The following is a 121,896-nucleotide window of genomic DNA, read 5'->3' on the forward strand; positions in this document are numbered from 1 at the left end:
AAGCTACACTGGACTTTAATACTTAACTGGTTTAACCTAAGAAGGGCAGGTGAGGACTTTGTCTAGTTCCTTTTCATAGCCCCATGACTGTCTCATGTCTATTTTTTCTTCCGTGCTGAGCTTTAACATTTTGAATTGTCTTAGAAATAAAACTTGACAAGTCTCCAACCCTCCAAGCACACATTATAAGACAAGTAGGAACACACCACAGACTCTCTGCCCCTGATCCATTGGGATCATTTTCCCTCCTGCAGAATGGCTGTGGGTCCCAGAGTATCTGGGTGGCCCTGCTGGTGCGTGGCATTCGACTCACGTTATTTCTCATTTTACAACAACCCTGAATGGTAGGTTTTTATTGTAGGTTTTTTTTTTTTCAAAATTGTAATTAGGTATTACCAAATAAAGTAATAAACAACTTTTAAGAATGCAAAATAAAAGCACCTTATTTTAAAGGTGCAAAAGCAAGAAAATATGACATAAACGTATCCATTTTTAAATAATCATCTGTTTGATGGGTAAATGCCATTTCAAATCATTTTCAATAGAAAAGTGATTTATAAATCAGTTATCAGAAGATCAAAAAAATCAACGTTTAATACCAACTTTAACTATAAATAAAAAGAATATTGTCACCTCTCCTGTTTTTGCTTCAACATTTATATCTTCTGCTCTTTCTCTTTTGGAGAAAATATTGCATTGTAAGGCTGCCGTCTTTTTTTTTTTTTTTTTTTGCGGTACACGGGCCTCTCACTGCCGTGGCCTCTCCCATTGCGGAGCACAGGCTCCGGACGCGCAGGCTCAGCGGCCATGGCTCACGGGCCTAGCCGCTCCACAGCCTGTGGGATCTTCCCGGATGTTCGTGTCCCCTGCATCGGCAGGCGGACTCTCAACCACTGCGCCACCAGGGAAACCCTGCTGGAAATTTTTATGGTAGGTTTGTTTTTATTTATATAGTGAGGAAACTCAGCAAGGTTATGTAATTTGACCAAAGGAACACAGCTGAGAAGTAATGGAAGAAGAATTTTTAACCCATCACCTCTCCCTGCTCTCTCTTTCTCCTCCTCCTCCCTTTACCTAGTCCTTCAACATGTGAACACACCCACAGACTCTGCTTCGATTTATCAGGGAATTCTTTAGATGAAATCAAAAGGTGCAGCCACCCCTCGATTTTGTTATTGTTTCTATTTAAAAGGCGCATTGGTGATTACAAAAACTACCGTACACACTTTTCTGAATATTAAATGGAATAGGATATCTGAATTACTAGAAAATGATTAATAAATGGTAAAATAAATATTGATCCATCACCAGGCTTTCCCATTAAGTTCTGGAAAGTTATAGCCTGCAGGGTGAGATGCACAGCTGGAGAAGGCTCTTTGGTAGCACAAGTTTCCAAATGGGGCCCCTAGAGTCAGGCAGTCCCATAGCCCGTGACAGCCAGGCCAGGTCTCCGGGTCTGCTGTGGCTGCCCATACCTTGCTTCTCCCTCCCTGTGTGATTACAACACAGCCAAGTGGAAACTTTACATCTAAAACTCACCTCTCTCCCTGAACTGAGAGGTTTCTTGTTGGTTTCACTTTTTTTTCAAGTGCCAGACATTACCTCCTGCCCTCATCTATTCAGAACCCAATGCGCATTCATGGGAGAAGCAAGACGTTCCCCACCCCAGCTGCACATTACAATCACTTTGGGAGCTTAAAAAAAAGGTACTGCTGCCTGGGTCCCACCCCCGACCCCTTGAATCAGAATCACTGGGGGTAGGGGCCTCCGTATTGGTGCTTTTCAAAAGTTCTCCAGGGGACTCTGACCACAGTGAGGGCTGAGCACCACTGGGCCATCTGTGTTTCAGAAAACATGTGACATGCTCTCCGGAGGGGTCTCCTCTTTCCTCTACAGGTGGTGCCCCTTTGCCTGCTACCTCTGCACCTCCTCTACGAGGTTAACGTGTGAGAAGCAGAAGGAGAGCATGAATATGCAGAAATTAGGCTGTGTGCTGACAGGGGAGACTTAAGATTCCCTATGAAGACCCAGTCAAGACAGAGGCTCAGCTAAAACTTCCAAGTGAGTGGAACTTTCTGGCTAAATACCACACACTGGGAAAGCCGTGAATTGAATTAAATTGATATAAATTGCTACCTAGACTAAGGTGAAAAACTAGTTCATTAACTCATTATGGACATTGGCCCTTAGCCCAATGAATTTTTACTTGTTTTCACCCCTTAGTACTCCAGTCACTGTGGGTGTTATTAGTTAAAATACCACAGTACTGGTAAATCACTACATAAAGCAATATTTTGAACACATCCAGAAGTGTTTAATAAATGGCTGGGGGAAAGCTGCTGACAGTACATATTAAATAGGTTAGAAAACTCATGTCTTATGTAAACCAATATTCTCTTTTATCTACAGTACAGTTTCCTCTTAATGAGATAACTTATTATGTGAAGTTAATAAGTAGTTCAGGGTAGGGCTTTAACAGTAAGTCATTTAAGCTCTCTGTCCTCATCAGTATATAGTGACTGTAATAATACCTACTTCACAGTGTAACTGTTGTGGGTATCATCTAATAATCGTAGTTACATCTCATGAGCACTCACTACTTGCCAGGTTTTGGGTGTTTTGCCTGTATTATGTTATGGGGTGGGCACTCATTGTGCTCCCTTTTACCGAAAGGAAAGAGAGGCTGGGCGAGGCACAGTGATTTGGTGTAGGTCACAGAGCAGACTCCCACCCAGGCAGACTTACCTCTTCACCACCACGCTGTGGATACAGCAAGCACTCCAGAAATGGCAGCTCCTTGGAAGAAACAAGGTCTATCGTATGGCTTTTTTCTCTACCCAGCAAGAGACCAAATCAATCCTCAGTCTTTGTTTGCCCCCCAGATATTTTTTTTTATGTAAGTAATAACAATAATAAAAACTACCTTTGCTGAGTGTTTACTCTGCCAGTCACTGTTCTAAGCAGCTTCCAGGTATTTACTCCTTTAATCTCCATAACAGACCAAAGAAATGGCACTATTATTGTTCCACGTTTGCAGATGAGGAAACTAAGGCACCTGGAGATAAAACCTGCCCTAGTCATACAACCAGCAGATGACAAACCCAGGGTCTGAGACTGGCAGTATGGCCCCAGATCCCCCTCTGTCTGCCTCAGCTTGTCCACCTGTGATCATGGAGCCACGTCCTGTGAGATCCCACCATCATCATCAACTTCTCTCCTGCCAATATCTTCAACTCCCTGTAGGTAATATCCTGATTGGGTGACGTCAGTCTGGATGAAGCCTGGTGTCCACCTTCCTGCAGGTACCTGGGCTATGGAGCATCATTAAGAAAACAAAAATCCACTCTAAAATCATAGTCCCTGACCACATCTGGGCCTCTGGTTATGCCCAGGTTTCCGGCCACATTTCCCCAGCAGCTCTCTCTGCGGACGTCAGAGCCAGTCTCACCTCCTCTCCCCAACTCCAGCTCTCCACTCATGCTCAGCAGATGAATGCCCCTGCTACTTCACAGAGAAACTAGAACTTAGCAGAGGAGAGAACTCTCAACTCTACCTTCAGTTTACAGATTTACCTGTGTCTACAACCATTATTTCCTATATTCCTGCTATCAAGGGAGGCATCACCTTCCTTTCTAAAGTGAATCCTTTCACTTTTTGCTCTGGAAACTTCTTCCTTCTCAAGGACCTCACTCTGAATTTTCCAACAGTAAGTATCTTTGAATTCCCCCTCTCTGCTGGATCCTTCCCATCCGCATTTAGATGTGCTCAAGTCGCTCATCTAAAAAATAACAAAGTAGGGCCTCCCTGGTGGCACAGTGGTTGAGAGTCCACCTGCCGACGCAGGGGACACGGGTTTGTGCCCCGGTCCGGGAAGATCCCACATGCCGCAGAGCGGCTAGGCCCGTGAGCCTTGGCCGCTGAGCCTGCGCGTCCAGAGCCTGTGCTCCGCAACGCGAGAGGCCACAGCAGTGAGAGGCCCGCGTACCACAAAAAATAAATAAATAAATAAATAAATAAATAAATAATAAAAAATAAATTAAAAATAACAAAGTAACAAAAATAGCAGCAACCGGTTCACCCACAACCATATACGCACAGCCTGTACAGCTACATGTCCTGCGCCCCACGGCCACCAGCTGCTGGGAAGAGTCGTCTTAGTCATCCCCAAACCACTGACGTGCCTTCTCCTCCAACCATTAGGAGCACTCTCCCCAAGGTCATAATTTCCCTCCTCGTCCCCAAATCCAGTGCACATTTCTGCCCTTACATCCATTGATCTCTCCAGAGAGTATGGAGCTGTCAATGATTCTGTCCATGAAACACGTTTCCTCCCGCTTCCAGACACCTAACTCCTTCTCAGTCTGTTTCTCTAGCTATCCCCAAATGTTGTTCCCTATGATTCTTTTCAGGCCTCTCCTCTTTTCTCTTGACCTACAACAATCACATCTACTCCCATGGTTTTAATGATCAACAACAGATAACGTCCAAATCTATGCTTTCTGACTTTAATACCCATATATGGAACTGCCCCCTAGATATCTTCACCAGCCTCTCAACGTATCCCAGACTGAAACCCTACTCCTTCCCCAAACTGGTTTCTCAGAGGATGAAGCCACTAGGTTGCCATGCCAGAAATGGGACATCATTCTTGATAACTCTCTTTTTCCCCAACACACCCGCTCAAACACTAAGTCTTGTTGATCTGATCCTTCCTCTTATACATCTCGCAAGGTGTGTTCACTTTCCCTAGTCTTCTACTGTCTCCTTTCTAGTCCAGACAAGAGCCGTCTCTTTATCCAGGGTCCTGCCGCAGCCTCTTAACCCTTATGAATTGCTCACCTCCAGTCCATTCTCCATACTATGGCAGGAATGTTCTTTCTAAAATGTAACACATAAATCTGGTCACAATGAAACCCCCTAATGGCTCCCTGCTGGCTCTAGCATAAAGGTTTTTTAACATGATTTAAGATCTAATCTCAGCTTTCCTATTTAGCCCTAATGTTCCTAGAACCTCCCACCTCAGTACCCAATCTCCCTGCTAAAAGAACTTCTCAAACACCTCATGTCCACTCTTGCCTCTATTCCCTCTGTTCTGGAACATTTTCTGCTCAGCTAAATCTCTCCTCTCCCATCAGCCCCTCATTCCCATTCCCAGGCAACAACTCACCTGCTTTTTGTCACCACATTTTAGTTTACAGTTTCCAGAATTTTATGGAAATTGAAGCATAAAGTATGTACTCTTTTTTGCCTAGCTCTTTCACTCAGCATAATTATTTCAACATGCAACCATGTTGTTCCATTCATAAGTTCTTCCTTCCTTTTTATGGCTGAGTAGGGTTCCATTGCTTGGATATACCTAAATCTATTTATCTAATCATCCATTGCTGGGTATCTGAGTTGTGTACACTCTTGGGCTATGACAAATAAAGCTGCTATGAACATTCATGTACAAACTTTATATGGTCATGTGTTTTCATTTTTCTTGAGTAATCACTTAAGGGTGGAAAGGCTGGATCATATGGTTGTTGTACCGGATTGAATAGTGTCCCCCCAAAACCATGTCCACATGGAACCTCAGAATGTGACTTTATTCAGAAATAGGGTATACTCAGATGTAATTGGTTACAATCAGATCATACTGGATCAGAGTGGTCCCTAAATGCAATACTGATGTTTTTATAAGAGAGATATAAAGGGAAGAAATCCATATGATGATGTACTATAAACCAAGTGATGCTAAGGATTGCCAGCAACCACCAGAAGCTGGTTGAGAGGCAAGGAACAGACTGTCCCTCAGACCCTCAAGATGGAACCAATCCTGCCAACACTTTGATTTTGGACTTCTGGCATTCAAAATTGTGAGAGAACTAATTCCTGTTGTTTTAAGCCACCCAGTTTATGGCGCTTTGTCACGGCAGTTCTAGGAAACGAAGTAGTTCTATGTGTTTTTTTTTAAACTTTTTAAAAGACTGTCAAACAATTTTCCAAAGTGTTTGCACCACTTTGCACTCCTATCAGCGGTGGGTAAGAGTTCCAATTTCTCCACATCCTTGCTCGCACTTAGCGTGGTCAGTCTAACTTTAACCATTCTAATAGATGTGTAGAAGTATATCACTGTGGTGTAAGTTTGTACTTCCCTAATGTCTAATGGTCTTGGAAATCATTTCATGTATTTATTTGCCACCTGTACATCTTCTTTGGTAAAGTGTCTACTCAAATCTCTTGCCCATTTGATATTTGGGTTTTTCTTATTATTGAGTTGGAGAGTTCCTTATATATTCCAGATACAAGTTCTTTATCAGGTATATGATTTGCAGATATTTCGTCCCAGTTGGTGGCTTTTCCTTTCATTCGCTTAAGCATATCTTTTGAAGTTAGCTAGCTATTCAAGGTGCCAAGTTGGATGCCACTTTTTCTTGGCATCACTTTCTCTGAGCCTCAAGCTTTGATGAGTGGCCCTTCTAAGGACTTGTCAAGTTTCAGACACATTCTCATATCATGACATGCATTGTTATTATATTAGTTTGTTATTGTAATTGCTTGTTTACCTGTGTGTTTCTCCCCCAGACTCAGAACTCTGTGATCATGGTCAAGGACTCATCACACCCTGCTCTCTGCTGCATCCTCCACACCAGTACTGAGATGGACAGAACACGCTCACGTTCATAGTCACTGTCTGTCTCTCCAGACTCACTGTCCATAGTTCTCCACCCTGCACTGTGTTCTGGAAAGCTGACTTCTGTGGACTCCTGGACCACTGACTCCTGGCTGGGTCAGCCAATTGGAAGAGATCAGAGGGCAGGAGAAGAAGGGACAGGCTGTTCATTTTCTCAGCTTCCTCCCTGACAGGCTCCAGTTTGGTAACAATTGCTCTTCTCCTGTCCTGCCAGATGGCCCCTGTCGCAGAGGTACAGCTCTCACGAGGCCCCTATAACTGCTCCCTCCCAGGTTCCTTTAGGCCCCAATACAGTCATGACAGCTTCCAGCACTGGCTAGAACCTAGGTCTTTCCCTTCCTGTTTTGGTTCCCTTCACTCTGCCCATAACTTTGTAAATAGTGTTTCACTATAAACCACTATTAAATCAGGGTCTCACCCTTTCTTGCGGAGACTCTGATTCCTACAGTGCTCGAAATACATTTGTTAATCTTGATCCTCACCATAACCCACACATTAAGTAAGTTTTAAAACCTGAATCTTCTTCACCATTTTCATTCAACATCATTCAGGTTTCTAATATTTTTCTAGAGTTTCAAATGACTCCATACACTCTATTCCCGTCCACCTCCTTCCTTCCTTCCCTCCTTCATTCACTCACTCAGCAGAGACTTTTGGAGAATTTACTAAGTGCCAGGAACTGTGCTGCCCTGGAGAATCGAAGAGAAGGAAAATGTAGTGGGTTCCTCAAGGAACCTACATTCAGGTGAGAGCTATAAATAAAGAAGTAATTCTAATTCAAAATGATGGAAGATGTACAAGGCCTGCAGGTGCAGGTGTTCTGGGCCGCAGGGGGCAGGAGACATCATTTCAGCAGGACAGAGGTCTGCAGAGCTCGCTCCTGAGCTCCCCTTTGCTCATTGCTGCCCTGCTTCCTCCCCCCACCCTCACAGCTCCCATGAAAGGACATTGAAAATATGCTAGACTCTGTCCCAAGCACTGCACAATCTTATCTCATTTAATACAGCAGCAAGTAGTACCATCTGCATCTTACACGGAAGGAAACTGAGGCTAAGGAGACTAAGTAACCAGCTGGTAAGTAGCAAAGCACCTACTTTCACCATCACACTACCCTACCTCCCGAATCTGAAACAGACGCAAGACCTGGGTACGGGGAAGGATCATTTTCTTGAAGGCGTAAAAGTTTTTGCCACAGATTTCCACCTCAAAGAGATGAAAACGAGCCCTTCTGGAATCTTCTAATCATTGAATAGGAAATTTGGTGTCAGTAGGCCAGGAAGCTGTCATCACCCTTCTTCATTACGCTAATTGCTTTGAAGGTGAAACATGGCTGGTTTCTCCTCTTTATCCTGTTCATATTCATAGCTCTGCTACTTTGGAATATCATCTGCTCTGGGTCAGGGAAGGCTTTTTCCCCCCATTAGAGAGAGGATACAACTGAAGCCCATAGCAGGTGGATGTCTCACCGGGATCCCACAGCCAGTGGGAGGCAGTCCTGTGTCCCAGTGACTGACCTCGTTTGCCAGGCTGCCCAGTAGCCACCCGTTGCCTCAGCCAGGCCCGCCTACTCACTCTCTCCCGTGCAAGCGTTTCTCACTCCAGACTTCGTATTTTCTCTCACGACTTCCTCCCATCCTAGAACAGCCTCTTCCTCCTAAATACCCTTCACCCCATCTGAACACATCTAGCCCTGCGCAATCACTCTAGCCCCTCCTGGCCTCTCCCACTTTTACGTTCACTGCACTGCACCTCACCAAAGATTAATATCAAGGCTGCACTTTCCTACTTAATTATGCCACTTGGATCGTGCTCGGCTGCCTCAGTAGAAGCCAGCCCACTCAGACAGGGCTGAACCATCTATACTTTGGGGTAATTCCCATAACACATGATGTAGTGCTGAGTCACAGGAGAGATTTATAAGTACTTCATGACTGAGGTCTATATAGTCTCGTATGCTGAAAGCATCCTTTTTCTGCATGTTTCAGGCAGGGACACTGACTTCTATATGTAATAATATGCTGTTGACTCAGGGCACACTTTGGAAGTTTTCACATTCTCTCAGCCACACCTCTTACTCCAGCCACCTCTGCAGCAGCCAGCCCTGCACAGGTTCCCTCTGGGGCAACGTGACAGCACCTCACCTCTGGCCGTGCCATGCACCTGTTGCTGCCTGCCACAGGGCTTTCCGGTTGCCAAGGCACGGGACCAAGCTTGGAGCTTACCACTGCTATGGAAGTGTGCAGAGGAGTTAATAACCCTAGGACCACCTTCACTAGCAGAGATGGTCAGCCTAAGGATAAATGTTTCCCCCTTTCCTCTTCTCCCCAGGACAGACAGTTCTGAGACCTTCCGAGGCTCCTGCAGGACTGAGCACACGTTGCTACGACAGTGGCCAAGGCAGTAGCTGTCCTTGCTTCCTTATGCACTCTGATCTTCAATCCCACTCTCTGCCAGAGATCTCAACCCAGGCTCTGCTTTCTGGAGAACAGGCTAAGACAGTTTTATTAGTCTGGTTGGGCTGACTCAACAAAATATCAGAGACAGGGTGGTTTAAACAACAGAAATGCATTTCTCACAGTTTTGGAGGCTAGAAAGTCCAAGATCAAGTTCCTGAAGGTTTTGGTTTTTGATGAGGTCTCTCTACCTGCCTTGCAGATGGTTACATTCTTGCTGTGTCCTCCATTCCTTAGTGCCTGGATGGAGAGATCTCTCTCTTCCTCTTCTTATAAAGCCGACCTTATCTAGGACCCCACATTCAAGACCTCATTTAAACTTGATTAACTCCTAAAATTCCTATATCCAAATACAACTACATTTGGGGGGTTAGGACTTCCACATATGATTGGGGAGCTGGTGGGACACAATTCAGTCTAAAGCTGACAGTGTTACTCAAAACTATTGGTTTGGTCTTGGCCAACAGGCAGCTGAGAAAGGCAAGGTTCTCCAAGACCCCATCACCTTTCTTTTATTTTTTTAAAGCTCCCTTTTGCTTTCTTCCCTCCTCTTATGTTTTAATGACTAGCGTCATAAGCAATGTTTTGTTTAATGACTATTTAGGAAAGATCTTACATTAGCCTGTTCTCATAAATATTGAATGTTTCTAGTGTTCCGCCAGTTATTTGAAAGACTACCCTTAGAAAGACTACATTCTAGTCAGGGCTTCCTAGTTTAGGGAGGAACTTTTGCCAAGTTAAGGAGTAACCTCTTCTTAGAGCAAATCACTTTGCCTTTCTGGACCGGTTTTCTAGGTATAAAGTGGGACAACGCAGTAACAGCTGTAACACAGGATAACCCAGCTATTTTGCTGGGTTAGGAGGATCCAAGGAGATGGAAGGGGGAGGTAGTTTTTAAATGGGAAAGGAGCTCAACAATGGAAGACGCTTCAGTGTACTCTGGAGTGAGGAGGGTGGAGACCCCGGCGCACCCCCAGGGATCTCTGGGCTCCACATTCCAGGGGAGAGGAGGTCCAGAGAGCTCCCAGCGCGCCTGGGTCCACGGAGCAGCTCGGTTTCCTCTAAGCTGCCTGCTGCCAAACCCGCAGTGTTTACCATAATCCGGGTGGTTTGCAAACCCAGATGTCAGACTTACCGTCCCAGAGATTCTCAACTCGCTCACCCCCAACTCCTATTTGGCCTCCGCAAGAAGGAGAGAGAAGGCTGGAAGCAGGAGGCGCGTGCACGGGGCAGCCTCACCCCTCCTCTCTCCCCACCCCAAAGGCAGGAATTTCTGGGATGGGCAGATGGTCCACCCCCTCTTCCTCCCTCCCGCTCCAAGCCGGAGTGGGTAGGGCGGGGAAAATCGCCTGGACTTTTCCGCCTTCCAGCCCATAACCCCGAGTGTCCGCACACTGTGGCGACAGGGGTGACGGTGACGGAGTGGATCTCCGGGACGCAGGGGTGGCGAGGCCTGGAGGAGGGGTGGAGCGCGGAGGAGGCTGCGGTCCCGCCTCGCCCACCGTAGGGCCGGGCGCAGTGTCCGGCGAGCCCAGTGGTTAGCGATGGCGCTGCTGTCGCTGCTGCCACCGCTGCTGCCGCTGCTGCTGGCGGTGCCGGCGGGCTCCGCCGAGGGCGCGGCGGTGGCACTCACCCCCGAGCGGCTTCTCGAGTGGCAGGGTGAGTGTCCCCCGGCCCAGAGGGACCAGATGGGCACGTCGGGGGCGGGGGTGGGCAAGAGGAGGAAGGGGCGAAGCTGGGGCGGGCGAGGGTGGCCGGGATTATATGGTGGCCCGCGTCTCTGCCGTCCGGAGAAAGCCCTGCGGATGGGCTAGTCCTGCACCGGGACAGGCCCTGCACCCCGCTCCGCTTCCTCCAGGCTTCGGTCGGGGGCGCGGCGTGGGGCGGGGCCTCGGCTCGCAGGCGGTTTGACTGGGCTGCGGCCGGGGACAAGCTGCGCGTAGAAGGGTAGGAGATGTTTCGAATGTAAACTTTCCTAGAGCGGTGTATTTGGGAGGACTATCTCTGGGATACCTGATGGCAAAAAGATGTCCCATTCTGTCCCCTCCCAAAGCAAGCGCTCTGGGTGTACGCCGCCACCTGCGGAGTGGCCCCAGCCTGGCTTCTCCTCTCTGCCCCTTCGGGAAAGAAAACAATCTTCTCTGTTAACGCTTCTCAGACCAGATAGGGAAGAGGAGCCCCTGTGGCCCCAATGAACTTGTGAGCTGGAGCAAGTTACCCTCTTTGCTCTTCAGTTTCTCCCCTTTGAAAAATGGGGCCTGTGACAGACATAGGACCATTGAGGGTAAAATGTGATCCTTTGCAAGGCGCACGGCAGGCCAGCGTGTGGAGAGTTCCTGCAGAGTTACCATTGCAATATACACGTGTACACGGGATCAATTGATCAAACATTTATTGAGCACCTACTGTACATAAGATTCATAAAGGGCTATGGACAGAGACAGAAAGAGAGATCACCGCTTTCATAAATAACTGTATGGGCTGCCTCTGAGGCAAAGGAGCCAGCGTGCAAAAGTGCAAGCCCATGGTGAAGGGAGGAAAGAGGTTGGGAAAAGCTAAATAAACCAGGAGAAGCCTCCAGGCAGCCTCCATACTCTCAGCCTCTGGGGATAAGCTTGGACAGAAGGAGTAAAATATGTCACCAATGTCTGTATTTATTTTTTTCCCCTCTCAACATATTATGTATACATTTTGGAGGTAATCTCCTCTGGACTGCATTCTCTAGCATTCCTAGGAGGCTTTACCGGGGACAGGTTGAGCAATTCTTATTCTAAAGTGGCCGAAGGTCAGAGGCCTCTTACCTCCTTTGTCATTTCAATAAAAATCCTCCTGCAGAGGCACCTGTGACCCCATGGGGGTGATCCGTCTTCACAAACAGTCGCTATGCCACGCTTATTTCTTTACATTTTAAAATGTGGGTCTTGCCTGGGCACTAAATGTCTATCTAGAAGAGGGCAGCAGCTGAGAGGACAGAAGCTGGAACCTAGCCACACAGAGAGAATGCGCTGGTGTTCCTCTGAGCCAGGATTAGCACTGATGGGCTAATCGCTTCTATATGTAGCAGATCCAAATCCCGGCTGAGATAGTTTCTAATCAGTGCCTTCTTTTTAATAGTCAAGGACACTATGAAGTTAGAATCGTCCACTACCTCCTGTCCACTCCAGGTGACAGTTTGCAAATCTGAAGGCATTTGACATAGTTGGCCTAGAGATTCTTCAGATGTGAAAATGCTGCTCCTCATTTCTGAAGAGCACAGAGACTGTGTGACATTGACTGCTCCAGTCCTCACACAGGCTCCCCTCCTTGACTCCAAGCACTCACATCAGTGGAATTTCAAGTATAATCTAGATGGGTTTAAAATCGGGTTTTTCCTGTTTGTCCAAAGATGGAAAAACAAAATCTTAGCGTTAGAAGGGACCTGAGACATTGTCTAGTCCAGCCATCCATTTTTCAGATGTAGAAGCTGAAATACAGCAGTGTTTTTTAGCTGTGTTTGGGCTCCTACGTTTGCCCCTGTGTTCACTGGACTACATTAACTTACTCTTAGCCGTGATTGGCATCCCCAGAGCAACCAGGAGAAAATATGCACCTATGTCGGTTTCACACCCACTAATAAGGGATAGGTAGTAATACAAGGCAGATTATACATATAGTGTTTATCATCTGAAAATTTCTTTGTTATGTGTTACTGATTGATCTCTTATTTATTATATGCATCCCAGCCTTGAGAGGCAGATGATGGACAGTATTGTGCTGACTTTTCAGTCATTTACCAATAAATTTGTATTAAAAAATCAGTAGACGCAGTGTCATATAGTGGTTAAGTTCATGGGCCCTGGAACCAGATTGTCTGGGCTCAAATCCTGGCTCTACCATTTATCAGCTGTGTGACCTTGGGCAAGTTACTTAAGCTCTCTGTGCCTCAGTTTCCTCATATGTAAAAAGGGAACTAATAATAGTACTTACCCAAGTATTGTCCTTTTGTTTCAGTATCACCATGGTGCCCTCTTCCTCTGGCCAGTCCAGACCATTTTGACGTGTTGACAGCCCTGTAACAATTACTTCCCTGTGCACAGCACTGTACATGGCATGTCTGCAGCCTCTCTCCTACCTCTAGTTGCTATAGCAAGGGACCTCATTGTGGTTCTGAAATCTGAGCCCTTCATTCTAGCAAGTGCTAAAACTTGAAAATTTCATTCAAATACCCCAGATACTGGGAGGGTAGAGAGGAGATCAAGGAAGGGGACAGGGCATCCTGGGGAAAAGTGGGCATAGTCTCTGTGGAGGTTGCTAAAGGAAATGAACTGGGGGCAAGTAAAAGAATTTTGAAGCGACGTTGAGGGCTGAAAATTATAAATGTGAAATGGCCCCAACCAACATAGTAAGAGAGCTTCCCCTACAGCACTCAGCTTCCCAGCAGCAGGGGTGGAGGGAGCCCATGGCTGTGTCAGTCCTCAGAGACGGTCAAGGTAGGCTCTTTTGAATGGCCAATGACCAAGGGAAGTGAGGGAGAAAGTAAGGAGATGAGAGAGACGGCAGAACAGGAAGGGTAGTGATTATACAATGGAAATAATGAATTTTGGAGGCAGGTCCATTCTCAGTAGTGACCAGGTCCAAGGTATTGCTGCAGAAGTGGTCACTAAAACGAGAACAAGTGAAAGAAGGTCCTCAGACCTTCTTTGGTAATTGGCGTGGAACCCACATGGTGTAGTATCAGTTACTACACTGATCAGTTATCAGTTACCCCCCTCGGAGGGGGTCAAGGAACTGAGTGTCCAGAGCAGTACAGACATATACGTCTGAAACAAAAGTTTCATTAAAAAACACCCTTACCTGATATGACGTGCTGCTACTTTTCTACTCTATTTTGCTTTGTAATGTTCCACTCTATTTTGACTTCATGATGCATTAATGGGCCACAGCCTGAACTGAAGGAAACACCAGGCCAGAGTGTTGGGAGTGAAAGGCCTTGGGGTGGGGAGGCCAATGGAGTGTTTGCTGGAGTCACATAGTGAATGGGAGGAAGAGGTTCAGGGCGGTGCGCTCCGTATGGAGCAATGAAGAGAGGGTGCCACAAAGGAAAGGTTTCTGAAAGAGGGTGGTGAGAGCCAACCCCTGGAGGCAGCAGTGGGAAGGAGTCGTGACCCTGAGATTTTCCCCTTAGCTCCCATTTCTAATACAAAGGTCAAAATGCCCCTCACCACAGCCAGCTGGGTGCTATTAGTGCATACCCTTCCTTCACAGGTGAAGACAGGTTGAGTAACTTGCACCTACAGGAGCTTGTAGAGTAGGGATGTGAACCGGATCCACAAGCACTAATGCAGAGGACCCCTGTGTAGCCTTGCGATCTGATAAAATAGCTCATTCTTATCCCGCTGTTTGCTGGGAGCATGTGACTTGATTTTGTGACAGGAGGAACAGGAGGCCAGCCTCCTCCTTTTCCAAACCTGTGCTTCCACAAGTAGGAGTAAATATTTTCACAAAGCCGAAATGTGCAAAGCCATTGATTTTTTTCTAGGCAATTTATATATCCCTGGGCAATGAGCCATTCTCCTAATCTGGGGATTTGGAATTTAAGTAAAAGCATGATCAGCTCCTGGTTTAGCTGCCCTGCCTGGCCGTCAATCACTCCAACCCTCAGACTCTGTTTCTTCCATCTCCGTTCATCATCTTTCAGAAACTCTTCCACTTTATACTTTTCTCATCCCATTTTCTCTGACTGGCTTCTTTCCTCATGAGCCTTTGAGAGTCAGCACAGACTTCCAATTTTTCTGGTCCTTTTTACTCTTTCTCATTAGCTCCTAACCTCTTTTCCTTTTATTGGTTGTCACAGTAACTGATACTACACCATGTGGGTTCCACGCCAATTACCAGAAAGGTTGAGCCACACAGAGTTTCACTGTCCCCTCAGCTTCCCTTCCTTGAGCTAAGAGTTTGCTTATTTATATCAGGGTTTCTGAAGAAACAATTCTTTGTTCTGCCTATGTGATGAATCTTCATATGATCTATCAAAGTAATGTATTTGAGACATTTATAGACCCTTGTCTCCATCTTCTTTTAGAAATTATCCTTGAAAGCCTTTTAGGAGATGTTCCAAAACAAAGCTAGGAACATAAATTATATTTTTTAATTGATCAGAGTGAAAAGAAATATTACAGTTCATAAAAGAAACAAACCCAAGAACACCTTATAAACACTACAGTGAGTCACTTAGGGTAGAATATTTTATAAAGTCATTCAAGAAAAATGGAGGAATTTTATGAGAATTCCTCTAAACTGGGTTCTGTGATACAGAGCTAAACAAAATAGACAAGAGTTTTCTGCTTTCATGCGGGGCCACATGACTGTCTAATTGACTGTACTTTCTAGACTACTACAGTTCCAAAGAAATATGCTAATGAAAAAATTTCATTATTTCTGGCTTTTTGCATCACGCTCTTGAGAAATTTCCTTTCTGGTTATGAAAATATAAACAGGAAATTTAAAGTAATTATTTAACTATAAACATTGGTCTTATTTTGCTGCTATTTTTCACTACCCATGTCCAAAGTTAAGATCTGTTTTTCTCTTACTAACATTTATAAAGGGGTCGTAGTGACTGAGGTAGTCCTCATCAGGATCCTATGAGGACAGCACTATAATTAATTAAGCCCATTGTGCAGATGGAGAAACTAAGGCAGATACTCTCAACCTCAAGCAGTTCTGCCCTAAAAGAAGTGCTCTGTGGTTTGCCAAGGTCTTTCTTCCACAGTGTTAGCCTTGGCCAGTTAACAGGGCAGTCTTTATGGGCGTGTGACCAGAACTGTCTCGTAGGGCTCCATGCTCAGCAGGGCCTTGCCCTTGGGGTTGAATGCTCTGGGGTTTGGGATCTTGGAATTCTTAGTAATTTTTTCTTTTTTTTTTTTTTGGTACACGGGCCTCTCACTGTTGTGGCCTCTCCCGTTGCGGAGCACAGGCTCCGGACACGCAGGCTCAGCGGCCATGGCTCACAGGCCTAGCCGCTCCGCGGCATGTGGGATCCTCCCGGACCGGGGCACGAACCCGTGTCCCCTGCATCGGCAGGTGGACTCTCAACCACTGTGCCACCAGGGAAGCCCCTTAGTAATTTTTATTTCTGAATTTGTTGTTTGGGTATGAAATCCTGTGGGACAATGGAGCACAGACCAAGAGATTAAAGCCTCCAGTAAATCTCAGTCCCTCCTCACGTCACCTCCCCATTTTCCTTGGGTGGGTTTTCAGCCTCCCCGTCCATACTCCTGTGCTCCGTCCACCATGGCAACCAGGTTGCCTCGGGGCTGGGAAACTGGAGGCCCAGGGCCTGGGAGTGGATGGTCAGTGGTATCTGGGGGCAGGACAAGGTTGCTGTCCCCACCGGGTTGGCAGCACCATTGCATGTCCCGTGGGGACTGAGTGGGGACCGAGTGGGGACCTATCACCTGTCTCCAGTCCAGGTACTGAGTGTGTTCCCAGAGCTTTCTGCCACGGAGGTTGCAACCCCTCACAGGCCCACGGGAAGTGAAGATTGACTGGACTTCCCTGTCCCCTCCAGGGCCCTACATTTTTCATTTTACTCTGGGCTCTGTGAATTACGTAGCTGAATAAGAAGCATGGGACTGTTATGAGTTGAATTGTGTCCCCCTCAAAATTAAGATGTTGAATTCATAACCCCCCAAATACCTCAGAATGAGGCCTCATTTGGAGATAGGGTCTTTTCAGATGTAATCAAATTACAATGAGGTGATTAGTGTGGGCCCTAATTTAATATGACTGATGTCCACCTAAGAAGGGAAAATTTGGACACAGAAATACGCATAGAGAGTAGATGATATGAAGAGACACAACGAGAAGACAGCCATCTACAAGCCAAGGAAAGGGGCCTGGAACAGATCCTTCCCTCACAGGCCTCCAAGGAGCCAACCCAGCCGACACCTTGAATTTTGACTTGTAACCTCCAGATCTGTGAGATAACAAATTTCTGTTTAAGCCACCCAGTTTGTGGTACTTTGTGATGGCAGCCTTAGCAAACAAGTACAAGGACTAACAATATATCTACCATTAAGAGTTGGATTTGGTTGTGTTTTCTTCTTCTTTCTTTCTTTTTTAAAAATATTTATTTATTTATTTGGCTGCACCGGGTCTTAGTTGCGGCATGCTGGATCTTCATTGCCATGTGCAGGAGTTTCAGTTGCGGCACACAGGCTCTAGTACGTGGCATACGGGATCTAGTTCCCTGACCAGAGATAGAACCTGAGCGCCCTGCATTGGGAGTTCAGAGTCTTAACCACTGGATCACCAGGGAAGTCTCTTGGTTGTGTTTTCACTTCTGTCTCCCACTTAAGTAAATACATATTTTTCTTAAGTAAGTATATTCTCAAAGCAGGTAAGATGGATAACTCAGTGTAAACACTTCTGCTTTCAATAACGTCAAGTCATTTCCAGGGTTGTTTGGTTGTTGGCTGAGTTGTTTTCTGCTTTTGTTTTGGTGACCCAGTCTTTGAATCATATCCCCCAGGGCTTCCACACGAAGGCATGTTGAGGGAAGTTTAACAATGTTCTGTCTTATTGTTTCTTGCCATAACATGGTCTTCTGTAGCAAGACTCCCTGGTGACTGAGATGGTATATTTTCAGCACAGTCTATAAGATGTTAACAGAGCTGCTGTAAATAATGAGTTTTACACCAGCAATGTCTGAATGTCTGTTAGATACTTTCCAGTTAAATAAAGACAAAAATGATGGAGGAATAGACTAAAAGCTAAAAGGAAGAAAAATGTTTTCAACTCAGTTTAAAAATTCACTGGTAAGATACAGAGACACAGCGAAGAACTTTGAAAGAGAGAAGATTTTCTGCAGAGGTCAGAAGATTTACTGCTAAATGTGATGGACGAAAGGGGAGGCGGGGAGGGAGTGAGAGTGGCAGAGTGGCGAGAACAGTCTGGAAGGGTTAATCTACTTCACACAGGGGTTGGTGACAGGCAATTTGAATCCTCACAAAACTAGAGCCCGGTGGAGCAGATTAAGCCAGGTTTAATTTTTCCTGCATGTGAGAAAGTATTGTATGCCTCGTGGAACTTGGAGTGACGATTTTGGGAGATTAGAAAGAAAAGAGAAGAGAACATGTAAAAAGATTTAGCAAGAGGGGTCCCACGGGCCTGTGGAGGTGGTGATTATCCGGGTTCAGAAGCTGCAGGAGAATAAAGAAGGCTCAAAGTCAAGGACAATGCTAGGGCAGGGAAAGAGAAGAAGTTCTGAGACAGGACAAGGGACAAGGGGATATTTTAAAACATACTTAACTTTTTAGTTGATTATAGAAATCAATTGATAGGAAGCCACGGGCTTTGTTAAGTGCTGTCAGATTGTCAAGAGATAAACACCAAATCTCAGATGATCTGGGATAAAAATGCAAGTATTCATGCAGAGATGGCCAAGGAGGATAGAACACACTTTTCACTTTGTTCTGTCCTTTCAAGTACAATGCACATGCTGCATACTGCAAACGTCAGAAATTCCTTGCTTATTGGTTTGGAAAGTCATATTAAGAATCCAGCTTCTCTGCATCGTTCAGCCATGAACGGGACTTGATTCAGCCCCACACAGCATCTCTTCCTGCTACAGAGTAATCTAAGTAAGGAAAACAATCAAATCTGAATCGGAGTCACTGGACAGGACAAACCTGAATTTGTCATAGCTGGAAAATGTCGATACATCTCAAGAGAGACGCTGCTCAACTTTAGATTGGTTTCAGGGCAGAGATGCCCTCCCCATACTTCCTGGACCCTTTCCATGCCGAAACTGAGATACTGTCAGAAGAGCAAGGAACTGGACAGATTCAAGAGATGCTCCGGGGAAGGAAATGCGTGAGCCCAGCACCAGCTGTGTGGGTAGATGGAGTAGAAGAGGTTTAAACCCAGGGGAATGGAGCTGGAGATTGAAATTGGAGTGCAGTTGGCAAGCTGTGGGCTTCCTATTAGGAAGCTTGTCTTAAACATTGCACTTGACGTGAACTGTGCATTTGAGCTTTTCCTTCCAGTTCCCATAACATGGAAGGGCCCAGAGGCCGGTTTATACGTCGGTTGGATTAGGTGCCACTGTCATGGTGTTATATATTAAACACCTTTGCTTGCCTAAAATCCACCATAAAAAGAGGATTTCTTTAGGAATTGTTTCATTGTTTGTTTCAAGTGTTGTTGTTTTTTTTTTAATCAAAAGAACATACATCTCACCAAGGCTTAACATTTCAAATCGTATCTTATTTACATAACACTCATACCCCAGCCCGTTCTAAGAGGAGCTATTTAAAGTATAAGGGGACACTAAAAGGCGGGTGGAAGTGATCAGAAGGGGTGCTGAGCATGAAGTGGAAGGGCCTCAAGAGGAACTTCCTGCAGGGACCCTCAGTTGGCACTCTTGCAACTCTAATCGCAGCCCCAGGCTTTAGACTCCAACCTCATGGTATCTTAGGGATTGGCCGGTATCTGACAGTGTATCAGATCCCTGAAGCCAGAAAACAAGTCATTGCAACTACCTTTTCCAGAATCCTCCCATTCTACCGAATACCAAATCCTGTCATTTCTTCCCTCTTTGAATTCTCTCTCTAGTGACTAGAGTCTAACCATTCCCTTCCTTTCTCATCACCACCAGTTGAACTGACACCTCTCTCTCTTGCCGGATCAAAGCAATAGCCTTCAGACTGTTCTCCATCCTGCACGTGGGCTGTCTCATCACAGCTAAGTGAGAACTCCTCCAGGGCAGGAACTTGGACATTTGTCTCATACCTCTACTCTCCTAAAACCATGCTGGGGACACAAAAATGCTCAATAAATGTTTTTATCGTATGATTTACCACCCTGATTCAGCTTCCACACCACAGCCTCAGTCATGCCTTCTCTTGTTCCAAAAATTCCCTTTATCTGAATAATATACAAATTTTTGAATAACATTTAAGCTCTTCATAAAATGGCCCCAAACCACCTCTTTCCAACTTTATATTCTACAACCACCAAACATTTTTAGATAGTGAGGCGCTTGTCACCCTAGAGCTAATTATTTTCATCACCTCTGAGCATTGATGACTTCTTGCTCTGTCCACAGTGCCCCCTGGCCCAACCCTTCACCTCTCTGTCTATACCTCCTGCACTACCTGAACTCTCCCTCTGTAATGAGGACAGGCACCCATGCTGGTCTAGTTCACCCATGTACCTCCATGTGCAACAAATATTAGGTCCCTATCAAATGTTTGTTGAATGAAAGTGTGTGTGTGTGTTCTTGTGAGAGAGTGACTGACTGATTGATTTCTCTGATCTTCTAGGCCAAAGTGACCCCTTCTAACTCCTGCCTTCCACCTTATTGTGCTTATACCTCTTACGTCAATATGCATTTTGGCATTAAGTTATAGTTCTTCCTGTGCACTTCATGATGTACTCCCAGGGAGAACGTCAGTTCCTTGAGGGCAAACACTATGGCACATTTATCCTTCTATCTGCAGGGCTCCTAACACACCACCATATTAGGTGCTCAATTAATGTTTGTTTGAAATTTCAAGTCTCCCACTTCAAATTATTTGGCAACAATCTACAGCAGCTCATTTTCTGCTTTCTAGGTTATAAATGAATGGATGTAAAATAGTTAGATCTATATGGTTTTCACTAAGTATATCAATACAAAACTTCTAAGAAAAAAATGGATTTGGAAAAAGAAATGTATAAGAATGATTCAGTTAAACGAGCTTTACAGTCCCATCCAGCGCTGAAGTTCATGGTTCTGGGTGTATGGGTAGGTAGTCTCCTGTGTCATGTCCATGTTCCTTCCAGTGCTCTCTGCTGTCTCCTCCCTGGAAAATGGGCCAGTACGTGCGCACACACACACACACTCTCCACCTAGAAAGGTCTGACGACACTGAGGCGCCATGTCCACCTCACACATGACATCACTTGAAGATCCAGTCAAGTGTTTTAAATTCTAGTCTATTTTCTTTTTCTTATCTTTCATCCCTTGTTTTTAAGGGCTCATTTTAAGTGCAGTTACAATGTTTACTTTGGAACTGATGGAACTCCCTTCTTTTCGTTAACTAGGAGACTTCCCATGATTCCAGAATGAATAGATATAGTTTTAAAGAACAGATATTTAGATAAATGATTCCTCTATCTCTGGTACCCTACACAGTGCCTTCCACATAGTCAGCAACCAGTGGATGCTTGTTCAATGCATGAATCAAGAAATAAATGAATAAAGAAATTCTCCTTCCATTCCTTAGAAATACATGTCATCTTGTGAGGCCAAAGGGTGGATCTAAAATCATCTTGTCTCGAAAGGAACTCAGAAGTAGAAAGTAGAGCCCCTATCTTCTATGGATTTTATTTTTTAAGGATGAAAATTAGTTTATAAGTTACTTCCAGTAAATCAATCCTTTTTCTCCTCCTAAACTTACAATTATGAAGGGAAGTATAATAGCATTTTACTGCAAAGAGATTTAGTAATTCTGGCAGTACTTCATTAATCACTTAATCAGTGTTCAAGCAGAACTGATGTCCTTGACATATATAATCAATCTTGATTCCTCCCACACTTGATCTTCATCCTTTTTTTTTTTTCTTTTTTTTTTGCGGTACGCTGGCCTCTCACTGTTGTGGCCTCTCCCGCTGAGGAGCACAGGCTCCGGACGTGCAGGCTCAGCGGCCACGGCTCACGGGCCCAGCCGCTCCACGGCATGTGGGATCTTCCCGGACCGGGGCACAAACCTATGTCCCCTGCATCGGCAGGCGGACTCTCAACCACTGCGCCACCAGGGAAGCCCGATCTTCATCCTTTTTGAAATCTGTCTACAGACACTAAGGATTGGTGGCTTATTTTCATATTATGTTTTTGTTAGAGATGACTCATATACACATATAATGATAATCCGAGTACTGATACCTATATTGGGTTTCCTCATAGTCTATTTGAAAACAGTTGTTTTCTCTTCAGTGAATTTATGGAGATTAATGGTGCTAGGACCAGATTCTATTATAGTTTAATGGGAAAATGGGATTGGGCCGTTTTTTAGCTTAGTGTGACATATTATTCTTTTGGTGATGGCATGTTTATTGTTATTGGTAAGCCAGAGCTACTTGTTTATGATACATTCTGAGGAAATTTTCCAGAGCCACATCCTAAAGGCAGCTGGGCTTAGAAATATGATAGCACCCTAAAATTGAGCATCAGGGAGTTAAGTTTGTCCAGTATCTTCTGCTTTGGAAAGGTGTTTTTATGACCAGTGGTAGAACTACAAAAGCTCTGATTCTACCACTCCTTTTCTCTCAACACTTAATAATTTGGACATTTTAAAACATTATTTATTCACCTCAAATTTTAGTGATTTATAATTTCCATGTCCATTTACTTACAGACCACTCATTTACCCATCCATACACTGCTGGTCAACATCAAGCATTTCTGTCTTTCTTGTAAGAGAGCTGCAGTATAGACTCTACAGGTTGACAGTGTGGAAGATGAATAGATGAAGACTCAATTCATAATCACACATGTATTTGGACAAATGAGACAAAGATTTTGTCACCTGGTTATTTGAGGAATATTTTTCCTCCATGAAAGGTGATAGCATGGTATTTCTGGATTGTTTAAAACTAAAAAGTCTACACCTACTATGGGCTGCAGAATCTAAAGTAAAAATGAGCTTTTGTGCTAATGCTACAAGTCTTTGAGGGTATGCTCAAATTAGTACTCTACAGGTGTTCAACCAGACCTACGGCTGGATCTGCAGACTAAGAATCAGGAAGCCAGAAAGACGGTAATGACAATAGTAACAACTCACACTTACTGAGGTCTTCCCATGCCATGGTAGTGCATGTGGTGCTTTGCAAGGGTTATTTAATGGAATACCCTTAACCTCCCTATGAGGTGAGTATCATACATATTCCTAGTTCAAAGAGGAAAGGCAAGGCTCACAGAGATCGAGAAATTTGCCCAAAGTTACAAGTCTGGTCTGTGGTGGATCTGCCTGATTCCAGAGCTCTCAACCACCAGCCAGGTAGTCTACCCACCTATCTTAGGTGTATGAACTGAGGCCCAGAGCGCTATGGTACAGCCAGTGAGTTGCAGAGCTGGATATATTTGAACATATATATTAGATAGAAGCTAAAGTACAGAACAATTAGAGCAAAATAATTATCCTTTAGTGAAAAATTAATGGGACTCTGGGCTAGCTAGAAAGTTATTAGTAGATTACAACAGAAATTAAGGTTAACATTCTACCCAGGCATGAAAAGGTGAATAGGAGAGCTGGAGAGAAGGTTAATAATTATCAGAGTCCACACTGCATTGGCGAGAGGTAGATTTGATCTTGAATGACTATACTAATAACTACACAGACATGGGCTTCATTAGGAAAACAAATTTCCTGATCTAAATGAAATCTCCCTAAAACAGTTCATTCTCTGCCCCCTGCCCCCACTCCTTTCTCTTTTGTTCTGATGTATGGTGATCAAAGCAATTTTCTGACAACTATTTCAACTCCTCAAATATAGGGTTATAAATAAGGTTATCAATTATTACATGAAGTATAGCTTCCATTAATACATTGACAATCTTTTTTCAACAGTGTCTTAAGCGATTTGGGTTATTGTAAATCAGTTCTTCTTGGCCTGAGCAACTTTAGAAAAACAAAAAGAACTTTTACCAAAATGAAACATTCCAGTGCATGAGGACACTCATTCTGCGGTGTTCCCAATCTCTAGAAGGCTCTGCCTGCGTCCACTATGCCCCTGCCACCGCACACACCTGGCCCTAAATCACAGCCGTTTTAAGGGAACCTGATAATGTCCCTTTAGATTATTGAAGAATGGACAGGAAGTAAGATGTGAGAGCAGAGCCTAGTGAATAGGAGAACAAAAGAGCTCTTGGACCTGACCAGACAGTCTGCGCTGAGTAACCCAGCAACCATGAGCCTAAGTAAGCAGCAGCTGCTGGTGTGTTTAATCAACATCAAACATTTACTGAACTTCCACGATGTGCTCAGGACACTCTGAACTTGGACAAAAGAAATCAGACATGATTTCCACCTTCAAAAACCCTGTGGGAGGACATGTTCATAACTGTTGTGTAATAGATGCCTTCCAGGCCAGCGACCTGAGGTAAAGTCAGGTAGTGGACAGGTAGATACCACTAAGTCCTGGCTGGGCCCTGCCAGCTTTTCCAAAGGAAACTCACCCAAATCTCTTCTTCTGGCTCCCAAAGATTAGCGGCTCAGGGGTAGATCACAAAATGCCTACTTCCTTCACATCCCCATGTGGCCTGTGTGGTTTCAGTCCTGTCACAGTGCTCTTGCAACCTGTCATGTACCTAGGTGAGGGGCCTCACCTAGTGTCCTGGACATGTCTGCTGTTGCCCAACAAGGATGCTCCCAGGAAGAGTCCATCCCCATAGCATATGTCCCCATCCTTCCACACCTGATGGACCCAGCACAGAAGACAAACGTGGAGAAGCATTTTTTCTCACCAGCATCGCGTCTTATATCAAGACACAGAGCAGCCCTTGACTTCTATCCTTTAGGTTTTCTACCGAAATTTGATGGTGGAAATTTTCATTTCAGTGGCTCTTGACTCAGCTGCCATATTCCTAACATTCAGGCACTTGTCTGAAGAAAACCAAAGTGTCACCATGCCTCTGGGCACCCAATGTCTCTCCGTTGCAGCGCTGAGTATTATCACCAATCCCCACTCTCTCTTCAGTTGTGGCGAGCTCCTTTTCTACCAGTACCATTCTGGAGTGGATTCACAAGCATCCCTTGTTACTGGAGGGCCAATGGCTGTCTTAGACAAGAGGTTTTCCATTAGCTCTAATAAGTCCATGTATGCTTCCCAAGAAACTCCTTTGTTTTGTGCAAATCAAGCCCCTGTGGTGGACCCCACACATCAACTTCAGATCTGTTTGCGACAGCTGTCAGTGTGACATGTCACAGCTCAGACATGCACATTGGGATCCTCCCGACACTGGTTAATTATATATGAAGATTCTATACCATATCTTCTATTTTGCTGTTTCAGATAAAGGGATCTTCATTATCCAAAGTGAGAACCTTGAGAAATGCATTCAAGCTGGCAAATCTACACTGACCCTGGAGAGTTGCAAACCACCCAACAAGTACATGCTGTGGAAGTGGGCTTCAAACCACCGCCTCTTTAACATCGGAGGCAGCGGCTGCCTGGGCCTGAATGTGTCTAATCCAGAGCAGCCACTGAGCATATACGAGTGTGATTCCACCCACATTTCCTTGAAGTGGCACTGTAACAGGAAGATGATCACCGGCCCGCTCCAGTACATGGTCCAGGTGAAGCACGACAACACGCTTGTGGTCTCCTGGAAATACCTTCATAAGTGGGTTTCCTATACGTCAGGTGGTGGAGGCATTTGTGAATATCTGCACAAAGGTAAAAAAGGATTTCAACCAAAGTACGCATGAAATGATATGTTTAGCAAGTTTGCCCGTAAGTAAAGATTTGTAAAATATATGAAAGAGGTGCACAGCCCCTAGAACCTCCAGGCACTTCTGCTAAATACAATTTAGTTGCTTACTCGCTTATTGTAAAAGGATTACTGGAGTCTTGGAATGGGCTTGCTAAATTCTGCTAAAGAAACAGAACTGCGAATTTAAAGGTATTAGAGGAGAAAACACTTCAATAACTTTGGGAATCAATGGAAAGGAGAAAGAACAGGAGGACGAGGGAGAAAGAAAATAAAAATAGAAGGAAAAGATTTTTTGAAGTTAGCCTTTCAGGATGAAAATAAGAGCCTCTCCCGTCAATATTTCTTTTATTGTAGAAACTTTGTCCCATGTGTGGAGTGTGCCTGCAGAGCACCTCAGTGCCTCCTAAGGCCTGGCTGGCATCCGTGTGGTGGTCATGTTACAAGGCATTTATTTATTTAATTTATTTTTTAAAAGATTTTTGACGTGGACCATTTTTAAAGTCTTTATTGAATTTGTCACAATATTGCCTTTGTCTCATGTTTTGGTTTTTTGGCCCCGAGGCCTGTGGGATCGTAGCTCCCCGACCAGGGATCAAACCCACACCCCCTGCATTGGAAGGCGAAGTCTTAACCACTGGACCGCCAGGGAAGTCCCGTGTTACAAGGGATTTAAAGGCAGACTATTGTCAGGGGTTATTTGGTGTGTGCCGGGGAGTAGGAAAGCACGGTTTTGGTGGCGGGTGGGGGGAGGTGTTTTCATTTTCCATGGTCCTGTGATATTTGGTATTTTTAAACAGAGAAAGAAAGCACCTTAGTTCTGAAATTCTGAAACCTCAAACCTGTTTGTCAGGTTTTGTTTTGTAGCTCTCTTCATTCACTCATCCACCCATTCACCGTCCATCACGCATCCATTGAACACTGACTGTTTCTGTGCCGGGCATCTGATTTACAAAGGCCAACAAGACAGGTGTGGTCCCTGCCCTCATGGTGCTCTGTAGAATTATGGCTTACTAAGAGCTTCTATTTCTAAGAATTCTAGGAAACAGAGCAAGGAGCTACCAAGATCTAAAGTAAGACTTTCTCCCGTACCTGCGAGAAATGAGTAAAGAGAGACAGCCAAGGGCAAGCCATTTTCAGGACTCACTACAATAAAGCAAGTGCTGCATACCAGCACACTGAATAATCTACAGTTCTAAGGAAGAACTTGGCATGTTGTTCCAGGTTAACATTTTAGCCATATGCCCACGCTTACGATGCATGCAGAGGAAGACTGAGTAGAAGGCAGAGGAAGGAAACAAGAGGATGTGTCCTGGTATACCAGTAGTTCCTAACAGCCTCAGCCTCTGGGGCTGGTGGTGTGGAGTGAGCTCAGGCAACACCCGCCCCCCACCGACTGTGGGAGAGGGTGGGAATCTCCACAGCCAGCCCCTTCGCTCCAGGACCTACTGATTTAATTGAGGGTGGCCCTGATCTCCCTCACTATAGAAAGCCCCAGCTGAGTCATGAAAAGTTGTTGTTTTCTGCTTAAGGCCAAGGATGACTGATCATTGAAATACTCTGAGGGAGCAGCCAGCCGGCCACTCAGCAGGGCCATCTTTCTCCTAGACCACTGCAGGGGCCTCGAGCCGGGCATCCACTTTGCCCTCTCTCTGTGTACATTCTGTTTGCCACTGTGCACCCCGTGAGTCTTTAAAAATCGGATCATGTTGACTTTCCCGTTCAAAACCCACTGATGACTTCCCACCGCCTCCAGGGTAAAGGTCAAAGCCCATGATGTGGCAGAACCAGCCCTCTGTGAGCTGACGCTCCACTGCCTTCCTGGTTCTGCCTCGCCCGGGGCCTCCCTGCGCTTCCCCGTCCGCCCCGCACAGTTCTTGTCGCAGGTCCCTCGTGCTCCCCGGTACTTGCTGCTCCTTATGCCCCAAGAACTCTCTTCCAAAGACTTAAACCTCTTCCCCCAGTTCTTATTCAGAGAGGCCTGCCCTGACCACCTTATCAAAAATAGTGCCTCTACCCCTTCAAACACCCACACACACACACACACAGAGTCATTCTATTCTTACAGTATTTTGTTTTTCTTCATGGTACTTATCACTACCTGAAATTACATGTTTACTTGTATATTTGCCTTCTCTTTTTTTCTCCCCACTAGAACAGAAGCTCCATATGAAAGCCAACTTTTACTCATTTGTTCACTATTCCATCATATACCCAGTGCTGGACACATTAAATGCTCAACAGATGTCCGCTGAATGGATAAATTAATAAATGCCTATGAACCTCGAGATTCAGTTGCTGATGGCTGATGTACTGGGGGACTGGAAGATATTTTAAAGTGAAATCTCCAACTACATACAATATCTTGAAATAACCAATAATGGAAAAGAATCTGAAGCTGTATACCTGAAACTAACACCATACTGTAAATCAACTATAGTTAAATAAAAATAATAATAAATAGATAAGTTTTTTCTTCTCATCCATTCACAAATATGTATGCTACTGTAGCAGTGCACCATAGTGAATAAACAAGGAGATAAACATACAAACAAACCATTTATCAACACTTCCCCTGAACACAGCACTCAGCCTTGCACTTTTCCATACACTAGACACTGAAGTCCTGAGGGTTCTCTGTGGTAAAGCGAGGGCCTTGCCCAGTGTCGATTTTCAGTCAATAAAAAATGCATTCACTTTATGAAGTTTCCAGAGATAAAGCTTAATTGATTTTGTCCTTTTCTTTCTCCTAGATTTGTATACAATCAAAGGGAACGCCCACGGGACACCGTGCATGTTTCCCTTCCAGTACAACCGGCAGTGGCATCATGAATGTACCCGGGAAGGGCGGGAAGACAACTTGCTGTGGTGTGCCACGACCAGCCGATACGAAAGAGATGAGAAGTGGGGATTTTGCCCAGATCCCAGTAAGAATAAAATCTAGTCTTCCCCCTATGTCATGAAGGAATCAAGGATGATTAGAAAGTTATTGTATCTAAAGGAAAGCACTGAGATTGAGCTACTAAAATCTGAATAAGCTCTTTGATTCCATTTATCCAGGCTTTGATTTTGTTTGTTTTTGCCTTGAAAAGACGATTCTGATGTATATTCCTTTTTTTCCCTAAGTTCCAAAGATGTTAATCAGCCATTCCTCATTAAGTTCAGTACATAAGGATGCTTTAACCGGAATCAAATTATAATACTCTGTGATCTCATTAATCCCAGCTTCCAGGAAGGATACTTCAAAACAAACCTGAATGTGTATAAAGCTCAGTTATCCTTCCAATCCACTCCCTCTTATGAGCTGCCTTAACTTCTCCATGTCCTGACTGCTTGCTTTGCCCATTGTCACGTCCAGGCATCAGCTGGCCCTTGATGATCTTTTTAAAATCACAGTCGCCCTTGTTATTTCTCGACAATGAGTTCTTGTCTTGATTCCCTTTCCTTGTTACTCGATTTCTAGCTATAACCTCAAAATCTTTTTCTCTACTTAACCCAATTTTCAAGGTCCAATGACAGCTGCAATGTTCTAATTTTTTTTGTCAGTTAGTACTTTATTATTTTATTGTATTTTCATTTAGCTTAAAGGTTTCCAGTGGTTCTTAAGTATTGGGGGTTATTTATATATACCTTCTACTTTCTATATTCAATTTCCTTCACCTTGGTTTCTGCAAGGCAGAGAATATAACTTTTGCAATCTCTTCATCTTCCATGCCTACCTTCCCTCCGCATAGTTAACAAAATGCCACAAAGAAATTGAAACAAAAAGAAACTGAAGAGATTAACTCCAAAGAATCTGATTTATAAATTGCCTGTTGAATTGTTTTCTAATCTAAGAGCCAGTACAGCTTAGTGAATTAGAAAGAGTGTAGGTTTTGAAATCGGAAAGACCAAGGTTGGAGTCCTGCTTCTTCCCAACAACGAGATCCTGAGTCTCAGCTTCCTCATTATAAAATGGAGATAATAACAGTACCTATTCGGGTTATTGAGAGGATACAATTAGATGATGCATCTAAGCCACTTATCACAGTACCTGGTACTCACCAGGATTACCATCATCATCGTCATATCATCATCAGGCCTAATTTATCCTTTCAGCATGTGCTTCTGAATCAATGATCGTACGTCTTTATTATCTGTCAACAGCACTAAGCTAAGCATAGTGTTAGGACTTAGGACCCTCTCTTCCAAGAACTTGGCCTCTAGATGGAATACAGGACAGACAGATTTGCTCCATGCCTGGAAATGCAGACTATATTTGACATGATGCTATAGAATCACCTGGGGGATAGTTTGAAACATATATCCTTGACCAGTCCCGGAGATGCAGTGAGCGTTTGCTTTTTTTTTTTTTTTGGTACGCGGGCCTCTCACTGTTGTGGCCTCTCCCGTTGCAGAGCACAGGCTCCGGACGCGCAGGCTCAGCGGCCATGGCTCACGGGCCCAACCGCTCCGCAGCATGCGGGATCTTCCCGGACCGGGGTATGAACCCGTGTCCCCTGCATCGGCAGGCGGACTCTCAACCACTGCGCCACTAGGGAAGCCCGAGCGTTTGCATTTTTGACAAGTGGCCCAGGTGATCCTGTGGCAGATAATTCTTCATCAGATAATTCATAATATGCAGGTAGTTCTACGCAACATACATCTATATACATGGGCGATATCAAGACATTTAGCAACCAATCTAGTATGAGCTCTTGGCCAATCCAAGTGGAGACCTTAATGTGGAGGTTAGGAGTCCCAGAGGCCCACTGCAGGTATTAACCCCTTATCTGCTGTAATGTGAGGGGATGCTGAGGCAGCAAGAGGCACTTGAGGAGCTCAGGACAGCAGCTCTTCACCAACCAGCATGAAAGTATTTCATCATTTATTGACTGTCAGATCATCAGCCTTCTCTATCTGAATCTGAATGTCTGTATGGAGGTGTATGTGCATGTAATCCCTACACTGCTTGGATTCTTGAGTCAGATGTCACATTATTTACATCATCTTCTCTTTCCATTTCCATCTCCAGTAGATGTCATTATTAAAAGTAAAGAAACTAATACTAATAAGATTAACATGTATTTCACATGGCCCTAATACTGTTTTAAACTACACTATTCTCCTTGAGATTCTTTGAAGGACACTGTCACCATGCTCTGTCACTTTAGCCAGTTATGGTTTCCCAGGTGGAAGCCTGGGTTTAGTTGTGCCCAGGGCTTTTCAGTGCCTAGGCTATCTATTTGTTCTGCTTCCTACAGTTCAGAAGCGTCCTCCATTTGACAGCTTGCGATTCCAACTCTCCTAACCTTTACCACAACCAGCAGAGAGCATGTTTCTTTGTGCAGTGCTAAATTACAGTTCCAGTTTTCTTCCTTTCTTGTTACTTTTGGTTCCTGGTGGCCAACTTAAGTCAAAATGATGTGCCGGAGACTGGAATCTGAGCAAGCAGACAGTTCTTTCCATGGGGTCAAAAAGTGGACAGAACAGAGAGGAGTGAGTAGATTAAAGCAAAGATTCATACTTCTGTATCTCATCTTTCTTACACAGAATTTTTTTAGTATCTCATTGTAGAATAATGCCCTTTTATAAAAACGTTGATTGTAAGTGAGCACAATGTAAATTTAGTGCCAATAAACACATACAAAAACACACTAGCAGGGAGGGATATGATAAAACATCTGTCACCATAGATCTTCAGGAACAAGGATGATATAGAAGAATCTTTCTAGGTTTGTTTGGAGGCAATTCTGTGTCATACTATGTCCGTCCTGGTTGTGTGTCTTACACAGCTGGAGAGTCAGGCTTAGTTAGTTTGAGATATTTTTAGGGTACCAGCCTCTGGGATGATCTGATTGCCCTGGAACCTTATTCACCTGATACAATTTTTATCAGTAACTTGAATGATGTAACAGAGCAGATAGGTACCAATGTTGATGTATGACTGCCAACCGTGGCTTTGTCAGCAGTATTATTACGTGTCTTTTGTCATGCTGCTCTCTCACTCCCGGCTAGGGTCATACAAACCTCTCTACTCTCCCCTGACTTCTAACCCTGCCCTACATTCTCCTTCCCAACTCTTAAGAGATGACCTCAATCCCTACCTCCCAAAGAGAACAGGATCCATCAGAAGGGAATTTTTGACAACTTCCTGCTCCCAAGCCTTTAAGCCTACCCATCTCCTTTTTCTCCTTCCTGTGCAATAGTGGTCCTCCTCCTACCTAGGGCAAATCTCGCCATCTGGACTCTGGAGCCTCCCATCCAATCTTCTCCAACTTGTATCTCAGTGTTTCTCAAAGTGTGGTTCCAGCAGCATCAGCATTCTCTGAGAACTTGCTAGAAATGCAAGTTACCAGCCACATCCCAGACACCTATATCAGACATTCTAGAAGTGCAGCCCCAGCAATCTGTGTTTTAACAAGCCTTCTAGGTGATTCCAATGCACACTTCTACTCTAACATAGATGAATGATGGATCCTTCTCATTAGCAGTTAAACCTACTCACGTCTTAAAATAACATCTTAAAATAATACAACTCCTTCATCTCCACTTCAGCCTCCTGAAAATACCTATCTCTCTCATCCCCTGCATAGACAGACTTCTCAAAAGAATTGTCTCCCCACCCTCACCTTGCTTTCGTTCCTCAGAGCAGTCTCTTCTTGGCTTCTATGAAGATGTATGCCTGACCTCCATTTCCACAAACCATTCATTCACTCTTTTCCACAAATATGTATTGAACACCTGCTATGTACCAAGCACTCAGCTGGGTGCTGTGATTATAACCACAAATGTGAAAGATGAAAGTCATGGTGCCTGCCCTAATGAAGTTCACATTCAAGTGAATGCTGCTGAAGGGCCTGATTTGACAAGGTCTGAAACTAAGTGTTTGCTGGATCTGGTGACATGGAGGTCATTGATGGCCTTGACAAGATATACTCTAGTTACAGATTGAGTGGGTTAAAGAGTAAATGGAAAAACAGAAGAGGAAGGAAGGAACACTTCCCAATTCATTTTATGAGGCCAGTATTACCATGGTACTGAAACTAAAGACATCACAAGAAAAGAAAAACTACAGACTAATATCTCTTATGAATATACATGCAAAACTCCTCAACAAAATACTAGCAAACAGAATCCATATTCACATATAAAAAGAATTGTACACCATGACCAACTGGAACTTATCCCAAGAATGTAAGATTGGTTGAAAATCTGAAAATCAATTAATGTGATACCTATATAAATAGGAGAAAGGACATACAATTATCTCAATAGGTGCAGAAAAAACATTTGACAACACATTACATCCCTTCATGAAAAAAACAAAACTAAACTTAAAACAGAAGAGAATGTCCTCAACCTGATAAAGGGCATCTCTGAAAAACCCACAGCCAGCATACTTAATGGTAGAAGACTAGATGCTTTCCCATAAGATCAGGAATAAGACAAGACAGACTATCTACTCTCAACACCTCTATTCAACACTGTACTGGATGTTCTAGCCTGGGCAAGTAGGCAAGAAAATTTAAGTCATCCAGATTGGAAAGGGGGTTGTAAAACTATCTCTATTTGCAGATGACATGATCCTGTATGCATAAAATTTTAAGTAATCCACTAAAAAAACTACTACAACAAATAGACTCATTCACAGGATACAAGATCAATATATAAAAATCAATTGTACTTCAATACTGTAGCAATGAACAATCCAGAAATTAAATTAAGAAAACAAATCCAAAAAGAGATGGAGAGAAAACAAATCCATTTATTGTAACATCCAAAAGGATAAAATCCTTAGGAAAAATTTAACGAAAGACATGAAAAACTTCTCTCTAAAAACTACAAAATATTGTTGAAAGAAATTAAAGAAAATTAAATAAATGGAAAGACATTCCATGTTCATGTAATCAGAGGACTTAATATTGCTAAGATGGCACTACTACAGCAATCTTTATCAAAAACCTAGCTGACTCCTTTGCGGAAATTGACAGGCTCATCCTAAAATTCACATGGAAATTCAAAGGACCCAGAAGAGCCAAAATAATCATGAAAAGGAAGAACAAAGTTGGAGGACTTATACTTCTCATTTTCAAAACCTATGCAAAGTGACTGTAATCAAGACAATGTGATACTGTCAAAATGAAATAAAACTGAGAGGGCACACTTATGATTAATTGATTTTTGACAAGGGTGCCAAGACAATTCAATGGGAAAACAATAGTCTTTTCAAAAAATGGTGCAGGGAAACTGGATTCCACATGCAAAATAATAAAATTAAACTCCTATCTCTCACCTTATAAAAAAAATTAACTCAAAATAGATTTTTAAAACTTACATGGAAGAGATAAAACTATAAAACCCTTACAAGAATACATAGGGGTAAATCTTCATGATCTTGAAAATGCAATGAATTCTTAGATATGACACCAAAATGCAAGCAACAAAAGAAAAAAATAGATAAGTTGAACTTCATCAAAATCAAAAATTTTTGTGTTTCAAAGGACACAATCAAGAAAGTGAAAAGACAACCCATGGAATGGGGTAAAAAATTTGCAAATCAGATATCTAATAAGGGACCTATATCTAGAATATATAAAGACCTCATAACTCAATAATAAAAAGACAAAAATCCCAATTTAAAAATGGGTAAAGTGTCTGAATAGACATTTCTCCAAAAATAGATTTACAAATGGCCAATAACCACATGAAAAGATGCTCAGTATCATTAGCCATCAGGGAAATTCAAACAAAAACTACAGTGAGATACCACTTTACATCCCACAGGATGGCTAAAATCAAAGAGACAGACAATAACAAATGCTGACAAAGATATAGAGAAATTGGAACTCTTATCCACTGCTGAAAGGATTGTAAAAGGATACAGCTGCTTTGGAAAACAGTCTGTCAGTTCCTTAAAAGGTCAAACATTGGGTTACCATATGACCCCTAATTCTACTCCTGAGTATATATCCAGGAGAAATGAAAACATATACCTACACAAAAACCTTTACACAAATGCTTATAGCAACGTTATTTATAATAGCCAAAAAATAGAAACAATCCAAATGTCTACCTGTTGATGAATGCATAAATAACATGTACTATACCCAGTAGTATTTAATAGGATATTATTGGACAATGTAAAGAAATGAAGTACTGGTACATGCTACAACATGGATGACCATTGGAAACATTATGCTAAGTGAAAGAAGCCAGTCACAAAAAGATCACACACTGTATAATTCCACTTATATGAAATGTTCAGAATAAGCAAATCTATAGAGACAGACACAAGTTTAGTGGTTGCCTTGGGCTGGGGGTAGGGGTGACGATTGAGGGAAAAATGGTAAGTGACTGCTAATGGGAACTGGGTTCCCACAAAAATGTTCTAAACTTGATTGTGGTGATGGTTGCACAATGCTTTGAATATACTAAAAACTATTGAACTATATACTTTAAATGGGTGAGTTATATGGCATGTTAATTATGTCTCAGTGAAATTGTTTTTTTTAAAGAGTAAATGATAGATGAGAAATTGGAGACAGCATACGTATAAAAATATGTGATTAATGGGAGTAGAGAAAAGGTAGAGACTGTGATGGGGAGGCCAAGGGAGGAATTTTTTTTGTTTCTTGTTTTTTAAGGATGAGAGCTGCTAGGTCACCTTTGAATGCTTCTGGAAAGGATCTAACAGAAAGAGGTTGAGGATGCAGGAAAGTGAAACAATTGGTGAAATAAATATGGTCTCTCAGAAGGCAGAAGGAAATAGGGTCCAGATGAAAGATGGACAGACTGACCTTTTATGGATGTAAAGACAACTCCATGGGAGGGAAGAAGGAGAGGACAGTACAGGTCCAAGAAGGTTGATGGATTAAGTGATGGGGAAAATGAGGAGAAACGAGTCCAGTGGCTGTGGACTTTCTCTGAAGAGGGGGAAGAAAGAGTGAGAGGTTTGGACAACAGGAAAGGTGTGAAATGAACACGGTGGCTGCTGGGAGAGCAAGCTTTTTAGGGAAAACCGGTAATGTTTCCAGGAAGTATTGGGGGTGGTTGATAATGAATCCATTGGATGATTTTCTTGGCAGTGCTCATCTGTTGGGTGCAGGCATGGAGCAGGCAGATGATTGGGTTCCTCTGTTGGAACGTGCTCCATAAAGTCACTAATGGTCTCAGTCCTCATCTTACTGAAAGATTCAACAACGTGTAACAAACTGACACCATCTCTTTCCTTGGGCTTCTGGGACCCACACCTGCTAGTTTTCCTCTTTCCTTTGTGGCCACCACTTCTCAGCTTCCTTTGATAGCATAGTCTCCTCTGCCTAACTGCCTTTAAATTCTGGTGGCAAGCTTGGGAAATAACATGAAAAAGTTGGAACATGGTACCTGCTCTCCTGATACTTAATTTTATCAGGAAAAACAGACAATCAATAAGCAATCCCATAATGCGTCATTTAATCTCAACTGTGATCAGGCCTACCAAGGAGCATGTAAGGCATTGGGGATGAACAGCAGGAAGTGCTGACTTGATTTGGTATCCCTTTTACATGAGATTTACCAACAAAACACTTTTCAGGGAGCAGATATTCAATAACTATTTGCTAAGTGTATGAAAGACGAAAGAGAGAAAAATAGTAACTCTGTAGCCTGGAGTTGCTTGAATAGTATAAGAGTTCTTTTTTTTTTAAAGAATTCAACCATTTTTTAAAGTGGCAGGAAAGATACATCTGGGACAATGACAAAGCTGTATACTTAGGGATGACAAAAAAGCCATATTAATAGAGAAGGAAAAATGGCTGCATCTCAGTCATAATCTATAATAAAATCCGTGTTGACATGAATATACTTCAGTTCATTAGAAGAAAGGTGTATTTTGAAAGGGAAAAAAAATCACCATCATGCAAAAGATTTTTGGCAATCTTTCTTCAAACAGTAGGAGATGCAAAGATATATAGGATGGGCTTCCCTGGTGGCACAGTGGTTGAGAGTCTGCCTGCCAATGCAGGGGACACGGGTTCGAGCCCTGGTCTGGGAAGATCCCACATGCCGCGGAGCAACTGGGCCCGTGCGCCACAACTACTGAGCCTGTGCTCCACAACAAGAGAGGCTGCGATAGTGAGAGGCCCACGCACCGTGATGCAGAGTGGCCCCTGCTCGCCACAACTGGAGAAAGCCCTCGCACAGAAACGAAGACCCAATGCAGCCAAAAATAAAAATAAATAAATAAATAAAAAGATATATAGGACATAGCTGCTTCCTTCAAGGAGCTCAGAATTTAGCGACAGAAGAGATGATATAAAGACAACCAAAGATGCAAAGAAATATAACAATCTGATGGTATCCCTTAGACTAGAATTTTTCAAGAAAAAGTAAATGTACCAGCCTACAATTTTCAGTGGCTTAGAAGCAGAAGTTAGTTATGAATAAGCAAGAGGATTAAGAATAAATACACGCAAATGCCCCAGGCCAGGACGGGACCCTGTGGCAAGGGAGTTCCTGGGGAACAGTCTCCAAGGACAAGATGAGCATGCAGGAGGCCTCCTGGGGAGGAGTCTCAGGATCGATACACACGGAAACGAAGGGAAGAGAGCAGGATTGCACAGGACGGTGATGCAGGGCTGGTGACTCCCCACACTGACCCATAAGGAGTTCTCAGGCTGGATTTGCCCCTAGTTGGGGTGAGAGGAGGGGTCTTATAGCCCTGCACTGACCAGTCATGGTTTGCAGACAGCACTTAGGAAGGGAGAGTGGTATTGGGCAAAGAGCCTCTTCAGCCAAGGCAATCCTTGAAGAAGGCTTCATGTTGAGAGGTGTCTGCTGGCAGCTGGGGAAATTAGGCCTTCGGTCCTGAAGGGAGATCAGAAGAACACATCACAGTGCCCAGGCCCAGGGTGGCACTTTCATTCCACTTGTTACCATGAAATCTTCAAATCGGATCCATGGAGTGACACGCAGCCCATCTAGAGAAGCAAAGAGAGGACTTGTGTCTGATGGCATAGAAATACAAATTCTTATATTTTAGTTAAAACCAAATTTTAATGACAAATGGACTGCCTTGTTAGAAGAATATGGGCACCTTTTGCAAACATTTGACTGGGGGTTTCCTTTTGATTAAACTTAAGAACTGGCACAGATAACACAAAGTCAGGGGAAATCTAACAAAACTGGGAAGTGTAATTTGTAGCCCAGACAGGATCACCTGTAAGCCTCTCATCTTAACTGTTTAATGAATAGAATTCAGGAAGATTTCTGCAAAAGGCTGCTTTACGTAGCTTAATCCATGTCCTGTTGAAAGGGCAGGACCAACTCTTGGCAAAAATGAGAATGAGATCAACTGAAGTGTCCTCCGAACCTTTTCTTATCATGGCATGGCTTATCATGGAGGCTTATAATTAGGACTTATTATCAAATCTTTACCCAAGGCAGTAGATGAGAGGCAAGTACCCTATACCCAGATCTCTCCTTTTGACATCCTCCTCCTATCTCCCCTTCTGACATCTTACTATCTTCTAGTAGCCAAAGGCTACTCATACCTGCTCTCCTTGGGAAGTGCTTCAAATGATTTCTTTCAAACCAGGGTTTCCCAGTGTTTGCTTTGTGAACCATTTGCATTAGAATCAGTAATACGTTAGAAAGTCAGCTTTCTGAATCCCACCCCGACCTTCCAATTCAAAATCTCTGAGACTGAGAACCAGGAACCTGTGGTTTTTTTAAGAAGCTGGCTAAGTGATTTTTGTGCACACTGAAACTGTAAACACTCCTCTTTCATGGCCTCAGCTCTCACACGGGATGAACAGGGCTAAACTGATGTCTGATAATGCTTAGCGTGTTGTCCATCTCACGGATGGCATAGCTTTTTAACTGAAGACGGTCTCTAAGGATTCAAACTCAATGGGGAAATTTCAGCCACCAGGGCAAGATTATTACTGAAGCTGTCCTCCTCCCTTTCTCTTCCTCTTCCTACAGTTTTCCTTGGTGATAGACTTATCTTCTTGGTGATAGATCCTCCTTCAATCTTGGATCCTTCTATAAATACATGTGTCAGGAAACTCTGTAGACAACCTTAGATTTATATAATAACTTCTCCTTAACTAACTCCGTTCTGGGGAAGGCACATTGCAACCAGATATGAAAACAAACTTCCCACATTCCCAAGGGAGCCATCTAAGTATTGCGGGAAAAAGAAAACAAACCAAAAAGATTTCATTGTCAAATAAGTTTGAAGTATACTGAATTAAAATTAAGCTGTTTCTTTATCAGAGAACTTCTCAGAGGCTTTAACATGCTGTTGTATATTATGAATTCCCCAGAGGAGGCTACATATGCACTGTCCCAGCTTTTCTTGCAGAGCTCTTGAAGTTGTCATACTCTATGGATTGCACTTCGGGAAAAGTTGTTCTAGATTTTAGCAGATTGTCTGACCATCAGTTACACTCATGCTGTAGCCTGGTTCACATTGTCTACATTCTGAAATTCTTTGGCTGAGTTTGACTTCAGGTAATTTTTATGGCTGCTTAGGTTCACCTTAGGGTTTAATTTAAAGCACCCAAAGTAGGTCTTCATTTTCTGTTATTTCAATAAACTTCAGATTTCAGAGCCACGTCTCATATTTTATTAAATTTACTTTTAAGCAAACTACACAATCCTTGGCCAATGTTTTGCAAGTGGATTTTGCTTCTCCTCCTTTTGACTGAAAGAACTTTCTTAAACTAAATATCAGTGTTCCTGTTCTCAATGTTTATTTGAAAACTTCTGTTCATTTTAGAGTCATGTTTCTACTGTATCCCTTTTATTCCATCTAGCATTTTGGTATTTGCAGGGAAAAGCTTTTTGAAACAATATTTGCATCTATCTCAAATAAATACTTCAGTTCACACAGCTTTCAGTATAAAGTTCTGACTTTAAAGAACTCAGATGTTATTTTCACAAATATCTATACTCCAATTATATTTCCTTCTCTCAAAAATAGCTAATGTCATTTTCCCAGAAAGGATCAGAGCTTCTTTATTGATAATTTCTTGAACTTCCTTTCAATCTTGAACAAGCTTTACCATAAAGTGTTTATGGGAAAACAATGCAGATTTCATCATAAAGACCTAATCAAGAATAGATAAGGGCTCTGAAGCTTTAGGAGTTGCAATCATGCCATTCAAATTCATCTTAGAAATATATCGCCATATAAATAAAATAAGATTATAACGTTTTAATGGATTTTGTTTTCAGCATCTACTGAGGTGGGTTGTGATGCTGTCTGGGAGAAGGATCTCAATTCACACATTTGCTACCAATTCAACCTGCTTTCCTCCCTCTCCTGGAGCGAGGCACACTCTTCATGCCAGATGCAAGGAGGTGCTTTATTAAGTATTGCAGATGAGACTGAAGAAAATTTCATAAGGAGTAAGTAGGTGGATGATGCACATTGATGTCGGTACAATTAAAATGATTGGTGTTTACAGTTACGTTCATGTATGCCAAGATGCCTTCTGGAAAGAAAAGGTCCCTTGGAAAATATTTTTCTGTTATTAACATGGCCCAAACTCACACCCAGAATTTTGACCTGAACCCTGGGCCATTCCATTTGACACCTGGCCGTGCCTCTCTTATTTTCTCCCCGCTGGAAAAGAGAAGTTGAGGCTACAGCAAGGGACCCAGGAGAATTTTCAGCTCCAACAAGTGCATAGGGAGACTTCTAAACTTAAGTCCGAATTCCTGCTTTGCTGGGGAGCTTAGCCATTCCGTTTCCATGTATAAATAATTAAGCTGTTTACTAATTAAGCAGAATCTTACCTGTCAGTCACTGTGTGTAGTAGGGTTTCCAGTGGATGCCAAAGAACTTAAAATTTAATTGGAAAACCAAAAGCACACACATGTTAACGAACGCTGTAAAGTAATAACATAAACTGTCAAAAGACTGCTAAGGAGCTGAGTCTGATCTATTTCACCTCTCACCTAAACTCTCTTTTTACTTCTCTTTTATAGATTAAATGTGTCTGTAGATGTGTACATGCAGCATTTAAAAATCTTTCTGGGGCTTCCCTGGTGGCGCAGTGGTTGAGAGTCTGCCTGCCGATGCAGGGGACACGGGTTCGTGCCCCGGTCTGGGAAGATCCCATGTGCCGCGGAGCGGCTGGGCCCGTGAGCCACGGCCGCTGAGCCTTGCGCGTCCAGAGCCTGTGCTCCGCAATGGGAGAGGCCACAACAGTGAGAGGCCCGCGTACCGCAAAAAAAAAAAAAAAAAAAAAAAAAAAAAAAAAAAAAAAAAAAAAAATCTTTCTGAAACATTTGAAAGTGTCACAAAATTAGTCACTTTCATTAAAAGTTTCTGATGCTTTTTTTCCAAATTATATTGCACATGTTTCTTCTAATATAATAATAAAATTATTCTAGGATAATTTTAAAAGTTCAAGGAAAAACTCTCATAGTTCCACAATCCAGAGATAACCATGTTTCTTCTGCAAAAAAAAAACCCATACAAATGCATGCATGATCCATAGTCCACAGTATCTATGAAAAATGATATTGAATAAAAAGATGAGGCGGTTGTTGCACAGAGGTTAGGAACAGGGGCCAAAGAGCCACCTGCATGGGTTTGAATCCCACCTCCATCACTTACTACCAGTGCTAAAGAAGTAACTTAACCTCTCTGTGCCCCAACTTCCCCCCTCTATCAAATGGAAATAATAACAATACCTACTTTTTGGTGGTGAGAATGACATGTTATAGAACAGGTGAAAATTTAGAAAAGTGCCTGGCACACAAATCAAACACTCAGTATGTGTTAAACATTTAACAGCAACTATGCGCACAGTTTAGTAACATGCTTATATAATTTACCTGCATAGAATGAACATCTGTCCGTGTCTATAAATATAGATCTATATCATAGTATTTAATGGTTACATAGCGATACAGGTTAGAGATAATATATTTAGCTAATCTCCAAATATTAGATAGGGATAGGTAGATAAAATTCTTTATTTTGTTTTTATTTACTTATTTGTTGCTATGTAAAACCATCCCTCACATACCTTTGTGCATAGATCCCTGATTATTTCTCTCTAAGTTTGTAGAAGTGGATTCACTGGGTGGAAGAGGAAGCACATTTTAAGGCTTTTGAAAGTCATTAATAACTTCTAGAAGGATTGTAACAAATGCATGAACAGGATATGTCTGCCCCTTTCCCCACAGACTTGCAAAAGTGGGAAATTATCACTGAAACTGATCTGAGTGAATCATATTGCAGGAAAACACCCATTTCCAAAATCATTATTAGCCTGTAATGGTATTTATAGAAAATTTTGTGCACCATTTATGAATTAAAATTGTTATCTATTTTGACTGCTGGGATCTTTAATAAGAGGGTTTGGACTTAATCAGACTTGAATAAAGATTAAAGGAATAAGATATGTCAGAGACTTTGATTTAAATACCACAGTTTTATAATTAGATTTTGGGGATTGTTTAGATTGGGAAAACAGAAGAGTATTCATTAAGACAGAAGCTTGTTCTGACCAAGGTATTTTTTTAATGTTGAAAATAGTCTACTGTTTCTTGTTAATCGCTGGTGAACATTAACTATGGTATAAGGAATTATCTAAACTGCCACAAATGCCAGGAAATGGCCAAAGGAATTTCAGTTTGCATTTATTAGTATAGAATTGTGAGCCAATTTAATTGTAAAGCTAAACAGACTATTTTTGTACTTTTAAATACAGATTAGAAATTATACAATGATTTTTTAATATGTACTGTTAAAACAGTCACACAGAGGGTATTCAAAATAACTCTAAGGTAAGAATAATTAATACTTAAATATTTTAGGTAGATTACTTGAAAGCAGCACTTGGCACTTACCCCGATATGAAATGTGGAAATTTCTCCGTCTTGTCAATCCATCTTCCATTCTGCCTTCTGTCGTGATGACACCAGTTAGATGATTTAATCAAATGGTGCTATTGGAAGGACTAACCAAATAGGCATTAGGAAGAGACTTGTGTTTATGCCCCAGAAACTTGGAAAGGCAGAGCCCATGAATGCTGTTCCTGTCCAGTGATTTCAGGGATCTCAAAATTATAAAGCACCTTTTTCTCTTTCCTTAAAGGTTTAGCTTCTCCCAGTTTTCCACTGTTGTTTCAAAATACCCAATCACAGAAGGTGCTGCAGCCTTGTGATGTGAATGCCCTAATCTTTACAACCTTGGTGACCATACAATCGATCATCCAGACTGAGACCCTTTGAAGAGTAAAAGGTTCTGCCATCAATACTTATTCTGGAACTACCAGCATAAGCCATGAATTTTCCAGGCAAACTGGGACACACGGTCACCCTATTTATCACTCTTATCTGTCAGGGTCTCAGTCTCAGGCAGGGCCCCTGCATCTGGCTCAGAATAAATTGGGTTCTGAAGCAGATGAATCATAAGGGATCAATGCTGTCCTTTATAGATTAGAAGATTCAATGGCAACATTTGAAAGTGTCACAAAATTACATTCACTAAAGTCTCTGACACTGTTTTTTCCCCAAATATTACAGCACACGTGGTACATGTTTGTTGTAGAGTAATTTTTTAAAGTTCAGGTGCACAAAAAGGAAAACCAAAGAAAAATTTCCCCTAATTCTACAATTTTGAGAAGCATATTTTCCTACACAAGCATGTCAAGGCACATGTTTCTACATAGCACTGATAACAAAATTGGAATTGAATTAAAACAGGAGGAGCCGAGGCACAATGGTTAGGAGAAGGGGCCTACAGAAAGCCTTCTCCCACACCAAGCTGAAGAAGCATTTGCACTGCTCATGGCCCCAACCTGCTATTTTTTTTTTAACATCTTTATTGGAGTATAATTGCTTTACAATGGTGTGTTAGTTTCTGCTTTATAACAAAGTGAATCAGCTATACATATACATATATCCCCATATCTCCTCCCTCTTGCATCTCCCTCCCTCCCACCCTCCCTATCCCACCCCCTAGGGGGTCACAGAGCACCGAGCTGATCTCCCTGTGCTATGTGGCTGCTTCCCACTAGCTATCTATTTTACATTTGGTAGTGTATATATGTCCATGCCACTCTCTCACTTTGTCCCAGCTTACCCTTCCCCCTCCCCATATCCTCAAGTCCATTCTCTAGTAGGTCTGTGTCTTTATTCCCATCCTGCCCCTAGATTCTTCATGACCACTTTTTTTTTTTTAGATTCCATATATATGTGTTAGCATACAGTATTTGTTTTTCTCTTCCTGACTTAACTTCACTCTGTATGACAGACTCTAGGTCCATCCACCTCACTACAAATAACTCAATTTCATTTCTTTTTATGGCTGAGTAATATTCCATTGTATATATGTGCCACATCTTCTTTATCGATTCATCTGTCAATGGACACTTACGCTGCATCCATGTCCTGGCTATTGTAAATAGAGCTGCAATGAACATTTTGGTACATGACTCTTTTTGAATTATGGTTTTCTCAGGGTATATGCCCAATAATGGGATTGCTGGGTCATATGGTAGTTCTATTTTTAATTTTTTAAAGAACCTCCATACTGTTCTCCACAGTGGCTGTATCAATTTACATTCCCACCAACAGTGCAAGAGGGTTCCCTTTTCTCCACACCCTCTCCAGCATTCATTGTTTGTAAATTTTTTGATCATGGCCATTCTGACTGGTGTGAGATGATATCTCATTGTAGTTTTGATTTGCATTTCTCTAATGGTTAATGATGTTGAGCATTCTTTCATGTATTTGTTGGTACTCTGTATATCTTCTTTGGAGAAATGTCTATTTAGGTCTTCTGCCCATTTTTGGATTGGCCAACCTGCTATTGATCCCTCTACATACTCTGGTCCCGTGGATTCTGCTCTCCTCTTGGCCAGACAACCCCCATTGGCTCTCGACTGGACAGCCCTTCCCCCATTTCTTTAGCACACCTTAAATTTGAGGGTTTGCCTCCCGGCACTAACAACACTTAATATGCCTTCCGCTTCCTAGCCAGACCCCTAAGGAAAAGGTCCTCTAAGTTGTTCAATTTTTTTAACTGTGAAATATTTCAAGAGTATTGACAAGTGTAAACATTACATCTCTGCACACACATACCCATTATAGAGATTTAATAGCATTTCTTCCTATTCCTCTTTCTCAGGGCCTGAGGTAGCCTGAGCTCAGCGTACTTGAGTCCTGAGCCTCCAGATTGAGGCCACCAGACACATGTGGCAAAAAAATAGGAAGACAGAGGGGCACTTTGTAGGACTGGCCCTGGGCACTTCCTCCTTCCCCCTCTAAAACCCTCAAGTGGGTAAGCTCACACAGGTCAGACGGTCTCAGATTTGAAACCATGAACTGTTGATGGATTGATGACCGTTGAGAGGCAGCATTCCTGTATGCTTAGATTAAACACTGCACAGTTGCTATCAGTGAGCCTTTAGGAGACTGCCATGTTTCTCAGGCTGGCTTTTTTTACTCTGAAGCACCAGGGTGGGGTTTAGTAGCACTTAAACTCTTTTCTGCCATTGATGGAGTTAATTTATGACTCCATGCCCCAGGAACAGGAAAACAAGAAAGACGTGTAACATTGATTTTTTTTTGAAACTCCGTATTTCTCTTATTTCAGAGCACTTTGGCAATGAAGCAGTGGAAGTATGGATAGGTCTGAATCAGCTAGATGAAAATGCTGGTTGGCAGTGGTCGGATAGAACACCACTCAACTATCTGAACTGGAACCCAGGTACCTGCAGCGTTTTGTTTACCTTCAACAGGTGGCATCGTCCCATAGCCTAAAATAGCAATATTTCCCACATATGTATACGACGTGTTATTGTGAAAGTGGCTTATAAACATTTTTAAAGCCTGATTGAATTTCTATAAGGCACGCTTTTCCAAACGAGAAAATGGAGGCCGAGAAGGTAAGCCAAGGGTGCAGGAGGATTTGGGTCAAAACCAAGATTCTAGTCAGTTGTTTTAAAAATAGCAACAGAGATAAGAAATTAAATCTCAGAAGTAGATGTTTATGTACAGATTGTTTTCGTATATTTTTTCCCACTCTCTCCTAGTCAATTTCCTCTCTCTTCAGTTAACCTTTGCCCTCCAAAGATATGATCAATTACTGTCTTACATCAGTATGTCTCACACAAAAAAAGGAAAATTGGTTTTTCTTATGGATTCTAAGTCAATTATATTAACTGTGTAATACAACGCACTCACATTCTGTTTAAATGTGTTGTTTAAAAGATTGTTATAGTTGAACCTTGAATAACTAGAAAATATAATAAAGTACGATTGCATTTTGTGAAAAAAAAATAGCAACAGATTGAAAAATATCTCTCTACCTTAAAACAATAAAATCAGCTGTTGCTATCTTTGGGAAATCATTTCATTGTCATGCCTGGACTTCAACTGCAAAATCATAAATATAATATCTTATAGGATTTACTACATATGCCAAAGAGAAGGGCTGTCTCCTTGATGCTAAAACTACATTTCAGTATATATTGAACTAACTGCTTTTGCTTCTAACATTAAGTACACACACATTGTATTTTCAGAAATAAATTTTGAGCCATTTGTTGAATATCACTGTGGAACTTTTAATGCATTTATGTCAAATGCCTGGAGAAGTCGGGATTGTGAGTCCACTTTGCCTTACATATGTAAAAAATATCTAAACCATACTGATCACGAAGTAGTTGGTGAGTGTTTTTATTTTAAGCTGTTTTTATAAGTAAGTTGCTTACTTGCCCTCTCAATATATTCAAAGTCTTTTATTTTTTGCTAATAATTTAAACTTAGCTAAGGCTAGTTTTTATATGAATAAAAATGTGTAACAAGATAAGATCTGTTATTCCAAAGGCACCATGAATTTAATAAATGCATTTAGGTTTTTACTAAAAACTAAAGCAAAATAACCTAAGTATAGAAAACATTTTCTCCCTCTCTTTTTAAAAACTTTGCTTTCTTATTCATTCTGCCTCAGGAAAACAAGATATGCTTCATTTTCTATTCTAGTTGAGCTTTATTTATTTATGGTTACCCTAGAAATTAAACATATGAATTAGAAAATAGTTTTATAAAATTATTTACTTCATTGATCTCCTATCATACTCTATATCTCTTATTAGTAATACTTCCTCCTTGAAATAACAAACAAAACTTTTAGGTGTACCTAAGACTTAAATACCACATAATTAAAATCTAGTACCTGAAGCTCAGTTATTTCTATTCTTAAGATCTATTACTTCTTCTTAGTTTCTATGGAATTAATGTCTGAACTCAAGAAGTAGAGATAAAAACATAACCATTTTTAAAGAATCATTACCAGCATAATTAGAAACAACTCTACATTTAAAATAATAATCTGAATTATCTTTCTAAAATATTATCCCTCACAGTTAAGCTTTTTTATTTTATTTTTTATAGATTTATTTATTTTTTGGCTGCGTTGGGTCTTCGTTGCTGTGTGCGGGGTTTCTCAAGTTGCGGCGAGCAGGGGCTACTCTTCATCGACGTGCGTGGGCTTCTCATTGTGGTGGCTTCTCTTGTTGTGGAGCACGGGCACGCGGGCTTCAGTAGTTGTGGCTTGCGGGCTCTAGAGCGCAGGCTCTGTAGTTGTGGCTCACGGGCTTAGTTGCTCCACGGCATGTGGGATCTTCCGGGACCAGGGATCGAACCCATATCCCTTGCACTGGTAGGCAGATTCTTAACCACTGCACCACCAGGGAAGTCCCCAATTAAGCTTTTTAATTTACGATATTATGTTATGTTAATTTACGATATTGTGTTAGTTCCAGGTGTACAGCAAAGTGATTTAGTTGTGTGTATATATATATATATATATATATATATATATATATATTCTTTTTCAGATTCTTTTTCATTATAGGTTATGACAAGATACTGAATATAGTTCCCTGTGCTATACAGTAGGTCCTTGCTGTTTATCTATTTTACATAGAGTAGTGTGTATCTGTTAGTCCCAATCTTCTAATTTATCCCCCCCACCTTTCCCCTTTGATACCCATAAGTTTGTTTTCAATGTCTGTGAGTCTATTTCTCTTTTATAAGTAAGTTCATTTGTATCATTTTTTTAGATTCCACACATAAGTGATATCATATGATATTTGTCTTTTTCTGACTTACTTCATTTAGTATGATAATCTCTAGGTCCATTCATGTTGCTACAAATGGCATTATCTCATTCTTTTTTATGGCTGAGTAGTACTCCATTGTATATATGTACCATATCTTCTTTATCCATTCATGTGTCGACAGACATTTAGGTTGCTTCCATATCTTGGCTACTGTAAAGAGTGCTGCTATGAACATTGGGATGAATGTATCTTTTTGAATTAGAGTTTTCCTCTTTTCTGGAGTTTTCAGGAGTGGGATTGCAGGATCATATGATAACTCTATTTTCAGCTTTTTAAGGAACCTCCTTACTGTTCTCTATAATGCTTGTACCAATTTACGTTCCTGCCAACAGTGTAGGAGGGTTCCCTTTTCTCCACACCCTCTTACAAGTAAGCTTTAACTTTTATTTTCCTTTAAGTAGCTAAGTCTAAAGATATTGTAGAATATGGGGGTGAGGAGAAGAAGCATCTCATCATTTTTTTACGTAGAGATTTTTTCATTATGTCAAGAATGTGCTGACATTGCTATCGCTGTTATTGTCCTGTCCCTCCCTCTTTTCCTTTCATTTTCCTGCCTCAATTTCTTCTGTCTTCATTTTTTTTCTTATGCCCTCCTGCACTGCCTCCTGCTATCCTTCTTTTCTTCAATTTTATTTGCTCTCCTGATCTATTAATTGAGGTCAGAAGACCAGAAATGATGGCAGCTAAGCTAAGTTTGTTTGGATTATTTGCTGTTGTTTCAAGTCCAAAAAATACTTTTGATGATCTAGTCCAGTGTCTTCCAACTGTGAATCCAGGGTCCCCAGTTTCCTTCCTTATCTCCACCCTTACGTCAATCAGAGAAGTTCCTCTTTTATCTTTTTATCTTACCTCTAGAGTGAAGTTTAGGGTTCATTTTTTCAAGGGGTTCTGTGACTGTGTTTTTAGGTTGATATTATCTATCTATCTAAATGTTCTAACATTCATCCACTGTGATTCTAATAGCTGTCAGAGTCCTAGAAGTGATTTTAAAAGAATGTCTTGTTTCCCAAATTAGCAGTGAAGTTGTTTCTAACTAAGTTAGTGCTTAAGGGAGGCACCCAGTTGTGGTTAATAAAATAAAGTAAAAATGCTGTCATCAGGCTGGGGGCAAGCTCCTGGAAGAGGAGAGCCAAAGTTGGCATGCACACAGCTGCCTTCCCTGCCAGTGTTAAAGAATCATGGCATTATTTTACCGTAAGTCAAACCCAGAGTCCATATGAACCCAGAGGGACATCAGAGGCACTAAGCCTGACCCCCAAAATAAAAGCTATCATCTCTGCTCTAGATAAAGCAGTCAGAATTTCAGATTCTTTTCAGCTGAGAATAACTATCTACCCCCCCCCACCTAATACTGTATATAAAATCCTTTAAAAAGCATTTAAATTGTGTTCCATAATACTCCTTTTTTAGTGTAAAAAGGTTTTTTTAAATGGGTAGCTCTAAATGCTAAATTTTATATCTAGCCCTGACTCTCACTTTGGTTGTATGACCTTTATCAAGTCTCCTTAACCTCTTTGTGCCTTAGATAGCTCATCTGGAAAATGAAGCACTGAGATCCATTAGATCCTAGATCCAGATCATAGATGGGATCCTTTTCAAGTCTGAAGATCTAGAATGCTATGATCCATATCTTATTGTATCATATGCTTCTGTTTTTCAAATTTAAAAAATAATCATATATTAATGGTGGTTTATATTGGGGGTAATAAGTAATGTTAAAACAATTGTGGTAAATAACTTTGTTTTTTGTTGGTTCAAAAAGAAAACGATGCTTGGAAATATTATGCTACCCACTGTGAGCCTGGTTGGAATCCCCACAATCGTAATTGTTATCAACTTCAGAAAGAAAAAAAGACCTGGAATGAAGCTTTGCATTCTTGCCAGTCCAATAACAGTGCATTAATAGACATAGATTCGTTAGCAGAAGTGGAGTTTCTTGTAACCCTCCTTGGAGATGGTGAGTGCCAAGTGTCTTTGGTTTAAGAAGTATGAAATTAATGTAGTAACTCTCTTTATTAGTGAAGTTGAAAAGAAATTAAGCTATTTAAAATTGATTCTTTATGGCACATGTATCTGAAATTTCCAAATAATATCCAGGAGTGAAAATACACTGAATTTTTACAAAATACATATTCAGAAACTTTGTAACATCTCATAGATGCCAGATATTACATGTTTTCATTTTTGGGGTTTTTGTTTTAAGGGGGAAAGGTCATTTCCTGAAATTTCTAATTTAAAAAAACCTGAACCTGTAATTTAGCATAATGAGCACTAGATAGCAGTAATGTGCTGCTGTGGCCATATAATCCAAGCAATAAAGGAAATTCCTTACAAAAACGATTATATTAAAATAACTTTAGCCAGTGAAAATGGGTAATTTATTTGGTGTGGTGTTTTTCAAGCTGTGTAGCATGCTCAGGGGTTCCAAGCTCTGAGGCCTCCACCCAGCTTTACCCACCAGAGCAGATCTGCCCCTACCTATGTCATATATGGACATAGAATTCTGCTGGAAAACATTGAAATCATTGACTGAGAGTAAATCTTTTTTTAGTGGAAAAATCCGGCGTCTACTCTATTTCAATGTTAAGTTTTAGTTTGGAGTGAAAACAAAACTCCTTCTGTCATTGTTCCTCACCCTTCGCATTTGGGATTGAAAGAATCCTGTGGCTGCCTCTGTGTCAGTGGGGCACTGGAACACTCTCCCAGCCACCGAGGGTCTTTTCTCCCTACCTAGACTGGCAAGCTTTATTTTATTTACTTTTCCAGCAACCCCACTGCTCCTATTCAATGTTTCTAAGAATTTCTGCTCCTTTTTTTTCCCTAGCCAAAAGAAAAAAAGTAAAGCTAGACATCATTAAAAGGTTTTTTTCTAAGTGCCTTTTCTTAATTTGATTGACCTTCCTATTTTTCCTTTTTCGGGGTAGAAGAAAAACCAGACTTTGCAGATCTACTTTCCATACTGTAGCACGAACTAACTAGAGTCCTGGCAATCTGACTTGCTTAAGCTTTGTCCTTGCCCTAGCTTTCACTGACACTCTGCCTCACTTATAAGGCCTATGTTGAGCAGATCTAGATAGATAAGGGGGGAAGGGTTTAAGCAGGTATTTTATACCAAAACTTAAACAGGTTTCATTCCAAGAAGAAACAAAGAAGGAATCACATGCAAAGTGGTATATATTGGTAATAGCCCCTCTGTGTTATCACCTTTGCAGATACTAGGATTCTTGTAAGTAATTTACGTTTATCTCTTGCAGAAAATGCATCAGAAACATGGATTGGTTTGAGCAACAATAAAATTCCAGTTTCCTTTGAATGGTCTGATGGCTCCTCAGTCATCTTTACTAATTGGCACACACTTGAGCCCCAAATTTTTCCAAATACAAGCCAGCTCTGTGTCTCAGCGGAGCAATCTGTAAGTTGATTCATTTGTTCAATGTTCATTTTGCTGGACTTGTACTGAGGGCCACCTGTGCCAGGGACTTGGGCTGTGGCAGAGACCAAGACAGGCACAGTGCCTGCTCCTCCTGGGGCTTCCACGCTAAGCAGTAAAACATATACACACTAAAAACACATGGTAATTATAGTTGTGATAATAGCTCTGAGGACATAGGTTCAAGATGGTGAGAAACTTGGGTTAGGACAGCTACTTCAGACAAGACAGTCAAGGAGGGCTCTCTGAAGAGGTGACATTTAAGCTGGGACTTGAACAACAACAAAAAAATCTCTTGAAGAGCAGGAGAACATTCCAGGCAGTGGGCAGCTGCCCAAAGGCAGGCCAAGGCTTGCCATGTTTGATAATCAAAAAGGAGACCAGGATGGTGTGGAGGTATGGATGGTGAAAGGTGGTAGGAGATGGGGCAGGAAGAATGCAAAAATGTGAGGCTTATAGGCCTGGGATAGGACCCACTAAAGGGCTTCAAGTAGATGAAAGCATGATCTGATTTACATTTTAAGAGCAATTGTGGCTGCTACATAGAGAATTGATTGGAGAGAAGAGAGTGGAAGCAGAGAAACCAGTTTGGAGGCTACTCCTGTGGTTGCATTAGAGTAGTGAATATGGAGACAAGAAGACAGATTCAAGGATCCTCTAGAAGACAGGAATTGTTGCTAAAGCAGACGTGGGGGTGAGAGACAGGTAGGTTTTTGGTTTGAGCACCCACCATTTTGGTGGATGGGGGTGCCACTGACCACCCTGGTAAAGATGAGGGGAAGAACCAAGGAGTTCGGAAATTACTCTGGAAGGTGATGGTTTTTAAGCTCCATTATCTTCTTAACATAAAAGGATTTCAAAACTGCATGTAACCTCTTTGAAAACTGCAAATCAATGGAAAACCTTGCTGTTTTCTTCACATGAATGTGATGGTCCCAGTGACCTTAACATTACACTTACCTTTATGTGCTAGTCTCTCATTTATCTAAAACCTCTGATTATACAGAATTTGTTTAATCCCAAGCCATTTGAAGGGTTTTTTTTATATGTTTAGAATAGACAATCTCTTTGATCAGATAGCTACTGAACTCACTGGTGAAGTTTTAGGAGGTTATTGGGATTTGGTAGGCATGCTTACTCTTTTAAGATACCAGGATACCATATCAAGTTCCCCCAAGAAGCAGTTTATTAAATGTTACTTAAGTAGCTTGACAAAGTGATTGTGCCAGCCAAACACGGGAAATGTCTAAGCACTTACTTTTTTTTTTTTTAAGCACTTACTTTTATGACACATTTCATTGCTTTATCTTTCAAGGCTGTCACAAATCCATGCAGTTACAATGATAGTGCTCAGGCAGTGTCTCAGAGTCACACTTGAGGGGGAACAATGACCTCTCCAAATGTTTGTTTTGGGTGTTACTCTGCTGAAAACCACTGTAGTTTATTCTACAGTATTTGATGCTTTATTGGTTCATTAGTTTTGATATAATTAAGGGGATCTTAATTTCCTATTGATATTCTCCTTTTTTATTTGACAGACATGGGTATTTCACTTAGCATACTCACAAAGCAGGAGCCAACGTTTGGACCGAGAAGTTGTTTTTAAGAGAGTGAGGATAGGTATTGATATTATTGGATGTATTAGAACAATGCTGCCTTAAATGTGGTATTTTGTGGCCCCTTTTTAGCAACTCAGTAGCTCCTTAAACAGTAGATGCATAAAAAGTAACACTTATTCCCCTAAAGTTGAACTCAATATGAATGTAATTATTATAATTAACTAGTTACCTAAACATGGTCGATACCTCAATTTGAATCTGAGAGGTTGGTAACCATTCATCTGTCCAACCAATGGTTACTAAACAACTATAGCGTGCCTGACAATATCCTATAACTGGATGGTTTGCTGGAGACTCCATGGGGATGGGCTACAAGGCTGCTCTTACAGGTGAAGGTGTCAGCCTCCTACATAGTATGTTTCTGAGGGTCATGGAAGAGCTCTCTACTCACCTAAAACCCTGCATGCCTGAGATACCTAAATTTTGAATTTGAATTGTGTGAAAATTTAAATTGTGTGGTTTTAGCCTAAAGATCTGGTTTGTGTTAAAATAAAAAATCCTTTGGGAGGATAAAATTTTAATCAGTTAGCAGTTATTGTATTTCATCATCAATGAAGGATATGAGAACAGCCTTCATTAGAACTAGGAGAAGACATGAAGGTATCTGCCCGTCATATAAAGAGGAAATGGAGTGGGGCTTTGGAGAATTCATGATGAAGAAGGGTACTGGGGGTTGAACATGAAGTTCAGCTATGATAATGTTATCTCGGGTGATTCATGATGCTTTCCAGGCATTTCCCCAGCATCAGGTTTATACAGCATCAGGTAAGCAGCGAAGCATTCAATTTAACACCTAGAAGTGATTGGAGAGAAGAAGCAGCATTCTCACTTGGTCAGGGGAATAGTTTCATATAAGTGGTTCTCAAAGTGTGGCCCCCAGACCAGCAGCATTCACATCAGCTAAAAACTCGTTAGAAATACAAATTCTCAGGTCCCACCTGACTTACTGAATGAGACACACGGATCCCAATCAACTGTGTTTTAGTAACCCCTCCAGGTGATTCCAGTGCACAAAAAAGATTGAGAATCACTACTTATCCCATCTTTAACAAAATATTGAGAGCAGTTTAATGTAAAGCCAGACCTCCCACTCGTATGTAGAGAATCAACCTTTTCTAACACAAGATCCTGACACATTATGCCCCCTTGAAACATGCATTATTAATATTTTAATTCAGAATTATTGACTTTGACTATCAGCATCAATAATGCAGTGTATTCATTCATCTTGTAATATTTTTCCTCTTAGGAGGGACACTGGAAAGTTAAAAATTGCAAAGAAACACTTTTTTACGTTTGTGAGAAAACAGGCCGTGTCCTTTCTGACACTGAATCAGGTTGCCAAAAGGTAAGAACTGTGAACACTGCAGGGACTTCATAACCAGACTGATTTATCCACCATCAAATTAAAGTGAATCTCTCTCCCTCTCTTTCCTGCCTTGGCTTCCTCCTCTCTCTCTTTCCCCTCCTTCCCTTCCTTTCTTCTTTCCTTCCCTTCTTTTTTTTCTGAGTAGGCTATTGTAACAAGCCAAACAATTATCAGCTAGGGGCACATGAAAGATTTACAGCTCTTGGAAGGATTGTTGTCTTACCATCTATTTCCACCCAAGACTAGTTTTCTTTTGAGATAAGAAATGTAAATGATCCTGTTATACCATCTGTATAAACAATGCCTATCATGTGATACACTGTCTCACACGTGGTCTTCATTGTCTTCCAGTGAAGACTGTCAGAGTGAAAGCAAATGCATTCCTTTGAGTCAGAGTGACCTTCTGCACCCAGAGTCTTGTTTTCCTTTTCACTTTTCTTAAACTTGAATATTTGAATAAAATACAATAAGAAAGAGAAGTGCATGTTTGCAACACATTTGTTATTTAGGAAAGGGATAATAAAAATACATTGTATTTTAAGTAATAAACTATTTTTGGTACTTAAAGTACTATTTTCAGTACTAAAAATAATAAAAAAACATACTTTAGGTTTAAACTTTAAAGGCAGAAAATAATCTGTCTTAAATTTCTTAAAATACGTTCAATATTCTGCTGTGTTACAAAAAATTTACCTATCAGTGTCCTTAGCACACGCATTCCCTCTCTCTCTCATCACACACACACACACACACACACACACACACACCCCTAAAAATTTTGGATTTAACTATTGGAGATTTTTATGCTGTGTGAGTCTCAAAATGTTCACAAATCTGGTTTTTATGCAATTCTCTTTTAATTATTTTCTCTTCTAATCCAGTTACTTATGTTCCAATTAAACGATAACCCCTCTCTTCAGAACCTGCATTTGATTCATTCATCAATGTGTAAGCATATTAATTACTCTTCACACTTCAGCTGAACAATACATGTGCCATAGCTGACATGTGACCAGACGTCTTACCTAATGATTACATTTCCTGAATTAGTTATTACTGATCACTGATCTAATCTCTATCTGATCAGAAATATTGAAAAAACTCCATCCTACAATGGCTTTCAATGCAACTCAACATGTTTTATTTGTGTCGAAAGAGTAATTAACTTCTTACACAGCAGAAACAACTGATGTTCTATCTAAACTTTTGTATACTGCTTCCCTCTTTCTGACAGCCTTATCAATATTTAAGGATTCTGGTTCAGAGCCAGTTCTTTACTCTTATGGCGAAATTCCATTAATTTCTTTTTGCATCTATGAATATGGTTTCGAAAGTTTCCTTTCTTTTAGCCATCTGCTTCAGTGCAATTCTCTAAACAGTCTGCACATGCAAAACCAACTTATAAAATAAGTCTGGATAATTTCAAAGCAGAAGTTTTTTAAAATTTTATTTCCATCTGAGTCACTTTTGGGGGACTAGATAATATGAGCAATCGTTTCAGTACTGTCACCATCATGATTTCATGTAAAATGAAACGGCACCTCATGTACAAAGGATATTCACAAATACAATCAATTATTCTTCCCGCTTTCATTGTGTGGACAAAGGCTTATAGTAGAGTCTTTGTTTTCCGGTTATTACTATGCCACATTTCCCCCTCTTTCCTTGAGCCTGTTCAAGTTCTTGGGTTTTTTGTTTTGCTAAGCAGCCTATGATCTAAAAACCACTAATGAAGAAGGAGTACTTTGTCAGAAAGGTCAAATTGTCAGCCTTCCTCCTCCTGTCCTTCCAAATACAAAAGCAGTCTAACCTCCCTGCCCCCTCTGGAGTGACCCACGGAGGGGTTCTGGCTGACACTGTCAATTACTCACACATATAAGGCTGGGGAGAGAAGTTAAGGGGGTGAATTCAGAGCACATCCTGGTGGGCTGGATGTGGTGCTCCTGTGATCCACGCCTCATTTAATAATGTTTTGAACTAAAATAGCTTATTTCTAAAATAAGATTTTTCTCTAATTTACTGCAAGGTTGAGACATTTTCTGAGTAGTATAGCAGAAATCATTTTATATCTGATCAAAATCTGGCAAGTATTGGCATGACACAAAATGAAGTGTATTTTAAAACTGGTGAATACATAAAAATAGACTGATAGAAGTGATATGATTTTATAATATTGGAAGAGAAAGAACTAAAATAACTAAGTTGAAATATAGAAGACTAATGAACCCATGTCTCCTGTATTGTATGATTTTAAAGAATAGAGCCACTCTTCTTTGCTTCCAGGGCTTAGACATACACGTTTGTCATTTTTTGTCTAGATGCCAAAGCTTGTTTGCTTTCTCTCTAAAAGGCTAGCCAGTTGACTAAGGAGTAATCTTTACCAAAAAGTATATATATATATATTTTAGCCAATTTCTATTTGGAAGCTTGACAATCCAGACGAAACCATTCTGGATTGCACCAAAATTAGGTTCCAGGCCAGTTTATCCACTAGTCTCTGACTTAGATTATCTAAGTCCCTAATCTCAGTGGGATAACATGAAATAAGCAGTATGAAAGACTCTTAAAAAAAAAACAAACAGTACAGTATTATCTAGATACTTATGTCCTCTTTGCTCATACTGAGTTCCTGGCTCTATTCTGGGGTCTCTGCCTGCATTTTCTCCCCTTGATTCTCAGAACAACCCCATGAATACTATTATTATCCATATTTACAGAGGAGAAAACTAAGACACATAGAGATTAAATAAGGTCACATGATGGTGGAGCCAGGATTCAAACCCATGCATTCTGTCCTTAAAGCCAACATGTTCGATTTTTACCATCCCATAGGAACCATTTACAGTAAATCTTATTAGTCTGAACAGAGAGAGAGAGAAGGAAAGAGAGAGAGAGAGAGAGAGAGAGAGAGAGAGAGAGTGTGTGTGTGTGTGTGTGTGTGTGTGTGTGTGTGTGTGAGAGAGAGAGAGAGAGAGAGAGAGAAAGAGGAAAGGAGAGAAGGAAAGATCTTGAGTGAATGTCCCTTTTCTTTAATTTTCTTTTAAGGTTTTGGGCTTAAAGATTTTAAATTAGTTAAACCATTTAGGTTTTAAGAATTAATTAAATAAATGTAGAAGTGGCTGTAGCTAATGGCAGATAGAATAAATATATCAAGACAAACATTCAAGTTTTGAGTTTTGAGTGGGTCAGAGAAGAAACTGGTAAATGAGAATACACCAAAAATATATATATTTTACTATTTAACTTAATCAGATTGTGTCCTTAATTTTCATTTTCCTTGTTTAAGGGATGGGAGAGACATGGTGGATTCTGTTACAAAATTGACACGGTCCTTCGAAGCTTTGACCACGCCTCCAGTGGTTACTACTGTCCTCCTGCACTTGTAACCATTACAAACAGGTAAAATAGAAATTTTCTATCAGAAACATGCAGTGCTTTTTTGCTGTGAGGATTCTTGGAATGATAAAATCTAGCCACAATCAGTAACTAGTGAAAATCTAAAGTGTACTGTACAACAGAGTATTAAGTTATTTAAATTATTGATTTAGATGAATTTAAACCATACAATGTTAATTTTTTTGTTTTGTTTTGTTTTGTTTTTGCGGTACGCGGGCCTCTCACTGTTGTGGCCTCTCCCGTTGCGGAGCACAGGCTCCGGACGCGCAGGCTCAGTGGCATGGCGCACGGGCCCAGCCACTCCGCGGCATGTGGGATCTTCCCGGACCGGGGCATGAACCCATGTCCCCTGCATCGGCAGGCAGACTCTCAACCACTGCGCCACCAGGGAAGCCCCTACAATGTTAATTTTAAATTGATTTTTGAGTAACAAATAGTAAAATTTAAGATGTCTTTTATTTTCCATAAAGATTTCTTAATTACCTAGCTTTGCTCATATATTCAGTTGTAATGATATTTTATCTAAGTGCTTGTAATAGAAAAGAAATATGTTATTTAAATATGAAGTGTTTTTTAAATGTAATGTGTATGAGTCATGTGGAATTTTTTTAGAACAAAAGTAAGTAAAACTAAACTGTGGAGGATTTTCAAATGCTTCCCCATTGCTTCTTAGGTCTACGTTTGTTTAGATTTAGATTTCTCTATGCACAGGTATCTCTACCATACAAACACAGAAACTGTGCCCTTTTTACACTCCATACAATTTGCAACATGTTACAGATGTGTAGCAAGGGATAAAAGTACCAGCATCAGAAGAGACCTCAGTGTCACTATCAATGCCAGGAGGACAGTGAGAGCTGGGAGACAGACTCCTCCAGGCTGAAGACAGAATCAAGGTAGAACTCTTCAGTGGTTCCATGGAAAATTATACCCACAAAGCAAGACACTTGCTTTTTTTACCGAGGTCATTGCCTTTAAAAAAATCTGTTGAAGACCAGGAATCAGGACAACTGGTGCTATGGTTTTATCTAGAAACCCCTTCACATGAAGGTCTAACCTGCAGGAGGAATTCTGTGTGCTTTCTCTGATCTCCCCACATGGGAAGTCAACGTTCAAAGCTGCCAGTGTTTCCTTCCTCCTCTTACCTCTTACCTTCTGTCCCAGTCTTTCCTCCAAACAATGCACAGGAATGCACACACACACACACACACACACACACACGGATAGACTGACCGCATTTGGCAAAATAAATTGCCGGGTGAAATATTTTATGCTCAAGAAACCCTTTCTTCGGGGCACAGCACCACTTCTGATGTATCTCAGTGTTGTTTTTAGTTCTCCTTTCTCCTTCCCAGAATAGCTACCAGGCAGAAGAAAGCCTTTATCCTCAGCCTTGTTCACCCACCCACAAGCTTTCGAGAGTACCTTGGGCTAGAAGTCCTCCAGTCAGTGAGTCAACATTGGACTTTATTCAGGATCTTGACCAATGAAGATATGCTCTTTCGTTAATTACAATGTTTTTCACTGAAGAAGAAGGCTTAATTATTTCACCTGTTTTTACATCTTATTCTTTCTTTTTTTGTGTGTAATATTCATTGAGTGTCTATCACATACCTGGCACTGTGTTAACTACTTTTCATATGTTATCTGACTATGCAAAAATCAACAGTCAAGAGTTTATTAGAGGGACTTGCCTGGTGGCGCAGTGGTTAAGAATCTGCCTGCCAATGCAGGGGACACAGGTTCGAGCCCTGGCCCAGGAAGATCCCACATGCCGCGGAGCAACTACGCCCGTGTGCCACAACTACTGAGCCTGCACTCTGGAGCCCACGAGCCACAACTACTGAGCCCACACACCACAACTACTGAAGACTGTGCGCTCTAGGGCCCATGCTCCACAACAAGAGAAGCCACCGCAACGAGAAGCCCACGCACTGCAAGGAAGACTAACCCCCGCTCACCGCAACTAGAGAAAGCCTGCGCACAGCAACGAAGACCCAACACAGCCAAAAATAAATTAAAAAGAAAGTTTATTAGAAAATTATTTATTGAATATCTATACTGTGAGAGGCATCATATTAAACACTGACATGCTGTACAAAAAAATAAATAAAAATAAAAGGTATAGTGCAGTTGCCCAGGTGCCACTTGCAGGCCAGCAGCGAAAGAGATAGAACATAAACACATGAAACAAGTGAAGAAAGTGGAATAACACAATAAATGGACAAACTCAAAGTGACATTACAGATAACTCATAGTGCCAAAGTGACCCAAGTAAGGCAGAAACCTGTTAGAGTTCAAGCACTTCATTTTCTAAGAATCCTTTGGGGACCTCATGCAAATGATAGAAAGTATCTAGAAAACAACCTACTATGTTTCATTTCCCCCAAAACTGAATAAGAGAGTGTGCTGTGAATACTGTAAATTTTTTTATAAGCTGTATTCAGTAGCCAAAGCTGATGTGTAGTCCAACTCTAAAACAGATCTATAGCTTGGGTAAATTTGTTTTCATCCCCTCCTCGACCTCCTAGGCCCCCCAGGTGACCTTTTGCTGGCATACTACTCAGTCACCAGTCAAGCCCCCGAGTACTACACGTTAGTCCCAGTGAGGCATCTCTCCCAGGCAGTTAACATGCATGAACACTGCCTTGCAAACATGTCTGCATCCAGAGCAATGACTCAAAAATGAGACATACAAGTTGAAGACAGGAAGTGTCCTAAGCTCTTGATTTTTATTCATTCGGACCTTATCAGATAAGAAACAAAGACCCAAGGCATACTGTTCTTTGAGTGACAATTCACATTCGAGTATTTTTCAACAGCATCTTTTGTCTGAGAAGGTTGGGCAGTAGATGGACAGTCTCCTCAGATCCAGGAATATCCACTAGCAACCTTGGTAATCATTTTCTTCCATTACTGATTTCCTGTTTGAGTTAAGACACCCCTGTCACTCACCAGTACCCAAGCTTGTAGTTGCTAATTGATTTTCTACTCTTCTGCACAACTGAGCAACAGATTTTATGGGCACCATTAGAACCACCTGCTACAAATTACGTCCTTCTTTCATTATGGGGCAACTGCTCCTGACCTAGGACTTTTAACACTTTGTGGAAGAGAGAGGAGAAGAAAAACAAACCCTTGTTCCCAAATAACAGAATTTTATTTGCTTGCTGTTAGAAAATTTTGTTAGGCCTGACCACCTGCTTTCAGACAGAGCAGGAATGCAAAACTTGAGTTCCAAAGTTACTATGGATAATTGTCTAAATGCATGTATATCTAAACCTTCGATCAATCAGCCTTGGAATATTTGTACAAAATAATCCAAATGACATTCGATTTTGAGAATTCTGCCCCAAATGAGAAATGCTGCAATATCTCACTTTTCCCTAAGTTTAAACGTGCATTATTTGCAAGCATTTTTATAGCTCTGCCGTTTTCTTGCAACCATATCCCCCAAACACTTTTACAGTTAACTTTTTAATATTGTGGAAAAATATAATACATAACAAAATTATCATTTTAACCATTGTAAGTGTACAGTCCAGTGGCATTAAGTACATTCATATTATTGTACAACCATCACCACCATCCAGCTCCAAAATATTTTTCATCTTCCCAAACTGAAATTCTGTATCCACTAAACACTAACTCCCCATTTCCCTTGCTCCCAGCTTTTGGCAACCACCATTCTACTTTCTGTGTCTGTGAAGTTGACTACTACAGTTACCTTATAAGTAGGATCATACAGTAGTTGTCTGTTGTGCCTAGTTTATTTCACTTATCCTGACGTCCTCTAGGTTAATCCATGTTGTAGCATGTGTCAGAATGTCCTTCCTTTTTTTTTTTAAAGAAGATGTAGGGGGTAGGATTTTTTATTAATTAATTAATTTATTTTTGCTGTGCTGGGTCTTCATTTCTGTGCGAGGGCTTTCTCTAGTTGTGGCGATCGGGGGCCACTCTTCATCGCGGTGCGTGGGCCTCTCACTATCGCGGCCTGTAGCGGAGCACAGGCTCCAGACGCGCAGGCTCAGTAGTTGTGGCTCACAGGCCTGGTTGCTCCGCGGCATGTGGGATCCTCCCAGACCAGGGCTTGAACCCATGTCCCCTGCATTAGCAGGCAGATTCTCAACTACTGCGCCACCAGGGAAGCCCTGTCCTTCCTTTTTAAGGCTGAATAATATTCCATAGTATGGATATACTACATTTTGTTTATCCATTCATCTATTGATAGACACAAGATACTTCTGCCTTTTGGATATTGTGAATAATGCTGCTATGAATATGAATATCCAAATATCTTTCAAGTTCCTGCTTTCAATTATTTTGGGTACTATACCCAGAAGTGGAATTTTCTGGATCATATAATAATTCTATTTTTAACTATTTGAGGAACAACCATACTGGTTTCCATAGGAGCTACAACATTTTACATTCCCACCAGTAGTGCACAAGGGCTCCAATTCCTCCATCTCCTAGCCAACACTTGCTTATTTTCTGTTTTTACATAATAGCCATCCTATGGATGTGACGTGGTATCTCATTGTGGTTTTGATTTGCATTTTCCTAATGATTAGTGATGCTGAGCATCTTTTCATGTGCTTATTGGCTCTATTCAAGTCTTTTTCCCATTTTTGAACAGAAGTGTTTGTTTTCTGTCATTGAATTGTAGGAGTCTTTATATATTCTGGATATTAATTGTTTATCAGATACATAATTTGCAAATACTATCTCCTATTCGTGGGTTGCCTTTCACTATGTTGATAGTGTCCTTTGATGTGCAAAAGTTTTTAATTTTGATTAAGTCCAATTTATCCTTTCTTATTTTTTTGCCGGTGCTTTTGGTGTTTTATCCAAGAAATCACTGCCACATTCAACGCCATGAAAAATTTCCCCTATGTTTTCTTCTAAGAGTGTTACAGTTTTAGCTCATATGTTTAGGTCTTTGATCCACTTTGTGTTAATTTTTGTAAATGGTGTAGGGTAAGAGTCCAGCTGCATTCTTTTGTAGGTGGATACTCACTTTTCACAACGTTATTATTGAAAAGACTGTCCTTTCTTCATTGAATGGTCTTGGCACCCTGTGGAAAATCATTTGACCATATATGCAATGATTTATTTCTGAGTTCTCTATTCTATTCCATTGATCTATATGTCTGTCTTTATGCCAGTATCACACTGTTTAGATTACTGTACTTTTTAGTAAGTTTTGAAATCAAGAAGTGTGAGACCTCCAATTTTGTTCTGCTTTTTCATGCTTGTTTTTGCTATTCAGGATGTCTTGAAATTCCGTATGAATTTTAAGATAAATTTTTCTACTTCTGCCAAAAAAAAATCACTGGGATTTTTACAGGGATTGCATTCAATCTGTTGATCACTTTGGGTAGTATGGACATTTTAACAATAAATCTTCCAATCCATGAATATGGGATGTCTTTCCATTTATCTGTGGCTTCTTTAATTTCACTTTTTTAACATCTTTATTGGAGTATAGTTGCTTTACAAACTTGTGTTAGTTTCTGCTGTATAACAAAGTGAATCAGCTGTATGTCTACATATATCCCCATATCCCCACCCTCTTGCGTCTCACTCCCACCCTCGCTATCCCACCCCTCTAGGTGGTCACAAAGCACAGAGTTGATCTCCCTGTGCTATGCAGCTGCTTCCCACTAGCTATCTATTTTACATTTGGTGGTGTATATATGTCAATGCTATTCTCTCACTTTGTCCCAGCTTACCCTTCCCCCACCCCATGTTCTCAAGTCCATTCTCTACATCTGTGTCTTTATTCCTGTCTTGCCCCAGGTTCATCAGAACCTTTTTTTTTGGTTCCATATATATGTGTTAGCATATGGTATTTGTTATTCTCTTTCTGACTTACTTCACTCTGTATGACAGACTCTAGGTCCATCCACATCACTACAAATAACTCAATTTTGTTTCTTTATATGGCTGAGTAATATTCCATTGTATATATGTGCCATATCTTCTTTATCCATTCATCTGTCAATGGACTCTTTGTGTCTTCTTTAATTTCTTTCAGCAATGTTTTCTAGTTTTCAGTGTACAAGTCTTTTGCCTCCTTGGTCAAGTTCGTTCCCCAGTACTTTATTATTTTTGATGCTATTGTAAATGGAATTATTTTCCTTTTCAGATTGTTCACTGTTAGTATATAAAAATGCAACTGATTTTTGTATGTTGACTTTGTATCCTCCACTTGCTGAATTCATTTATTAATTCTAACAGTTTTTAATTTTTTGGTAGAATGCAGTTAACTTTCTTTTTAAAAACACACTTTGGGGCTTCCCTGGTGGTGCAGTGGTTGAGAGTCCGCCTGCCGATGCAGGGGACACGGGTTCATGCCCCGGTCCAGGAGGATCCCACGTGCCGCGGAGCGGCTGGGCCTGTGAGCCATGGCCGCTGAGCCTGCGCGTCCGGAGCCTGTGCCCCACAATGGGAGAGGCCACAACAGTGAGAGGCCGGCGTACCGCAAAAAACAAAACAAAACAAAACACATTTTGGTTACCCTTTTTAGAATTACACAATAGAAACATTCTCATTGGTATAAATTCAAGCAAGCCAGAAGAATATCGATTAAAAAGTGAAAGTGCCCCCTTACCTTTACTCTTGCCCCCTCCCAGCCAATCTCTCTTCCCTTCCCAAAGGTAACTGCCACTAAAAGTTTGCATTGCTCTTCCAGGTTTATTTCTTGTGTACATATTAGATGTATTTTCTAATTCTATATTTTTCTTATAGTCTTTTGAAAGAAACAATATCCAAAAATCTTAACATTTCTAGTTCTTGAGGAATACCGTCAGAAACTTCTTGCAGTAGTGGTCATGATACGTCTCCCATTTGAAGACTACTGATATTCTACTGTCATTCTTCATTTAAAAGAAAGAAATTTATCACTTTAATATTAGTTCAGCAATAGAGTTAGTTGTTTGAAAATGGTATCAAAAGTGCTAACAAGTGTTTTATTGGGAGAAATACAATTGCAATTACTCAGCTCAAAGCTGAGTCCCTCCTAACCAAATCATGTATGTATATATATATATATATATATATATATATATATATATATATACACACACATACATACACGTATTGTTTAAGTTGAAATGGCTCTCTAGTGAAGCTACTTCCAATGCATTACGTTTTTTCAATCTCTGGTTTTAGGTACCACAAACACAGTCATTAATTACTGATTTCTGCTAACTACTGTGTTATTCACAGACAAGAAACATCTTTTTTTTTTCCAGCTACATATGTCACTGGCTAAACTGATGAAGAAATATAATGTTCAATTAGAGATTTAAGCATAAAATACCTTTTTCAAAGTGTGCATTTTTGAAATATAAAATATTTACTTTGAAATGAAAAAATGTGTCAAGTATGCCCAAAAAATGCATTGCTATCTTCAAATTGCATTTTTTAAATTAAAATTTAATGTTTAGCACCATGAGCAACAGATTCTTCTCAAACTGATAGAAGTTCAAGATACACTTGTTTTTTTCTGGTTTACATTGAAAATAAACATTTGATTGCTTGCCTTTTTAAAGGATTGATGGGAAATTTTTTTTCTGATTTTTAAGAAGTATTCACCTACAGACTTTGATTTTATAAGTAGGTTATAAGCAAAATATCTTATCATTTGTTTTTCTGAAGAATAACAATTTTTACTTTACCGAATTCCTCAAAAAATATATAAAAATATGTACATATGGTTATTGTTTGTTTCTTAAATCATAATAACATTTAAATTAAACAACATCAGTGAAACCAGACAAAAAATCCAGATATGAAACTCTGGAATATTCTCAAATGAAGAATTCTAAAACACAGGGCCAGAAAAGACTTTAAGAGGTCATCTGCTCTATTACCGTTAAGCCAGAGTTCTCACAACTCTTTAAGTGTTTGAAGCCAAACAGTGAGTGATAAAGAATATAAAAAGATCTCTTGTTTCTTTATCAGTTGGAAACAGAAACTCAAGAGATTGCATGCTGTTATCCAGAGTTAATTTCTTAGAGTACATGGTTTAGAAAAAAGACATAGTTGCTGAATTTTGTTATTAACAATGCCGTCTTCTAAACTGGACCAGGAAAAACTAGAGTCCTGTTTTTATCTGAAGGTTATAGGATTTAATGTATTAGTATTATATGTAACTGCTTAAAAGATATACTTGCCAATTCAAAAAGCAGATTTGTATTGTAAATAATAAATGGTTATAAAATAGCAAATCAGAGTGGACTAAATAAATCTAAAACCAACAGGGGACAAAAGCAAAGTGTTGTCATGAATAATGATACCAGAAGCCAAGCTCGTAGACAACTGTTATCTCCCCATTATCCAATAAATGCCATAGTACAAGGTAATGGAAGAACCAGTGATGTCCCCTGGGTTTAGAACCAGCACAGTGCCTAGTGGTCCTGACCGTAGCCTCCATGGTGTAGGGCCTTGCTGGCCTCCTAGCATTGTAGTTTCAGGCACCAGCTATGCATGATAATGATGCTACCCTGCCTTAGAGGGGAGAAGGAAAAACAGATCCTATGTTATAAGAGCATGAACCAGTGGAAGTGTAAGGAAACTGACACAGCATCTAGAGAGTATTTACTTTTATATACCTTCTTTTTTTTTTATATACCTTCTTTCTGAAGCATATTTATGTAAGGTTCTGCCACTGCAATCTCATTTAAAAAGAACTTTTCTAATTTCAAATGTGTGCTATTTAGATTATCAATAGACTATCTGCAGAAAATATTCACTAAAGCATATGCTCTGCAAAGATGAGTATCATGGATGCCTCATAAAACTAACTGTTGCTAGTGATGTTCATAAGGCAGTTAAAAAGTTTGCCTCTTTGTGTTCTTTTCTCTTTCTCTCCTCTATTTCCTTTGAGACTCCTCTATTCTTGAATGACCCCATTTCTTCTGCTTCCTTTAGCAAGTTAAAGATGCACGGTAATGAAAAAAAATCCAAAATCAGATGAAAAAGTCTAATTTGCTTTCTCCTTAGGTTTCCTGGATAATTTCATCAGGTGTTTCCTTTCTTAATGACTCAGCGGGTCTGGCCAAAAGTTACCACTGTTTGAAAGGTGTTTCTTCAAAACTTTACGTGTACTGAAAGTAAATTTTTCAAGATAGTTTCCAACTTAGCTTAAAATTTCAATGCTGGTTAAAGTTTAATACATGTTTCGGTTAGGTATTCATGTGGAAGCATGTATACAAATTTTCTAGATTCTGCTTTCAATGCATTCGTGTTGAAGAGGGAGCATTGCCAGCAGTCAATGAACACTAATTCATTCAGTCGTTTGGGGAATATAGTGGGTGTACTTCTTTGGATTAGTTCCTAAGGTTTTAAATTTATCTTCAGTGAATAGGCTCATCTGAACACATTTGAATAAGCCAGTGACTCCATGTGCCTGTGAACAAACTGCTCTGGGAGACATAAAATTGCTACTCCAATTTCTGTTCCATTCTCACCAGGCAAGTGTGGTGGGTGGGCACATGTGAACCCTGTGTCCGGCAGATGCTCATTCAGAAAAGCATTGTGTCCCTCCTCCTCCCTCTTCTCCACCTCCCCCACCACCACCTCCCCACCACATGCACATTACAGCATGTGTGTGCTGTGTGGCCTAATTACACAATAGGGCATATGTTGCGCCAAGAAATGTATCGCTAGCTTTCTGGACTTTACTACCCACACTCCGAAACTGGAACCGGACTCTGTTCCTTGAAAGAATTGAGCACTACCTTTGAGGATCAAATTTTCCTCACTCATATATTTCTGGGAATTGCACTGATGTTTGGCATTTATTAGTAACATTCAGGGTCTTTGAGTATTTTTCTGTCCCATGTTCTAAGGAATTCATGAGAACTGCTTACACGGGTGCCATTCTGTGCACCTTATTATGTTTTAACGACATTTCTTTATTGCCCAGAAACTTACTATAATCATTTCCTTTTTCCCTTTTTCAGGTTTGAACAGGCTTTTATTACCAGTTTGATCAGTAGTGTGGTAAAAACGAAGGACACTTATTTTTGGATAGCTCTTCAAGATCAAAATGATACAGGAGAATACACTTGGAAGACGGCAGGGCAGAAGTCAGAGCCGGTGAAGTACACACACTGGAATGCACGTCAGCCCCGTGAGTAGAGGGCACTGTCACACCACTTCTCCCTCCTGTTTTCTTTGCCCCCAAATTCTATCAACCTCATGGTCCACCTCCTCTGATTCTTCCTTAGTGTTTTCTTAATGCATAAATCAACTAAAACAATTACCACCGGTTCTCAGGGGTGATGTATGCCTGGCCATTTTTTAAAGTATAATTCATATGAGTCATTTGACGAGTTCAAGGTATAAATTCATTGCTCAAGACCACACCTGCCTTTGTTAGCAGAAGTCCAGTTTCTCCCTCCTAAAGTCTTTTCCTCATCCGCCCTCATTGTCCAAGAATCTCAGGGGCTTACTCAGTCCAGAATACTCTGTCATACTTCAAAGCAGAGTGAATGGGCACATTTGAGCATATCTAATCAGTTCACAGTCACTGCCACGTGACTTTGCTGTGGAATGTTACTTAGGTAACATTCTTGCTAGTCCATCTCCTCCATGGACTTCTGTGGTACCTTAGCCAGAATTTCAGAGTTACAGGTCTATTAATTCACCATCCTGTGCTCAGCTCTGGATCCCAAAGCATGAAACTGTGCCAGAGAAGCTAATGGTTTCAGCCATAATCTACACTAAAACCAGGCCCTGTGGACCAAGCTTTAGGCCCTTGTGTTAATCTTAGGTCACCAACCTAGATCCAACGTACCTTTACCTCAGTGTGAAACGTTTTTGGATGCCTTGATCCCTTTCTTTTTTTAAAAAAATAAAATTATTTATTTATTTTTGGCTGCATTGGGTATTTGCTGCTATGCATGGGATTTTTCTACTTGCAGCAAGTGGGGGCTACTCTTCATTGTGGCTTGTGGGCTCTAGAGCACAGGTTCAGTAGTTGTGGTTCACAGGCTTAGTTGCTCTGTGGCATGTGGGATCTTCCCGGACCAGGGCTCGAACCCATGTCCCCTGCATTGGCAGGCAGATTCTTAACCACTGCACTGCCAGGGAAGCCCTTGGTCCCTTTCTTGCCTGGGGATCTCAATCAGGGCTACCCCAATAGACAATAGGCAATAGGTTATCTTTAAATTTGTATCTAGAGGAAATGGGTTAGAGGCCTCAAGCTCCTCCCTGAGGAAAGATAACTATTATTATAATATTATAATAATTGTTATCATATATCACATATATAACAATAATTAGAGAACTAAACACCAATTAAAAGATATTTTTAGAGTGGTTCAAAAAATAAGACCCAAGTATATGTTGTCTAAAAAAACCCCACTTTAAATATAGCCACCTATAGATTAAAAGTAAAGGGATAGAGAAAGATATCCATGTTAACATTAATCAAAAGAAAGCAGGAATAGCTATATTAATTTGACACAGAGCAGACTTCAGAACAAGAAAAATTTCCAGGGATAAAAATGGACATTACATAAAGATAAAAAAGTCAGCTCTAAAGAAGATATAACAATCCTTAATGTGCATGTACCTAACAACAGAGTATCAAAATATATGAGGGAAAAACTGATAGAACTTCAAGGAGAAATAGATGAATCTACTGTTATAGTTAGAGACTCTTAACACCCCTATGACAGAAATGGACAGATCCAGCAGACAGAAAATCAGTAAGGACAAAATTGAACTCAACAGCACTATCAATCAACTGGATATGGTTGACATCTGTAGACTACTTCATCCAACAACAGCAACAGCAGATTACACATTCTTCTCAAGCTTATGTGGAACATCCACTGAGATAGACTACATTCTAGGCCGTAAAACACACTTAACAAATTTAAAACAAGTCATACAATGTCTGCTCTCAGATCACATGAAACTAAATAGAAATAAAGAACAGAAAGATAGCTGAGAAAATTCCAAAACACTTGGAGATTAAGCAGTACACTTCTAAATAACACATCGGTCAAAGAAGAAATCTCAAGAGAAAATTTTTTAATATTTTAAATTAAATGAAAATGAAAATACATTTATGAGATGAAGAGAAAGCAGGGCTTAGAGGGAAATTTATAGCACTGAATGTACATAATAGAAAAGAAGAAATATTTAAAATCAGTAATCTAAGCTTCCACCTTAGGAAACTAGAAAAAGAAGAGCATATTAAATCCAATGTAAGTAGAAGAAAAGAAACAATAAGAATTAGAGCAGAAATCAATGAAATTGAAGACAGGAAATCAATAAAGAAAATCAATGAAACTAAAAGCTGGTTCTTTGAAAATATCAATGAAATTGATAAGCCTCTAGCCAGGCTCACTAAGAAAAAAGAGAGGAGACACAAGTTACTAATATCATAAATGAAAAAAAGGGACATCACTACAGATCCCATGGTCATTAAAAGGATAAAAAAGGAATATTATGAGCAACTCTATATCCATAAATTTGACAACCTAGGTGAAATTGACCAATTCTTTGAAAGACACAATCTACCAAAACTCACACAAGAAGAAATAGACCCTCTGAATAAGCCTACATCTATTAAGAAATTGAATCAGTAATTAATAACTTTCCAAAACAGAAAGCAGCAGGCTCATATGGGTTCAACTAATGAATTCTACCAAACATTTAAGGAAGAAATTATACCAGCTTTCTACAACTTTTTCCAGAAGTTAGAAGCAGAGGGATACTTTGTAACTCGTTCTATGAGGGCAACATTACCCTAATACCAAAGTCAGACAAGGACATTACAAGAAAAGAAAACTACAGACCACTATCTCTCACGAACATAGGCACAAAAAATCTTTAACAAAATATTAACAAATTGAATCCAACAATGTATAAAGAGAGTTACACACCTCAGTCAAGTGGAATTTACCCCAAGTATGCAAGGCTGGTTCAACATTTGAAAACTTATTAATGTTATCCATGACATCAACAGGCTAAAAAAGCAAAATCACATGATCGTATCAATAGATACAGAAAAAAGCATCTGACAAAATTCAACACCCATTCATGTTAAAAACTGTTAGCAAACAAGGAATAGAGGGGAACTTCCTAAACTTCCAGAAAAACTAGAAGCTTCCCCACTAAGATCAGGAACAAGGCAAGGATGTTCCTTTTCAACACTCTTTTAAACATTGTACTAGAAGTCCTAGCTAATGCAATAAGACAAGAAAAGCAATTAAAAGGTACAGATTGGAAGAAAACAATAAAACTTTGTTCACAGATGACATGATTGTTTACGTAGAAAATTAGAAAGAATCAAAAACAATTCCTGGAACTAATAAGCAATTATAGCAAGATTGCAGGATACAAGATTAATGCTCAAAAGTCAATTGTTTTCTGTATACCAGCAATGAAAAGGGGAACTTTAAATTAAAAACATTACATTAACACCCCTCAAAATGAAATTTTTAGATATAAATCTAACAATATATATAAGATCTATAGAGGAAAACTATAACTTTTAATGGCAGAAATCAAGAAGAACTAAATAAAGAGAGAGAGATTCCATGTTCATAGGTAGACTCAGTATTGTCAAGATGTCACTTCTACACAAATTGACCTATAGACTCAATGCTATCCCAATCAAAACACCAGCAAATTATTTTGTGGATATTGACAAACTGGTTCTAAAGCTTATAATGAGAAGCAAAAGACCCAGGATAACCAACTCAGTACTGAAGGAGAAGAACAAAGTCAGAGGATTGATGCCACCTGACTTCAAGAGTTATTATAAATCTACAGCAATTAAGACAATATGGTTTTGGCAAGAAAAAAAAAAAGACAAATAAATCAATAAAAAAGTATAAAGAGCCTAGAAATAGACTGACACAAAAATAGTCAGCTGATCACTGAAAAAGAAGCAAAAACAATACAATAGAAAAAACTTTTTGACAAATGGTGCATGGCCAATTGCACATCCACATGCCAAAAAAAAAAAAAAAAAAAAAAAACTAGACACAGGGTTTACACCCTTAACAAAATTAACTCAAAATGGATCATAGCCCTAAATGTAAAACACAAAGCTTTGACATTCCCAGAAGAAAAGATAATAGAAAACCTACATGACCTTGGGTATGGTGATGACTTTTTAGATACAACACCGAAAGCAAAATCCATGAAATAAATAATTGATGAGCTAGATTTCATTAAAACTTGTGCTCTGAGAAAGATAATGTCAAGAGAATGAGAAGACAAGCCACAGAATGGGAGAAAATATTTGTAAAATCATATCTGATAAAGAACTGTTATACAAAATATACAAGGAACTCTTAAAACTCAACAAGTAAGCAAAATACCCAATCTAAAAATGGACAAAAATCTTAAAGAAGATATATAGATGAAAAGTAAGCATATGAAAATATGTCGAACATCATATGTCATTAGGAAATTGCAAATTAAAACAACGAGATACTGCCACACACTTATTAGAATGACCAAAATCCAAAACACTGACAACACCAAATACTGGCAATGATTTGGAGCAACAGGAGCGCTCATACATTGCTGGCAGGAATGCAAAATGGTATAGCCACTTTCAATGACAGGTTGGCATTTGCTTACAGAAGTAAACATACTCTTACCATACAATCCAACACTTACACTCCTTGGTGTTTACCCAAATGAATTGAAAACATGTCCACACAAAGACATGCATACGGATTTTTTTATAGAAGCTTTATTCATACTTGCCAAAACTTACAAGCAATCAAGATTTCCTTTAGTAGATGAGTGAATAAACTGTGTTACATGCAGACAATGGAATATTATTCAGCGCTAAAAAGAAATGAGCTATCAAGTCATGAAAAGACATGGAGGAAACTTAAATGTGTATTACTAAGTGAAAGAAGCCAATCTGAAAAGGCTGCATACTGTGTAATTCCAACCATATGACATTCTGGAAAAGGCAAAACTATGGAGACAGTAAAAAGATTAGTGGTTTCCAGGGGCTGGGGGAGGGAGGAGTTTATAGGCAGAGCACAGAGGATTTGGAGGGCGGTGAAACCATTCTATATGATACCACAATGGTGGATATATGTCATTGTACATTTGTCCAAACCCATAGAATGTACAACATCAAGAGCGGCCCCTAATGTAAACCATGGGCTTGGGGTGATAATGATGTGTCAGTATAGGTTTTAACAAATGTACCATTCTTGTATGGGATGTCAGTAGTAAGGTACGTGGGGCACAGGGTATAAGGGAAGTCTGTACCTTCTGCTAAATTTTTCTGTGAACCTAAAATGCTCTAAAATATATTGTTTATTTATTTATTTTTTTTAAAAATCTATACTTTTAAAGGATGCATGCAAGGTGAAGTAAGACAAATTAGATTCTTTGTGTATAACCATCGGTTTAGGAAATTTGTATATAAACCGGTGACTGCATAGCTCTAAACAAGAAACATCACAATTCACTCAGTAAACAACCTTCTCATTCTACAAATTTATGAATGTTATTAAAATGCAGAGAATAGTAAAGTTCCATGTCACATTATTACTGGAAAAAAAACCCAGGTATCATTTCTAATATACTTTGTAATTTTGTTAGGAGTGTCTATACCTGTCAAAATAAATTAATATATTTTGAGTAGACAAAATTCTTAGTTTTTAATGTTATCTTCCTTGGGGCATATTTGAATGTCTAAAATTTGGAATTGAAGCAGAACTCCTTGTCATTCATAAGTTTCTGCTGTAATTTATTTGAGTGGCACTACTCTTTTTCTCTTTTCCCTGAAGCAAAAATAATACCGTGATGCTCAGTTTGGCTGCTCAGGCTGATTGACATTGAGTAAATTGTCTCTGAAAATGCAAAACTTTTTTTGAAGAAAATAGCAATATAAAAACCCCTGTGTTTCCTTTCTTCTTTTAAATTGCAGTTTGCAGAAACACCATCCTAAATGACATTTTTTTCCCCTGCCTGTCACAAAAGAATCCATTAGCTTGGTTCCCATGTCAGAACCTTAATCCAGCCCAGACTGACTACATAAATTGACCACTGAACAGGAAGCCCGCAGCTTTTTATAAACTCAGTGAAGACTCTGTCCTTATGTCATATCATCAAAATATTCAATCTGTGGTGGAATCATAGTCCTGCCATTTCTTCAACCTTATATTATGTTCACCAAATAGCATAATGAACCACCATATATACCCATCACCCAGTGTCATCAATAATCAACCCATGGTCAATCTTGTTTCGTCTATACTCCCAACAACTCCTCCCATTTCCCGTATTTTTTCATAGAAAATCCCAGATATCATATCATTTCATCCATAAATATTTCAGTATTATCTCTAAAAGATAAAGACTCCTTTTTAGAAACATGACTATAATACAGTTATCACAACTAAAAGTAATTAACTATAATTCCATAGCATCATAAATCTTCAGTTAAATGCTCAAATTTCTAAATGATTCATAACTATTATATAATGGATTTTAGAGTTCTTCATTTGAATCAAGATCAAGAAAAGGTGCATGCACTGTAATTGGTTGGTATATCTCCTAAAGTCTGTTTTAATCTGTGTTTTCCTCTTCCTTGCCCACTGTCATTTTTTTATATTTTTATTTGTTGATGCAAATGTGTTTGTCCTGTAGAGCTTCCTTCAGTCTAGGTTTTATTATTTTTTTTTTTGCGGTACGCGGGCCTCTCACTGTTGTGGTCTCTCCCATTGCGGAGCACAGGCTCCGGACGCGCAGGCCCAGTGGCCATGGCTCACGGGCCCAGCCGCTCCGCAGCATGTGGGATCTTCACGGACCGAGGCACGAACCCGTGTCCCCTGCATCGGCAGGTGGACTCTCAACCACTGCGCCACCAGGGAAGCCCCTAGGTTTTTTTACTGTATCCCCACAACACATTAAAAATGTGTTACTCTTCTGGAAGAGGCCCGCCTGCTATTCTAGGAAGTAACAGTTCACCAAAGAGTATATACTGCTTGTTGAGCTGGAAGAATAACAATATACTACCTTTGGTATAAAAAGCAAACATTTGAGTATTCTTTGCGCTGAGTGTCACAGTGCTAATAAATGGAAGTCTTTAATATAAAAAGAAAGTTACTCTATTCTTTTTATTTTTCATAAAGTTGACATTTTTAAAATGACATTTTTAAAAAGTTGGAATCAGAGGCCTGATCTAAATCAGACTCTTATTTTTTTGGAAAGGCCATTTCATAGATAGTTGTATGCTCTATATGGAGGCATATAATGTCCAGTTCTCTTACTATTTGCAATGTTAGAAGCCATCAATGATCGATGCCTAGATCCATGGATTCATTAGGGATTTCTTCATAGCTTCATAGCTGGGATATTTCTATAAAGAGATAATTTCCTGCTATCCTTACTAAAACAAAAACAAAGAGACTATGGTACTTGGTATTTAAGAGAAGTAACCATTCAGGTAAAACAGGAAAAACAGTTTTGATCCATACTAACTAGTGCCACTGATTAAAGGGAAAGATGGCAAATAGGGCCTTTCTCATTTAGGGAGAAGCTAATGCATTAGAAACCTAAATGCACTTTGTACTTAGATTAAGGATTCAATATAAATGGAGGCTGCTCTATGGAGAAAGAAAACAGGTTAGTCCATCCTTTAAGACATTCAAAAATACTTTTCCAAGTTATATTAGAGTTTCACAGTTATTTCACAGAGAAAATTTTGCATCCATCCATAACTCAGGCTCTGCAACAAAAGGTTTGTGTTTCTAGATCTAGATAGCACTGTGAAAAAGGTATGTTTCACTCATGGGATAACTCCAGAGTATTTACCCTAATTGTCCCAAGTCAGTGGAAATCTTCTCTCAGTGACAAGGAAAATGGGATTGCTTAGTCAGATCTGTTTTCTTCAAACTGCCCCTACACATGGAAAGGAGAACCCTATCTAGCCAGCAGATAGATAGTTATCCATTTTAGGTCGCATCAGAGCACTGAAATGAACCAACACATAAATGAGGACAAACAGACTCATTTCTGAGCACCCTTTGGGTATTTCCCATATCTTTTTATAAATATATAGGTAACTGTCATACACACTAAAAATGTGGTAGTAGATCTTCAATGAAATGCTATGGTCTCACAAAGGAGAGAAGCATGACCAGGGGAAAGAGAGGGAGCTCCATAGAAATGGAGAAGCATAATTAGAGGGGAAGATTCAAGCATTCATTCAACAGCTATTTATTGAATGTCCACCTCCTCTGTACCTTGACATTGCCTCATGGTAGACTCATTTAAATATGGTTTCAAATTCCAGATCAAACCCTCAAGAACTACATGGCCCTAAGGCAAGTTACTACACCTCTGCGCCTTGGTTTTTCCATTAGTGAACTGTAGATGCTAATATCCACCTCAAAGAGGTTTTGAAGTTAAATAGGAAAAAGACCATATAAAATGCCTAACATGGTATCAGGCAGATAAGCAGAACTCCATGAAAGCTCACCTTCCCTGACCCAAAGCTTCACTTTTCTCCACGGAGAAGGAGAGGAGAGAGATGGAAGGTGGCTGGGGCAGAGGGCCTGAGATTAAGGATGTGAAAGTTGTTGCAGGGAAAGGGAAATGAGTAGACAGGCTCAAGTAAAATAATTGTCTAAAGGCCCAGTTATGATTCCCTCCTGCCCTGAGGCCACAAATAGATTTTGTTTGTTTTCAGGTATAGGGCCAGAGAAGTGAAAGATGGAGGCTTTCCCAGGTTGGTTCAATTTACTATAAGGCTAGATAGCTTTACCAAATTGAAGAGACTGGACTAGTGAATTGGAATTTCTTAATTAACTGAAAGTGTTCCCATTTGTGTTTGATGGAGAGGGTAAAGAGGCGGGGATAGAGGGAGGCTAAGGCAGGTGAGGAGAATCAGTTCAAATGTGAGATTCACCGCTAAGGGATAGGATGACAGTTGTTCTTTTCCAGTGGGAAATGAGTTAATCAAATTGGAGAACAATTTCTCTGGGAGAAGAAACACCTCTGCTCTCTTCCACACCCTACCCTTATTATTTGGCTATACAAGCATCCCCACAACATAAAATTATAAATTTGGTTTATATCTCCCTTAGCCCAGTCTCCCTTTATTATACCATTTTACTGCTTCTTTGAGGCTGAGACTCTAAAATTTAGGTCAAATGTTCCATTAAGTTAACCATTTTCGAATACCAATAACACTACTGCACACTTTTTATCTTCAGAGCAGTTCACAAACATCTTCTTCACTAATGAAGATGAGTTGAATATCTAGTGTCTAAAACCAAAGCTATTTAATCATTGTCTGATGTGGGAAAGTAAGACAAAATGCAAGACCAACAAAAAAGTATATCGCATTTTAAACGTGCTGATTTGAGCTTTTTAAAAATTCTTTGAACATGCAGGCAGAACCCGTGCCACAAAATCCCAGCTTTTGTAATGAAAACAGTCAAAATAAGAATAGAAGCAACATCTTAGTGATGGTTTTAGCCCTTCGTATCTTTCAGGGAGCTTTTTAATATATTATTTTATCAGATCTTCATGAAAATCCATAAGAAGAAAAGGAATTATTGCCCCTATGTTTTAGACAAGGCTTTTTGTGATTTATGAACCTTGAGCTTCAAGTTACTAAGTATTTGTGCTGGGACTAGAACCCCAGAGTTCAGACCCCAAGTCAAAGGCTGCTGGGAAGGAAGGATGGAAGAGTCGGGTGGGAGTGTGTGTTTTTTCCTGCTCTTTCAGCTAGAGCAATTCCATCCATATACATATTAAGTTTTCGGATTCCACATGGATTTCCACTGTTCAATTTCATTCCAATTTCACTACACAGAGCAGGCAGCATCTCCTCTGTTGTTCATGACTCAGCTAGATTGTGAGCTGCTTTCCACAATTACACTCAGCAGGCCTGCAGTGCTCCATTCACAGCAGGGGCAGTGGCATGCTATACTCTCTCCCCTGCTTGGCCCCCCAGACTCCACCTTGAACACTAGCTCTTCTGGCCAGTGGAGCCAACTGATGGCCTTTGTGTGGACCAACTCTCTCTGTTGACTTCCATTCCTTCTGCATGTCACACAATCGTGTTTTCTTGTTTACCACTGGTCATTTTCATCTCCGTGGGTCTCTGACCATCAGCGTGCACACACACATACGACTGTGAGCTTTCTGCAGGTGTCTAACACGGGGCGTGCAACCAGGGTTGTTGAAGACACAAACACTCGTGTTGTAGCTTCATTATTCTTTCTCCTTCTTCACAAACTCTTTTCCATTCCTTCAGGAGGAATGTAAATCTTTTTACATGTTCCTCTGTCTTCTTCCTTCTCATTCCACTCCTCATTATCTCTCTCTTTAGTCTTTCTATCAGCATTAAACAACCAAAACATGGCTGGCAAGGATAATGTCAATTACCCTGTATCTACAGAAATTGAAGCCATTACTTCTGAAGGGAAATTAAGCAAGACAAATATCTAGTACCAAGTGACTACATTTTTTAAAGTGCCTTTAGGTCCAGAATCGTCACAAGTCTTTAGATGCTTCATCTATAATCACTTGCTTTTTTAAAAGCATCCCTTGAAAACCTTTCTCTCCTTTTCAAACTTCAGCTCAAATGTCATTTCCTGCAAATCCTTTATTGACATCCTGAGACTCCATCACTCCTTCTGAAGTCTCTCCACAGAAATTTTAACATAGCACTTAATCCATCATGTTTGCTGCCATTAATCGTTTATTTGTTTGTGTCTCACACTAAACTAAATGTTTTTTGTCCTTCTATCTCAAGCAGCTAGTAATATAAAGCCTAGCCTGGTACATAGATACAGATGCATAATTTTATGTTGTTGTTGTTGTTGAATGTTGATTTAGTTAATTGAATGATTGCTCTGGATTGATGAAAAAAGCAGCTGATTTTTACTCCATTTTTATTGTATTTTTGGAATGGGATTGTTTTCTACTAGTCACTGAAATTTGAAGTGCATTTTTTAGATGTCTTATGAGTTGTATACATTTGATGACAAACTTGAGAATCTTTACATAGAAATTGCTTCTATGGAAAAATGTTTCATCTTCCAAAATGTTCAAACATATGCAAAAGAATAAAATGGAATTTGTCCATAACTAAATGGTCTTTCCCTTTTCCCTGATGTCTGCCCCATCCCTGCCCCCAGAATTTCACCCCATTTAGAATATACCTCATTCTCTCCACTCTTCCATGGTGTACAGTTTGGTTTTCTGTTGTGTTCCTTGCAGTCTGCTTTACTCCATCATTTATATATTTTTTCCCTGTTGAATCTATTTCTCAGAGGATCAACACCATGCATTTTTCATTGTTAATTTTTCACAGTAGGGTTTCAAAGCACAGTGTACAGGGTAGGTATTCAATAAATGGTGAGTTAAATTTTCCTCTGCACAGTTAAAAACCTCAATAATTCAAAGTAGAGGGACGTCGGCATTTGATGAGATATGGGGGATATTTCAGTCCCAAGTTGGAACAGCACCTAATTTCCCATAATTTGCCATCTGAGCTCAAAATGCCCCAATTTTAGGCTTCATATTCTCTCTTCTCTCACTTTGCCATCTACTATTCTCTTCTCCAGAGATGAAGAGAAATGAGACGATCACGCCAATAAAACATCCTTTTTCATCTTTATTGTTCTTGTCTGGATGCTTCATTATGAGATGTCAATTATTCAACACTCTAATGAGCTGTCTTCCAAGCACAAAATGTTCTAGTCATCTGGTATTAAAGTGTTGTTTTCTGCTTTTAGGCTACAGTGGTGGCTGTGTTGTCATTCGAGGAAGGAGTCCCCCCGGTCGCTGGGAAGTGAAGGACTGTAGACACTTTAAGGCAATGTCCCTGTGCAAGCAACCAGTGGAAAATCAGGAGAAACCTGAGCAAGAAGAGAGATGGCCCTTTTCCTCCTGCTATTTCGATTGGGAGTCAGAGCCTGGCCTGGCCAGTTGCTTCAAGGTAATACGAAGGTTACGTGGGCATTCTCAATGGGACCAACATTATTCATACAGATTTACAGAGAGATAGATATAGAGTGAGATATAGATAGAGATATATAGATGTAGAGAGAGATACAGATATAGATATATACATATATGTGTGTGCATGTTAGAAATGTCTTTTTGCAAATCATCTTTAGATCCTAGATTTAAATCAGTATCTACAATCTTCTTCTCAGAAATACATTTTTGAAATATGATGTTTTTGTTTGGTTGTTTTGTCTTTGGTTCATTGTACAAATAGAGATTTCCAAAATCCTGGGAGAAAGTTCTTCTCTAGCACCTGGGCACATGAAGAGCAGAACGGAGACAGCCTCTACCTCTAGAAATATTGCAGTGTCATAGATGGCCTGAAACACCTGTAATACACTAAATTTAAATGTACACAGGTATAATCCTACATTAAATTCATGGAATAATAGGCCCAGAAGTGACCACACAGAGCAATAAGTTAAACCTTAGAAATGAGTAAACTGCGGCATGAAGTGAGATGAAGTGATTTGCCCAAGATCACAATTATTTATTGACAGAGTTGGAATAAACTGTGGTCTTGGGACTCCCAGTCCAGTGCTTTTTCTACTACACATCACCCTGATATGTCAACAAATATATGGTGTGTTTGATGGGCATAGCAGTAGGACTTATGAATTTAAAGTGATTCGAGAAAAGGTTCCCAGCGGAGGTGGGTTCTGACATATAATTTAAAAGATGGAAATGCTGTGCTGTGGTCCATGGGACTGGGAAGGTTATTCATCCTGGTCTCAGCAAATCAGAGCCTGGTGAAGCCTGGCCGCAGGGTGCCTGCCGGGCATTAGAGACTCAGCATGGTGTCAGGCAGTTAAAAAAGAGAAGGGTGCAGAGGCCAGAATCTGAAGCTCCAGGTCTTCAGTTCCTCACCCTTGACCTTAAATAAAGTCAAAAGTATGCCCACCATTTGACTGACTTCTTCCTGCTACTTGTGAGGACAGCTGAGAAACAGGAAAGAATTTAGTCACAGCTAAGACCCAAAGACCCTAGAAATATACCCGCCCTAGGTCCCAGGTCTCATTTCTTATTTCTTTGCCTGGGTTAGCCAGATTCATTCAGCTATGGAATACTAGGTCTAATCCTAGCTCTGCTAGTTTGTGGCTGTGTGACCTGAAATTTGTAACCTCTCTTATCCTGACTGTCCTCATCTCTTGACAAACATTTTATTAAGAGACAAGCATAGCCCAGTCACAGGAAATTTAGGAGGGGGGAAAAAAAGAGTTCTCAAGGAGGAAAAGAGTCCTCATCTGTTAAACTGAGCCTATCATATCCTCTGCATGACTTTGTCATGAGAATCAAATGAGATAATGGTATTACAACAACTAGACACCCTTTAGTTCAATAAATGTTATTTCTCCCTACTCGGTCAAGCTTTTAAAGTAGAATAATGACAACAATTATATTATCGTCATCTTCTTGTCCAGAATTAAACAGCCTCACCTTATTCAACCTTTTTTTCCTTTTACTACACAGGTATTTCATAGTGAAAAAGTTCTGATGAAAAGAACATGGAGAGAAGCTGAAGAATTTTGTGAAGAATTTGGAGCTCATCTTGCAAGCTTTGCCCATATCGAGGAAGAGAATTTTGTGAATGAGCTTTTACATTCAAAATTTAATCGGTAAATACTTGTTAATTTTGAAAATTTTCAGTCGCATATTGTGTCTCCCAGTAATGGCTTCTTAGGCATGAGCATCCCAAATATCGGGGGTATTTGGGATATTCAAAATCTCAAGTATTTAAGTCTAAAACCAACTAAACACTAGTTGTGAAAGAAAAATACATACTTACAGTTTTATATTTATATCACACCAACTACTCATTCCATAAAACAAAGAACAAAGTGACGATTGTTTTGATATTTGAAATCTTTTCTGTGTACCTCAAATCAGAATTTTAGAGCTTTTCTGCCAAGTTCAGAAATTATCTAGCCCAGTGGTTTTCAAAGTGCTGTCTGAGGGTCCGGAGGGTCCTGAGCCCCCAGAGCAGGAGAGGCCAAGTGGGCAGAGCTCCTGGTTCCTTGCTCACTGACTCAGCAGGTCCAGCCAACTCCACTTCTAGTTGTTTTGTATATAACAGGAGTCCATGTGAGATTTGGTTTGAAAAAAAGAAAGTCCCACTAATTTTTAAAAAAAATTCCAATCCAACCTTCTAATTTTTACCTCTGAGGAAACAGGCATTCACTTGTCTGCATCCGCTTTGCAAGTTTACAGAATCTTGAATTTAACGAAGTTAGAAAATCAATCAAATTTAAATTTGAAGAAACATAGGAGGTCTTGTGCTACCTCTGACCCAATACGGGAATTTCTTCTACTTACATTCCCGTGGTCATCTACTGTCTACATCAGGGGTCCCCAACCTCCGGGCCGCAGACCAATACCGGTCCGCAGTGTATTAGGAACTGGGCCACACAGCAGGAAGTGAGCGGAAGAGTGAGCTAAGCTTCACCTGCCGCTCCCCATTGCTGGCATTACCGCCTGAACCGTCCCGCCAATGCCCCCACCCCCGGCAGTGGAAAAATTGTCTTCCACAAAACCAACTGCTGGTGCCAAAATGCTGGGGACCACTGGTCTACATAATTCCTTTCAGTTTCAAAGTGCTCTTTACTTGGGATAAAACCCATTCCATCGTTGGAGGCTAGTTTCAAAGATCAACTTTCTAGTAAGCCAGATCAAGTCTACTCTATTTTCAAATATTTGAAAATAGCCATCATGTTCTCTTTTAGCAAGTCTTCTCATCCCTTGGCCTCTTTCTCTAGAATGTTCTTGTTGGTTAGCATGTATTTTGAGAATATCTTCTATGGAAGGGACCCTATTATATGCATGGGTGTCTGGAGAATGCAATAGATATGACAGACAAAATCCTGCCCCTGAGGATGTTGTGGTCTGGGGGCAGGGGCATGCCTCCATATATATGTAACACAAATACAATATCAGGTACTCTGTTCCAAGCTCTGGAAATCTGAAGTCTCAATGAAACACTTACCTGAATCTCAGAGAAAATCCAGAACTACTTTTTGAGGAAAATCCTGGCCTTCCCCACAAGTTTCCTTTAGGACCCTCCCCTAAGAAGGTTAATATGTAACATCTATCAAATTATTCATCTCCAGCATCTACAAAAATGACCTCAAAGGTGGGAATATCTCCCAGTGTGTGTCTCATGAAGTACTCCAGGGGAAATAGGGGGATTTTGTGGTCAAATATGTTGGCACAACAAGGCACGATCTTGGAAATTTGCCATATACTTTAGCATTGTAAAGGCTTCTAGAAGGAAGCAATTTCTTTGACTGCAAAACCCTTTTTTTTTTTTTGAGACCACTTACCAACATCCCATGGAACTGCTAGTCCCTGCAGGAAATGCTGGCCTGAGACCATGCTTCCCAAATCTGGCTGATTCTCACACTCACTTGGGAGACTTTCTCACACAGTGCCCTCTGGTCTCACGCCAGAGCCGCTGAGTCAGATTCTCTGAGGCTGAAGAAAAGTTCAAGAAGCTTCCTTGTTGATTGGTTTGCTAGTCTGGTGTGGGGCCTCAGATCCAAGGGAGATGTGATCGTCTCCACTGTTCTAAGTTGTAACTTGGCTTCATGACTTCAGCCCCTTGCAAAACATCCTTTCATACTTGCATATTGTGAGGTTTGCTATATGAAACACATGAAAACTGCTTCCAAGTTTGCTGTAACATCAAATTTCATTATAACACTTGTATTTATATAAATTCTCACACTTGGAATGTCAAGAATTTAGTGAATTTAGTGTCAAGTATCTATCAAATTATTGATCTTCGGCACTTAATCACGAAAGCTATATAACGTATGTTTTACTTTTTGTCCAGACTGCCAGGGACTTCAGTCAAATCTCATGCTTAGTTATACCAAATAAACCAATTCTCATAGTTAGCATACATGCTTCTTCTCCTTCTTATGGCGCTGCTTTTCTATTTTATTATATTCATATTATATTAATTAAAGTTTCATAATTTTTAGGAAAATGATGAAGAGAAAATAAATACCAGTTCATCGTTTAGGAGCCAATATACAGCAGGGAAAATGTAAAATTCTGAATTCAATGAGGAAAGGAATAAAAAGCTCTCAAGGCAGGGAGAGTGACGTGAGTTTTCAGCCTGGCCATTAAGATTAACATGCCTGGTTTAACCTTAAGGCAGCATTCTCACCTTCCCACAACCTTAAATGTAAGTTATTATCATGGCAGTGACCAATGCACCTCAGTGATTCTGACCTTTTTTAGTCACATTTTACTTTCATTTGTATTGTTCAGGCAAAGGAGCTCAAATATCTGAGAAGGGGATGCTTCAGAACAGGCTTGCTTCTGTGCACCAAGGAAAATAAAGCATCTGTCATGACTTCTGAACCTTTTAAATCTTTAATTCTTCAAAATTATTCTCAGAAATTATCTTAGATGATTCGTTGTATAATTAGGCTTTATTGCTTGATTTATTGAGTGCTCTCTGGTTTGACGCATTCGTCCTCAGCCTAATAGGAGGGAAGATGGTTCTCTGTGGGGCTTCTCACCAAGTCTAACCAGTGGTGACGGCTGAAGTTAATCTACGGTGCCTCAGACTGATTTGCTGTGGAATTATTTACATTGGGACATTTAAAAAAAACCAAAAAAACAAATCTGCTGTGTACCTTTTATTAAATGGGGTGGTGGTGATTAACCTTCAGAGAATACATGAACATTTGACAAAAGAACAACAAATTAAAAAAGTAAAGTAGTATAAATAGTATAGTAAATTAGCAAATAAATAGTCCTCTAGGGAAAAGATATTCCAAAAGTTCTTACCAACTTGCTTTCATGTGTTCTTGTCTTAATTGAAAGATATTGCCATTCCTAATGAACATGCGAAAGCCACGTTCTCAATACGGGCTGACTGTTCCCCCAACTGCCCATCACCAATGAGCACACCATACAAACCAAGAGAAATGGGAAGTGAGATTAATCTTCTCTCAGTTCATTTTATAGCTCAGGTTTTGCTTACAGGAAATGTACAATAAATGCTTGCTGACTTGACCAGTTTTGCCAGTAGCATCAGCTGTTCCCTACACAACTAAATACTTTAAAATATTTCTTGAACATTTTACATAATGTTGCGAATTCAATGGGAAGATCCAAGTTTTTGTTTCCTCTCTTCATAGGACAGAAGAAAGGCAGTTCTGGATTGGATTTAACAAAAGAAACCCACTGAATGCTGGCTCTTGGGAGTGGTCTGATGGAACTCCTGTAAGTCTTTCCAAGCTAGAGAAAAGAAAATGAATTCAAAGCAGATGGTCCTGGAACCACTTGGTAAACCAACCAAGAGAACCTGGAAAGAATGACCATCTTCCCCATGACCCAAACCTAAATCAAAAACCGCACCAGACCTTGGTACCAAAAGAGTTATTTCAGCAAGGTCTTGAGAAACCTTTGCTAGCCAGATAGTTCTAAAGCCAGCTATAAGATCTCATCCCAAAAAGGAATCAAATTCTCTGAAAAAGCCCCCCAAACCATCTCCCATGTGAAGAATCTCCAGCAGAGAAGCAACTGCTCTCTAAAATAATACCAGGCTTCCTTTGCACCACCCCCCCCACACACACCTCTGCTGCATAGCACCCGATTGTGTGAGTGTGGGACCCTTGTCTGTGTCACAGTGAAAAGAAACATTTTCAGTTTCTCTCACTCTAAAAGAACAGAAATGCCAGCCTTAGAAACAGCTCCTCCTTCCCAGACAAAGCAAGTTATTTGGAAGGGGAAAAAAAGACTTGCTTTTCATTCAGCCTCATGTGTAAAAAAACCTCTATGAAGGAAAGAGGGAACTCACAATTACGTTTTGGGTTTTTTTTTTTCAGGTGCAATGAGGATTTCTCAGATTTTCCTCATAATAGGGAAAAAAAGAGTAGCAGTAGCCCAGATTAAAATGAGATCCGTCTGAAGGCACATGCAAAATCAAGTTATTCAGTTTCACCTGTGAACTGGGGTTAGCAACAGCCTGCAGTGAGCATTTAATGCAGCTCCTGTTCATTGAGCCCTAATTATGTGCTCAGAACACATAATTGTGGAATTATGGCATTCCACAATTATGAAAACACAGGTTTACGATGCTGAGTGCACTCCTGCATGATCTCATTTCATCCTTAGGGTGATTCAATACAGTGGGTATTAAAATGATTAAAGAGTTTGCCTAAAATAATACATGAGAGACAGTATTTGTACACAGGTTGTCTGCCTCCAAAGCCACAATATCATAATGTCTCCTCGGTGGCAAAACAGCGGCAGCCAAACTTTGAAATAGTAAGATCAATAGAGAAAAGGGATCTATCTCTAGGCCTGCTACATAGATGGTGTTCAAATCTGTAGCAAGGAAGGGGTTTGCGGAAAAGCTACATGCTTATAGTGGGAACAAAAATAGTAAGAGTGTGCTAGTTTAAAAAAATAACGATTCTACCCCAGTACTGCTTCTTTGAAAAGGGCATCAGGACCAGAGAACAGGAAGAGATCTTAGAGATCACCCAGCCCCACCCAACTGTTTTGCTGATGAAGAAACCAAGGCCCAGAGAGTGGAAGGGGCATAGCAGGGTGGACCTACCCCATAAATGGCAGCCACCACATGGCACAGTTGGGTGGTTAACATTAATACGGCACTTGGAGAATAAAATGTGGTACATAGAGGTTGAGAATGCGTTTTAGTAAAACAAACAAAAACTCATCAGTAATAGGAGAGGAATAGACAATTTGGTTCAGAATCAATGAGATTAAGCGATGAAGCAGTGGACTGAGTCCCTTGCCACTTCCCTCTGGACAAAATAAATATCAAACTCATGCCATTCTCTGAATCTGAGCTTATATATATTTAAGTTAGATGAAGTGTTGCATGACCGTGTAGATGTTTGAGGAGTATAAATTGTTTCAAAACCCTCTTTTTTTCAAATTTTGTACCTCAGTTTTACTCATGGTCCATCCACTCTTCTCTCAAGTAGTCATCAAATCATTGAGAAGGTTGAATCTCTAGTCAATACCCCGTTACGTGATCATTCCTGGAAAACATTGGATAGTTTCCTGATTAAAGCTAGGGTTGACTTAGAAGTCAGTGATTAGAGACTAAAAGCCTAGTATTTATGCAAAAGAATCTACATCAAAGGTGAGACTCGATTCTGAAGGATCCTTGAGCCTCTAAACAGTTTACCCAGGATCCCAGGGCTAGCCTAATCTTGCCAGTGAGAAAAGAGTGCAAGTTCATCTGACTTGTTCCTTCCAGAGAAAAGAGTAGAATGCCTCTTAAAGAAAGGGAAAAAAAAAGGCATCTTCAGGAAAAAAATGATAAAGCTTTGATTAGCTTGCTTTTCACAAATGTGGAACCACCTTTAACTGGCATCATAACCTACTTCCTCCAGAAGTCTATCGTGATTTATTTACAGGGATGCCTTTTTGATCTTTTGAAACTTTTTGCGGGGGATCATTATTAAGGAATAATGAACTTCATCTGCTGCAGGTTGTCTCTTCATTTTTAGACAATAATTATTTTGGAGAAGATGCAAGAAACTGTGCTGTTTATAAGGCGAATAAAACGTTGCTACCCTCATACTGTGGTTCCAAACGTGAATGGATATGCAAAATCCCAAGAGGTAAAAATATTAATAAGATCTTTACTATTTGTTTGCTTTCTAATAATCTATAGCATTTTCCCAAGTGAACAGTTACAGAGGTCTAAAATTTAAGCACCCTGGAGCACAGTACCAACAGCCTTCGTGATGAACCAAATTGTACTCTTTTAGCAAATAACGTATCATGGGGGAATGAGAAAAGGTGACACCAGTGCAGTACACTAACTTAGTAGGAAATGAAAATAACTGCCTATGTTGTGGAATACTGTATTTTGCAAGTACAACCTGGAAGAAATGTCACTGTGACATTACAAGCAAACAAAATTACTTATCAAATGAGTAAGTGAAAGCACCTGGCACAGTGTGACACACAGTAGGCTCTCAACAAGTATTCACATCCTTTTCTCTTTAACCAGAGGTCTCTCTTGAGCTTCCTCTTCAAGTATGAGAACTTACCACTTTCCAAACAACACCTGGTTCTTAAATGATCTTTTAAAAAGCAAAGTCCAAAATATTGTGTTTAGACCTGAAGTAATTCAGAGATAGTACACCTGTAAGTAAAGTTCACTCAAACCGGTTTGCTTTCACTCTGCAGATGTGAGACCCAAGATTCCACCCTGGTACCAGTATGGTAAGAACTATCCTGGCAGTTCTTGAATTTCTAATTCTGTGCTGTTTTGTAGCATTACTGTGTTATTACGTAGCTCCAATCGAGTTTCTCTTTTCTTGTGTCAATTGAGAACTAATTTTTTCAAATTAACAAATCCATCATTAATAAATAATCAAACTAATAAATGTCACTAAATATTACTGAAGACATATCATAGCTTAACTCCATTTTCATGACACATGATTTAAAAATATGTATCTATCCCAGACTTTTGAATATACGTGAATGTTTCTTATATGAAATAGACCAAGGAAAATAAGTAAATTGTATACTTATTTATGTGTGGGAGTGGGTGTATACACACACATTTTCTTAATGCTGAGTGACCAAATTACACATTTGGGGTCAATCACAGTATACCCTGTTTAAGTCTGTATTACATTGCTCAATAATTGTTGCCTCACCTGTGTTGCTTATTTTTCTTTCAGATGCACCCTGGCTCTTTTATCAGGATGCAGAGTACCTTTTTCATACCTCTGCCACGGAATGGTCCTCCTTTGAGTTTGTCTGTGGCTGGCTGCGCAGTGATATTCTCACTATTCATTCTGCACGTGAACAAGAATTCATCCACGGCAAAATAAGAGCGGTACTTAAATATGATTAAATATGAGAAACTCAGAGCTTAACTCCTTCTTCTGTCCTTGAGGGATTTTGTTTTTATATTACTTCAGACATTTATCTGTTTCATTAAAAGTCTTAGATTTTTAAGAACTGTTTTTCTTCCTGTCACAGAGATTTAGAGCAAATATTGGAAACACAGGTTTACGATGCTGGTCAGTCATTTCACTTCTCCTCATGCTTTTTTAGCAACAAAGGATGAGTAAATAGTATTTTATTGTTTTTGTGAGGTTCATTCCATCATTCAATGCATATTTATTGAGTCTACTCTTCTAGGGGCTGAGGCTCTATCAGTGATTAAAATAGACCAAAATTCCTGCCCACCTGGAGTTTTTAGTCTAGTCTGGGAAGGAAGACTGTAATCAATATAAATAAATAGAATTACATAATATTTTAGAAAAAGATAAATGGATAAATGCCATGGAGGAAAATAAAGCACAAATGAGCGAGAAAGAGTACTGGGAGGTGCATGGCTGTTTTAATGTTTCAAATTTGACTTATAAGAGTACAATATTTTTTTAGACTCTATGCAGAAAATGGTAAGGAGTGGTTCTCCATTTCAACTTCAGATAGAGAAATCCTTTGAGAAGCTAGGCTTGTTAGAAAGCAGCATGCAAAATCCATTCAACAATGAATAGACTGCCAAGGAATAGTGTTGGTTTTCAGTGTATTTCTTCAGCAAGCATTTATTGAGCATTAGGTATGTCTCAGACATTGTGGTATTTGTCAAGGACACAAAAATAAAATACAGTCAGTGTCTTTAAAAAGCTGGAAATAACATGATGTAATAAGGGAAAAGGGAGCAGTATGTACAAATTACCAAGGGGGCACCAGGGAGGAAAAACCTCATTCCCAATTTTCCCTAGGAAATTGTTGAAGATAAGAAAGAGCCTTTTTTCTTTTCCCATAATTTAACATTAGTTCATGCTCTGCAGGAATCCTTGGTTGCTCTATCATCTTTTCCTATGCTTGCAAGTTGACTGTTAAAATGAAGCTCTGGATTAAAGCATCCTTGACTTGTAAGAGAAATGTCTCCCCTCACACCTCATTGGGCTTTCCTGGTTCTATAATTCTGTTTGATACACATACAGCCTGTGAAGTGCATGCAGGTTGGGACTACTACTGCATTTTGATGGAAAAGTCAAGAACCAGAGGAGTTAGGTGACAACTGCACGGCCTTACAGAGACTCAGTGGCAGACCAACCATGAGAACTGGATGTTCCCTGGTATTATTGGTTCATGCATTGTTTTACTTCTCTTCATCTCCTACAAATGGAACACTCAAGCCAAAACTGTAATATTGAGTATCAACAAATTACATATCATGACCTCGGAAAATACATTTGTTTCTTTAGCTAGACAGCAGACTCCTCACCCCTGGCAGCAATAACAAGAGATCATGTGAATGGCTAAAAACGAATCCATGGACATGCAAAGTGCACGTCCCAAGAGGAGCTGATATTTGGCCAATACTTACTGTAAGAGTGTCAAGCACGGCTAAGTACTAACATTTAATGGCATTTAATCTTTCTAAGAACTCTCTGTGGGAAGTTCTATCGTCAGCATAATTTACAGATGAAGAAGCTAAGACTCCAAAGAGGTGAAGGAACTTTGTTACACAGCAGCTAAGTAGTGGAATTTGGAAGTGATCTCAGGTCATCTGACTTACAAGGTCATTTTTAAAAACGGCCGCAGGCAGCAGAACAGCATATTCATTACATTAAAATGCTAGTTCTAAAATCCATCCAAAAAAAGGAAACCCTTGCTCATTGTTGGTGGGAAAGTAAGTTGGTGCAACCTCTACAGAAAATAGTATGGAGGTTCCTCAAAGAACTAAATCCAGCAGTTCCACTCCTGGGTATATATCTGAAAGAAAAATGAAAACACTAATTCGAAAAGATACATGCACCCCAATGTTCATAGCAGCACTATTTACAGTAGCCAGGACATGGAAGCAACCTAAATGCCCATCAACAGAGGAATGGATAAAGAAGATGTGGCACATATATACAATGGAATATCAGTCATAAAAAAGAATGAAATTTTGCCATTTGCAACACGTATATGGACCTAGAGGGTATCATGCTTCGTGAAATGTCAGACAGAGAAAGATAAATACTGTACGTTATCACTTATATGTGGAAGCTAAAAAACAAAACAAATGATTAATATAACGGAACAGAAACAAACTCACTGATACAGAAAACAAACTAGTGGTTATCAGTGGGGAGAGAAAAGGAGGACAAGATAGGGGTAGAGGATTAAGAGATATAACCTACTATGTATAAAATAAATAAGCTACAAGGATATACTGTACAGCATAGGGAAATATAGCCATTACTTTATAATAACTTTAAATGGGGTATAATCTATAAAAGTTTTGAATCACTATGTTATATAGCTGAAACTAATATAATATTGTAAAACAACTATACCTCAACTTTTTAAAATTAATAAATAAAATAAAATAAAATCCCTCCCCAAAAGATGGCTGTCAGCTATGTCTCAGATATGCACAGTAAAGGGCTTCTTTGATCGTTCCAGCAGAGCTTAGCTCTTTTAGGAACCTCTGCAGGTCTTCTCTCTTAACCTTTCCCTTAATTCACTCTCCCAGTCTTTGGTTGTTGGGAAGTCAGTGGAAATGGCAGAGTTAATATCTCCCATTGAAGGGAAGAGTAAAACCCACAGGCTTAGACATTTGAAAAGGCATAGCCATTGCCATGATCTAGTTGAGGACTAGATCTAGTGATCTCAAACCAGACAAACCTTGTAGTGTCTTATATGGCAACATTATTACCAAACCTATGACCATATTAATAAAGAATGCCCTGTCAGTATTATGGGTGAGTGGCTGACTGATCTAACACAGAAGAAAATCATCATAGGGAATGTGCAGACCAAGAATGGAGCAAGAAAGCCAAATGGGAAGGGTATCGACTTAGAAAAAAGAATGCTGTACATTTCGAAAGCAGTTCTTCCTCCTGCTTAGTTTATAGCAGTTAGGCAATGTTTGTTGGTGGTAGCGGTGGTATTTACGGTGACCATTTACATTTCTTAACTAAAAAATCCCATGTCTAAGAACATCTGGCTGGAATGAGTCAGTCCAGAAGTCCTGGATGAGGAACTAAATATGTAGAGGTCATACCACTCGTTCTTGTGGCATGCCCATCCTATAGTTACAGGAAGAATAAGAATTAAATAATTAAATATTTTTAAAGTTACATATGTATTGTATAGCTCCTCTAAGAAGAGTAGTAACTCAGAAATGTGAAAGACAAAGACAACATTCAGTTGGGGAGTAGAAGAACTAATTATTGAAAAAGAAAACTGGATGCATTTTAAAAAATCTGAAGCAGAATTTTTTTAACAGAATATTTCCAGCTTGGAAAAGTGATGAGTCAGAATTTCCTCTTTGACTAACAGAAGACCACAAGGCATGATGCGAGGGAATTTCTGAGTACTAGTTTTTTGAGCACTTTAGGCGTTGTTTGACATGAACTAACATTTTTATGCTGTGTTGTACAATATTTGCATTTCAAAATTGCAATTTACTCTTACTTTTAAAATTTTATTTCAAAATATTTCTAACAAAAATATATCAAATCTATTAGTCATCCTCAAAAATCTGGTGTTTTAAATCCTTAAAATAACTTGGTTTTGCTATTTTTATGGAAACATTTTAAGAGATGACAGGTTGTTCTTCCTTATACTGCTTAGTAGATTAATATATTGGCTATTGCTGTGGGTTATTTCTTTTTGGTGTGTTCTTCCATATGATGCTATCTATAATGACTGCTTTTCTGTAACAAAACATAATTGATACTATGAGGTACACGGTTGTATCACATTTTTTATACAAAAGAATACTAATGTCTTCTATTGTTGCGGTTTCATACTTAAACTGAAATTTACAACATCTATTTTTCACATTGGATTTTTCACTTTGGGTGTCTCTATCTTGTCCTATGAGTTTCTGTTCCATATCACAACAGGTTGTGATGTGCCCTGTGGAGGATTACCGTGCTATAATCGAGGTAGTAATAAATATGCCACTTAAGATGCAGTAGTTATACTTCCTCTGTGGAAGGAAGTTATACTTCCTCTGTGGAAGTAGTTATACTTCCTCTTTAGAGGTCCTTAATTGGGGCAGTGAACAATCGGGCCATGATTTCCACTCTTGTTGCACGTAAGACCTCTTTAGATTGAATGAAATTGTGGTTCTTCCACTGATTTCAAAGCCAGTCTCCATGGACCCATTCCAAAATCTGACAATAGGAGTCTAAATTCAGCATGTAAGAACACGTCCGTGAAACAACAACTCAGGGATCCAAAATTCTAGTTGCTCCATCTTGCATTATTTTCAAGTTGCTGATATGGCAGACAGCCACACTGATTAAGGAGTAAAAATACCTGTGTATAAATTAGAATGTTAGAGAGCTATTAGGTTCTGTTGTGTGATGAGCAGAAATTCACATGAAAAATATTTGTATATCTTAAAATGCATTCCCAAGTCTTTACAGAAGAAATGAAAGTGTAAATTGAAGTGTACAGTGCCTTCAAATTAACAGGATTTTAGCATAAAAAGTTAAGTTACATTTCACACACAGCACACACCCAATAAAGAATATTGATTTAAAGACCTTAGAGAAATCCTTAAGGCCTGTTCTTCTTTTATAGTTAAAGAAGGAATTTCAATTTCCTGGGTCATAGGTCCAGTATTACATCTGCTCTAATGTGCGTATGCATGTGCATGCCTACGGTGTTTCAAGTTTATTCTTTATTGTGCTGGGATCTATGTAATAAATAATGGTGTAAACTCATAAAATATATAAAGGATAATTTTCTAGTTGTCAAACACTGGAAATACTGTAGTATTATTTTGTCCTATAATGCAGTTTCCATTTGAATGGGGAGGGTGCTAATACTTAGTTTAAAAACTTACCAATCAGACTAGTGCCTAAAATACAAATTATTTTTACTATTGAGATCTTTGTGCCTCGAACTGTTTTTCAAGTAGGTGGCATGTATAGTAAACTTCTATAAATCACTGAGGGCATAAACCACTAAATTTTTAGTCAAAAAAGGAATCCACATTCTATTTTACTTTACAATATTACTTTTTAAATTCCTTTTATGAGAGTTAGAGAATTTACTTTTAAATATATATAGGAAACATTGTGACAAAGTTATGGCATGTTGTATGAAATCAAAATAATTTTCAATATTTGATTCCAATTTTCTTACATAATGAGGAGGGAGTAGTTTAGAATAATGAAGTTTCAGGTCTTCTCAAGATGCTAGGCCTTAGTGTACTCTTCTTTAGATAATTGGGTAAAATACTGAAGAATAGAAAGCTATTGACAGTGACCCCATTAATCTTAATAGTGAAAAGGGAAAAAAAGTAGGATAAATTCTGACATTCTCTCTCTCTTTTTTAAATAGCTATCAAAGTATGGTGTAAACTGGTGGATTGGACTTCGGGAAGAAAGAGTCAATGATGAATTTCGGTATGGACATTGATTAATTTGCATTTAACTTTGTTTAACAGGTTTTTATTTGCAGAATGATTGGACTATATCTTAATGGTTAACTTGTTGAATAGGAGATTGGTTTAAGATGGTGCAGCAGAAGGATATGCTCTCACTCCCTCTTTCGAGAACACCAGAATCAGAAAAAACTGCTGAACAAACAAGTTCTGGAGAGGGTGTGGAGAAAGAGAACCCTCTTGCACTGTTGGTGGGAATGTAAATTGATACAGCCACTGTGGAGAACAGTAGAAGGTTCCTTAAAAAACGAAAAATAGAATTACCATATGACCCAGCAATCCCACTATTGGGCATATACCCTGAGACAGCCATAATCCAAAAAGACACATTCACCCCAATGTTCATTGCAGCACTATTGACAATATCCAGGTCATGGAAGCAACCTAAATGCCCATCAATTGACAAATGGATAAAGGAAATGTGGTACATATATAGAATGGAATATTACTCAGCCATAGAAAGGAATGAAATTGGGTCATTTTTAGAGACGTGCATGGACCTAGAGACTGTCATACAGAGTGAAGTAAGTCAGAAAGAGAAAAACAAATATCGTATATTAATGCATATATGTGGAACCTAGAAAATGGTACAGGTGAATCGGTTTCCAGGGCAGAAATAAAGACACAGATGTAGAGAACAAACGTATGGACACCAAGGCGGGGAAACGGCAGCGGTGGTGGTGGTGGTGGTAGTATGATGAATTGGGAGATTGGGATTGACATGTTCACACTGATGTGTATAAAATGGATGACTAATAAGAACCTGCTGTATAAAAATAAAATTAAAATTTTAAAAATTTGTTGAAAAGCCTTCAAACCTTATCTTTAACTTACAAATTTTCATTTCCCTAACCACAGATGTGAATTTATTTTTAATTTAATAAAATATTATGCCTTCAGTCCATATCCCAGAACTCCAAAAATGGTGTTGGAGATTGAACGTGCAGAATGAGAGAAGACCTTTAATTTTTTGATTTTCCTGCAGCTGGAGAGATGGATCCCCAGTAATATACCAGAACTGGGACAAAGGAAAAGAAGAATCCATGATTAATCAGAGCCAGAGATGTGGCTTCATTTCATCCATAACAGGTTATTTTGTTCATCCACTTTTGGGTTTATAATACAAACATAATTTTCAGAAGACTTTAAGTCTCCTTTTCATTGCATTAGTTCAGTGAGAAGGTTTTGTTTGGTTATTTTGGTTTTCAACTGAGTGTGTTTAATTTTATAAGTCTTAAGGATGACCATTCCTACAATTTATGCCATGCATTCATGTTCTTGAAAATAATTTACATCCAGGTAAGTCCTTCCTCTTGAACCAAAACTACCAAAAATGGGCCCACTGAAATGGGTTAAAAATTGCCTGACAAATACTATTCTCTACGAAATTTCAACATGGGCCCATTTTAAAAAATCTCTTTGTAGGATCCAGTTTATAATTGGTCAGAACTTTAACCTCTGAAATTTACTTTCATTTTCCCATTTAAGAAAAATTTTCATTGAATTCAGTGTTCTTGTTTTAACACCAGGCATTAATTGCTACCTGCCTTAGAACACCAATTCTCTGCCAGTTGGATTTAGAAGTACGTGCACATTTAAGATGGGTTTTTAAATTCTATTCATCAATACAGTGTTATTGGGGTTGATTGTCCACTCATATCCATCCCGCTGTTTCTATCCAATAAAAGGTAATGATGTCCCTGACTCTAACAGATTCTCCCAAGTCAGGAGAGGGATAAACATGGAAAGCAATCTCTGATGTAAGGGCAGCTGCAGAGAAAGTTAAGAGAGGAAAAACCATGTTGTTAATCAGCTCGCTTTTGCCAGCAGGTGTCACAACAGCCTACAGAAAGGCTATTTGTGATTCTGGAAGAATGGCAGCTAATCGGCATTGAAAATAGCATTCCGGCCCCTCCTTCAGAATGCCAATATCTTTTTGGCTTATACCCCTCACACTAGAAAACTGAATCTGCCCTTGCAATTTACATGCATCCTTGCCCTATTCTGGAATTTGTAACTTGAATGCTAATGAAATGCATTCTATAAACCTTTACTCTGAAAATACAGCTCTTCTAATTAAAAGAACATTTTCCAAGAGACTGAGGACTTTGGGCTATATTCCTGAGGGCATGTCTCTAAATGTGTGTGTTTTGTTTAAGGGTCAGGGTTCAGAAGTGCTTCTTCCTTAGAAATTCCTGACTTATTTTTTCTAAATTATTATATTTTTAATAATTATAAAGTAGAAATTATCATCTATTGTTTTAGAATTTTTTTATCTTGAGGTTGAATACTTTAAGTCAAAAATAATACTCTACAAAGTATTCTTTGGCTAACCAAGTCAAATATTCTTAAAACTTTCATCAGTTTTGTGATTGCAATCGCAGTATTTGTTTAGATTTTTTTTTTCTTTTGCATTTGCAAACCTTCTACATTCTTAAATTAGAATTACTGATTTGGCACCTTGCCCAGTTAGCTCTTGTCACTAGAGAATTCTATGATTAGTAGTTAAATTTAGTTCAATTTCTAGATTTAACAAAGTCTGGTAAACCACAGCAGTCATAAAAAAACAGTGACCACTAGAGAATGCCTACAAAGAGTCACCATTGTTTCTGGTCATTTCTAACCATTTTCTCTTCCAGGACTCTGGGCTAGTGAAGAGTGTTCAGTTTCTATGCCTAGCATCTGTAAGCGAAAAAAGTTTTGGATCATAGAGAAAGAGAAAGATACACCAAAAAAACATGGAACATGTCCCAAAGGATGGTTATATTTTGACTATAAGGTAAACTTGTTTTCAAAAAGTTGCTTTTGTTTCTCTTTTGTAGGTTTTAATTTTAGAAAGTAATCAAAAAGCAGGTGTGGCTTTGAAAAACTACGAGCTGTCCATTGGACCTGGAATTTTTTTGTCACAATTTTCAAGAGATTTGAGAAGTTTTCTATTTAGGGGCAGATCTCTTGAAATTAAAAGGTTTTGTCAAAAACAGCCTTGACACCACCCTTCATATGTATACTCAGTTTTTGCTACTGACATTGTCATTCATTGCACTGTATGACTGTTTCATTAGGTGGGATGCGGGTGCGTGCACATGTGTGTGGGCGTGTGTGTGCGTGTGGGCATGTGTGTGGGGGTGGGCATGTGTATCTAGGCCCTGTTCCCAAATGAGCTGTCAGCTCCAGAGGGCCCAGACTGTGTCTTCTTCTTTTGTGTCTTCCCTGCCTGGAGCCCTCATAGAGCTCTATCCGCCTTGTCAACTGCCTGACTAATAACGTAGCTCCGTCAACTTTGTCTTGAGCCTCATATAGCTGGCACTTCCATGCAGAATTGGATTTTTTTCCTAAATGGCCAGTGGGGATACTGTAAACTAGATTTATTATTTCTGATACTGTCTCCAATTAAGGCTGAGACTTCCCCTCTACTCCTTATGTTTTAAAATAAAATAACTTTATAAGCCTTAGGTGGAAGTAATTAAAATGTATCTCAAATTATAAATGTTTAACTCTTTGATAATTAAAAACTCAAACTGTGTTATAATTTCATATGCTAATATGAAATTGCCCCTCCATCATGGACAATTTTCAGTCTATGTGTTTAGTTACATTGGTAGGGCATTGCCTCCCTTGTGATCTTCCTCTCATTGTTAATTTGTGAAATGGGGCCGTCTGGACTTAATACACATTTATTGAGCACCCACTACATATTTGGCACTGATATTTTTAACTGTGGTAATATTCACATAATATAGAATTTACCATCTTGACCGTTTTTAAATGTATAGTGCAGTAGTGTTAAGTATAATCACACTGCTGTGCAATGACTCTGCAAACGTTTTTCATCTTGTAAAACCGAAACTCTAAACCCATTAAACAACAACCCCTCATTCTCCCTCCCCACAGCCCCTGGCAACCACTATTCTACTTTGTCTCTATTAATTTGACTACTTCGGACACCACATGTAAGTGGAATCATACAGTACTTGTCCTTTTGTAACTGGCTTATTTCACTTAGCACAGTGTCCTCCAGGCTCACCCATGTTGTAGCATGAGTCAGAATTTTCTTCCTTTTTAAGACTGAATAGTATTCCATTATATGTACATAACACATTTTGTTTTTCCATTTATCCATTGATGGACACTTGGGTTTCTTCTACCATGTAGCTGTTTCTGCTGGCAATTTCATACATATATAATGAATATATATATATAATGAATATATGTATAATGAATATATATATAATATATATATAATGAATATATATATAATGAATATATATATATATTTCTTGTTTTATTGAATTTTTAAAATACACAGAATTGTCATCCCATCTGACCTATGAGAAGACTGAGTCTAATAAAATTGTGTGTCTTTTCTGAAACTTACAGCAAATAAGTGTCAGGCTGAGAATCAACCTTAAGTTTTTTGACCCTGAGTCTTGTCCCTTTCCTACAGCTGCCACTTCATATAAGAACTTAAGAATTACCAATCACCTTAGCCCTATGACACAATCAGTCCGGGGGCACTGTGAAATATTTTCTAAAATAATATAGTCATTCTCTAAAGTGTTATATAGTATTGAGACACACTATTTTTAATAGTTGATACCTTCAGTCTGCTTCTTATTTTCTCAAACCATAAACTCTTTCTACCAGTTGTAAATTATTTATACATTTCAATATGACAAACGTAGCAAATATTCAATAGAACTTGAGTATAACTAAGGTTTTTATTAAAACCTTTGACAATTAGCTTTTTATTGTGGTAAAATATGCATAACATAAAATATGCCATTTAAACCATTTACAAGTATACAATTCAGTGGCATTAATTACATTCACAATGTTATTCAACTATCACTTCTATTTCCAAAACTTATCATCATCCCAGACAGAAACTCTGTAATTGGTTAAGCAATAGCTCTCTATTCCCCATCCGCTCTAGCCCACAGTAAGCTCTAATCTATTTTCCATCTCTATGAATTTGCCTATTCTAGATAATTCATATAAATGAACTCATACAATATTTTCCTTTTGTGGCTGGCTTATTTCACTTAGCATAATGTTTTCAAGGTTTACCCATGTTATAGTATGTATCAGAACTTCATTCCTTTTTATGACTGAATAATATTCCATGCCACATTTTGTTTACCCATTCATCTGTTGATGGACTTTGGTTATTTCCACTTTTTAGCTATTGTGAATAAATCGGCTATGAACATTGGCACACAAGTATCTGTTGGAGTCTCTGCTTTCACTTCTTTGGGGTATATACCTAGGAGTGGAATTGCTATATCATATGCTAATTCTATGTTTAACTTTTTGAAGAACGAGCAAACTGTTTTCCACAGTGGCTGAACCATTTTACAATCCTGTCAACAGTGTATGCTAGCAATTTTTCCTCATCCTTGACAACACTTGTTTTTTTTTTTTTTTTTTTGACAACACTTGTTATTACCTGTCTTTTTGACTGCTGCCAACACTAGAGTCTAGTGTTATCTCACTAGATTTGGTTTTGATTTGCATTTCCCTAATGACTAATGATGTTGAGCATCTTCTCATGTGCTTATTTGACCATTTATATATAGTCTTTGGAAAAATGTCTATTCGACTCCTTTGCCCACTTTTTTATTTGGGTTATTTGTCTTTTTGTTATTGAATTGTAGGAGCTCTTTATATAAAACGCTTATCAGATATATGTTTTGTAGGTATTTTCTCTCATTCTTTAGGTTGTCTTTTTACTTTATTGATAATGTCCTTTGGTGCACAAAAGTTTTTAATTTTAATGAAGTTCAATTTCTCTAATTTTTCTTCTGTTGCTCATGCTTTTGGTGTCATATCTAAAAATATGTTGCTAAATCCAAGTTCACAAATATTTACCTCATGTTTTCTTCTAAGAGCTTTATGGTTTTAGCTCTTATATTTAGGTTTTGATCCATTTTTAGTTAATTCTTGTATCTGACAGTTTTTCACAACTATTAAAACAAGTGCATCCCATGTATAAAAAAGAATATTTTAAGGAAATTCATGACAAGTCATACCCTTGGCATTAGAGAAATAATTCTTAGAAACTTACAATGGTTGCTTTTGGTTTACCCTTGGCCATTGTCCTTTCCTTAAACTTTCTTATCTACATAGCTTAGCTATATTCCATGTTTCCTCCTGTGTAAACATGGGGAGTATGTACACATATGGGCATGATAATGGTGATGGTGCAGCAGACCCAGGGCAAAAGAACAAGTGAACGCTTCCTTTGAAAGAATAAGAAGGGGCATGAGTAAAGCACAGACACACACGAGAGGAGAAGGGCTTTCTGAGGCTAACTATGGAGCAGGATTAAAACAGCCTCATGTAGCTCAGAGGGTCTTTTTAATTTTTATTGATAACTAGTAGCTAGATCAGTGGTTCACAGCCCTGATCAAATATTTAGAATCACCAGGTGAGCTTTCTAAAAATATCAAGGTGCAGGTGACATCCCAAAGATTCTGATTTAATTGATCTGCATGGGATCCAGGCATCAGTATTTTTTAAGAGCTCCCTTGGTTATTCTAACGTGCAGCCAATAATTGCCCAGCAATGCAACAGTTACACAACTTAGTCTTCTAATCATTCAGAGGATTTGATTACTAAGGATAGGGTCACAGCAGGCTTCATGAGAGGGTGACCTTTTACAGAGTGAGATTTCAGGGTCCCCAAGTGTGTCTCCCCACCCACAGTGCTCTCCCCTGCATATTAATGGCTAAAATCCCACCACTGGAGTCTCATGCCTTTGCCTTAACACTTTCCATTACGTTTTTTAAGGGAAATATTTCTGAGATGGCCTCATCTGTCACCTACACTTTGGGATAAGTGGGTTTATCAGATCATTAGAAAAGGTGGGAATAGGAGGGTTAATAGTTGAGAGGAGTGGAAAGCCCAGTGGGCATAGTTCTGACTAACAGAAAAAAGCTACAGAAGGAGAACTGGGAGATAGCAACGACAGACATTACTCACTTCAGAATTATGAATAAGCGTCACTGTATTATGTTCCACTAAACTTTGCTTCTTGTTTGTCAACTTCCTAGGACAAATTTTCATTGGTTATTTCTAAGAAAAAAATCCCACTTGGTTGACTCTTCACCTTTAAGAGTTTCAAAACTGAGATACCAGAAGTTAAGTGTCTTTTCTCATTTCTCATAAATTATTTTCCCCATGTTTGATGATGTAAAAGAGGTTTGACCAGGGATTACCCCAGGAAGAGTGAGTCATCTAAGATACTTGTCACAGCAGAGTTGTATGTAAGAGGAAGAAATTCTCTGTGTATATTAGATTAACTCTTGTGCTTCTACTTATACATTTTTAGTCAGGGACCTGGATTTAGTGCTGATGGCTGCTTTGCACCATCTAATTTTGGATTAGCCAATATTTGGTTTCATGCACGACACAGTTTTTCCTTAAAAAAAGAAGCTCTCCTCTTTTAAATTATTCAAATTCTTAGCGCTTTATTCATTCACTGCATTTAAATATGCTGGATATTGGCAACTCAGTGGTGAGGAAAACAAATATAATCCCTTCTCTTTGGGAGCTTACAGACTAGAGGGGGAGAAAACATTAGCAAATCAGGAAAATAACTCTAATTTACAACTGTGACACAAGCGATGGAGAGTTACACAGTTCCATAAAAGTATATAACAGGAGGACCTGACTGAGGTGGTCAGAAGGACAGGAAACATTAAAAGTAGGGGAAACTACATGTACTAAGGACCTGTGGTGAGAAGGAATGTGACATATTGAAGAAAGTAAAAGAAGCATAGAGAACTAGAATGTAGAAAGTGAGACAAAAGAAGTAGGCAAGGGCGATTATTGTGTTAAGAGTCTCTGGTTTTTATCCTAAGAGCAATAGGAAACCCTGAAGGGTTTTAACTAAAGAGGGATATGATCGTCAGGGTTGAGTTTTGAAAAGAAAGAATCATTCAGGCTGCAGTACCAAAGATAGACTGGAGGAAGGTGAGGTTGAGGAAAGAAAGAGCAGTTAGAAAGATATTGCGATAGTCCAAGCAAGAGATAAGTCCTTTGGGCTAAGATGATGGTGGCGGAGACTGTGGGGTGGTGGGAATAGGGAGAGTGGTGAAGGTCTCAGAAATGAGACGTCCAAATGGTAGGACCGAAGGGGTGATGAAGGTGACTGAAGGGTGAGAAGACGCTCAGGTTTCAGATTTAGGTAAATGCATGACTGACTACGCCATTCAATGTCAGTAGGAACACTGAAAAAGGACCAAATTTGGGAGGAAGATCATGAATTCCACTTTCAAGTATTGAACTGGAAATGACTTTGAGACAAAAGAGTTTTATATTCAAAACTCGTTTGGAATACAGTAAGGTATCCTTGATTCACAGTAATATCAGAGATGCATTAAACTTGATCACATTTTGCAAATCAGTAATAAACAATTTAAAATTGAGGGTGTTGTACTCCATCTTGCTACTTTGCTTTAATTATTGACACAATTTCAAAGTGTGTTAGTGAACATGTTATATTTTTAGAAACAATGAAGTTGTGGCAATGGGGGTCTACACTCCCATACTCAAGCTGGTAAATCCTGGCTGAGGCAAACAGGGTGGGGGGTGGGGGCTGGGTGGGAAGCGGGGGTATGTGTGTGTGTTTTCTGGAGAGATTTATTGAGCTAAATGAAACAGTGAGGTTCATTGGTATTTTTGAATGGTTCATTAGTGCAACTATCTGAACACAAGGTGAATTCGCATTAAATGATAAGACTTCCTAATAATTAGTATGCGCCACTCTTTGGAATTTGTAATTAGAGGAAAGAGGCAGAATGAAAGGAAATTGATAAAAGGGTAGTTGTTATAAAATTAAAACCCTTTAAAGCCAATTCCATTTCTTTGTGAAGCAAATAAGGTAAAGGGGATCAGAAGAAGAGAAAATGTACTTCCTCTCTTAGTTGGCAACTCAAATTCAGGCTAGATCAGAGTTTCTGGTTTTTATCCTAAGAACAGTGGAAAATCCCTGAAGGGTGACACGTTCGGAATTGGGTTCTGAAAAGAATTACCTGAGCAGTATTGACATTAGGGGCTGGATAATTCCTTGTTGTGAGGGACTGACCGGTGCATTATAGAATGTTTAGCAGCATCCCTGGTCTCAATTCACTAGCTGTCAATAGCAGTCACCACCCCCTCCCCCCTTGAACTGTGACAACCAAAATGTCTCTAGACATTATGAAGATATCACCTGAGGAGCAAAGTGGCCTTGTTTGAGAACCACTGGACTAAATCTAGAATCCTGAGAATGTCATTTGACAATCATTTCAGGGTCTATTGGCTTTTACTTTGTTGCATAAATATTTACTGAGGACCTTGTTTGTTTTGCTGTTCAGAGAGGAGCAACACTTAGTCCCTCTGCTTTGTAAGGAGTCTGTGACAGTAGGGAAGGGATGGGGGACTGATAAACCTAGAAATTAAAGAAGGATGCAGAAGGATGCGCTCTCACGTGGCATGGAGGTTGCCACATTAGCCTAGAATAATCTTGTAGCTGGGATTTTCTCAGTGGCAGACCTCAAGATCACACCTATCAATGACCAGGGTTGGCTATGTTCATTAATGAGAGAATAATCCATATGGAATATTTTTGGCATAAAGTCTCTCCTGACTTCTCTGGAACTTTGCCTGATCTGTTACAGCCTTTCTCTTCTATCTTTCCCTCTCCCCTGACTCCATATAGCCCAACTAACATGATTAAATTTCACTGAGCTTGGTGAGGGGGTGATTTTCTTCAACTTGCCTGATCTGCCTAGCAGTTACCATTCCATATTTCTCATCCCATAATAAGTAACCCCTGCCACGCCATAGACATGATTCTCTCTCGAGTGAAAATCAACTCTCACTGCCAAACCCCACAGCCTTCTTTCTGAGTTCCTTTTGACCTTGTTGGCACCCCTCCCCTTTGTTTCTCCTTCCTAGGTTTCCTTGGTCCTCCCTTGCTTTTCTTCCCATTGGGCTCATTTTTTTCTTTTCTGGTTCTTCCTCATTGACTTTTGGATCACATGGCTGACTCCAAGTATTTAGTGAATTTAAATACCTGATGTGGTTTGATTCCTCAATATTCCTCTCTCACTTAAAGTGAGGAAGCGTATTTGTAAATAAAATGGAACAAATCTATTAACTGCCACCGAAAGAAATATTTTCAAGATTAAATCCTCCACTGTAAACTCTGCAGTCAGGCTGGCTCCTTTTTAGAAGGAATGCTATTTTTCCTTGAGCTGAAGACATCGTTCTGACATCCTGCATCCTCTGTTCCCGCCTGATGCAAATGTACAAAAGGCACTGACTCACCCTGAAAGCTGGTCCTCTGTTTTTCTTTCACACCTCTGGAGCAGCTGGTGGGGGTGTGGGGGGGAAAGAGTCATTTCTGTGCAAGAAAATTATTAAAAATTTTCAAAGCTGGTCCTCAGTATCTTTAGGAAACTTTTAATTCGTTTAGGAAAATATGGAAATGAATGCTTTTTTGGACATTTTTATAGTGCCTTTTGATGAAAATCCCCAAGGACCCAAGCGATTGGAAGAACTGGACATCTGCTCAAGATTTTTGTGTTGAAGAAGGGGGGACACTTGTCGCCATTGAAAATGAGGTGGAACAAGGTAGAGTATTCAATGTTCAATCAGGCAAAAATCACCATTTTTATTCAAGCGTCTGTTAAAATATTCCTCCAAAATACTAACATTTCCAAATCAACATTTTAAGTATTATATTGCTGGTGACACGTACGTTTTCAGTTTGACCTATAAGGTTCATATCATGACATCTGTAAAAGTTAGTACACTCCATTGTTTACAAACTGCTGATTTTGGGGAGTCTTTTGTCTCACCAGGCGTAGTGGAAAGAATAAGGATATATTTATGATCGGCATTTCAAAATGGCTAAAATAATCTGAGGTATAGTCTATTATAATTGCATGGTATAATTTTTTAGATCCCTTTAGAGTTACCTACACACTTTCATTTGCTATTTAGGCAATAATCGTATACTTTAGTTAAGTATAATGGATAAACCCTCTTTTGTTTAGAAAGGCACTGAATGAACACTGGAAATTGTTTTACTAATGATATGATGAAATCCCAGGCTTAGCCAGCTAATTGCTGTCAATTTAAACTGAACAAAAGTGACAGAGGCGGCATCATCTTAATAAGGACAAAGTAACAAATTCCTACAGTTGATTCGTAATTAAGTTTTGCTATCATTTAAATAAAATCATAGCTATAAACAGAATTTGATGATTACCCAAATGGTTTATATGGTATTAAATTTGATAATGTATTCTTATTTTTCAGCTTTCATTACTATGAATCTTTTTGGCCATACCACTAATGTGTGGATAGGGTTACAAAATGATGATTATGAAAAATGGCTAAATGGAAGGCCCGTGTCATATTCTAATTGGTCCCCATTTGATATAGTAAATGTAAGTTTTAAGATTTATTTTTTAGAAATCATTTTAGCAAGAGATCCTATTTGAGACTTGTTTACTGAACTTTTTTTTACTTCCTATATTTTGTAGGCATAAATTTTTATTAGTTGGTTGTTAATATATTAGTTTTTAATAATGTAATTTCATATAATTGTCATGTGTTCCATGAATATAATTTCTTTACTCATCACAATAGTTATTTATTTTGTGGGTTATGAACTGATTTGTGAACAGGTTTATTAAATGCAAATAAAGGAATAATAGTGTTTGAATTTTTAAAATTATGTCCTTAATAAAAATATCAATGTTATAATAACGTTATATGTTACCATTTTTAAAAAAACATGTATTCTTTTGAAGATTCCAAGTCATAACACCACCGAAGTTCAAAAACGCATTCCTCTCTGTGCCTTGCTGTCAAATAATCCTAATTTTCATTTCACTGGAAAATGGTATTTTGAAGACTGTAGAGAAGAAGGCTATGGGTTTGTTTGTGAAAAAATGCAGGGTAAGAAATATTTGTTTTTTTATTCCTTTCATTTCCATGGTCCACTCTTCTCTTCCACATTTGTTTTACACACTGTATAAATGATAGTTTCATAGCTAAGTGCCAGCACTTATTTTTTAAGTCACTTAATCTCCACTACCTCAGGGTTGTGCCCCCTAGTGGGGTTCTAAGGACTCCAGAGACCACCTGAGTGATGACCAAGTTTATGCATCCATCTTGGTCATATTAAAAGGCTTTACTGCTTGTTCTAGGATTATGCGTCTGTTCAGATATTTTAAAAAAGACACTGAAAATCTGTTGGAAGAGAGTCAAGGAAATAAACCAACTCAATACTTAACTCCTTTCTTGGAACCCTAAAATGGTCTCTGTGGCTAAATATGGCAAACAGCACGTTTCTAGATATCAGAACCCCCAATGACTTCTGGTATGAAATACCAAAGCTATAGTATTACAGGTAGCCAGTGGGGGCATGAACAATGTGAATGCACTGTAAGTGACCTTGAGTAACAAAAATAAAAAGAATAACAACAATAGCTCACATCTCATGCTTTTACTGAGTCCCAGGCTTCCCTAGAAGGCCATAATTTGTGTCTGGAGCTGTGTGGAATTCTAGGCAGCCTAGGATACATATGCTTATTTGGAATATGAATTATACCTCTCAGTGTTGCATACATCTGAACTCTTTGATGATACTAAGTATCAACCCATCCTCAGAAAAGCAGTTCCAGAGAAATCCTCTTTCCTAGTTCACAGTTATCACTTTAGCATGGTAGTGGTCAGGAACTGAAAGATACCAGATCAGCTATAGCAAGAGTATTATGAGAAGAGCAGAGTCTCGTCAGAAAAGAAATAATATCAATACGTCATTACTTGTACACTTATGATGCGCCTGGCACTGTGCCTTGCTTTTTATAAGTATTGTGCCATAAAGTCCTCCCGACACTTCTATGAAGTAAGTAAAAGTCTCCGCATTTTACAGATGAGGAAATTGAGGCTTAGGAAAAATAAGTAACATACTCAAGTTCTCTCAAATACAATGATTCTATTCTAGGACCTTGATGTCGCTCTCTTCTTGAAATGTACCCTCTGACCACTTTCTCTCTTTGATATTTTTGGGACTAACAAAATGTTTATGTTCTTTTGGAGACAGTATGGAGCAGTGGTGGTGGAGTTCAAATCCCACCTGGGTTCCTATTCCACCTCTATAAATAAACTGTCAGTCAAGTTTATTATCTTCTCTGAACCTTGATTTCTGCATCTGTAAAATGGAATAATAACTATCTCACAGACTCTACATATATACAATGCTTAGCAAGTTCCTAGCACGTGTTTAACAAACAATTGTTGCTTTTGTTATTATTGTTTCTATTATATTATTATTCAACTACACAAGTTCTTGTAGTCTACAGTGAATACCCAAATTCTGACTCCTCTTCTTTGTGTGCCATGGGAGTATGTGTTTACATTGGGTTTCAAAACTAAAGTCTTTGATCTGCCTGAAAGAATAAAGATATCTGAATAAAAAGAGAGATAAGGGCAAAGTCAAGACCCCCAATTTTGAACTTGGTTTCAGGTGGATCTTTCTCAGGGCAGCAGATGGCAAAATCATAGTGCTCAAAATCACTTATGTTTTGAAACTTGATGAAATCAATAACATAGGGAGAAACTCATATATGTGAAAATACAGGGGCATGATTTAGTGGGGAAAACCAGTTAAATTGGTATTTGGGTCACACATACAAAGAATTTCAGTTACTTTAATTTTAAAAATTGTTATCATTTTTAAATGGCTACTTTGGTATTATGTTGCTTTGTATAAATAACATTTAGTCTTGGTACATCAGCTGGCAAATAGACTTCTACAAAGAAAAACAGATGATGAAAGTGTGGTCCATCAAAATTTAATTGGTGAATAGATTAATTTTACTTTGGTTTTACAATATGTACTACTGCTATACTGAGGTAACAGTTTCAGGAAAAGTCAAAGCCTCACCCTGCCATTTTTATTTGGGAGAACGTGACAAGAAGAGGAGAGGAGAGCAAGAAGCAGCATTTATTGAGTGCCTGCTGTGTTCCACGTCCTATAGTAGGTGCTCTATGTGCATATCTCCTTGAATTTTACCCACACGCCTCTAACGAAGGCCTTAGTAATCTCTCACAGACCAGAAATTTAAAGTTTAGAGAGATTAACTAATTTGGCCATTTAGGGTCAGGACTGCGATTGAGTCCCAGGTCTTCGGACCTATCCACCATGCTCCTTTTCAACCCCAAACGTGATAAAAACCAGTATACAGAGAGAAATCCCAGCCACCTTGGATCAGACAGTTGAGAAATGCTTACCTTTTTTGTGTGTTTTAGGATGCCTAAACTCGGCCTAAAGATAGTGCAGAACAAAAAGGCAAATGCACATAGTAAAGAGGAAACATCTATATGTAACACATGAGCTTGGTTCTCACTTGATCACAGCCACTCGTTTATACAAAGCACCAATGATCATGTGTGGGAAAACCTTGTCTTTTAATTTATAAATCTTGACTCTGATAGGTGACATATTAATAGTAATGGTTTCTAAGAACTGTATGTATTTCTAAGCATTAACTTATTTCTTAACTTCTCTTTAGAAATTATACATGTTAGCATTAAACATGATAGCAACTATCACACAGTCCCAAAAGTTTAATAAAGTATTATATTTGAGAATATGCACTTGTAAATTGTGTTTGCAAAGCAGTGTTTGACTACGTTATATATGTTAATATTCTCTCAGTAAGTATTAAGTTCTGCCAGCAGCATGTGTTAGGCTGAGTGTACCTAGTAGAAGTAAGCTTGCCTAAGGAGACCCTATCAGTTCCACCAAAAAGTGGTCAGTTTGACAAGGGATTGTCAAAACTGGGAAATCTAGAAATGATTCAATATATGTTTATATATATATTTAAAACTCATTCATTAAATTTCCTAAGTGTTTTCATTCTTTAGTATCCTCTATGCTTACAGGTATTGTCTTAATTTTGAAATAGTCAATTCTGAGAAGAAAAACTCTGATGTTAACGACAGCATGGATCACCGTACAGGGATCCATGCTAAGCTTTGCCTCCCCCTTCTCATCCAGGTTCTACAAATAATTTTTGTTGTTCTTTTTCTAGATACTTCTGGACACAGTATAAATACATCTGATATGTACCCAATCCCCAATACCTTAGAATATGGAAACAGAACTTACAAAATAATTAATGAAAATATGACTTGGTATACAGCACTAAAAACCTGCCTGATGCACGGAGCAGAACTGGTCAGCATTACAGACCAGTACCACCAGTCTTTCCTCACTGTTATCCTCAACCGGCTAGGACATGCCCACTGGATTGGACTGTTCACTGAAGATGTAGGTGTCCTAAAATCCCTTGGACAATCCTTGCATAATTAAGTTTCATATCTACCCCCTTAGTGATATAGCCACTGAAATTAGCACAGAAAAAAAACAGCCATGAAATAACAGTAAATGTAACATTTAGGTAATTGGATTATACAAAAACTACTGACCAACCTCATGAGCAGCATATAACTACAAAAGGTGTCCCTTTTTAGGGTAAACATCTACTTGCCTAATTTCTGGAAATTCATGCCCTTCAAAGTTTCTCTGAAGATGTCTGAAAAATTTCAGGATACTGACTTATATGTGCACTGGAATACACCTGCGTTTGGGTAATATGTTGCCTTTAAAGAATCCCCAAGAAAAATGAATCATGCTTCCTGCATAGAAATTTGGTTATTAATTAATTCAGTACCCCTTGGAATTTAACATGTGCGTTATTTTCCTCCTCTAGGGAAATGGTTTGGAAAGTAATATTTTTAAATTTTTTTAAATACAAGTATTACACACTCAAATAGCGAAAAGTAAATCTATTCTATCCTGACCTCTAGTTCTACTCCTCAAAGTTAATCACTGTAAACAGTTTCTTGTGTGTCATTTAGAAAGTTTCTGTGTATGCATATATATACACATGTAATGGATTAGTATGTATATTTTTTTAAAATATAAATGAGCTCATACTATATATACTGTCCTTAAGCTTGCTTTTAATTTAATATACGTTGTTCAGCTTTCTATGTCAGCTCATAAAAATCTAATACATTCTTTGAGACAGCAGCATATATGGATATACCACAATTTATTAAATCGTTCTCATGTGAATGGACATTTGGGTTCTTCCCAGTTTTCACAATTCCAAACAATGCACAACAAATATCCTTGTACACGTAGGATAAATCCCCAGGAATGAAGTTGCTAAGTACCCTTTATAAATTTTAACAAGGGATGGTGCCACATTGCCCTCTAAAATTTTGTGCCAATTTACATGCTAACAACAGTGTATGATAGCATCTAGTTTTTTCACATCCTTGCCAACACTGGGTATGTCAAAATTTTAATCCTTGCCAGTTGGATAGGTGAAAGGATGGCATTTCATGGTTGTTTATTGTATTTTTGTATTACAGAATTTTTAACTTTATGTAGTCAATTTTGCTTTATGGCCTCTGGATTTTTTTATCAGACTCAGAAAGATTTTTCCCATGTCAAGAGTATAAAATGTTTAGCCAAGTTTTCTTTAGCACTTTTATGTTTTCAATTATATGTATGAATCTTTGATCAATCTTAAATTTATTTTGGTGTAAAGAACAAGATATTGATTCAACTTCACTCTGATTGCTTACCAGGAAATTATGGTGGGAGGGAACCAAGGATTCCCAAAAACTAAAGAAGATGTTGCTTATGGCAGATAGTCCTTTTTGTCAGGCCATTTCCACAAGCTGTCCTAGACTTCCTGAAATATAAGTCTAGATGTGGAAATATAAATCCACGCATGAAGTGAGAGCTGCTCAGACAGCACTGGGTGACGTTGCCAGCATTCATGGCAAGGAAATGATGGCTCAGTTTCCCTCCACAGAATGGTCTTAATTTTGACTGGTCAGATGGCACCAAATCCTCCTTCACTTTTTGGAAAGATGATGAGTCATCCTTCCTGGGTGACTGTGTTTTCGCCGACACCAGTGGACACTGGAGTAGCACAGCCTGTGAGTCATATCTGCAAGGAGCCATTTGTCATGTGCCCACAGGTAGGTTCAATTCTATTCAACTCAAGAAATACATACTGTGAACCTATTTTATGCAAGGCACTGTGCTAAGCAAGAGCTGTGAGGGAAAGCAGTAAGAAGTATCTGCCCTCGAGAAGCATTCGGTCTGGTAGGTGATGTACAAATAAGTGTTAACATGAGGCAGGGCTACCAAATGATATAAGAGCCATAGCAAGTGCTGTGGGGGGTTAGCAAGAAAATGGACACATCAGAGCCACTCGGGGAAAAGCAAAAAGCCTTCTTGAAGGACAGGACTGTGGAGATTGGTCTTGAAGAATGGGTGTGATCAGGAAATGATGGGACATGGAGAGGCATTCTGAGCAGAAAAGCTTGGGCAGACATGGGAGGAAGAAAGGACTGGGCATGTAGCTGAGCAAAGCTGGTGTTGAGATTTTCCTGCATGGCAGGATTTTGGTAAGAGAGAGGTAGGAAATCAGGTTAGAAACATAGGTTAGGAGCATGTGTGGAGGACCTTGAATACCACTGAAGATTTATGTTTAAGTCAAAGATTAATAGGATTCTAGAGCATCATCATCACCATTATGGTAATAATATTTGTATTTATATTATATATGTATATATAAAACATGACAGTAATGATAATAGTATCTCATTACACTGAATGTTCACCTCGCCCAACCAGATGAACATTATTTTAAAGATGAAACTTAAACCCAGAACATTAAATAGCTTCCTGAAGATCTCACAGATGTCTGTCAACAGCACCAAGAGCGGAAGCCAAGTTTCCTTGATCTCTGATATCATGTTTATCCCATTAAATCAGGTCCCCTTTCCTTTGATTGCTATGGTGTACAAAAAGAAATTTCCTTAACACTAACTGGTTTCTTTTTAAATCTCTCATTTAGTAAGTGTGCATGTATTTACTTACTCTCTGGATACTATAAGTCAAATAGCACACATATTATGTAAGTTCAGCTCAAAACAATTCAGGACAAAAATATAAATGATAGCCATATGTATTGGGAAAGCTAATTCTCCTTCTAAAACACCATGAAGTTATCCTTCCTTTTTTAATAACACTACATTTATTGAGTGCTTAAGTGACAGGCACTAGCTCACCTAACTTCTTAAGTTGTAAGAAAGATGTTATTGTTAGCTCTCTTTTACGTGTGTGGGAGTGTGCGGAAGATAGGTAACATACCCACAGCCATGCACCTAGGATCTCAGTGTGGGTGTGTCTGACTCTCGTGCTTGCCCTCTGAAACAAAGACTTCCCCCAATTCCCCTTAGTTATGTGTTGTGTTATGTTATGTCATGATATATTATGATATGTTGTTATGATATGATTTGTTATGTTATGTTATGCTATGTTGTGTTATGTCATGTCATGATATATGTTATGTTATGATATGTTATACTATGTTATGATATATTATGTTATACTAATGTTATGTTATATTATGATATGTTACTTTATTGAATGCTTTATTTTCTCTAAGTTGACTAGCAGGTAAGGATTTACTAAATCTTCAGCACTGAATGAAACACATTCTGTACATTTGGAAGTGTCTTTTACCAACTTCATTCAGCTGCCAGTATTTCTCTGAATCACATCCCCCAGTTTTTCCAACCTTTAGGACACTAACTGTAAATATTAAAGATAACACCCAAACTAAGCCTATGAAGCTATGCATTAATATACCCTATTATGTGTAGGAAAAGATTATTTCTGCCAGACATGCTATAAGCCATTCCAGTTTTGTAATCATTTACATTAAACCCACTCTTTCAGAGTATTATCATGAAAATCTCATTACATATATTTATCTTGGTCTTTCATAGAATGTAATGCAATGTTTATCTCAATAAGTGAACCCAGTCACCACCCTGAAATCATAACTCATTTTGTTCATAGAAACAAGACCATTTGGATACCCAGAGTTGTGCTCAGAAACATCTATTCCCTGGATAAAATTCAAAAGTAATTGCTACAGTTTTTCTACAGTCTTAGACAGTACGAGTTTTGAGGCTGCTCATGAATTTTGCAAAAAGGAAGGTAATTCTTTTGTTGTGGTAAAATGCTTTCAATGTGTTCCTTCTTGACATTTCAGTAAACAATGTAGTTGTCTTCATTTGTCTGATTATTTAGTGATTTTAGAAGCAACAAAAACAATTGAAAAAGTAAATATTATTGAATTTGCTTGTTTGGGGGATGGCTAAAATGTTCAATGTCCAGTATACAATTAAAAACCCAAGACAATGTCTCAGGATACTGCACTTTCCCAAAAAAGTGTTCCCTTTGAATGAATTTGAACTATGAATCTTTAATGTTCCTGAAAATTAATATTCTATTCTTTAAGTACAAGCTTGTATCTTTTAATAAATGTCATACTACTTTTAAAATTCTAATCAAAAATTACTTATTAACAATGGAAACTTTCACTTTTCAAAGCCTGAGCTTTTTAATTTTTTTATTGAAGTATAGTTGATTTACAATGTGTTAGTTTCTGGTGTACAGCAAAGTGATTCAGATATGGATAGTTAGATATATAGATATATATTCTTTTTCAGATTCTTTTCCATTATAGGTTATTATAAGATATTGAATATAGTTCCCTGTGCAACACAGAAGGACCTTGTTGTTTATCTATTTTATACATAGTAGTATGTATCTGTTAATCCCAAGCTCCTATCTTATGCCTCCCTCAACTTTCCCCTTTGGTAACCATAAGTTTGTTTTCTATGTCCGTGAATCTGTTTCTGTTTTGTAAATAAGTTCATTTGTTTCATTTTTTTAGATTCCACATATAAGTGGTATCATATGATATTTGTCTTTCTCTGTCTGCCTTACTTCACTTAGTATGATAATCTCTAGGTCCATCCATGTTGCTGCAAATGGCATTATTTCATTCTTCTTTATGGCCAATATTCTATTGTGTATATATACCATATCTTCTTTATCCATTCATCTGTCGATGGACACTTTAGGTTGCTTCCATGTCTTGGCTATTGTAAATAGTGCTGCTATGAACGTTGGGGTGCCTATATCTTTTCAAATTAAGAGTTTTCATCTTTTCCGGATATATGTCCAGGAATGGAACTGCAGGATCATATGGTAACTCTATTTTTCATTTTTTAAGGAACCTCCATACTGTTCTCCATAGTGGCTGCACAAATTCACATTCCCACCAACAGTGTAGGAGGGTTCACTTATTTCCACACTCTCTCCAGCATTTACTATTTGTAGACTCTTTGATGATGGCAATTCTGACTGGATAGCATCTCGATATTATTGAGATGATATCTCAGTATAATTTTGATTTGCATTTCTCTAATAATTAGCAATGTTGAGCATCTTTTCATGTGCCTGTTGGTCAGCTGTATGTCTTCTCTGGAGAAATGTCTAATTAGGTCTCCCGTCTATTTTTTGACTGGGTTGTGTTTTTTTTGATATTGAGCTATATGAGCTGTTTGTATATTTTGGAAACCAAGCCCTTGCTGGTCGCACTGTTTCCAAATATTTTCTCCCATTCCGTAGGTTGTCTTTTCGTTTTGTCTGTGCAAAATTTATAAGTTTAATTAGGTCTCATTTGTTTATTTTTGCTTTTATCTCTTTTGCTTTGGGAGACTGACCTAAGAAGACATTGCTATGATTTATGTCAGAGAATATTTTGCCTACATTCTCTTCTAGGAGTTTTATGGTGTCATGTCTTATATTAAATCTTTAAACCATTTTGAGTTTCCTTTTGTGTATGGTGTGTGAAGGAGTGTTCTAACTTCATTGATTTACATGCATCAAAGCCTGAGCTTTATGAATTATGGTATAGAAGACATTATTTTAATTGTATTTACATGTAAACACAAATAGTTATTCATTTGCTGTTTGTCTCTTTTATAGGATCTAATCTTTTAACAATCAAAGATGAAGCTGAAAATTCATTTCTCCTAGACCAGCTTTTAGCTTTCAGTTCTTCTGTCAAGATGGTTTGGCTGAATGCTCAGTTTGATGGTGACAGTAAGTGACTGGGTAGAGAAGAGGAGAGGGCATAAATAAATACACAGTGGTCAAGGTTGATGGAAATGGCATCTGCAAACCAGAAAACTTTCCTTGGATACATTGCTGTTTAAAAAAAATATCATAAATCCTAAAGCCATTTCTTCCAAAGACATCATTGCTAACCCCTTTTTATACCTTCTTGCCCTTTGAAATAATCCCAGAAAACCAAAAATGAAAACAAACAAGTTTATCTTATACTTAATCTTGCATTATGAAGATGCTTGGCTGGAACTTTGTGTTCACAGACTTAGTCACAGACACCAAACCATATTTACTTGAAAATACCCCAGGTTTCTAAATGTTATAAGAGCACAATAGAGTTATGGAAATGTTTCAGTGATAAATAGTGCTAGCAGAACTGTTATTTGCTACTCATAAAAACCAGAGTTTCTAATCAGATGAGAGCATGCTATTCTTTTCTTTATGTAACTGATGGTTGTTGAAAGTACTTGTAAAGAAAATTACTTTAAGTGGTATAGAGAACTTGTTACAGTGGTGTACCAAGGTAGAGGATGGGTCCATGCTGGCAAGGAGGAGTATTTCAATCACCGACATTGCTTAAAACTTCTAGCACAGGGTGATAATAAAAAGCTGACTGACTTATGCTTAGTTTTATTGTTTGTTTTAAATCCTTTTCAGACAAGGCACTCCCTTATCACCTACACATGGGTGGATTCTACCACTGCCCCCACCCCTTGGTATACCACTGGCTTGCTTTTTAAAGAAGCTCATTGTACTCCGTGCTCATAACGGACTGTTTGCAACTACTTGATTTCTAAGATATGCAATATACTGAAGGTTTTTTTTTCTTTAAGCTTTTTAAGTTCAAACTACAAATTTTATTATTCTATCTATAAATCTAATAAATTTTAAGGGGCACTTTACAACAAAAAAGAAGCTCACTGTAAAATTCTTTTAGAAAGTGATCTACTTTGTAATGATATAGCTGTTAGGACTTTAAATGATTTCTTTAAATTGTTTGTAATGATAGGGAATATTTCAAATTCAAACTGTTACATTAAGAAACATCATATCTTGAATGAACTAAATTAGAACAATATATCTAAAATAAAGAGAGTTGTTCACAAGGCAATTTCACTTATGCCTACCTTTTAATGTTGAGTTCATGATTGTTGAATGCATCAGATAAGGAGAGAGTCTCATTAAATTTAGGGGCTGCTTTTTAAGGTTCATTCCAGACTTAGTATGTTTGATAACCATGCCCATAATTCATGTTAGCATTTTTTCCACAGATGAAACCATAAAGTGGTTTGATGGAACTCTCGCAGACCAGTCAAACTGGGGTATTAGGAAGCCAGAGATGGACCACGTCAAACCCCATCTGTGTGTTGCCCTGAGGATTCCCGAAGGAGTGTGGCAGTTATCCTCATGTCAAGACAAAAAAGGATTTATATGTAAAATGGAAGCAGGTGGGTAAAGTTAGAAAGTAAATCTTCATTTTGCTTCTACCTTGACTAAAGTTGACCCACCTCCTTAGCACTTAAAGCTTTTAAAATCTAAGTATTCAGTGAGTATTCAGATAGATTCTAACATTATCATCTTGTTTTACATCAAACAAGTCAGAGAACATTTCAGCTCCTTCCTCTGATATGAAGAAAAAAAATCATTATAATCAAATCAAAGACTATGACTTTCTTGTGTCACCCTAGCTGTTAACTTAATGGGCAAAAAAAGAAGTTCACCTCAAGCAAATAGAGCTGGGAATGTAAACCAGCAACCCTCATTCTGGCAGCTGCTACTCAGAATTTTAAGCTCCATCTTTGGTCCCAGGAAATATAATTCAGGTCTAGGTATCCTTATTGTGGATAAGTAGATGTGATTCTCTACTGCAGGCCATAATATATTATAAAAGTCATATAACTTGATCTTGAGCTACATACTTAGGTTGTGGTGATTATAAATAATTTTAGAAATGTAAGCCAGAAAATTCTAGTCCATTGCAAATAACAGAGCTTTCTAAGAGAAGACATTAACAAGGATCATTAACAGTGGGAAGGTGTTTATAGTAATCACAACAGTTTCTAGATGCAGGTATTAACAAAGAAGGAGGGATTGATATGGCCTGGGCTCCTGAAAACAACTTCATAGAGCGGATGAGTCTTTGGAATCACAAAAGATAATGAGAATAGAGGAGGGAAGGAATATTGGATAAAAGGTCCAGAATGACTAAAGGCAGAAATTGAGAATGAGCTTAGACTGGACCACGTTAGGTGGTGTTGGGAATAAAACCGTATTACTGTAGGATCCATCCACAGAAAGTGCTGGGATAAAGAGCTGAACTCCATGGTGAAGGACGCAGGGGACACCTACATGCTCTAGAGACACCAACAGTGGAGTCACACCCATCTGATGTAAAGGGAGACGGTTGTAATTTGAGTGATAGAACTGGGAACAAAAAAGGGAAGGTGGAAATGGGAAAAGAGAATCATCAGGCTTTGGTGACTGATTAGATATTGGGAATTAAAGAGCAAAAACTGGTAGGTGTGGGAACCAAACTTTGAAGCTCTGAAAGTGTGGATATCAACTCTGTGTGGAAACCATGACTAACCTATCAGTGTGCCCAAGCAACCGCTAGCATTCGACTATCAAGAACAAATCAGAAACATCTCATGTCTGTTCAGGACTTTAAAGCTTCCTGTACTACATAAGACACCTCTTTTATCCTACACAGCAACTTTCCAAGGCAGTGAAGCAGATACAGTATTCCCATGTTACAGATGAGAAAAGTACTTGTCCAAACTGAGGCTACATGGAGAACTACACTCCACATTTTCTGATTCCATATGCCCCTTCTATACCTGCCCGCTGCCTCCATCCTGAGAATGAATACTCATTCAACAGTCTTTCTTTAAAAAGTATCTTTACACATACACAATACTACGTTTTCAATAATATTATGCAAAATTATACAACATTATTTTAAAATTGCAAAATCGAGGTTTTTTTTTTTTTTTAAAGTGTATTTTTGCTATTGGTAATGTTGACATTTAAGAGTGAATGAGCATATGTAGTGCACTAAGGCACTTCCTCCACTCACAAATCCTTTACTGCTCTGCCTCTGGGTCATTCCCTACATATTTCTCTGGATCTTTGCTTAGAGTAAAAATAGCAGAGTTCAAACTTTGATATAGAGTCTACTTGGAAAAGATACATTCTTACAGTAGAAAATCCTCAAACAGGAAACCTCTAACTTTTTAAATGGAGGAGCTATTATTCATTTCCCAAGATTCTTGAGATCTAAAAGGTGAGAAGGTCCTGATTTTTTTAATCTTTGCAAAAAGCCAGGGAGGTTACCGTTGCTGGACCAACTCCACATCAGATCCCAACAAAACTGAGTTCCTTGCAGGCAGGGACTATATTTTACTCATATTTTTAATGCAGCACAGCGCTGAAACTGGATGGGGATTCTTCAGCTTAAAAAAAAAAAAGCAGTGTATGTGTTTGTGAGCACTAATAATGATTATTATAAATCAGGGGTCAGCAAACTTCTCTTTAAAGGACCAAATAGTAAATATTTCAGGCTGTAGGAGCCATATGGTTTCTGTCACACTGCCTTTGTAGCACAAAAGCAGCCATAGACAATAGAAACATTATTAGTGTGGCTGAGTTCTAATAAAACGTCATTTGTAAAAACAGGTGCCCAGATTTGATCCATGGACCATTATTTGCTGAGCCCTGCTATAAGCAATAACATAACTTTGCTGATTAAAAGGAAATTTTCATCTCAGTATTTTTTGTATTTGGTTTTAGATATTCACACAGTAAAGGAGGATCCAGGAAAATGTAGGTTTAGAACAGTAGAGAAAGTTTTGATTTTTCATAGAAACAATAAAATAGGAAGTAACGGGCTTCCCTGGTGGCGCAGTGGTTGAGAGTCCGCCTGCTGACGCAGGGGACACGGGTTTGTGCCCCGGTCCGGGAGGATGCCACATGCCGCGGAGCGGCTAGGCCCGTGAGCCATGGCCGCTGAGCCTGCGCGTCCGGAGCCTGTGCTCCACAACGGGAGAGGCCACAACGGTGAGAGGCCCGCATATCGCAAAAAAAAAAAAAAAAGTAACTATGTGACAGTATCTATCTTACTACTTGTCATTGAAGTTTTCTTTTTTTTCATCTTCTTTCAGGACCAAGTCACAGCATTATACCCCTTGCAGTAGCAGTGACACTGATAGCAATTCTGGCTATTTCCACACTTTCCTTCTGCATATACAAGCACAATAGTGGTATCTGCAGGAGACTTGCACAGTTTGGAAATCCTTACTATCCAGCAACCAACTTTAGTACAGTACATTTAGAAGAAAATATTCTCATTTCTGATCTTGAGAAGAATGACCAATAATAATGAAGTGAGAGGATGCCACGGCCATGAGAATGAGTAAAGAAGAGTACTTTCCTTTACAGACCAGATGCCGCTCTAATGTGAATCGTGTCACCATTTAAATTATGCTTAAAATGATTACTGGTTTTGAATTGTAACCAAATCAGATAGGTGTTCATTTATTCATTTCCTCGAACTGTGATCTATTCTTTAAAAGGGGAGATTTTACAACGGCTATTCTTCAGAAAACAAAAACTATTAAAAGAAACTCCCAAATGAAAACTCTCAAACCAATGTGAATAATAGTTTTTGCATTAATATGCTTCTACCAAAAATTTTCGGGAATTTTAAAACTAATCTGATATCTATTCAGACATTTGCCAATACTCATTCCATTAAAAGAGAGAGGCAGAGAAAAGCAAAACAAATTTTAAAGTCCTACACTTGTATAAGAGAGGAAAAAAGAAAAGGCTTTTGAGAGGTTTCTTGTTTGTTTTTTAATTTGATCAGTTTAACAGCAGGGTTTGGAAAACACTAATTTCTAAGCTTAAAACTCACAGGTTCCGGGCTCTATACTAGTATTTAGGGTGACATTCATTTTTATTAGTTCTGACTTCTCAAACTAAAGGAGAAGAAAAATAACCTTTCTTTAAATAGTAAAAATCTTGGTTAGCAGCACAATTTCATAAGCAACCATGCAATGTGGCCTAAAATCATCAATTACTAAATGATGACAAAGTTGGATAGTTAAAAAATCTTATAGATAAGCTCAGAGGGACTTATTGTTATCCTAATACTGTTAAAATTCACAAGCTTTGTCAAAGACTACAGGTATAAAATGTATATATACCACTCCTAACAACCAAAAGATATAAAATGTAACTTGAATTTAAAGGGGAAAAATGAAAGATGTGAATTACAGTTTCATTAGAACAAGACAAGTACTACTAAATAAATTACTCTTCAGCAGTAATCTAGATACCTTTGCTATATAAAGGAGTTTATTTGGGGAGTTCTATTGAGTAAACTAGGGTTTGGGGGAACCAACTCCATTTGCATTGGGCTAGTTCATGCAGCCAGTAAAAAATGATTAAAAGTATGATACTGTCCATAAATTAAAACTCACAGATTTGATCTTCCTTCATTAATTTCTCATAAAGTAAAAGGACTTCATAATCAATGTTCAAAAGTTTACTCATTGCGTAAATGTTTACTGAGTTCCTGTTAAGAACCAAGAGCCATTCTAGAAATTGGAGGTATTGGGGCGAGCACTTATTTTTGAATGAAGGAAAACCTACAGTAAACCAGTAAAGAAATGCATAAGAAGAAAATATCAGGTGGTCATGAAAATTAAGTAAGGTTCTGTGATAGAGAGAAACTGGGGGAGCCTCCCTAGAGTGTGCATTTTAGTTATTACAACTAGCTGCCTCAAAACTGGTGACAAGTAGTCCCAAGATGGAGCTTGGGAGAAAGTATGAATACGTTTCTAAGTGGAAAACTATCATCGTTAGAAATACAATTTGAAGAACGTGTCCTAAGAATGAAGTCCTTGCAGGCTGAAACAGTTAATACAGCTTCCAAGAGCAGCTCTTTTCTACTGCTATGCAGTTTACGCACTGAGACAATCTACTTCCATAATTTTGTTTGTTTGGGGACTTTTTTTTTTTTTAAGATATTACATTATGTGACAGTTGTATATTTATGACTCAAAGGAAAAATTGGCTTGGACTAACCAGATGTTATAAAAGCTCAATTTAATAATCTGTCAAGTGAAATTAAAGTTCTGTTCTTTTTAGTGGACTTGGTAAAAAACTGCTAATCAATTATCCTTCCAGTCAAGGTATATTGAAGTTGAGTAGTCAGTCACACATAAAAATTTGACAAAGTATGTCATTAGTAAAGTGGTTCTGCAGGAAAAAAAAAAAACTGTATTGCTTGTCAGTGCTCTGTACTTTGATATTTAGTATTGAACCACATCCTAATGGACAGATCATGCGCTGCTTCCCATTACTGAAATTTCAGAAATAGGAATTACTGAAATACTGTTTTATTCACATATGTGCACTTTTAAAAACTTTCTTCCACAACTATTTTCAATCTGAGCTAGATTTCATGCTATACATGAAAAGAAAAAAGTAGCAGGGTCACAAACTCATTCACACGTAATTAATGTGCCCCCTCCAAAAAACAGTCAATTATTTTCTATAACTCTGAGTAATAGAAAATCTTGGATTTTTCCAATTGAAGGTATATTGGGCTCTTCCAATTCCAACAGTCTTCTTTCAGTTTAAATGTTTCTTCTATTGAAAGTTCCATTCCCTATCAAGGGTGCATTACATGGTCTCACTAGATAAACATTCAGTCTTCCGGAGTTTCCATTCCCTCCTCAAAATGGTGGTTGGATGTATGAGAAATTGTTGTGTCCTTGTGGTACTGTGGGGAGTAGGTGATAACTGACTGTGTCTGTGTTATCTGGT

General features: G+C 39.2%; 1 protein-coding gene across 4 annotated transcripts; it reads left to right on the plus strand.

Annotated features, from left to right (window-relative positions):
- The first annotated feature begins 10,433 nt into the window (after nt 1–10,433).
- PLA2R1 (phospholipase A2 receptor 1) lies at nt 10,434–121,184 on the plus strand. Of its 4 annotated transcripts, XM_032636870.1 has the most exons (29): nt 10,448–10,788; nt 25,168–25,551; nt 28,339–28,512; nt 39,788–39,961; nt 45,171–45,284; nt 46,102–46,245; nt 49,466–49,660; nt 50,958–51,115; nt 54,002–54,100; nt 57,408–57,520; nt 67,492–67,661; nt 79,282–79,484; nt 81,026–81,171; nt 84,706–84,790; nt 87,036–87,168; nt 87,743–87,778; nt 88,246–88,403; nt 93,878–93,942; nt 94,966–95,069; nt 96,620–96,759; nt 104,483–104,600; nt 105,291–105,421; nt 105,788–105,935; nt 109,079–109,317; nt 110,879–111,047; nt 112,942–113,082; nt 114,925–115,041; nt 116,337–116,513; nt 119,226–121,184. In XM_032636870.1, the coding sequence occupies exons 1-29, from the start codon at nt 10,674–10,676 to the stop codon at nt 119,438–119,440; spliced, it is 4,365 nt and encodes a 1,454-aa protein (XP_032492761.1). In that variant the 5' UTR covers nt 10,448–10,673; the 3' UTR covers nt 119,441–121,184. The 4 variants fall into 4 exon arrangements, with proteins under 4 accessions (XP_032492762.1, XP_032492761.1, XP_032492764.1 ...); XM_032636871.1 differs by lacking the exon at nt 25,168–25,551 and having other exon boundaries at nt 10,434–10,788; XM_032636872.1 differs by lacking the exon at nt 10,448–10,788 and having other exon boundaries at nt 25,378–25,451.
- Nucleotides 121,185–121,896: the final 712 nt, after the last annotated feature.

This window comes from Phocoena sinus, chromosome 7, assembly GCF_008692025.1.
Source record: "Phocoena sinus isolate mPhoSin1 chromosome 7, mPhoSin1.pri, whole genome shotgun sequence".
Classification (NCBI taxonomy): Eukaryota; Metazoa; Chordata; class Mammalia; order Artiodactyla; family Phocoenidae; genus Phocoena; species Phocoena sinus.

Coding starts and splice junctions, on each gene's coding strand:
- PLA2R1 (XM_032636870.1), top strand. CDS start 10,674: ATGGCGCTGCTGTCGCTGCTGCCACCGCTGCTGCCGCTGCTGCTGGCG. Junction 25,552..28,338: donor TTGTGAATATCTGCACAAAG/GTAAAAAAGGAT, acceptor TCTTTCTCCTAG/ATTTGTATACAATCAAAGGG. Junction 67,662..79,281: donor CTGGAATGCACGTCAGCCCC/GTGAGTAGAGGG, acceptor TTCTGCTTTTAG/GCTACAGTGGTGGCTGTGTT.